The sequence below is a fragment of the Ixodes scapularis genome, unplaced genomic scaffold (assembly GCF_016920785.2).
Source record: "Ixodes scapularis isolate PalLabHiFi unplaced genomic scaffold, ASM1692078v2 PGA_scaffold4__175_contigs__length_147842914, whole genome shotgun sequence".
Taxonomy (NCBI): Eukaryota; Metazoa; Arthropoda; class Arachnida; order Ixodida; family Ixodidae; genus Ixodes; species Ixodes scapularis.
The window spans coordinates 145,437,855-145,559,750 of record NW_024609879.1 but is presented as its reverse complement, the minus strand read 5'-3'; the positions used below and the strand labels follow the sequence as shown (position 1 = coordinate 145,559,750).

Below are 121,896 nucleotides of genomic sequence, written 5' to 3'. Positions count from 1 at the left end.
AAATAATTTTGACCCCGAGAACTCATCCGACATAAATCAAAGCGCGCAGGAAGTTTGGAATATTCACAGAGTGCACAAGACTAATGAAAATGGTAGTTCAGATCAGATCACGATGCACGATATACGCAAGAACGCGAAGGAATATTTTTTTTATAGTTCAGCAGTCATGAAGCAGGCAACTACAAATAGTAATTCTGGTGCTGACAATTTACAATAAATCAATAAATCGTGTGCCAAGAGAACCGGCGTTTTCATGCAGTTTTTTAGGCATATGTGAATAATAAATTTTGTGTTCGAAGCAAATTCGGAGCAAATAGTGGTTTTGGCGGAATTTTTTTGATTCGAATATCGAATAGTCTCTTCGAGCTTTTCACTAGTGCGCCATGCCTAAATGAAAACCCACGACTCATAAAGGCTGTTCCCAAGCTTCCACTTGTCCATATCTAAGCTAATTTTAATGTATCTATATTTATGGACTGTGACCTCAGAAAGTTCATTGTTCAGATGGGAATGGCAAGTGAAGGATGCATTTGACGTACAATTAAAACCATAGAGAAGTCCAGCTTCACCTAATCTTCCCATGTGCAAATATTTTTTATCAAATATAAAATCTGAAGCAAATAAAAAAAAGGACAATCATGAATGATGAACGTAGGTTGTGAGGCCATCTCTGCCTAACACATACTCTTGCATGATAGTCGCAGTTGAATTTAGAAATTTTTACTGCTGTGTATATATCAACATTCACAAAGTTTCCGTTTCTTTTTACACACACCACGCGCCTGCCTGTGTCATCCCATTTTTAAAGTGGGCTTTTCTCCTAAGAACGTGACTGCAATATTTATATTTTTCGGGAAGTGTTGATCGTGGCGGGTTAGCCCCGTTGAACGCGCTTCGTACCGAGCACCGGCGAAAGCGAGCTCCCCGGGTGTTGTTTCTCCGCAGTGCACTGGAGCTCGGTTAGAAGCGCTCTCAAGGGGCTAACCTGCCCTGGTCAACACTTCGGAAAATACGAGTGTCAGAGTTAATCTCGAAGCGAATATCGAGTTATTCGAAACTACTATTCGAAAATTCGAATATTCGCGCAACACTACAGTTTTCTCTCATTCTTTCTTATACCTTCGCTCGCGCTTTTCGTGCATGTCGCGGCGCTGATTTGTTTTTACGAGCGCTTATTTTTGCGTTGGTATCAGCGCAAGCGAGCGTCACTGGAAAACCGCGGTCATTCGCGGGATGGCCGGAACACCTCCGCAGGACAAATCTGGCCCTCGTGCCGGAGTTTGGAGACCCCTGCTCTAAAGCGTAGTTTATTTAGTGGCTCTAGTTCGAGCAAATCGAAATCGCTCGGTACCAGGCCTTTGAGTATGGCGGATGCGGAATCTGTTGAAAACATAGTTGTTCGACGACAGCACATACGAAAGACTACCACTCTAGGGCACAAGCACACAACATAAAGGAGGGGGGGATATAACACGAACACATTTAAAACACATAAACATGCATCTATGCGTTTTGTGTTGTGCTGGAGTGCTTCTCGTCATGTTTAACTTCCAGCAGACACGATGAACCCTTACATTCCGTTCGTTGAAGCAACACTGAACTCCCCAAATAACATTTTTTTTGAAGTGTCCGAATAAGACACGCATATCAGAAAACAAAATATCCCCCCCCCCCCAAAAAAAAAAAAAAATTATTTTTTTGCAAAACTTGTTTTGAGTTAAATATGTTTTTTTTTTGTTATGTCGATCTTGAAGTTGACGCATATGTTTTGGAGTCAAGTCTCACCACGTAAATATTACGCTAAGAAACGTTTTTTCGGGCATACTCCGTTTTGTGACATATCCGTAAAGATGATTGGAGGAGTTTAATGTCCATTCAACCTCGCTTAGTTTCTAAAAATCCAAAACAGTATAGTAGCTGAAGTTTTTACCTCGTGTTCATCGTCGTGATGACCATGGTTGTAGGGGAGTGGAAAAATAAACATACGGAGAAATCTCCATCCAGTGGCTGTGCTTGGGGACACCTTTCTGGGGAAATAGCGAAGCTCGCGCACCTTAAGCACTAAAAAAACAACAACAACAAAAAACAAAAAAAAGAAACTTTTTTTTTTTGCATTGTCAAAAAAAGTTGTCCCCGTTTTTAAGAATAATATATTTTTTTTTCTTTCTCACTCGCAAAATTTTCAACTCGGCAATCGTCGCGCGCGCAGTGTTTGGCGTGAATGTTATACCCTGGTTGTACTATATCTATTCATTATCATTTTACGCCGTCCGTGGTACTTTTTTCGTGCTCTATAGACTCTAAGGCACAAGAAAACAACGAGCAAAAAAGCTATTAATCGAATAGAAGTTCACAAAACAAGTTCGTCGGATAGAATTCAGTGCGTGACCTTTAAAAACCCCGCGCAACCCACGCTCTGCCAAAGCGAGCGTGTACGGCACTCGCCTTGTCCCCACTCTTCCGTATTAAAGGGTCCCGACGCTTTGTTCGCAGCGCCATCTGGAACCACGCCTGGGAAACTGGCTGTCGGCTTCGCTGGCGGATGGATTGGGCAGCTTCGCTGGCTTCGCTGCCCAGTGCTTGCGTACTGCAGCGGGAAGGGCATAGCGTGGGAGGAGGAAGGGGGCTTTTCAACGGGGAAAGGAGGAAAGCGTCCGCTTCGCACCGGCGGCTTTTCCTTTCTGTATCCGCGCATCACGGAGACCGGCAGCTCGGCGAGGCTCTCTCCAGACAGGGCCGGCTCGCCGCTTTTCCATCGGGGCCCCCCTCCGTAACCGCCTCTCACCGCACCCGTCCCCCCAAAACACAGCTAAAACAGAAAAAAAGCAACAACCAGGTTCTACGCTCGAGCCAGAGGTATCGTCGGGGGTCCACCAAAAAGACATGGCCGAAGCCGCGGAATACTCCGAGGTGCCCCAACATGAAGAGAAGGAGAAGGCGGCGGCGGCTGACAACAGCGATGTGATCTGCCTCAAGCCCAAGATGACGCTGGTGAACGGCATCACAGTGATCGTGGGTAGCATCATCGGGTCCGGCATCTTCGTATCGCCGCGCGGCGTGCTGGCCAACACCGGCAGCGTCGGAGCCTCGCTCGTGGTCTGGGTCGCCTGCGGCATCTTTTCCATGATCGGCGCCTACTGCTACGCCGAGCTGGGCTGCATGATCACCAAGTGAGTCTGCCGGCTTGCCTTTCCCCTTTGCACCACTCGCACCCGCAATTCGTGTGTTGCTTTTGAAGTATCCACCAAAAACCGCAGGCAGCGTTTCTTTCTTTTATTTCTAAGGCGTCAATCTAGGCGAAATTTTAGGTGTGGAAAGATGAGGAATTATAAAATATGATTAGGCTGAGCTGTACGGCATGATCGCCAGATGAGTTTGCATTTATGCATTTTGCTTCTTTACACCATCGCAATTCCTCTAGTGTCCGCTTAATGGAAGTGTAAATTCTAAGTGTGCAAATCAGATTAGTTGTTATTAATGAGCGTGAGAGCGAAATAATTAGATGTGAGACACCGGAGATAACCGATTGAGTTTATTTTTAATTATTCGAGTATGTGGTCACATCTTTCCTATAGGTAATTCTAAACATGATTTTAAGCGTGAGTCAAAGTTTGAGTGTGGAGATGAGAGTAATTAAAACATATTTGAGCTCGGCTGAGATGTGCATTTGGGGTTCAGTAACCTTTTTGTTCACATTTATCTTTACATCCTTCCTAGACATAATTCTGATCGTTTTTTTAAAAAGCGACTTGAGGTTCAAAGGGCGATTTTAAGCGCGAGTTAAGATTTAATCACAAAAATCGGACTAATTCGTTCGTTTGCCCCTCTGTAATTTACGCGATAATAATAATAAAAAGCTACTCTAGGTTTGGTACGCTCTTCCTATTGATTTCTAACCGCATCAATGGGATTGTAATAGACAAAAGCAAGCATATAAAAGCCAATTTCGCGAGATTTCTATAATTTACACTCAAAAATATGTTTGTCCTTCGTGTGTAAACTTGGATGATACAAATATTTTTTGAAGATTGTCTACATATGCGCAAATTCATCTTAAGGGTCACAATATGCTGGTTTGTAATTGGAGCATGAAGCTGTAAAATTAAAACCTGACCTTTAAAAAAAATGTTGGTGTTTCGCGTATTAAGTTCTAAAAGCAGATAATTTCCGAAACAAATGTTTGCAAACGTTTGAGACGTGTAAGAATTACAGCGTTATGTTTTGTAAGTAAGGTTTGATCTTTTCAAATACGAGGAAAAAAGAGTTTGACAATATCTTTCGGTGTGGCGTGGTCGCCGGGTGGAAACCCTTGTTCTAAAATTATTGCGTAATCTTGTGTCTGCACTGCGCAGCGAAGCTTTCGCTATTTCCGCTCGTGTTTTACCCTCAATCAAAATTATCGTTTTTTCGCTAAAAAAAGGATCGAGTTCGTAAAGATAGTATGACAATAAGCTTCAAACATTTATTGTTTCATTATACACGTTGCATCGTTCAATGAAGATAAGAAAGTGGATGACGCAAGACAAAGGCTTCTTTGCAGACGAACCTTGATAAGGAATAAAATCGGCCATTGCATTTTTTCTTTATCTTCGAGACTGTCGAGCGCTCGATCTTTTCTTGTTAATTTTTAAAGTCTGCGCTATTTTTGTTTGCGTTTTAGGAAAACGGGCCGTGGCATATGAACTTAAGATTGTGAAAACTGCATATTGCATCATCCTGTGACAAAGCGAAGGCTGTTGACTGTGCTTACAAATGTGCGATGTACGGACTCTGCAAATAAAAATACTAAGATTGAAGAAATCCCTATCAGTCGTTACCAGCTTTTGAGTAGTGATATACGGATGCAACCTCCGTAAAAGTCTCTTTTATAAGTAACGCTTCTCAACCGTAGGTGCTGCAGCCTTAGATGCTGATCTACTGCGGTTCGGATTGAGGTCACGTAAACCCGTGTTCGATTATCGACGGTTTGGAGATAATCGAACTTGCGTTACAATGAACAGTATTATCAGAAAGTCCAGACCTTGATTGTTGGGGCGCTAATGTTACATTTCTAGATAGACCTAGATAGTCTTGGCAAACGTATGTCGCCATTTCTTTTTTGACCCTAACATGTTTGCAGGAATCGAATCGTCCGTTGTGGTTTCATTATGCTCAATAGTTAACGTTTCGTCCATATCCACAATATAGCATGGCAATAAAATACTTCCAAATGTGCTAGGTCCGATCAGGGTTGTCGGAATTGCGTGGGATAACATTCGGGAGAAAGGGGGATTTTGCTTCCCTTACTCCAGAATTTTTACTTAAAATGTCGGAAATGTTGAGGGGGGGGGGGGGGCAGGCAGAGGCAAATCCCCCCCCCCCCCCCTCCCCGCCCCGCTTTTTGACTCCGTGGCTCTAACCCGTCCTATAGAACATCTCTGCACACGATATATAATTAGAGAACCATCCGAATTCCGCCTTTATAAGCGCTTTCGCCGATTTAGCGCCTGAAAATGGTACGCGTTGGCTGCTAACGATTATTAATTGGTTACTAATTTGTAATTACTATTAACGATTGCGAGGGAAAAAAGTAGTTTAGAGGGCTAAACATTTTCGAAATATCCACGCTTTACTCTTTTCTGCACGCTATTTATTACCTTAAATTCGAAATAGCCATTCAGAAAACGGCTGATGAAGGTTACGGCCCAAACCAACCTTCAGATTTTCTTGCGCTCTCCAGTGGAGGGACGTCACGTGTTGTGTTCACGGCGAGAAGTTTGGGTGTCGCCGCCTGGTGGAATTTCTTCCCAAACCAGAGTGAGGATTCTTCCTCTGCTGGTGATCAAAAAAATTTTGATGTTTTTGATGTGACGATGTTTCCTACATGGGAGACGAAACGTTTGATTAAATTGTTAATCTTGTTGAGTAAAGTCGGAGCAGTTTTTTGATCATTATGATTCCCGGCTTTTGGAATATTTTTGCATTCCTCTGCTGGTGCAAGCACGTGCAATGCCGAGCTTCTATGGATATAGAAAAAGGAAAGCATAATCACGTGGGTAGCACGTGCAGTACACCCAAAGGGAGGAAAAGAAAAGCGCCCCTGGCGAGCTTCTCACCGCGCATAACATGCAAGTCGAGCAGGCAGTCTTAAGAACGCAATAATTTGCGCGTTTCTTGCCCCCCTCCAATCACAACATTTGACGACACGTCTTCAGCGTTGTCACTAGAGCCTCTAGCCTTTCTAAGTTAATAGTCCACATGTGTCTATTAATGTGCCGAACCAATCTTGAGGCAGGTCAGGGGCTCTACCAATGCTTCGCCTTTAATTGGGGGCGGTGAGTGCTGGCCGATTCTTTTATCTCACGAACAATGCTCGAGTCAAACATCGGACGCAAGTTACGGAACAAAAGATGCTCGCAAACGCCGTTTTCACCTGCGTCGCTGTTCGTCGATGCTTTCATCAGTCCAATGACGCAGGGAACAAAATGTATGCGCGTTTAAACGCTGTTTCGGCTGCTGCCATTGTTTACTTCTGTTTAGCGACGCTGGATGAATTTTCGGTTTCCGCAACTTTCTTTATTTGCACATTAATTGCCCCTCTGTTATTAGACTTATCGTAATTATAAATTAAACGAGCCATACTTCATCTCCTGCAGAGGAGCGGGGGGACATTTGCCTACCTGATGTTTTTGACTAGGCTCTTTTGGAATTCGCTCGCTACACCTTTGACCAGCCCACGTATTAAAGGTGAGGATCCTGGTAGTATGCTACACATATGTTACGGAATTCGCACTTAAGTTTTATGATACGTAATATGCAAGATAACAATAATATAAAGTAATCATAATTGTATGATTAAATATATAACAGTTCTCATGAATTAAAAAAAAAAAGAAAATCCGTCTCTGTTACACATGCCACGAAATATGTAGCGGAGTGTTATTTGTACTATCTAAAATTACAATCACGCTAGTTAATTAGTGAATTATATCTTTAGATAAATCACAATCTCAATAAGTTTAAGAAAAAACTACAATGTGATTTTGCTACAAACCAAAAAATGCTTATAACATAGTTGACAACGGCAAACGCTTCCCATGTTAAAAAAAAGATATTGGCGCGTCTGATACGCTGACATTAAAATCGATTAATTTGAGGATAATATATATATATATATATATATATATATATATATATATATATATATATATATATATATATATATATATATATATATATATGTTGTCCGAGTTTCGTTTGATTAGACCAGATTATAGCTGCGCATTAATTTTCAAAAATTTTTCAGTTGAGTTAAAAGAACAAAATTATCTTCTTAGTTTGGTTCTAGTCTCCGAAGGATTCTCTGTGAATCATTTTTCTTTCAGGGAAGCCTGTATGTCTAGCTACGACTGCGTGTGCGGCCGCTGGTCACGCAGTGCTTTAATTCTCATTCTCAAAGTGAAGAAGGGCGAAACGAGGAATTAGAATCTAACAGGGGGTCTTATCTGATGAACAACTATACGCTTCCGGAATATAATGTGGGCAAATCGCCGGGTCGCGACGGTGGCTGTGACTCGTTTATGCAAAGTAGCTTTAGCAATCTCCGGAATAAGTGATATCCCTACGCACGTTTTGGTCGCACATGGTTGTTTTATGGCCCCGTTGATTCTGGAGACGTGACTGAACTTAAGAAAAAAGAAAGTTCAGTTGAGCAATCAGTACGATTTCACCAAACCACTTAACTGCGCAAAGCGTCCGGCGGAAAGAATTCGTTGTAGTTTCCCGAAGACAGCTGCGACAGACAGAAAATGTACTGCACCGTCATATCGCGGATATTCATGTTTTGAGTTCGTCGGCACTTCTAGGGAAAATAAAATAGTGGTTTGTCTTTGGTAACTTAATTAGCCCAGAACTGATTGACGATAAACAATTTGATATGCAAGACGCCATGCACAGTGTACGTTGATGGATAGCTTGCTCTGTAATGAGACGGACCAACGCTTCATAATAAAGACGTATAGTGCTCAGCTATCGGCGTCACCCAAAAGAAACCCGACGTCGGGCAGAAATTGGACGGGATCGTTGCCTCAACGTTTCGGCTGGGACTCGGGCCTAATCAGCGAGAAGACGAGTCCCAGACCTCTGACGTAGCACCCCAAGCAGCACAGAGTTGGCCAGTCATCGGCCAATGGCTGGCAATGGTCCTTGGCCAAGTGGCCAGACAGTGGCCAGATACTGGCCGGTGACTGGCCTTTATCTGGCCATTGGCCAATGCCCACTGGCCAATGAATGGCCACTCTCTGGCCACTGGCCAAAAGACCATCGCCAAACATTGGCCATTGCTTGGCTAAAATCCGTGCTGCTGGGGACTCAGCGTCCAATCAGTGCCCCACGCTGGCCGCTTATAGATGACGTAGAAGCATTCGGCGGTACAGCCTTGTTGTCTATACTTGTCCCCTGAAAAGAGTGCCCCTACTATTCTGGCTGCCTTCCTTTCATTCTTTGTGGGAACACTTGAATCCACAAACTGCCGTGCCTGCGGATTTTTGTTCTGCAGTGAACAGGTCGAACGTAGAGGGTGCTGCAATCGAGTACGTGCTCGGAAGTTGTACGCAGGACCTCATTCCGTTTTCCCAGATCGATTCCTTCGTCATCAGAGCTATATAATGAACAGAAAAGCAAAACAAGTAAATATAACATTAAAAAGACAACCTGGGCAGTTGATCATTGTATGAAATAAAGAAATAAAAACTACTTGATAAAAAATCAGTTTTTTATGTAAAAGTCGGGCAACGCTGTTCATAAGTTATGAACAGCGTTTAAAAGTGTTATGAAGGAAATACCTGGTGGAACGAGAAGGAAATATAATTCAAAAAAGGAAACAAGAAATTCAGTTATTATAGATCTCAAGGCACACTGGAATTATCGTACCATGGAGCGAGGTCAGGAGTATATATGAAAAGGAGCTACGATGCCAGGACCGCCTTTTGGTAATGGGCATACTGTGCACGAAATCGGAGGTTCAATCGGGATTGGTAATTCGACAAGGGAACTTGGGTAGATTTCCACTGAGAACGCACGGGAACACACCAAATGAGGGAGTACAGGGAGACATGGGCCGTGTTCCAAAATTTACTCGATCTTACTCTAGGGTAAGCATTTTGTACCTTGGCGTTCTAAAACCTATCCGCATCCAGCGCTTTTCAATCTGTGTTGACACGACCGGCCGGAGTAACTCGGTTCCATTTGTGTAAGATTTGGAACACAGCCATGGGCGGGTCGTCCTTGGCATAAAGGGCAATACCATTTATTCATTCCATCCATCCATTCATGGAATTTCGCTTAACGATTGAAGTTTCGCTGAACAGCTTGAACCACAGATTTGTCAAAAGTTCCCGGCATTCCTAGAGTTGCAGGCCTGTCAGTGTAAGGCCCAGCCGCCATGACATCCTTGAAGATGCCGCGACGCCTCACTTGTCTTTATCGGCGGTGCAAATTTCTACAACCAACCACGCAGGATCGGGGCAACAACCTGCCTGAATTACATCTAGGCCCTGTAGCATTACTTCCAGAACCTCAATTGTGACGTATTATGAATGATGTAACGCTTCAGGCGTTGAGCACGCCACACGATAGAGGTTATGCACGTATGTGGAGCGCAATTCGTCTGCTTCTTTTGCACGGGTTGTGATGACGACAGAACGCCGAGCTGCGTTCTGACGTCACCACAACGCCTGCGAAAGGAGCAGACGAACTTGTGCTCCGCATTGGTTATGCCTGCTTGTGTTTGCAGCCTCCTTCGGTTCACGGAGGACAGTGTCTCAAGCCTAACGACGTGAGACGCTTGTACAGCGCTCGCGCGGCAGCTGCCATGTTCACTCGAGGGCTTCGAGGCGGAAAGTGGCAGTGGAGGCCAAGCGTGACCACCAATGGCGTCTCCCACGCGTTCGCCCCTGAGCGACGCCATTCGGGAAACGCCGTCGTGGGGGGGAGGGGAAGGGGCGGTTTCCGCTGACGTAGTTTCCGGTTAGGCATCTTGCGGAGGTCATTTTTTTCTTTAATTCTGACGGTGGCTGTGGGGTCTTTGTGTAAGCTGTTGGGAGCGCATATCATTGTGGGGCAGAGTTACGTCTTTCTGTGGTTGAGAGTCAAATCTTGCCCTGAACCGAGCAAATTCAGTGGCCGGATTTTGTCGAAAAACCCCCGGAGTGTTGCGCCGTTCGTCGAAACTGTTGGGTAGATTGATAAGTCAAGACACGTGTCAAACATGCGTAACATAAATTGCGTTTTGGCATAATTATTTTATACTTACTGTATTTTTTCACTTATATATTGCTGTATCGCTTCTGCACGTAAAAAAACAAAATAAGAACAAAATTAGAAAAATTGTGCGAGTAAATAAGGGAAATAAGGTTATGAAGTATATATCACAAATGATACTTCTCAGAGAAGGTCCGAATACCTTCTCCGAAAAGAGCCTTCAACGTTTGAAGATAATTTTGTTTCTGCGATACAATAATAACATAAAATAAAAAAAAAGTTATTATCTTTTTTTACCACCTCATCGCGGAATTAAGATGGCTAAAAGAAGGGCCAACTGGAACAAAAACAAACAAAAATGGTTATAAAACTTTTACGCACACGAGAAGTGATGGCATGAATATGGCGATAACTCACTGTGCTGGCTCTAAGCATCTCAGAAACACCTAAATTATGACGGCACGCAGCCGATTTCCCTATTAAAGAGGAAGTCAAAGATAGCAACACACCGATTTCATTTCCGGCGATGAGAAAAACACGTTTCGAAGCTAGGACCACTGTCAGTCGCGCCAGCGATCGGTGGAACCGCGGAGTGATATCGCGAATGCGCGCGGCTCCTTGCCCATACAGCCCGGACCAAGCCCGGACTGCGATTCAACCCAGCGAGCGCGCGCTCGAGTGCTCGAGAGCTGACGGCCTCACCCTAGCCTCCTCTATACAGACACAAAGCCTGGCAGATCGACGACGGAGCCATAGAGTGCCAGGTCTCAGATTTGGAGCGCCAGGATCTCGTAGCACACAGCATCAAAGAGACATTTCTCGGGGAACCTGGACGTCAGCGCACAGCTTTTGCAGCGGCGGGGACCCGAAACACACTTCTTGTGTGTTTGGGGTCCGCTGCGAGACGCCGCAGCGGGGCGCCAGTCACGTGGCTCTCCTCTCATCCGTTGTCTGCCGCTCCACCTTTTCTATTTCGGCGGCCGCTTCTCCTGGCGATCTGCCGGGCTTTCTCAGCATATGAGGCTTTGGCCTGACACATCACTTTCGCAAAATGCAAAACAACAAGAACAACACCACCACCATAGTTTTTTTTTTGTTTTTAAAAGGATTATTCCAATAATAACTTTCCTGTCCGCAAACATTTTTTTCAACTATTTTTACTTGTTTTTTTTAGCTATCTACAAAAGCATACACACTTTGTAATGACAGCGTTTGCAATCTCAACGAAATGCCCCGTTTCCATTGGTCACATGCCGTCCTGGCGGTCGGCACAATGCTCCTCCCATCGCCAGAGATAATTTTGATCTTTGATTGCACTTTTTTAGTCATTAAACCGGCCGCGCATCGTTGTGATTTATGGATTCCTAGGATGCTTAGAGACCGCAGAGGGAGTTATCGCCATATTTAGGCTATCTCAGAAACCTCCTCAGGGCAACTTTAAGACAAAACGGGGGATATTCTAATTTTTTTCACCGTAGAAAAATCAATCAACTAAGTAATTGTAAAGACTGTAAGCCGTCTTGACTGCTGAATAGACATAAAAAGAAGAACATTTTAACGAACGAGGTGTCTCGCGCTGCTCCGCTTCGACGCGTCGGCGATTGCTAGACATTTGACATAAAGTGATTGACAATCCAGCGAAAAAAAATAATAAGAGGAGGTGAAAACAGGTAGTGTTTCTCCCGAAAGCATGGCCTACACTGTAAGGGCCCGCGTCCACACGCTTGCGATTGCTTGCGACCATGTGCCTTAAAGGGACACTGACAGGGTATTTATTCTCTCCAAGGTTTTTATTTGTACATGACTCACGAGAACCCAACTACCCTCAGCACCATTCGCGGCTCGAAATTTGTTCTCTTTCCGCCCGAAAACCGCCGATCGAGAACTGGCCGGTTTGAGTAGCGCTCACCATCTTCTCTGTGGTCACGTGCCGTTTTCTATGGTTTAGACACAACCACCGTATATCATCAGAGTCGTGGGTCATCGAAGGCAAGCACTCAATACTAGAAATAGAAAAGGATTATGATACCCATTTCTCGTGGCTTTTAAAAAGCCGGAAATACGTTGATTGAAGGAAAAAAAAAATAGTTGCACAGCCACGTGATTTCCGCGGACTCTCTCCTCCTCTATATTTATTCTTCTCCTCCAGTCCAGTTCTGGTTTCGGTTTCGAGCATTTGCATTTTTTTTTTGCTTTATTAAAATATACTTGATGCTGTTGCAAAATAATGATCGGGTGGTCTTCTGCCACCATATTGAATTGCCTGGAATACAATAATAAAAAAAAAAATGGAATGTGTTGGTTTACCTTTAAAACCTCATTGCGCATGCGCTGCAGCGTGCAGTAGCAGACAACGCGCGACACCCACCGCCTCTGGTGCTCACTGCGTTTGCGCCAAGCTTATCCACGGTTGCCAGCAGTCGGCGCAGCACGCGGAGCGTCGGTCACGCGTTGCTGTGTGCACCGCTCTGTACATATTAGACCTCGCAAATATCGCAAAAACCTTCGCTCTAGTGAAATGCAGTTTCAGGGTCCTTCATAAGTGGCGCCAGCGTGCCAGTAATTTTGTTTCCGTCGTATAAGAGATCACACGGACTCGGTCGTAAGCAAACGCAAGTGTGGATATAAACGGGCCTTTGGGCCGTCCTCGTGTTACATAGTCCTTGGCATTTCACGCAAGCCACAAAGCATGGTTGTCTGAATTACTTGGAAAGTGTAATTAAATTTTTGTTACAACTACTTCGCCCCAAAACAAGATAAGAAGATAAATTTCAACTAGAATTACTAGTGCGCCAAAGTAGCTGATTGCAATCGTGCATTACTTCCAGAAAGTAACGGGATTAATTCGCAATTACTTTACCTCAAAGATATACTCGACCTCAATCATGGTGACGCGATAGCACTTTTCTGCGCTAAGATGTATTCGTCCTTTCGTCATCTCACCGTTTAAGATGCAGCGTAGTCTGGCATTTCACATTCATTACATTTTGCGCCATTGTTTCAGTGACATCATTCATGGTATTATGCAGGCGTTGAGTTCGGAATATGATACGGGCCAGGGTGTTTTGTTAGTTTGTCACCCCACCGAGAGTGCTAGCCATATTTGTTTCGTGGCTGTTCAAAATAAGGAATTATTATAGTGTTAATATCTGCATATAACATTAAATAGAAGCTTAAACTCTCAATTAATCTGAAAATAGCCGACGTGAGTCGTGATAAAATATTCTATCTACAAAAAAAGCAAAAAAAAAGTACAAATCTTTTTTTTTTTTTTAAGCCGCAAAAAATAAACTGTACATTGCCAAACACTCATTCTATTACCTAATGTAGCGGCGAGAGAGCTTCAAACCAGATGCCAAACATTCAGCACTAAGCGTCATAACATTAAAAGTTGTAAGTGATTTTCAGAAAATTTCGATGGGAAAACAGGGGCCATTTTCGGCCGTTTTCGCGAACTGGCGCCAGAAAGCTCCATGTGCTCAAGACCTCTGTCGGCTGCCATTTTCCTATAAACATATTTTCGGAAACTCCCTTATAACTTTTGAACAAGATAACGGCTGGTGCTGAAACTTTGGCATTTTGGTTGTGACCTTTGGGCGGAGAATGAGCCGTTCGCCGATGCATAGTTTATTTTTGCGGTTAAGAAAAACGCTGCAAATTTTTTTTTTTTTTTGTGGGTTGGGGGGGGGGGATTTTGTACACATCACAGTCGCATCATTTTAGTCATATTTTTCTGTCTTGTGAATGGAAGGGACTCTCTTTATGTGGGGCTTCTTCCGTGCCCCTCTGCGGGCTGTGCCGTCACGGTCAAAGTCCCGACTCAGTCTCGGCACTTTCGAAGCCCCACCATTTGGCAGAAAGATAGTAAGGCAGGGCCCCTGTCTATTTTCGCTTCTCAGTGACTTCATAAAAGCAAATTCAAGGTGGCAACTTCGGGGAAGTAAATAAAAAAGGTAGCTGTAAGGGCAATTCAAATTTGGCAATTATATACCAAGGCTTAAAAGTAATGAAATCATAACTACGATTTCTTTTGGTCAAATTTAGTGAATCACATCTACAGATTACGTGAATAAGTCAGAAATAAGTGTAACTGAATTCCAAAATATTCAAAGACGCTGTTAAAAAAAAAGTTAAAGAAACTGTGAGACTATACTTGTAAAACGACTCAATTTTCGCGAGGATCTAATTTTCGGATTTTTGCGAGCCGCTTACGATTTGCGAAAAATAGGTCCAGCGAATATGTTTTCCTGCGGTAGCAAATGCAGAGCATACCATTTAAATTTGGAAAATTTCGAGCCTCCGAATTCGGCGAATTCGTCGAATTCGCGAAACACTAAGCCCGCGAAACTATAGTTTACAGTATATGGCTACGTGTCCCAGTTCAAAACATACGCATTAAATCGATTTTCTTTGTAGCTTGAGTGTAGAGTTCTTTTTTCTTATCGAAATGTCGCTCTTTGCAATTAGCCACGTTTTATGGAACGGTGCAGACATTTCTACGGCATTGACGAGCTGAAAGGAATTGCCGTAGAAACGTACAAACAAACAAGAATGGTGGTAACTTGTGTGTGGCAATCACGCTCTATAGAAGCATGAATTGAAATGTGGTGTTAATGTCTGGCCCCGGCGACGTTTTTGCTTTTAGTGCCTGTCATTGCCGCCGACAAGTCTGGGATTCGCACCTGTGCATCATCAAAGGGATGCGGGAACGCTGGGCAGAAAAACGTGGCAGGATGGCGCGTCATGTACAAAAAACAAGAGTACACATCAGACATTGTATAGATTAATGATGGTCGGTTGTATTTCGACTTTCGCGTCGAGTTATAGAAGCTCTGCTGAAGCGAAAAGCAAGCTTAATTTATTCGCCGCATTTCGAGCGGCGTTCCCTTCGTTTTTGTTCCAGCCATCTGTTGGACATCAGCTACAAGTGCGAGAGACGGACTCTTTACAATAACGAGGAAAAAAAAAAGAAAGAAACTGTATTGGATTGGCTTAGTGTTTGGCTAGTAAAGTACAATCGCAGTTTTTACTCAAAGTTTTTAGTGACGTGGTTGCAGCCTGGCGGATCTCGAGCGACCTACTCTTGAGGCTGTAGCAACAGGCGTTTCATTGCAACGAATTTGCCATCTGCTTAGAATTAAGATGACACTCGAAAGAGGTGCTTGGGTTAGGGTGCCTTCATACATCCAGGCACCCTACCTGGCTGGTTAGATAGATGTATGGATGCGGCACAACCCCATGAGTATGGCGGTGCCCTGCGCCACCTAGCAGGGCCCGTTTGCTCGAAGCCGGTTAACTTTAACCACGGTTAAAAGTTAACCGCCCTTCCCTACTAGGTACCTAAAAGTACCTAGCCAAGTTTGACGAGGACTGGATGAGCGATAGCTCCGTGTTTTATTATTGGGGTGGTAGCTGGTGTCACCTTCTGGCTGTAGCGAATATAAGTGGCTTCCGTGGAAAGGTTCCCGAGATGGGGGGACCCAAAAATGCGCGCTACCGTGTTTTCGCGACGCAGCGCGGCATACATTTGAGCTCGAGAAACAATTTTTATTGCTCGTGGTACAGATAATCGGTAAGGTAAAACTAAATTAATCCATGTTTGGAAAATTTCGAAATATTTGGCTGTCTGAAGTGAAGACAAGCCTCGTTGAAATTTCCTTCCGAGTTCAAAAGAGGACGACGAAGTTCAGTCCTAGAAACGATGAGAAAGAAGTGAGCAGTGAAATGCGGGTGTTACACCGGCAGCATGGTTGGCCAGCATGTAAGAACTGTATACAACTGTCATAAATTGAGAGACCTGTAATTCGGCTCCAGTGAAAATTGACCTATTAGTAAATTACCCTAACATTGAGGAGAACACCGGAAGTGTAATTCAACGATCCGCGCGCACTGGCCTTCCACTTATAAAATATTCGAAGTAACTAATCATAATAAATCTTTGACGAACGCGCGTGCACGGCAAAATTTGTTTTAGGCTTTTTGCTTTCGAATGCTTACACTGCAGACGCCAGCACGCGCAGCGCGTGTAACTACACTCGTAGCATGCACCTCGGTGCTTGGGAAATTCAGCATAAGGTCTATGGGGACGCTGTCTGCTTTTGTGTACTATCAGTACCCGGCCGACTGAGTCAAGGCAATCCACTTTTCAAAGACGTTGCCATGCCGACAATTATCGCGTTCATTTAGGCTTACGAATTGCCAGAATCGAAAGACTATCTAAAAAATGCGGCGATGTCATTGCTCATGCTTTGCGTTTTAAGTGAGGTAGGGCAAATCGAAAGCCTCCTGCACCATTCATTGCTGACAAACGCGCCCGATATTGCAGCTACAACGACGTATTATTTCCAAAGCGAGCGGCGCTCACTCACAGGGGCACCGCCATGTTTCCCCGCCGTCCTTACTCTGCCGGTCACATGACCTAAAATTCCCCCTCGTAGGGAAATCCGGTTAACCGCGGTTAGTTAACCAGCTTCGAGCAAACGGGCCCAGGTGTTTTAAATTTCCACTGCCAATGTGTGCTACCCTGATACGACTTAGAGAACGGCAAGGGAAATCCTTCGATACTCTCCACGGCGAAAATGAGAGCGTTGTTTATGCTTCCCTCGACTTACTCCACTGATCGTATAATCTTCTTATTTAGTCCCTCCCCCCTCTCTCAATGCCAGTCCTTTCTTAATCTTGTCAGTGGCCATTAAATGCGCAAAAGTAAAATTGTTCGTTTGGCGTTTATGAACCATTGTCTCGATGTTGGATCCGTTCGTGACATGAACTTGACAGTGTTGAGAGAGTGCCGAGTTCGCTGGCCCTAGCTGTGAACTGCAAGTGCTCGGTCTTTCAAGCGCCTTGTCACCCTTGACAGCTTCCTACGCCGTCGTACAGAGTTGAAGGTCACGAGGGGACGCCGCGGAGCGTTAAGATGAGAGACGCCGCCGGCGGATAGCAGACGACTTTCGAGACGTAAAGCAGACAACGGCCGGAACTTCGCAGATGATACGGGTGCCTCATTGCGCTGCGCCGCTCGTAACTCTAGCCATGTGGAGTTGGCTCGTTATTCTCCTTTCATTGCAGCAGCGCGGGGAGGTTAATGAAACAAACTGCAAGGGGGCATCCACTATTGACGGAACGCCGGCGTGTCCGCGAAACGTTTCAGGAAGCCTTCTCATCCGTGATTGATAGCAGGGTTCCGAACCAGGCTAAACTAGCGTTTATCTATATTTTGGGGTTTGGCATGATCTTAATCTATAACAGTTTGTTCTCATCGAGGCCTAACTACTGTTATTTAGTCGGGGCATCCACAACTCGAGCAAATCTACATAAAAACCATCTCTTCCGAAAACGGTTCGTAAGAGTTGTTGAATATATTCCGTCTTACTTTTACAGACACGAGTTGTTCGTAAAATATCATGCATTGCCAATCCTAAAATGTACTTTCTAAAGCATTTAAGCGGTAGGTCAAAATTAAGTTATCGTGTTTAAAACAACTAGCTAACTTACAAAGTAATACTACCGCATACATAACGCGCCACTGCGAACCTTGGAAAGTTGGCACTCATAGAACAATCAACGGGCAAGATACATTGAAAAGCAAACTACCAAGATTACTAAGTATATTCGCTGGCGAAAAGTTCGAGCTTTTGTTATTTCAGCCCCCAGTCGACATTTTTTAATGTCAAAACTGCTGTGTAATATTATTAAACTTTGAGAGTTGTGGATGTACGCGATCTTGTTTTTTCATGTTAATGCCTTTCAGTGTATCCTTCGCTCGCGTAGTTGTGACGTAATTTGACTGCGTCCAGTGTTGCTTCTTTTTATTTTTGTTTTCCCCTTAATGCTGTAAACTGTATGGTATGCTGGTTTCATTTTTAGTGCTGCATGAATGTCAATGTCCCGTGGCTTTGTCAAGCTGGCCTTGTGACAGTTTTTTCCACAAGCCTCCAGTATCCTGTACGGTGTACTTGAAACAAATAAATAAATAACGACAACAACAACAGTTTATACAAATATATGTATATTTCTAGTATCATAGGAACTTTTTTTGCTTTTTCAAGGAGATGTTGCTGAAATCGGCTCGGGCATTAAAAATGCCCGAGCCGATTTCAGCAACATCCTTGAGCCCCCTCGGGCCATTTGATGAATCCGGGTAATCTGCTTAAATGTTGTGTTTACGATTTTTTTTTTATTCATGGTATAAAGGCATTACACCGAGGACCCTAATACAGCATGGGCGGCGGAAGATGATTCAGTAAAGAAACACATAAAACAGAGATTAGCGGCTGAACTACATGGTGCCATGAACGCGTCCCCCGACTGAGGCAGAGCCGTGGACTGAGGTTGTTTACCGCGCCCTTATTTGCGGTCCCTCGATTCCCGCCCGATGACGTCATGAAAGTTTCCTGCTGGCGCCGACCGCGTTCCTGGCGGTGGCACAGCAGCGGTGGTGGATGTGGCAGGCGTCTGTTCTGCCGCAGGTCTTTACCCCGCTTGACAGTCCCCGGAAGCTTCGACAGCCAGGGGTTGTGACGCCGCGACGACGGCGACACTCGTGTTGGCTCGCAGTTTTTGCCAGAAGTACCACGACCGACCGCCAGGATCGCGACATTCTACAGCATAACACGCCGGCACCTATGACGTCACCTGTGGCCATTTGGGGACCGCTCTCGACGCATGAATAGAGAGTGTGTTGCGAACATTTGTCGAACCTCAAGGTTCGACTGGTTCGCCGAACCTTCGACCTGTCGCTGAAGATCGAAGAAGTTCGACTTGTGGACAGGGTTGCCCGGTTTCTACACAAATGTTTCAAATTTTGGGAAATGAATAATTCAGAAAGCAGTTTATTTTATATTTTATAGAATGGTTACCAATGTTTACAGCATATATAAAAGCGAAAATATGCGCTTTTAATGCTTTCGTTATTTATTAATGGGAGCCAGTGCTGCCAATACAACCAACGAATATTGCATTTTTCCTACGCCAGTTGTAGTGAACGCTTTTTTTTTGTCTTCATTTTCGCTCACGCGCACAAGAATCGAACTTCAGTCGAACCTTTGTCGAACATCACATTGAAAGTTCGGAAAAGTGTAACTTGGTCAAACTCGAACATGTACAGGTTCGCGAAACCCCTAGTAGAGAAGAGTAAGAGAGAGAGAGAAAGATGGCGTGCGCGTGGACCTCGTTCCGCTCTCGTAATCTTGGGTGGACAGCTGCGCCGGCGAGACCGTTATTATTCTTGGTCCGTGTGCTTTGTACACACAGCGGCTTCCGGCTATTTTTCGCGATGTCGACTGATACGACGTGACTCTAAGCGTTGGGGGGAGACAGCAGACGGATTACGCGTCGACTCTCGAACATCCAATGTCACACTAGCGAGTCTTAGAATAGCGTATAAGCAAAAGCTTTGCGTACGCGTAGAAATTGCGTCGTCGCCGCGCGCCAATCCAGCACGCGGTTTGGGGCGACGGTGCTATTTCTTGGCGTACGCAAAGCCTTTGCGTATACGCTATTCTAAAAACTCGCTGTTACGGGGAGTGCGAATGAGCGTTGCCGGGTAGCCGCTTAGATTGCTCGTTCGTGGAAGTCGTATTAGGCTTTGTGCGGCGAACAACGAAGGAGCGACGACTTTAGCTCGGCTGAGCTGGTACGCCCGTATCATCGCTTGGCAAATGTTGCGGGCAAAACAAACGAAGAACCTAGCAGATTTTCTTGCTGTCTTAATACACGATTCACACAAGCTCGGAGCACGCGTGGCGCGAAAGCTCGCGCTGCAGAACCCAAAGATCCTAAGGTCCGCATACAGGGGCCTTAAGGGATCCTTAGTTGAATCGCCACAAATGCACATTTTACATCAGAATTAATTGGGGGGCTAGCTGGTTGAACATCCGGACGGTGGTTTTAAAAGCGCAAAGGACTGAGAAGGAGGGGATAGGACAGAGCGCTCTGTCCTATCCCCTCCTTCTCAGTTTTTCGCGCTTTTAAAACCACCGTCTAGATGTACATTTTGATCTGGATGAGCATCGTACTGGCGTGCGGTCGTGCATCACTACTGCGTGGTGCGCGTTAAAGACCCCAGGCTAGCGGTTGTACTGCACTGGCTAAATTGCTAATCTACAGCTGAGAAACCAGACGCACACTGAGGCAGTATGATTTCCGCTTGTATAAACATACACGCAACAATTTTGTCCCACTGAAGCGCCCAGAAGCTTATACGAGAGGGATATAGTACCTCAATCATACAATATGATCCAGTTAACGCTTTTATAGAACCAGGTTCCAGCCAAAACTAATAAACTAATAAAAAAAGACAAAATACCGTAGATTTCTTACAAAAGTTTTGCGGCGTTTCGATTCGCTGCTTTGTTGTACGGTATACAGTACAGGCACTGCATGCTTCCAGGCTTTATCACCCAGGCTAAAAATGAGTCACTGGGCTCTGGTACAGCGCGCCTAGCTTGCGCCAGCCCCATCGACAACGACTCTTGCGGCGTTTCACAAGGGGAAACAAATTGGCAAAAGGAGGAAATCGCACTTTTGGTTTTTAATTTCTAGGCTAGGTGGCGCAAGCTGCCGCCCGTTATAAAGGGTACAACCGTTAGCATGTATCGATCCATCCATAGAACGCGGCGACGTCGAGACTGACGCGTCTGCCGCTTTGCAGCGGCGACTCCCGTCGAACTCCAGGCCGTTTGCCGTGTGTTGTCAAGGCCTCAGGAACTCGGGACTCAAGCCAGCGTCCGTCGACATTCAGCCATTTAATCACCTCGAGCTCGAGGGGCTGACGCAAGAAGCCGGGCGTGGCCATTGCTCGCGTATGCCGCTCGGGGGGAAGGTCGGGGATCCAAATAACGGTTACGTAACTCGCAGACCCTGGCTTCTGGGTGCTATTTGCTGTGGACCCTTGTCGGACGTCTGGCATTCCGTCAGAAGAGGGCTACTGCGCAGGCTCAGAATGCGCTCCGCAGCCGGAGCGCAAGTTCGTCTGCTTCTTGCGCGGGAGTTGCGGTGACGTCAGAGCGACACCGAGCTCCGATTGGCTGCGATTGGAAGGATAGCGGGTAGACCTCAATGCTAGACGCCTTGAATTCTACCCACTATTTTAGAACTCAGCTCTTAGGCCCCCGTTTCCGGCTTGAGCGGCGTCGCCGTCGCCGTTGGCGTAACCGCGCGTTGCATTATGGGACGTTTGTGATAATGACGTCATACGTGAATTCACGTGTGACGTCACGTGACGCAACTCAACCCGGTAAAAGTTTCCCGCTAAATTTAGCAGAAACAGTTTACCCTCGTGACGTCACAGGGGGCGCCACGTTTGATTTCAGACGTGACGTCACGTGTGACGTCACGAGAGTAAAAGTTTGGCGCTAAATTTCTCCGCTAAGTTTAGCGGGAAAATTTTAACCCAGTGACGTCACACGTGACGCCACGTCTGACTTCACGTGACGTCAGACGTGACCCTCCCCCGTACCCTCTCTCCCTCCTCCTCGAGAGCTGCGCTTTAATTCGGCATCACAAAGAATTGTAAACGCCTTTGATTTTTTTTAAATCAGCCAATAAGAGTTCGGTGTTCTGACACCATCGCAAACCCTGTGCAAGAGGCAGACGAACTTTCGCTCCGCACAGACGAGGGAGAGAAGCGCGCGGAAGGCGATGAATGGGATGGTCGGTAGCCTACGGCCCGACTGCTGAAAGCGCGCCGACATCGAGGAAAGCTTCGAGGAGTAACATCGGCATGCGGATACATCCTGATAACGACCGTACATCGAATTGTATAAAATGACGACGCGTGTGTCTTTACAGCGGGCGCAGTTATCGCTCGCGTCTGTGTGCGTGTGTGTCGCGCGATAAGCCAGAGAGGTGTTTTGTGGGTGCCGCTGCGTTAATCAAGCTGTAAAGAGGTGCTCCCCAACAGTGATGGCAATTAGGGCAGTTCGGATTGCCGAGAAACAACCGGTACGGAAACCCCGTTTTTCGGTACCAGTTTTGCCCACGTTACTCGAAAAATAGTAATCAATTGCTGTTATAATTACTCTTGTTTGAAAAGTTTTACCAAAATCTGCTCTTTTTGGTGAAACATGCATCTTCCTCCTGATGACTTGGTAAGATGATTCCCTGGTAGAAAACTTGTACAAACAAAGGAGGCCATTAGAAAGCGGAAGGAAATATAGTAACGGTTAAAGTAATTTTGGTACTTTCAAGATGAAAGAAAATTACTCTTGCGATTACTTTCTGATAAACGTATTCAAATAATGACAAAATTACTTTAAAAAGTACGTCTGCTCGGCACCCTCTTTGCTTCCCAAGTATTACTCGAAATGGGGCACACCTGCGACCCACCATGGAAATAAACCCCACTTTGTGTTGCATTTTTAACCCTTTACCGCATCAGGCTTCAGACACAGGGTGTTTCAGCTAACTTGTGCCGAGGCTCAAAGAAAGAGAAGAGAAAAGCTAGTGCACGCCAAATTAACGCAGTATTCTTCAGAGTCCTATCAAGATATTTTTTTCTTGGCATGTGCGAAACTGGTTAATTAGCGCAGATTAGTTAGTTAACTTTGTACTTAATTTGTGTGGAAACACTCCCTTACAAAAGGTTCTGGAGCATGACGAGAAACATCCCATCTATCGTTTCAATCTTTACGAGCCACAAAGAGAGCGCGCGAGATTGTAACAAAAGAAAGAAGACAACCTTACATGACACCCGCTAGCGAACTGCAATGTTTGTGCCCCTTAGACGCGTGAGCCGTAGAAAATTTATACACAAAAACTACACCTTGAGAAAAAAAGACACGGTCAGGTGTTTTTGAACACGCGCTCAACACCTTTTGTATTAAAAAATTTGAGCACAAATTGATATTTAACGAAGTAGATTAAATAATCTGTGCCAATCATCAAGTTTGGCATGTGGGAAAATGTATCGACTTTCTCAATTGGATTGCGAACAGTACTACGTTGGTTTGACACGCAGAGCATGCCCCAGCTTTTTTTATAACCTTGGCACCAGTTAACTGAAACACCTTGCATATGGATGTCGCTAAAATTGGGCGAACCAAAAATCCAACTAGTTTGTCGAAGTTTCGAAGCTCTTGAAAAATTTGACAAAGTTAATCTTTTCACAAAAAACCATAATCAGAATTCTACAAAAAAACAAAAAGTCAATTGAGCAACTATATTTAAAAGAAAGGGACGCTATTTACAAAATGGCTTATCTAAACATATAGAGATCGCCTACAAGTGTTCACGCAATATAAAATGAAATATAAAGTTTTTTTTTTATAATTTAGTTTTTTTGTTAAAATGCTCCACCTCTTCTCCGCCGGTCGGGGATCGCTCGCTTTTAATTCAGGCGTCTGCGCGTTATGGTCGAACGTCTGATCGAACTTTCATCGACGTTCGAGTTGAAAGTTCGGAAAAGTCGAACCTGTTCGACCTTAAGCTTCAGCGGGTTCGCACATCCATAGTTCTACTTTTCTTATTCCTCACGCTCCGGGAGTCGATAAAAACAAATAAAAGATTGCGTAAAATGTAAAAAAGAACGAGTTTTTTTTGTTTTGTCTTTAGAGGTTACGGCCAGTTCAACGTTTTTCCGGACTCTGTGTTACGTTTCGCGTTTTATTATTTTTCTTGACATCAAAGTATTCAGAGCATTTCTATCGCATGAATAAATGGATGGATTAATACGGCTTAACCCTCTGAAATGGGCGGTGGTTGACGCCACCCAGCCTGTCTTTTTCGCAGTTTGGCGGCACCTGGTGGCCAGAATATGAAACGGTGAAAAGGGACACGTAAGCGCTTCGTTGCGTTTGGCAGTGCTCCTCAGCGTATCATTACTGAATTCAATAAAACCGTAGAGGAACGTCCCATGTTCCAGGAACCAAACTGTGTCAAATTTGCGACTTGGCAAACAAAAAGAGCCGTAAACGGTTGACAACCCCCCCCCCCCCCCCCCCCCTTTCCCTGTTTATCGATCCTGATATCGTCGCCCTATCTGGAGGCTTGTCGAGTGTTGTAAAACATACATCATAATATCATAAACTAAACTCTATTGTAAGGACAATAGAGTAACGAAGAATACTGCAATTTACTTTGTGCCGTATTGTCCTTCGCTATATTTCCATTATCTCGGTGTTTAACTGAGGGATGTTTTCTAACCAGCTCGCTGGCATGCTTTCTCTCCTTGAAAAAAAGCAATTCAGCTGTATTGCAGAATAACATGGATATAAAAAAAAAGCGTCTGCACACTCTGTTTTTTTTTTTTTTTCTCTTTGTGCAATCAAATGCCACACGCAACCTTTTGAATATCATCCCTCAGACACAAATGGACGACTGCGTCACAAATGCGCAAGTGCACATTGATGACGTCTCGGGGTTTCTCGTAAGAGCTTCAAAATATGCCCGGCAATGAACTTACCAAACTGAAATTTCATAGGGTATATGCTTCCGCAAAAAAAAAAAAAAAAGAAAAAAAAAAGAAAACTTAAATAGATTTTTGGGGAATGTTTAGAGAACACTAGATGGTTTACCTTGAAACATTTATTTTCTATGAATAACTGATTAGCATATTCAAGTCATTAGTTCGATGCGCGATTAAACCAACAAAGAAGCACATATTTGCGCAGTTAGAACGAAGAGATGGTTAATTATAGTACTCGTATGGTTGGTGATGTTTTCCCTCCTCTTTGTGTTGTTTTGCGTTATTTTTTTTAACGAGTTCTGCAACAGACGCCGTAACCTGGATGTCGACATTATTTATATGAACGCCCGTACGAATGCACTACCACCGAAATGAACTGGAAAATTCCGCCGAAACTAAATTAAGCCTTAAAATAACTGCTTTTAGAATACATTACTTCGTGGTACTAGGGACTCGAGTACTTATACATCATTTCATTAATTAACGTAACGTTCTTCATCTTTGGCAATGAAATTTCTCGGAACCAGTTTCGGCCATTATATAACGAATCGTCGTTTCGTCAGTAAATCACTAACTTGATAAAAAAAATAGCTATAGTTATTGGTAGAGTGAAAACCCAGCCTGCAGTACGCACTCCACGCCTTCCGTCGTGCTTTGGCTGCAAACGGGGTTGCCGAAGCATTGTTGAAGGTAGGAAGCTCGCGTTCGGTGCTGGACAACAGAACTACCTCATTGCCGTTCTCACTTTTTCAGTGACTTTAGTGTTATATATTTCATAAATTGCTGCTGTACCAAAAAAAAAAAAAAAAAAAAACGCGCGTGGCTAGCGTTTTTTTTAGTCAACGAGAAAAATTTTTTTTACTTCGAAAACGCAGACCAGCTTTACCAGTTTTTTTTTTTAATCGTGCTTTTTTCTGCAACACATGTGGCGACGCACATATGTGCGTCGCTGTGCAACGTTCCGGTGATTTATCATGTCGCTCTGACTGCGCGACCGCACATGTTGTTTTTGCCGTAATCTCTCCCGTAAAAAAAACTCGTTAAGAAAAAGGAAGGTACGGCAAATTTTTTAAAATTTTCCATTTTCTGTCTGGGGGCTTGCGCGCGCTGTTAGGAAAGCTCGCGGGTATATGGTCTCATATAGAGTAGAACGTTCGAGCATGGCGTCGAAGCAGAGAATTTTAGTTTTTTTTTTAAAGATTTTGTTACCCTTTCGTTGTTAGCGGGAGCTTGTGCCACTATACTTCCGAGCACGTGTTGAGCACGCGCCCGTATAGGGAAGGCAATCCGGAGCGTCGACCAAAGTTAATGTCACTGGATTCTGGGAAAGTAGCAACAATAAGCTCCCCCTATGGTCGCCATTTTCGTCCATGAAGTGATGAGTCTCTCCTCGAGCTCTCCATTCTTGGTGAGCCGATCTAAATTCGCTGGTGACGTTTCTTGAATACCGAACCAACTCTTGTTATCGACACCCCGGCGAAAGAAGGGCACATCTTCGCACCGAACAGTGCTTGGCGGCATCGAAAAATAATGTTTCTGTCTTGATATACGCAAGAACAACAATAACGTTGTAAGAGATCCGTGGCGATAGGCACGACTGATAAGTGGATTGCACGCACAGCGCCAAAGGGGATTATATTTGCGAGGAACGCTTTCGGTAGGATAATGCTCCTTGGCGATTTGTGCAAAAACGGTTCCCTAAGACTCTATGCTAGAGAGTTCTAGGGACTCCCTGACTCCATAGGGAGTCCCTAGAATTCCTAGAGAGTCTCTAGTCGACGGACCGAGCAATTTACGTGGCGTTTCAAAAACGCGGTGCCACTTTTCGAAGATTTCAGACTGCCAAACGCGGAGCACGGTAAGGGTTTGCTAAGAGTCCTCGTTGAAACCCTTCCCAATCCAAAGGTTTGAGATGCATCAAGTAAAACTGCGCATGGCGAACAGGAAAAACCACAACACTGAAGAAATATATATTTATAGTTACTTGCATTGTATCAAAATTACCATTTTGTAGTCACTTTAAAAAAAGAAAAAAAACAACAACAACAACAAAATAAGGACATAATTATTGGCGCGAGTGTCGATCGGCGATGGCTTATCTCACTCATAAACGTTTGAGTGGGTTACTGCAGAACGTACCTGAATTAAGATTCTATCGTTTGGACGGCAGCGGGACATGTGCAAAAACACAGCGTGGAAACTCAGTAATCGTGCACACGTTTGGTCTTAGATACGTAGCGACACGTTGCAATGTCCCGTTGTACAGTAAAAGTTGAGTGTGTTACTCAATCCGCTCAGAAGACGTGAGAACAGGTGAGCGGTAATCATGTTCACGTCCCGCTTCGTTTTTTTTTTTTTTTTTAGAGCGCAGCTTTTAGGGGCCCGTTCCCGGCTTCAGCGGCGTCTGCGTCGCCGTCGGCGTCGGCGTAACCAAGGTCATCCCAACGTCACCCCAAGGTCACGTGACCCCCCCCCCCCGAGGTCACGTGACCACCCCCAGGGTCACGTGACCCCCAGAGGTCACGTGACCTCCCCGATGACGTCATCGTCACTGATGACGTCACCGGCATCCGCATCGTCATCGTCATCGTCACTGATGACGATGCGGAGGCCGGTGACGTCATCAGTGATGATGACGATGACGATGATGATAATATGACGTCATCCGTGGTGATGACGATTACGATGCGGATGCCGGTGACGTCATCAGTGACGTCGCTGATGACGTCATCAGTGATGATGACGATGACGATGCGGATGCCGGTGAGGTCATCAGTGACGTCACTGATGACGTCATCAGGGATGATGACGATGACGATGCGGATGCCGGTGACGTCATCAGTGACGATGACGTCATGGGGGAGGTCACTGATGACGTCACCGGCATCCGCATCGTCATCGTCATCATCGCTGATGAAGTCATCAGAGTCCGCATCGTCATCGTCACTGATGACGTCATCAGTGACGTCCCTGATGACATCATCGGCATCGTCACGTGACCCCACAAGGTCACGTGACCCCCCCCCCCCCCCAGGTCACTCCACACCCCCCCCCCCCCCCAGTACCCTTCCCTCCTCGTGCTCAAGAGCTGCGCTCTAATTCGGTGTTACAGGGAGTTGTAAACGGTTTTCACTTTTTTTATTGCTACCCAGTTGTTGCGGTCTAGCCGTGCAGGTCTCGTCGTTAACCGCATTCACGTAAATTCAAACAGCTGCGGCATGCTTACAGCATCCAGTAACTCCAGCTTTGCAAGAGCGCTTGCGGGAGTTCAGAACGCCTGTGCGATTGCACAGCTGTACGCGAGAAGACAATTTAGACACTATAGAACTTTCATGTACGTCCGAATCACAACGACTTTCTAGAGCGAGCGAAACCACACAGAAAGACAGCATGCATCTTGAGGTGGTTCTCGTAGACGACGCCTCCATGCACTTGCGAGACGCAGTTCGCAGTCAAGATATACGAATACTAATTTTTATTTCGAGCCAGGAGGGGTAAGGTATACCAGAAAGGTCGGAGGCCCGTGCTGCAGTTGGCCTAGTACACCGATATAGAGTAAGAACGCAAGAAATCAATACATAATGAAGTGAGGCTCTTAACAACTTTGCTATAATGCTTTATTACTATGAACAAAGATGCAGTGCAGTACGGCGACATACAAAAATGAAGTGCGGCTTAGCAATTATGTACAAAGGTGCTGGGTGGCTTGGCGATAGATTGTCCATATGTCCTCAGGATGCCGAGGACAGCAGTCTCGTCTGGAGCATGTAAGGAAACGACTCAACTGAGCGGTGCGTGAAAGGAATGGTCGCCGGTGGCGCAGGGTGCTTGCTAAAATAAGAGAACAGTCTCTGTTTCGTGTTCCAACGGATCTGGGAGGCCAACGGATGGGAGGCAGCGGAAAAATGAAGCGTCGTCAAAAGGAGCCTAAGGGATGCCTTATCATGCTGCCAGGACAGGAGCTGCCAGAGAACTGCACGGGGTAGCTTTGGGGTTCGCATATCTCTGTAGGAACCAGTGGGGCAATGCACCCTGAAGACCACCGCGTAGGCTGCACATCTCTGGACACTCTGCAATCTTGCCAGACAAGTTTCCTAGCGAGGAAACCGGATTGGAGTTTAGTATAGACAATAAACCCATTGCTAAATTAGCCAAGCATCAAGGAGAATACAGGGATTGATGTTCTATCCGCCGCATGTGCTGGCCTCAGCAGTAGTAATTTCTCTAAAGCAAATACCTAAAACAAATCGCATTTTGCACGCGCGTTCGTCAACGCTTTATTTTGGTTATTTACTTCGAATCTTTCATACGTGGAAGACGTGCACGTGTGGCGCGTGGAACACCAATCCCTGCATTCACCTTGATGCTTGGGTAATTTAGCAATAGTACAGTACACTGTAGCAATAGTACAGTACACTGTAGCAATAGTACAGTACACTGTAGCAATAGGGAGTATTCACTGGCGGCCATAGCTGTGTGCGCGACTGCTGAGCGCGTGCTGTGGGCGAGCTTCCAGAGTTCTTTTGCAACGTGCATTCCGCACCATCAAGATTGCTGGTCTTAGCAGCCTATTAATGTGAGCTCGTTGTCAGCACAAGAAATCGTGATGTATTCCATTCCTTTAATAAATACGTTTTCTCACTCACTCATGCGCTCTAAACATTGCCCTCAACTACAGCGTCCAGTGAATACTTCCTATAGGTCTATTGGAAACGGGGCGACTGGGCGCCGCCATGTTTCTCTTCGTGCGGAAAAGCACGGGCAATAACAAGCTTGTCAAAGCTATGTTCACGTGCACGCTGCACGTGTTTGCACGCATGGGACACCAGTCGGAGCGCCATGCTTGCAGTTATCTGTACTCAAGCTCTGGTCGGACGAGCGCGGTGTATAACGTACGCAGAGCGCCTGTTCCGGCATCACGTGTGGCACGTGGTGAGAAAGCCAGCACACGACGTGCACGAGCTATATGACCGACTCTGTGTGCACATCAAACTTGATCAGGATTCACTGTAACTCTCAGGATGTTCGTTTGAGACGCCCGTTTTAGTGGCTGGTTGCATATTTCCAGGCGGTGCTGGTTGCTGTACTTCCGATGGCTGCTGGTGATCAGCATGATGGTGCACTTCGAGACGTTAGGAGGCAGCCGATTGTGGACCGGCCGTGTAGTAATTTTGTCAATGTCTTCTTGGAGTTGGTTATGGGAGCCTGTTGCTTGAACCGGATGCACAGAGGTCAGGTCGTCAGTATGAAAAAGGGGTTGAGACTTGAGATTAGTGGTGACACCATTATTGAACATGTTAAACAGCACTGGTCCTAAGACAGAGCCTCGGGGGATACCAGAGCTGACCAACCCGAGAGGGGACCGACAACCATGAAAGATAGCTTGTTGCTGGCGAGAAGCTATGGAGTCTGTGATCCATTGAAGCAGATTTCATTTGATACCATGGTGACAAAGCTTGTCGACCAGCGGCGCGTGGCTAACCTTGCCGGAGCCTTGACGAAAATGAGGTTGAACGCGTTCTTAGGGAGTTCTACCGTCAAGATGGTCGCTTAGGGTATGGACCGCGGGAGCAAGCGCTGTCGCAGCTACGCCCTAGCCTGAATCCACATTGATGAGGAGAAAGGAGGTTGTGGGACTTCAAGTGCTTAGAGAGCTACTTGGAAAGAGCACGGTTCATTGCGCGACAGACGAAAGCAGTAGTTGAGATCGGGCGGTAGCCGGACAAGTCTTCAGAGCGGGCCCCATTCCTTTCAAAGACAGGAGTGACATGTTTCCAAGAGCAGGAACTGCAGACGAGAGTAAGAAATCGGTTAAAAATTGCCGTAAGAACTGGGGTGGCTTGGAATGCTGATGCCTTGAGCACAGCAGGGTGAATGCCGTCAGGGCAAGCAGACTGGTAGGCATTGAGGCGCTCCGATAGGTGTTCTCAGTGCATCTGGGTATCACCGATAGCGCGGTAGCGGTGAATACAGGCGCGGCTGGGGCAGGTGACTGGGGCAGGTGACTGGGGCAGGTGAAGACTCAATTCTCCTCGTTTGAGAAAAGGGCAAACTGAACATGTCAGCAGTAGACTTCGGGTCCGTAACACTAGTTCCCTGCGAAACAAAATGTGGAGACGGTTTTGATTGTCTTTGTGAGGTCACACATGCTAACAACATTTTTTGGCACCCAGAAGCTTTACTGGCAATAAGCTGTACGTAAGAGGCGGTGGACGTGTGGATCAACCGTTTCAGGTGCTGCTGGAGACTTTTTGCCTTAGAGAGATCAAAAGCATACCCGCTGCGTTTGGCTTTTGAAAAAAAAAAATGCTGTTTTTTGCGTTCGTTCTTTTTTCGTCTCTCTTAGCTCCACCACAACCGGAGACATGGCACAAAAGCATCATTTCTTAACGGAGATTCACCTACCTAAAAGAAATAATCAGCCTTTGAACAGAAAAAAAGCTGCAATAACCTCCGAACGCGCTACTCGCCATTGCAACTGGCAGCACGACGGGACAAGTGAACGCAGCTTTAGGGCCATTTTCCGCCACGGCGAGGCGCCACTAGTATCGCTCCAGCGCGCCCCCTGGCCCAGCCGTACGGGTCTCTACTCTGGGTTCGCGATTGAACCTGATGACCCTTTGACGCTAGTGCATCGTAGGGTTGGACGAAGAAGAGCTCCTACGAACTCTCATGCTGCATTCACACCGGGTTCGAATGACAACCGCGAAGCGGATCTGTTCGTTTTCATCATCGAATGCGCGTAAAACTGCACTGAATCTTTTGGCAACCGCGTTCGCAATCGCTTCGTGACTGCGGTTCAACCGCCAGTGTGAATGAGGCATTATTCCGATACGAAAAAACATATCTCTGTGCCGTCACGTATCTATACATTTGCCACAACGGATGCTCTATCCACGGAACGTGACATATAAAAATTCAGGCTAAGGGTAGTTGTGCGAAAAACGAAGCAGAATGCACGAACATCCGGCTCTAAAAACGGACAGAGCACGACATGGACAAATTATAATTTATTTACGGCAGATTGGCGCGATGGACAATTTAAGATTTTTTTTTCGGGCACTAAAGTTAAAAGTTAAAAAAAAAAACCGGATGTTTGCTTATTAAAAACAAAAAGTGCACTAAACTACGACTTGTATTTTGCTGTTTGCACGAAGTGCAGTATGACTAAAGCGTAGGTTTTCCGGCGTTTATTTATAAAAGAAAGCGGCGGATATCTTTATGTGTTTACTTTTTTGTTTTCAAATATTGGTGTATATTTCTAATTAGTTTTGGACAAACGCTAAAAGGGTGATTATCGGTGAAAACATCTTATAAAAGTCAAATCTATAAAAGGGTTTCGATAAAAAAAAGGAAAAGAAAAACAGTTTGGAGTAAAATTTTAAAGAAATCGTGTTTTAGGGTTTTAGCTGATATTGTATCTTCACATCAGCAGATGTTTATTGGTGTTTGATTAGTTTTAAGTTTTAACTAATTTTGTACGTTTCATACCAGCAGGTGTATATATTTACTTTATTTTTATCTGAATTTACGTTATTGACCCCACCAACTGTGTATCGGTGTATTTCTGCTTGGATTTTTTGGTATTTTTTCAGACCAGCAGATGTCTGTCAATTTCAACTGACATCGTATCTTTCAGATAAGCAGACGTTTATCGGTGATTTTATGTTTTAACCAATTTTGTGTATTTCATACCGACGGATGTTTAATTTTCTTTTTCGGTAAACCCCGGGACGTCTAAGGCCTAAGTATAACCTCAGCGCTACACTTAACAATCGCAGAAATCTTAGGCCTTATCTATTGTTAGAAAGGAAGAAGTGAGGCGAAGCCAAAAAGGCCCCGCGCATCTCGAGCAGCAGCGGAAACGCTCGAGCTGCGCTCGGACGATTGCTCCAACGATTCTCCTGGCGACACCATCATAATCAAATCTCTTCATTGTATTAAACTCATCTATTCACCAAGAGCCTGACAGATTGGTGGAGGTCCGTGGCTCCTTACCTCTTGCGATCGCCTTCAAGACCTGGAGCTTCGTAGCGGACGCACGGCCCGTCCACTCGCCATGCTCGATGAAGAAGGAAACACGATCAGGCCCCGGGCTCCCACGGTAACCATCAAACACCGCCGGCGGGACCCTCCGATATTTACGGGATTTCCTTACTCGGACGTCGAGGATTGGCTAAAGAATTATGAACGGGTAAGCCAGCACAACGAGTGGGACGACTCATTTAAGCTCGCCAACGTTGTGTTTGCCCTCAAGGATACATCCCTTCGATGGTTCGACAACCACGAAGAAGCCATAAATTCATGGGACGGCTTCAAGACAGCTTTTGCGGAGGCTTTCGGTCAACCGGAACACCATAAACTAAAAGCACGAGATGAACTGCTCCGCCGTTACCAATCGACAACCGAGACATCAACAGCTTATATTGAAGATGTCCTCCGACTATGCCGCCGAGTCGACCCCCACATGAGTGAAGATGACCAGATCCGTCATCTCTTCAAAGGACTTCCCCAACAATTATTTTCCATCGTTGCTCCGAAATCTCCGCAAACCGTGGTCCAGCTCGTCTCAGAATGTCGGAAATATGAGCAACTGGACAACGCGCGAATATTTAAGAGGCCCTTCGATCGTCTCCCTGAGGTGTCTCATGGGTCATACCCTGACACCATCCTTTCAACCATGATACGCACCATCATCCGAGAAGAGCTGAGATTTTTGCTGGGACAGCAGCGTGGACCATCGCCCCCTTCGGAACCCTTTGGTCATCGCCTTGACATCCAGTCCACGGTTCGTGACGAGCTTCGTGCTGCTCTAGAGCCCCTGCCGAACGCCCCTTCTGTCTACACACCAGTCGCACCCCCTGCAACACCCCTGTGCGCATACCAGCCATGTCCACCTCCATCCGCCTCACCACCCTGGCAACCTCGTCAAACACGTCGGCGATCGGACATCTGGAGAACTGACGACAACCGACCGGTATGTTTCTATTGCAACACGCCCGGTCACGTTCTCCGGTACTGCCGACGCCGCATCGCCGACACTAGCCCACCAGCCCCTAACAACCAGTACACCAATAACTCCGGAGACCGCCGCTCTTCCTATGAACACCGCCGCAATGATAGCTCCTCATTCCGGCCCTTCCCCGCTTCTCGTGGATCCTATTCAGAAAACATTAACGCCGGACAAGATCTTCATGACCGCCGCTCGCCCAGTCCCGTCACGCCAGCACAGTCCCGCCGTGGTCGTTCATCGTCACCCTATCCTGCTCGCCGCCGCTCAGTTTCGCCCTTCAATGACCCTTCCACCTCGCACCAGTCAAACTAAACCCCGCAGCCTGCATCGACAGTGGAGGTCAGGCTGCATTTTCACAAATTATAGAAAATCCTCCGTTTCTTGGACCGACGAACATAACTGTAGAAATTGGACGACAAACCTTTCACGCTCTGGTGGACACTGGAGCAGCGAAATCCTGCATTCCTGAACATATTAGAAGGCGCTTGCGCAAGGTCCTCACTCCCCCCTCTGGGGGGCACCTGTTGCGCATGGGAAATGGCGAACTGGTACAGCCGCTCGGATATTGTACAGCATCATTGCAGGTGGGTCGCAACCGATATGTGGTCATGCTTACCGTGCTCTCGACCTGCATCGCAGATGTCATCCTTGGATGGGATTTTTTATCTTCAACCGCCGCTTTCATTGACTGCGCCAATCGTGAAATTCACCTTAATTCCACAGACGACCCCAGTCCCCATTCTGATGCGTCAATCGCTGCTCTTCACATCGACGAGGATTTACTCCTACCACCTCAGTCGGCCGTCGCCGCGACACTGGTCATGACCAATCCAGTTCAAGGATCTCTTGGCCTCATTGAACCTATAGATACCTGTTTTAATAAGAAAGGAATCGTCATTCCCTATAATCTCGCCACAATCACAGACGACAGATGTCACATCTGGATAACGAACACTTCGACGCAGCGCCAAATCCTTCCCCGAGGTAGCCGCGTTGCCACTCTTCGCGTGCATATTGAAGACGACTTTGCTGCACTTGCCCCCGCAATCTCCTGTACCAAACCATTAACTGAAAATAATTCCAGCGAGGCAGTAGAGAAAAGGATGGCTTCAACACTCGTCGAAGCCGAGCGTCACCAGGTGCGCTCCCTTCTAACTTCATACAGAGATGTTTTCGATTTCGGGGGCCAAGTGTTAACCCGTACCACGCTTGTCGAGCACCACATCGATACTGGAGACTCCCCTCCACTCCGAAGCAGACCATACAGAGTATCTGCCCCAGAACGTAGACTGATTCGAGCTCACATCACCGACATGCTAGAAAAAAAAAGTGGTTGAACCTTCATGTAGCCCCTGGTCCTCCCCCGTGGTGCTTGTAAAAAAGAAAGACGGTACCTGGCGCTTCTGTGTCGACTACCGCCGCCTTAACAAAGTGACACAAAAAGACGTCTACCCACTGCCCCGAATAGACGATACCCTCGACACGCTACAAGGGTCGTCCTACTTTTCATCCATGGACCTCCGAAGCGGGTATTGGCAAGTTCCTCTTGCGCCCGCTGACAGGCCCAAAACAGCATTCATAACACCTGATGGCCTTTACCACTTCAACGTCATGCCGTTCGGCCTCTGCAACGCGCCTGCGACATTTGAGCGCATGATGGACGCCCTCCTCCGTGGCCTTACCTGGAACATTTGCCTGTGTTACCTTGACGATATTGTTGTCTTTTCTTCTACCTTTGACGAACACTTATCTCGGCTTCGTAGAGTTCTTGACTGCATGCGTACTGCTGGCCTGCTATTAAATTCCAAGAAATGTACTTTTGGTACCCAGAAAATCAAAGTCCTCGGCCACTTGGTCACCGCGGACGGTATACGACCGGACCCAGACAAACTGCAGCGGTATCGCAGTTCCCTCCCCCACAAAACATCAAGCACTTACGGACATTCCTGGGTTTGTGCACCTACTTCAGAAAATTTATTTCTGGATTTTCCGATATCGCTGAGCCTCTCAATCACCTGCTACGGAATGGCATCGCTTTCACGTGGAGTGCCAACCAACAAACCTCCTTTGAACGCCTCAAGACGGCCTTAACCTCGGCTCCCGTTCTTGGCCACTTCGCCGAAGGTCAAGACACCGAAATCCGAACTGACGCCAGTGGCCATGGAATAGGCGCTGTTCTCGCCCAAACTCACAATGGACACCAGCGCGTCTTAGCATACGCTAGTCGAACTTTAACCAAAGCTGAACGCAACTTTTTTACCACCGAGAAAGAATGCTTAGCCGTCATATGGGCTGTATCCAAGTTTCGCCCTTACTTATATGGCTCCCCATTCCGTACTGTAACTGACCACCACGCCCTTTGTTGGTTGGCTAATTTGAAAGATCCATCCGGACGTCTCGGCCGCTGGTCATTAAAGCTCCAGGACTACATCTTCACTGTCGTATACAAATCAGGGAAGCGGCACCTCGACGCCGACAGCTTATCTCGATGTCCGCTTCCAAACGAAGCGCACCTTCCCCCTCATGCCCTTGGGACAGATGACACAGCAGCTCTAGACAACATCAATATGGCTACAGCGCAACTCTCAGACGATTCCCTGCAGCCATTGATTCATTATTTGCAAGGCCAACCAACATCGTGCCCTCAGCGCACCAAACGACGCGCACGTCTATTCACTCTTCGTAGTGACATTCTTTATAGACGAAACTACGAGCCCCAAGGACGACCATGGCTCCTTGTAATTCCAAGACACTTACAAAAGAAAATAATAGCGGCAAATCACGACGACCCCACAGCCGGACACCTTGGATTCGCTAAAACTTATTTCAGAATCCGTGAAAAATTTTTCTGGACCGGCATGCACCGCACTATTAATAAGTATGTGCGCGCATGCCATTTATGTCAAGCAAAGAAACGACCAACAACTGCACCTCCTGGACCACTCAGGCCGCTTTCTCCACCAAGCCACCCATTTCAGCGCATAGGACTCGACTTCCTCGGTCCGTTCCACCAGTCGCAAGAATAGAGTCGATGGATGATTGTCGCTATCGACCACCTAACCCGGTATGCTGAAACGCAAGCGCTCCCCGCCGCCACAGCTCTTCATGCAGCCCATTTTTTTCTTCATTCCGTCCTCCTCCGACATGGCGCCCCCCAATCTATTATCACGGACCGCGGCACGCCGTTTGTAGCAAGCCTTCTTCGAGAAGTCTGCCGCCTTGCAAACACAATTCATAACGTCACCGCTGCATATCATCCGCAAACAAATGGCTTGGTGGAACGGTTCAACCACACACTGACCGATATGGTCTCCATGTATATCACAGATGACCGAGACAACTGGGATTTAATTTTACCATACGTTACATACGCCTACAATACGAGCCGTCAAGCCACCACCGGTTACTCTCCGTATCACCTCTTGTATGCACGCGAGCCACTGTCTACAATCGACACGCTTCTGCCATACATAGACGACTCTTCTCTGGATGTTTACACCCAGACCATCCTTTACCGCGCGGAAGAAGCTCGGCAACTTTCCCGCATTCGAACATTAGAATCACAACAGCAACAAACTACGCGTCACGCCGAGCACCACACTCCCGTTACCTACAACATTGGTGACGAGGTTCTCATTTGGACGCCCTCTCGCAAACCAGAAAAATGCGAAAAGTTCCAAAAACAATTCCGAGGCCCCTTTCGCATCTCTCGCCAGCTGTCCACAACGAACTATGAAGTGACTCCAGTCATTCCCCCCCGCGACAACCGCTCCAAACCTACTGATGTCGTCCACGTCGCTCGACTGAAGCGCTACCACCGCCAAGTCCCCTAGCACCATGGCCGGCGGACCGGCCCTTTTTCAACGGGGAGACAGCTGTTAGAAAGGAAGAAGTGAGGCTAAGCCAAAAAGGCCCCGCGCATCTCGAGCAGCAGCGGAAACGCTCAAGCTGCGCTCGGACGATTGCAACAACGATTCTCCTGGCGACACCATCATAATCAAATCTCTCTTCATTGTATTAAACTCATCTATTCACCAAGAGCCTGACAATATGTATACCCTTCCTGACCTTCGCTTTTGGATCGATTATACTATGATAATAAATTAACGATACAAAACCAATGATACAGAAATCAATTTCCATCCCATTGTCAGTGTGTGCGCCTATCGCTCCCCAGGGGATATTCTTAAGATTTTGTTTACAAAAGACGTTCTTAAGAAGGAAAACAAAGTATAACTATGTATATCTACACGTACAATAGTAAGTATACGTAATTCCCCGCAAACTTACGCGTTTAAAAAAGCGTAGGCTCGTTTCTTTGTCTGGCCAACTTCCTTATAAAATAAGTTGTAATATTGTGCCGTACCTAATAAAAACGTGAATGGACGTATTTTGAAACTTCTGAAGCGTTCCCTTTTTCTGCAGGGTGAATGGAGCCAGAGAGTTTCGAAATTCATTTTTACGTTGCCACACGAATATGACGTTATTTGCTGATGCCATGAGGCGTAAGGTGCGAAGCAGTGCGATTCCTGATATGTACTCGACTTGAGCTCCGCACCTTCGGAGGTTCCTCAGTTCTTTTCACTGCACTCGAGACATTAGTCACTATTGCTCCTTTATTTAGCTTGACCAATAAAAACGGCGATCGGCATCGTGCGGGCAGTGTCTCAGTGACAAAACGATGTCCATCGCTTTTGCCGCTGAGACCGCTGCTGCACTGCAAAGTCTTCGGCTTCATTTTCCTACAGAACTCGGATACTGTCAATCACCGCGAATAACAGAAGGATCCCAACCAATGACGAAGCTTATATATATATATATATATATATAAAAGAAAAAACTACGTGCGCGGGACAATGAATGTCCCGCGCATTTAGGGGGGCAATGAATGTCCCCCTAAATGCCCCGTGTCACATGGCATGCTTTTTTTTTTTTTGTTTAATCGTATTTTCAGCTTCCTCATTCGCTGGGATTCTTTTCTTGTTTATGGTGATTGGCTGTCTCCGTGCCCTGCAGGAAAGTGAACTCACAGACATCTTTTCTTTTTAGAGCGTGGCACATGGCGCTGATAGTCCTTGGTTGAACTGATAAAAATATCAATGTGGAGGGTTGAACGTGTTGGTTTCTAATTTACGATAACGAAAGAGGAACATGGAAGAGAATTCTTAAAAACGTAAACGTTTTGTTGACGTTTTGTTGCAACGTTTTGTTAAAACGTTACAACGTTTTGTTCAAAGTTGAAAGCCTGTGTCGTCTGTTTTCTTCCATGTCCCTTTTCGTTATCGTAAAATACCAATGGTTTGGTGTTAATTCGAGTGCATTGCGGATAGCGACCATTCAGGAGCTGTTCGTGTAGGCCAGGGTCGATAATACGCTGCTGCTCCTACGGAACTTGACCTTTGGAAAATCGCGACTCCACCCAGAGAATGAGCCCGAGCGCTACAGTCGATACTGCTGTATAGCACTGACCGACCAGTGTCATCATCGAAGCTCTTACTTAATCACTATGGCACAATGCTCGCCCATTAAAGCATTTTATGTCGGGGATTTGTTCTTAGGACGAAATGGCTTCCTGCGTAAAAGACCGCGACGATACAAGAAAGCTTGATGGAAGCGGTTGCGCGTGACATTATAGAAGGAACATGATTTTCTCTTTCATGTAAATTAATCGTCATCGATCCGTCATTTTTGGTATGTTTTTAGTACAGGGTGACATCTCTGTGTGCGTATGCAAAACGGTTAGTATACAGGCTTTTGCAGGCACCTGAATGTTTTCTGTTGCGGCGTACTTTGATTGTTTCATTGATGCAGCTAGCTAAATATCGCTCTGTCTTTGAGTGCAATTCGAGAGTATTGGTAATCAGCTTAACTTAGGAAGGTACACAGTGGCGTTATGACATTTATGCGATGTCTTCAGGACACTTAACGTTTGCACTTGTATCCACCCGCCTTCGGGTCATCTTAGACGAAGTGGATTATGGTACCTCAAAAGTAATAAATAAATAATATAAATAAATAAATTTGGTGTGCTCGTACTAAAGGTACATTTAGTCAGATTAGGGCGACTAGCTGTACACTGTTACGTTATTGTTGCATGATCTGGCTTGCGGCCTTTGTTGTGAGCCAGTACGACGCAAACTGGTGTAGTCTAATGACGCATATAAAACTTCAATAATTGTGCGACGCCATCTTGAAAAACGGTGATCCTGCCTCCAACACTTTCAATGTAGGGGTTACATGCTTCGTTTTGAAGAAAGTGGAAGCAAATAAATAGTAACGAAATAATATGATTTTAGAAGTGAATTTCACAGCAGCATTTTGCTGAAGGACTTGGCTTCTTTGAAGAAGCCAAGTCCTCCGAGCTTTGAGGCCTTTAGGAGATTAATTTTTCAAGTTTCTCATTTCAGCCTCGATGAGTTTTATAAGCATGCAGTGTTTCCTGAGGATACCGTGACTCGAGGCATGACATCTAGAATACGTACACAACAGAAACTACTCAAGCGTATAGTGATATCAATGGACTGCTCAGTTTTCAAGACTGGATCGAGTGTCTTACAGTCCTCCTCTGGAGGAGGTGAATACCAGTAAACGGTAATGGTATAGCGATCTTGATAAAGGAGCCTCCTTGAAGCCCCAGAGCGTTTTTTGGACACATCTCTGAGGCTTTTAAAAGATCCACGCTTCAAGTTCCTCATACTAACCTCGACCACCATCGTCTTTAGGGAGGATACAGCGATGCTGGGCACGACAGAACACGTGTACAATAACAACTGGATAAGCGCATGGCTGCATTGCAACAAAATACTTTGTTTTTAAGAGTAGAGTGCGTGACTCACTCTTCTCCACGGGAAAAGGTAAACGCCAGTAAATGGTTATGGTGCAGCCACAGTGAAAAAGGACTCTCCAGGAAACCTGAGAGCGCCTACTGACGTTCCACTAAAAGACGTAGCGAGGAAGAAGTTCCTTTTTAGCAAAACTTCAACGTACGCTCTTGGGCTTCTAGATCATTAACTTTTGAAGATCCTAGCACATGCCAGCCTCGACCGCCATTGTGTTTTGTGAGAAGAGTGATGGCGTGACAGAACGCGTACGTAAAGCAACACCCATACACGCACAAAAAAAAGTTTCTGAAAGGTGTTTGACGCCCCAAGAACTTTTTCAGCTCGTAAATAACGGTTTCGCCTCAAGCACCATCGCCCCCTGGCGCACTAGAAAGGCAACTGGGCGATGAAGAGCTCTTTCGCATTTTCGCGGAGGACCCTTTTAGGGGGTGCTTAAAATAACATCTTACGGTGTAAAATATGGACAAGCCGAAGAACCCCTAAGAATTATTTTAGGACCAGATCTTTTTTTAGTGTATGGTAATGGTGATGCGAGCTGAAACTCCCGATCCGGTCGTTTTTGGCGTCTGTGGTTTCCACAAGTTCTATTATCTCTTAGTTTGTCCAGCAGTCCGAAGAATGAGACCTCAACTTCGCATTCCATTAGCTGTTCAAACCACAGCTCTCTAAAAGAAAAAACTGGCACGTAGACCAAGGAAGTCCAAAGGACTGTTTCAGTCCATATTGTCCGCGGTAGTATACGTCTGTCCCAGTGGACAATTTCCAAGGGTCCAGTGTCTCACCCTTCCGCCTTGCTTGTTGACTGTCCAGGACCGGCGCCGACTATGCGTACATCATGGAGGCGTTTGGGCCCTTCGTGGCCTTCCTCCGTCTCTGGGTGGAGTGCATGATCGTGCGGCCCTGCTCGCAGGCCATCGTGGCGCTCACCTTCTCCTTCTACGTGCTCCGACCCATCTTCCCGGACTGCGACCCACCGGACCCTGCGGTCAGGGCCCTCGCCTTCGTCTGCATCGGTGAGTTGACGCACTCCGAACGCGGATTATTCGCGGCCGGCAACGGTCCGCCACCAAAGACCGCGAATATGGCTGGGTTGGTCCGACGGATATATACGTGCGCTTTGTCTGTTTGTTTTCTATGCACTGATTCGAAGACTGCACGTCTTTCGGATTTAAACCTAAGTCATTGACTCTATTGAGTGTATGTAGACTAGACTTCATATAGGTTTTATACAATCGGCTATGTGGTCTGTATATGGAATTATTACATAATTAGTGTCTATACGTGTATGCTGCAAATCCATGGCTTGCATTGAAGTCGCATCAGCGGCCATTCTAGTAGCCCTGCCGAGGAGCGGAGCGGCGTACATTTTGCACTACCGAATTTGTTTTCCTTGGCAAGAACACGCATAGGAATGATCACCAGCATGGTAGGGTCAGTTCACATTCACATGCAAGTCATGTAAACTGTATTTAGGAGGTGTATAGGCTGCATGTAGGCTTGTGCCTCGTAGTACTAGCCTGATTGTAGAAAGCATATCTGCATGCTTTATATGAGCAATATCTATGCTGTTTGTGACAATGCTTAGGCTGTATGTACTGTAGACCACGTAGCCGGCATCTAGTTTATTGTATTACACGCTGTGTGTAGACTATATAGGATATGTGCTGGTTGCTAGGTTCTAAGTAGGTTGTAAGTAGGCTGTAAATAGGCTGTCTGTAGGCTATATGTGGGTGGCGTCTAGGCAGTATGTAGGCTGAATTCAGGCTCTATGTAATCACACCGAGACTGTATTTAATTTCATGTACGCTCGTAATTCCGCGCGTCTCTAACGCGGCAGTGTGCGTCTTTTTCGATGTGCGCTCAAGTGGTATCATTCGCGGCAACTAATCTGGCCACGTGGGGCAACATGGAGTGGTCCGGTCGAGGGGTTCTCTCCGGCGGACCACTCCGCTTTGTTTTTTTACAACTCATAAGTTGTTTAAAAAGTTGTTAGAATGGACTGTCACATCATCTATCGTTGCCATTTGGCAGTCGGTTTCGTAACTTTGTGTATGCTGGATGCACCTTAGGCGACATCTTAACCCTTTCGGCGAGCACTCACTGGGCTAGCTCATATTGCCGCTGAGTGTATACATGCATATATCCTCGTGTCTACTCTATGTGTGGGTGTATCTAGCATTGGTGCGGGTGTTATGTTCCATCCGTTTAGGATTTTAAGCTACGACGTTTAATCAATACCTGACGCTGCTAATAAAAATTAAAAAAAATATAATTTCTAAAAAAGAATGCGCTATATAAAAACATTACATGTATATGACTCGAATAAAGTTTGGGCAACATGCGCGTTTGCAATGCATTTGATTTGACCCAATTTCTGGTCTGACTTTGACTTGCTCGTTAACACAATCAGCTAAACCAACTGCTAACCCCTCGCCACATTCCGAAGGAACTTGTAACGTTGTGTACACGATGCGTAACAACTTTCGCCAACCTATACGCCATTACCAAGGGGATACACTACACACAGCGATTGAGCAGGGAGCCTTTCAATGTACTAGTATACGCACCTGATTTTAAAGCTACTATTTTATTGCGCTTTACTTTCCTGTACCTCTACGTTTAACAGGTTTTGTGGTGTTGTCAAAATCATTTCGGCAAAAAAAAAAAAAAGTTAGGGTTTTATTTTTTGTTTGTTTTTCCAGAGTATATGTGTATCGTAGCACATCTTCGTTTCCTTCCGTTGAACTTTGAGGGAAACTGCATTTTCGCTTTCGAAATGTCATGTATTCCGTCAACCTCGATGCAACTCGAGCGTTGTTGACCTCCTTGGTTTCCAAGAATTTTTTTTGTTGTAGGATACGACGTTTGCGCAACATTATTGTTCAATCGAAATACCGAAAAAGAAGAAAAAAGCCTTCCCTTGCCGTGCTTTCTAAATCAGCTGCGGCGACAGCTGAGGCTTTACACACGTAAAGCCTCAGCTTTCCCCGCTAGACTCGGAGGGGAAACGCTTCCCGCTAACTTTAGCGGATACAGTTCCCCACCCAATGTAGCGCGAAAAACGTGACGCCATGTGACGTCCCAGTGTTCAGTGACGCTACAATTTTCCCGCTAAATGTAGCGGAGAAAGCGTGACGTCCCACGGCCTGACGTCACCTTACACCGTGACGTCACGCGAAGCGTTTCCCCGCTAAATTTAGCGCGTAAAATTTCTCGCCAACTTCAGCGGAGGAGGAACGGTGGCGTCACGTGGCGCGACGTCACTTCATCGGCCCGACATCACAGTGCCACGTGACGCCGTGGTCACCACTAACGAGGCTATGACGCGTCGGTGGATGGGGTCCATATCACAAGAGCGAATGACATTTTAGCGAACGGCGACATTTGAGCGAATGGTCGTTTTAGCGAATAACGGGGGCGCGCGTTAACCTATCCGTCGCGCTGCGCTTTACGCCGCTTCGCGGCGACAGTCTGCGGCAACTCATTACAAAAATATGAACTCACTTGGCCCACCCGAAAACGCCGCTTCGCGGCGTCCGGCTATTCGCTAAAGTGTCGTTCGATGAAACGTGGGCGTTCGCTAAAACGGCATTCGATCAAGTGAGTGCCTCCCGCTCCTACGTATCATACAAAAGGACGATCTGCAAACGCTGGAGAGTTTTAGCGAACTGTTTTTGCTCGTCCGGTATGCGATTCGATGGGGCCCTCCGGTACGAACTGCGTTTGTGCGAGTCTTCTGCGCTAGCGCATGCGCAGTTTGTAGCGGAGCGCCCATCGTACTGTATCGGAGGGGAGAAAGCAGTTCCCTAAAACTCTCTAGCGTCTGCAAACTGTATTTTGTGTTCAATGTTCGAGCAGTGCGAACGCGACCTTAGAGTGACTAGGTACACGCGCGTACACGGAGCTGGCCGGCCGGATCTCTCTGGCGAGGTCAAACGACTTCGTCGTTGTGAACCGGCGTCCGATCGGGCAAGTCTAATTGCACCGTTTATAAATGCGGCGCCGCACCTTCGCAGCCCCCATGTGCCGAGTTTCTGCTGCATTCGATACTATACGGCTAGATTGGATAACGAGCCGACCCGCTGACATAGATAGACGACCATGCCGTTTGTTATACCCATGGGATACGGCGTGGAGGCAGCGGCGGCTCGACGGGGTCTGGCATTCGGTGTTTGCTCGTGTTCAGCGTTGCTTTTTGTTTCTTATTAGGCTTAATTTCAGTAGCTGAGTACGATATGTGTTTGTGTGGATTGTAATGGTATAGGGCAACACCGCGACGGTATATATGGCGTTGCATAAAGTGCCTTTTGTATAGGTAGCGACCGTTTGTGCTGCGTGCGTTCTGCTAGTTCTAATAGATGCATACGTAACCGTTCCTATAACGTGTGCAAATTGATGAGACTGCTTAGAAAACGACTGTAGCATTACAGCATGTTCGCGCGAATTTAAATGCATGCCACTTCTGAGTTAGTGTATAATACGCTCTAAAATTGGACATTAATTACTGCCATTAAGAAAATCGAATCAAATCAGTATATTAAAAGTTGTATGCGCGGTTCTTTTTCGCATTTTTTTTCTTAATATTTTTTGATTTTATAAGCTTTCTTTTTCTCGTTTTGAATGCTTATTGAGAGATTAAAAAAAAGATTAACTCGGTTTTGGATTTTCGGTTGCCTCGCCCGTTTTACATGGTGCGATTCGGCTTGCGATTTTCGATCAAAACGTCGCTCATGTGAAAAAGAAAAGAGAGGTGGGTGGCAGATGAAATGCATGCTCTGTCCTTGTATTCTTTTCTTTTTTTTTTGTACTAGATTGCAAGTTGCAGAGCAAAATACCCCCGTATGAAACGAGGACTTTAAGTAGAATCCCTCGATAGACACTCGCAGTTCCGACACCCGTTTCATCCCATTGTTTTGCGCCGCTTCGATGGTCGCTCGACCTCTGCCGTCGCCTGGCGTCTGTTTACGGCAGAACAACTCGTTATTGCCGCCATGCTGTGGCGTGCATTCTTGCGGGCGCCAACGAACGTGCTTTAAAAAGGCAACTGGAGTTTAGATTAGAAGTTACCGGCGATTCCGTATTGTTCCGTCGCAGGATAAAAAAAGAAAAAGAGGAAGTCCAAAAAAGCGGTGGCAGCTGGCAACACTGACTCTATTTCTCTTTATGAATTTATTGATTTATGCTACACTTCCCATGGAAAATTTTGTGAGGGTGGAGCCAGCAAAATGTGGAACAATGTTGCCTATCGTCTTTGAAGACAAAAAAAAAAAAAAAAAGAAACAGCTGCAAGGAGGCTCAACCTGCAGACAAACGAAACAATAGAAACACGCACACGCACACGCACGCACACATACAGACGCACAACAATGGTCCCCTCAATGGCCAATGCGCCAAGTCTCTGTTTTTGCGGGAAAAAAAATCCGCTGACGAACGCTCCCGCACTGCTTGACATCATGCACATGGTGCCTTCGCGTGAGTTGCTTAGCCATTAAAAAAGTTTCGCTTTAGGGTAATGACAGGTCAGCCATTGTGGTGCTTAAAGGCCATTGTTGTCCGTTATCTGAAGTTTCAACTAAAATCGCAGGAGCCGCTTTTCCGCCCTCCAAAAAATGTTAAAACAGTCCGTGAAAGGGCAATACGATATCGACTGAGCTTCCCGACACCACATTTAAAGTTAGGAGAGTCGCGCCGCCATTTTAGTGCACTAAACACAAAAATGGCGGCGTCGAAAAAACAAAACAAAAATACTTTTAGCCTTTTTATTTTGGTGAAGAAAGACCAGTGAAGCTATACAATGGTGGGAATGAAGTAATGGACGGCCACAAGTCGGCAAGCCAGAGTGGGAAGCCTCGAAAGGTTGCCGCCATCTATGAGCGACGGCGGCAACCAGACAACCGGCAAGCTGGTTTTCTGGTTGCCACCATCGCTCATAGATGGCGGTAGCAATCCAGAGTTTTGTGTCGAGATTTGTTTGCCCACGGACTGGATACTGGGAAAACTAGCCCTTAACAGCTCCGCTGTAAAAAAGGAAAAGAAAAAAGAAACGGAGATTGGAGTACCCTTACTCTAGCAATCCAGTGGCTAAACGCCATTTTCTTTTTTTCTGAGAGTTTGTGGGTGTGATATCTTTCGTGCATAATATTGATTTGAACTGTTCTGCTTAGGTTCTACATTCAACAACACCAACACCACGACCCCCCCCCCCCCCCCCCCCAACATCAACAACAACAACAGGATTCGCACATGCAAACGCAACCCAGGTCTTATATCAGAGTTCTTATGTTGCTACAGTCAATCGTATAAGCAGCGTTGACTGACCCGGTCCCGCATTGCTCGCAGCGGAGTGTTGACGCTTTTCCTTGTGATCTGATCGAATCTACGAACCCTTACTTTCGTACGCGTTTACTTTCTTCCTTCGTTCCCGAGTCTCATCCAATGGGCGTTTGTTGTGCGAAATCACCGGAGCGCGGCATTTTAATACGGAGGTGGCGGGCCCCCGGTTCCACCTGCATGCGTCCGCGGCGGACGGGGGGTATTCTTCGCGCGGCTGCTCTGAGCAGACGAGAATGGAACGGGAAGTCATCGAGGTCGTTCTCATCAATAGACTCTTCCCCGCTTCTCCCTTTGATCTTCTTTCTTTTTTGTTCGTCTGCTGGCCCCTCGTTTCGCCTCTTGTTCGTGCCCCAGTCGTTTGTCCTACCGTCTTCTAGCACGGTTTAAGTCGCGGCCCGAGCCGTAGACTGAGCCATAGCCCGAGCCATAGCCCGAGCCATAGCCCGAGCCATAGCCCGAACTATTGCCTGAGCCACAACCCGAGCATGCTTATAGCCCGAGCCAGAGTCATAGCCATTGTCCGAGCCATAGCCAGAGTCGTTGCCAGATGAGCCGCCGCTTTCGGCCTGCTGGTTAGTGGACTTCGGCTCGGAGGGTATGCCGTTGTTGGCCGGTCATTCAATAATGGAGTCTGGAATTCGGCTTTCCATCTCGAGTGGGTGCGAAATTTGTGGCGTGGTTAAAGGATGGGCCGCTTCCTCTTTTCCTGTTTTAACGCAGCATTGTCTGAGTGTTTTTTTGTTTTGTCGGTTTTGTTTCTTTTAAATCATTTTATTGGACATATTTTTAAATATCTGTACTTTATTTGACACTTTGGGGCACCAGATAAGTTGTGTGATGCTTCTGAGAGCCATACTGACCATAGCGTCGGTGGTTTTCCTAAATTGCGTTTTAATAAATTTTGCCAGAAAAAAAAAAAAAAAAACAAAAAAAAACGTAAACTTAAACGAAAGAATTTTACTGGTTTAATTTTTATTTAAAAAAAAATGTATTGGGAGGTGGTAGAAAGGGATTGGAAAGTAACTTCCTCGGAGCCTCGGAGGTTTGAGCCGACGTTTCGCAAAGCGAAATTATTAGTGAAGAAGCCGTAGGTTTCTTTACGAAACATCGGCTGCCAGACGGAGGCTTCGAGTGGCAGATATTTTCGAACAAATTTATCGGTTTTGGGCCGAGGCTTTATAATACGGAACGTTCTAGTAGTCCACCACATTGCTAGACTGTCCGCCTTGCGACGTAACGTACCGAACCCTACACAAATTAACGACCATCGTTTTGCGTGCAGTACTCTACTTTAATTGTTGCCACCTCCACAACACAGATTTTCTCGGTCCAATATATACGAGTACCTTTATTCAGTCATCGCAAGTCTACGTCAACAGAAAGAATGAAAAGGAAAAGAACTAGTTCGCTTTATTCTTTTCTTTGCCAGTCACTGTTACCAACACGCTCTTGAGTTAAAGTCGACGACGTTCGTTTTTATTGTCCAATATATGTGTTGACACACCGCCACCCATTCCACTCTGTTAGGTGGGGCTGATTGTTAATTAGCGCGCGATCCATGCTGCCCGAGTTTTGACTTACCTTTGGGTGAGGAGTTGCGGCCGCGCGATCGATTTCCTCGATGGCGGGTGTTGTATCGACCGACACCACGTAGTCCTATACTCACGGTCAACCGTAAAAGCATTGCATGTCGAAAATTTTTGATCTGGCGTTTTCAGAAATGGGCGCTCGTCTGGTTCGTGTCTTCTGGCTCGACAAATGTACAGCAATACACAAAAAAAAAAGAAGAAAAAAAAAAAAAAGAAACGAACGGGAGCTAGGAAGCAAAAATTGAGAGCAGAGAAAATAACATCACGCCATCTAGTCTTTAATCTCGGTTGTTTACGGCTGACAGGGGCCGGATTAGTGGAGGGTGAGGTGGTATTTTGTACGACTTTAGATAGAGGAGGCTCGCTTAATATACGCAACGAAGACTGCTAATTAATTCTTGCTCACGCGTTTGTTTCTACTCGAGGCCATCTCCAAACACGTTTGATGGTACGGAATGTTTTTCTAATGCTCTGCGCGTTTTTCAGCTTCAATTTTGTAAAAAAAGTATTAATGAAAAAAAAAAAGAAATTGCTCTAAATATAGGGTTAGAGCCATTTTGCGCTCGTTAATTATACCTAGTCGGCATTAAGGCTGATTAAATACTGAAGTGATTACACCTAAAGTATCGGGCATCTTTTAGTAGCCTTTCGACGGTGCCAAATAAACTTTGGTTTGTTGGCGCGTTCAACACGTTTTTGCAATGGTCAAAGTTACAGGATAGCTATAGCCTCGAAAAGTAAACAATATTTTGGTTTTAGTAGACTTCGTTGTCGCGCAGGCGTTTGTAACGTGTCGCTGCGTTTTGTCATCTTTTCGTATAAATGCAAAAAAAGTGCCGAGTCACTAGCTCCACAATAAAGAAGTCGGTGAAGAGTTATCAAAATCCACATGCCAAAAAGGATAGCAGACTATATTTCTCAAGTTCTGTTCTGTGCTGTAGATAACAAATTTAGTTCGCTTTACTTTATCTATACTTTTGTTCTATGGAGCACCGAGTCTCTTTTAACTTTAAAAATACTCCTCATGGGTAGGCCTATAGTATCCATGAAAATGGCTTTAACCCATGTGCATGTTTTCAGTTGGTTAGTCAGTACTCGTGGTAGGCTGGCAACTCAAACGACAACAAGGCCAATGTATGCTAATGTTAAAACCATATTGCCGTGCGATCTTAATTGCGGTCGATCCGCTTTAATAGGCGATGCGATATCGTATTACATACGATCATATGTGATGTAATTTCCGTTTCCGCTAGCAGCGGACCTTTGAGGCAATGGCACTTTCCTTTTACCACACTTCCGCTGAGACTCAAACGCGAAAAAGCTCCGTTTTGTGCCGTATTTTGTTCGTCAAAAACACATTTTAGTGATAACGCAAACTTTGAATATTTTACCGGAGGGACTGATCGAATGGTATGGTGATCAAAAACTCTGTCCTCGAATCATTACTGCGTGATGCGCGTTAAAGATCCAGGCCGCGTTTTGGGATTTTCTCGCGCAGAAAACCCATGGGGGAAATCCCGGTCCCTGATTGGCCTTATGTCGAGTACGTCACAAACGCGCCCTCCCCCAACTAAAGTCAACAAAAAATGAAATAAAAATAAGCATTGAAAACACGGAACCCTCCGTGTGACGTTTGGGACATCGGTTCAATTTGCCCTACGATCGTTCTTGCGCTGAAGAAATGTTTTGAAGGAGAAGGCAGAATTTGAAATGAGTGAAATCCAGAAAAGAATTAATGAGAGTTTTATTTTTGTAACGTAGCAATCTTTGGTGTGCAGAAATCAAAGCAGTGGTAAATAATAATAATAATAATAATAAAATATTAACGCGAAAATTGAGAGCTTGCGAAATGTAAAAGAGATAAAGAGATCTGTCTGGGCTGATTTGAGTCCTCCCATTTCAGTTTGATTGACACACTCAAGGGAGCGGTTTTCGCCGTCGTCTTTTAACATGTATGAAGGTCATTGTGTTAAAACACCTGAGACTGGTTGTGAAACATCATTGAAATGACCAAAAGTAGAAGAGACTGGGAAAGATGTCAGTCAGACGACGTCTCAAACACAGCTAAGTTTAAAAAATTTGTGTATGTTTACACACCTTGATGTTGGTACGCCTCAACGGGTGACCGGTCGCTTAGACCGGTGTCCGGTCGTTGAGAAATTTAGCCTGTGCAGTACAATTACTAATCTGGGGTTTTTAGCCTGCATCACGCAGCAGCGATTACACGAACGCGTGCCGGTACGAAACTCATTCAGATCGGAATGGGCGGGGGTGGTGGGGATCGAACCCAGGAGGCTCGATCCCCAGCGCAAGCTTTCGCTCTACCCTCCGAGCTGAGACGCGTTAGCCCACTCGGCCACCGATTCCCTAGCTTATAAGTTTATTCAGTAAACCTCCGATATACCAGCCAACACAAAAAACAAAAACAAAAATCCTTTTCTCTTTTCTACCAACTTTGCAGTCACCTATGGGCACACTTACGACACACTATGAGCTTGCGCGGTACCCTGTTGGCCAACCTTAGCCCATTTCAAAGAGAAAGGAAATCCCATTGCCAGATATCCCATAGAGTCAAAGTCAAAGTCAAATTGGACGTTTGAGTGATTTATACAGCGCAAGGCTGGTCTGCCATTAGGGGCGACACTGGTTTACACTGTAGATGAGCAATTTTGCCAGTGCAGTACGACTGCTAACCTGGGGTCTTTAACGTGCTCACGCAGTAGTGATACACAACCGCACGCCGGTACGATGCTCATCCAGATCGAAACGGGCAGGGTGGGGCTCGAACCCAGGATTTCTGGGTTCTGCAGCGCGACAAATCGGTACCTCGTGAGAAGGTAGTCGTGTATGAGATCCCTTTAGCGTGTGGGTTTGAATGATAGACTACCTAAGCATTAAAAAAACATAAAAATCGAAGAGGCCGATTCTGAAATAGCAACACATATACAGGAACGCAACGACCGCACATCACAGTGGTCGTAGACGGGAGTGGTAAGCAAAAAGGTCAATGATATCAAACAAGTTGCAAGAGAAACCATTAGAATTTAGTCAATACGCAACTGCATAAGCCAAGCATCTATCTACCTTGCTGAAAATGCCAAGGCGTTCCAAGGCGTTCCTGCTTTTATAATTTTTTGGCTCTTGCAAATCGTGTGTGTGTGTGCGTACTTTTTTTTGTTGTTGTCTAGTGTAGCAGTGCAAGAAGTTTGGGGGAAGTTAGGTGTCAGTGTGAAGATTACAAATAGCGTGAAGGGTAACGCGTTTTTTGTCCTCTTTGAGGTTTTCTTACCAGTTGGGTGGGCTTGGCCAGCAAGGTCGTTCCAGGCTGGGTGGGGGGTGTTCTAAGAAGTGTGAGCTTTGTTCGAACGCAGAATGACCGCACAACGTCATGGTGTGTCATAAGTGTGTACACAGGTGGCTGCAACGTTTGTAGACAAGATAGGAAAGGGAAAGGATTTTTGTTTGTCGTGTAGGTTGGTGACGACCTTGATTTCAAAGTTGTATATGAGAGGTTTACTGAATGAACGTATTAGCTCTAGTTTCGTACCGGCACGCGTTCGTATAACCACTACTGCATGGTGAACGTTAAAGACTCCAGGTTAGCGGTTGAACTGCTTTGGCTAAATTTCTCATCTACAGCTAAGAGATCGCTCCTGGTCAAGAGATTTAACGAGTCAAAAGGTCCAATAATGGATCTCTTGACTCGCGAAACACGAGTCAAGAGATTCAATGCGGGCCAAGAGGTCCAACGCGTCAAGCGATCCAACGTGTAAAAGATCCACGGCGAGTCAAAAGGTCCAATGCGTCAAGAGGTCCAACGAGTAAGAACGTTAAATAATGGATCTCTCGACGCTTTGATTCTCTTGACTCGGCAGACGCGAGTCAAGAGATCCAATGCGGGCCAAGAGGTCCAATTACTTAAGAACTGCCGCGTCATATTTCGAGGGTGTCACGGAAATCCCCTCATAACTCCTCCCCTAGTCGTGGGCAGGCATTGAACAACAAAGATCCGAAAACGATTTTTAGCTAGGTGCCTTAGTTTTTGTATTAAAAAATACAACAGACTTAAGTTTGACGCGCCTCTCAAATCTGCACCGTTTTTCGGTTTGCGGCCTTAGTTCCGTGAGTCGGGCCCGAGGGAAACACACGGAGACTCCCGGTTGCGTGCCTAAGATCACGCTCGGCAGTTGCTGGCATTGGGACGTGGGGAGGGAGCGCTTTCTTTGGCTTCAGGTAGATGGCGCCACAAATACTGTGCGTAATAAAAGTCAATAATATGAGGCCTTTGACACGTCTGTTCACGTTTTCACGAAAGTTATCCAGTCGTGAATCGCAAGTTATCCAGTATAATAAATATAAAATCGGTGAGCTTATGTCCGTAAAGATGGAATCCGGCGAGCTTTTTTCCGGTCAGTTCTTATCCGATAAGTTTTTGGTCGGGAATAAAATGTACGTGTTCCAGCAGACAATCAATACGCGGAAAACTGAAAAGCATGCGTTAGAAAAGTGTCCCACCAAGTATAAAAATGCAAACGTGTACCCACACAAATAAAACACGAGGGTAAAAACACCACACTATCGTGACCGACAAGAGTGGGAGTTAATGACCTGTTTGTTTACTTTTCTCTCCGAAATCAGCAGCGCTAAGCTGACGAAAACCAACGAAACATTGAGAAGCGTAATTCACCTGACACACGTGAAAGTGTGAATCAAACTCTATCGTCTAAAGTTTTAGGTGAAGCACGATAATGTTACCATTGTGCATGATAGCGCCAACGAATTCAGCTAAGTTTCGCTTCATTTGTGCCTTCAAAAACACCGCAGAGAAGCTGAAACCTTGCAAAAGGTGCTGTGTGAGGTCCAAGGTAAAGCAAATCTGGGGAGATGTCGCGTAGTCTGAGTTGGAGAACCCATCCACGAAATGCCGAGAGTGCGCTCATCAAACGAACTTTGTAAAGACTCGGCGTAAGAGGTCCGTTTAATCTTACACGATATTACCGATGAACGCGACTTAATAGATAGGTTAAAAATGCAGGCTTCATGAACTTGCTTGAACATGAATTAGCTTAGTATTTACCGTGCATGTCACAGTGCAGCGTATACGATAAGGTAGATTTTTGTTTGAAAACTAGTTCGTACGAAAAGACTGACACAGAGTGCGTGTTTTTTTTTCTAAGAAAAATCGTTTGATCGATTTGTCTGTTCGTTAGAAGAAAAGGCCCCGCCACGGACGATGACGCCCTTCGCACGTCTTTGAAGCGCGATTGTGACGCGTTTGCGATCTGTACAAATATGTGCTGAAGGTCACCTTGTAGCTGATGTATGACTTACGCGAAGTACGTTTCTTTTGTGCGAAAAGCTGACTGGTGAATGCCGCAAAACAATGCCAGTCCCGCTTGTTTGGAGGCACTAATCCATTCTCTCGGACACTTTATTTGACAGACACGTTCGTCGCCATTGGGGCTTCGTTGTTCTACGAGATCCCCCGCTTGGAATTTTTCCATTATACAAGAAAGATGAGAGGGAGAGAGAGAGAGAGAGAGAGCATGACCCGTACGCAGTCAACTCAAATCTGAGTGGAGTTTCCAAGGGTCGAAGTATCTCTAACTCGCAAATTAGCAAGTTGGCCGGGGCGTACGGCTGCTGTCAGGCACGTAGCCAGGGGGGCGGCCCATGGGGCCCGCCCCCCCCCCCCCCCTCCCCCGAAATCTTCCATTTTGCTGGGGACTCCTCTCCCCCCTCCCCTTCATACAATATTTTGTCGTGGGCGACCCCCCCCCCCCCCCCCCCCCCCCCCCCCGAAAGAAAATCCTGGCTACGTGCCTGGCTGCTGTACTCGCTTTCAACTTTGAGGCCGACGTACACTTCGCGCTTTCCACTGTTGCCCGCCTCCTCCTTTCCTGTATTCTCTCCAATTTTTACCTTGCCCCAAGTCCCCAACTTGGCTCCCTTCGCAGCTTAGGAGAAGGGAGCGGTAAGAGGATAAATCTTCCCTGCAGAAAACCGTGGTTGTACGTCGGCTTTTAAAGGCTGGTTCACACTGTTGCGACCGACTACGACCAAGTCTGACAGAACCGGCTTTTAAGGCTCTTATGACCGCGCTGCGCAGCAGCAATGGCGGTCGTAAGCAGCTTAAACCCCGTTGCCATAGCAACCCGTAAAAAGATTAACGTCGCATACCGTTGCAGACGCACACGGTCGGACTCATGCGAGTGTCTGAACCAGCCAGTGCAACACGTGACCTGCCGGTTCGGCCCAGTGACGCGCGGAGCGAGATGTCCCGTGACGCTCTCGGCTCCTATAGCATCGGCTGCGGTCCATCTTTCATCGAACGGAGTATAGACTGGAGTCTTTACGTGCACCACGCAGTAGTGATTACACGAACTCACGCCGATGCTGGTTCTCCGTACAGCGTGGTGCCAGTTAGCAGTCGTGCTGCACGTACTGGCCATATCGTCAATATACTGCGGAAAGTCACGTTGACCCTCTGGATGACTGACAAACATTATGCTGTCCAAATCATCCACACAGCCCAAAATGTCCTGCCAGTTGAGCTCGTGCTGCGTAGACGCACCCCGTAATCAAGTCACCGATTGACGGTTCGTTGATTTCTAAATTCGAGAAACAACCTGCGTCCCCGCGACCGCACAGCGCGCACAGCTCTCGCGACATTTGTCAAGCCTACCGCTTGAAGAGGCGGCGTTGGTCAAGCAGCCGATGTGAATGGAAAATGCACAACGCCGTGACACCGCCAGCTATTCAGGATCCCAAAACCTGTCGTCCCCGAGGCCACTGTATCCTCTTCTCACATCTCATTTTTTTTTCTCGTTGCTTTGTTATCATTTGCGTGATCCCACCCCGTTGCACTCCAGTCCAGTGACCGTCACGCTCCTCCTTGCCACCCGAAAACCGTCATTCATCGTTATTTTGCTTTTCTTCCTTTTCCTCCCCTTCTTGTTCCAACTTTCTTCGAAGCTTTCCCGTGATCGGTGATCGGACAGAAAGTCATTAGGCTCATCGAGTCCCAAGGTCCAATAATGGATCTCTTGACGCCTTGGACCTCCTGACTCGTCAAACACGAGTCAAGAGATCCAATGTGGATCAAGACGTCCAACGCGTCAAGAGATCCAACGTATCAAAAGAACCACGGCGAGTCAAGAGGTCCAACGCTTCAAAATGTCCAGCGAGTCAGGAGGTCTAATAATAGATGTTTTGACGCGTTAGATCTTTTGACTTGTCGGACCTCTTGACTCGGAATCCTAAGAGACCGGTCTACCGTGGAGGCGTACCGACGTCAAAGCTGCCTAAAAAAAAAAAAAAAAAAAAAAAATTTGTGTAGGACGAAAATAATTTAATAGCAATTTTTTAACTTAGCTGACTTTGAGACGTCGTTTGACTGACTTCTTTCCCTGTCTCTTCTACTTTCGGTTGTTTCAAGGTTTTTTTTCACACCGTCTCAGGTGTTTTTACATCATGGTAAACTTACACCATCTTGTCTGCGCCCTCATTGTGTTTATGTATGAAGAGGTTTTACAACGTCTGCTGCATAGACATCGAAGAACTAGCCGTGCTTGGCAGTGTACACCCTATTGGTACCCAGTCATAAAAGACGAGTAAGTTGACTGGGTGGGGCTATCTTGCTCAAAAGGAATGAGACCAACAGTCGGGCTTTTTTTCGAGACATACAATGGGTCTCATTTCAAGCCCGTTGAATGGAGCATGCCAGCCAAGGTTACCCCTAAAGGGGGTCCTCAATTTTCTCTCTATGTTGTTTAATGCCTGACAACTCTATAAGATCAAACCAATATACACATTATACACCGGTAAACTAGTTATATATGATTTTCAAGATTTTGCCGTCTTAGGGAACGTCACGAGTTCCCCAGAGGGAAAACGAAAATAAAACTAAAATCACTCTAAACCTAAAAAAAGAAAAAAAAAATTAGGCACGTCTTGTCGGCACTTTACCTTCCTTTTGAAACTATAGATGCTAGCAATTTTGTTGTTGGCACTCATTTTTTTTTTTAGCGGTTCACCATATACCTTTTCGCGCGTGCTTTGAATTCTAGTGACTTTTTAAAATCTGGAATCGGATATGCGAGAGCTCGCCCACAATACGTTCTCGTCATGTGAATAAAGACAACGCGGCCGTAACTCTTACATTTCGAAAGAATTCCCTAGCATGCCGTATTACCGAAGATTCGTTTCGTTTTATTGTTGCGATTGCGTCGTCCGAACATTTTCGCTTCCTTTTCTGTGTCTGCTTTAAACGCGTGGGTGTGCGACGCCGCGTACGACGACTGTCGAGACGAGAGCTTCTTGACTCAGCAAGGACGTTTGCCGCTGTCGGGTGCAGCCTCCGCAAGATGAACTTTCCAAGATGAAAAACCGTAGCAGAGATCGTAAAGCAATCTTGGCCAAGAAAGGGAGCCAAGAGATTGCGAGGGACAGCCAGACGTGGTCGGCGGGCTTCTTTCCAGTTTTCAAGGTCACGGTCTAGCCTTCCGTCTCTCTCCCTCTGTGTCCCTCGGACACGACGGCTGCTGCATGGCTAATGACGCCTTATCACCCCAACTTTTGTCTTCGCCTAGTCTTCCGAGAGATTTCCAAGTTCTCAGAATTTTTTTTTTTTTCGCTGTCACAAAGGTTAAAAAAAAAAAAAAAGAAGAGTTATTCCGTTATTTCGTATGCTTGAGAGAGAATGTTTGCCAGTAGGAGACAGTTCTTCATGCCGGTTCCATGCTGAAATTTTGCAATGGCCAGGCGCATCTTGTCGTTATGACTAGACTACGGGACTATCATTCGGTGCATTGAATTCGTCTACAACAACTCAATCTGATCTGCGCGATGTACTGGTCTCAGTAAAAGAAGTTCACGTGCGCATGTAGGACAATACTACTAATAAAAAATAATAAAAATATATAAAACATAATAATAACAATACTACTACTACTAATAATAATAAAAAAAGAGCGTAACAGGAGGACCATTTTTGAAAATCGCGGGTTTGGAAGGTTCTGGTATAAAAATGCGTGAGCGCGTGCTTCAGCGAACGTGGGCACTCCCTCGACACGGTGTACCTGTAGATCCTCCTGGCTCCATTGAGCTGCCGTGACGTAGATTAGGCTCCTCTAAAGTTTATATTGCGACTCTTCCGACTTAATATTTTTCACCCGAAGTTTGTTACGCTTCTTCCCTCCCTTTTCTGAACGCGCGCAATGTTTCTTCCTGGGAATCCTCGAACCCTGTTTTTCACCAGGTGGCGCCAGTTATTTACGAAATGGGCGATTAATGAAACCAGCGCTCTTAGCCTCAGGGCTTGAAGTTTGTAGGCGGCGTTTCCTTCGGATGAAAGACTTTTACGATAAGGCCTCGAGCCAGTGCAGTTAGGTAGCTTAAGTTGGGGTCAGCTTTGCGCAGGGCAAGATCGATTCAGATGTCGTTTATATTTACGAATAGATTGACGACTATTCTGCGGGAGGTAAGCATGCGGCAGTGTTTGTACTTTGGACTCTTATCGCGAAACCGTTAGAAAGCAGGCGACGTAATCGTAACAGCAATGAAAAGAAAGGAAGGAGCGAGTTAGGGACAGATCTATTTGTCCGGAGATTACAGCTCAAGCTGCTTCTATATTTACTGCGAAGATTGCAATTGATGCCTGTTCCTGGTGTATACAAAGTATATGTGTATGGCTAAAGTGTATCGGTTAATTTAATCACCGCGTGCTTATTTTTTGACCAGATTGATGGCTAAGCAGCGATTCTACACGGCGTAATTTCTTGCAGATTCCTCGCATAGAGTTATCTGAAAGTTTACATTTTTCGCAGGGTTCTTCGTTCCGACTTTAAAGCGTCACAAATTTCCGTCATAGTTCGGCTAGGCTCTTTGTCCCCTGGAGCTAGGTTTCCCCTGGAAGCAAGATTTGAAATTTCCTACAATTCGGCAGCACAGGCCAGAGAAAGTCTACTTGCGACCAGGCACGTAAAAATGACAAAATGCTCTATGAGGGGGATGGGGGAGAGGAGGTCCCAGCAAAATGGACAATTTCGGGGGGGGGGGGGGGGGGGGGGGAGCCCGGGCCCATGCCCCCCCCCCCCGGCTACGTGCATGCTTGCGACGTAGTATATCGCTGTCAAAGAAGTCGTTTGTGGCGGGGAAACAGCAATCAAGTTTCACTTCCCCCACAAACTGCGCCGTATTTTCTGACAATTGAAAAAAAAAAAAAAGAATCAACGATTTTCGCCGAAGCTTGTATTCTCGGTCGCTGTGAGCCGCTGCGCCCCAATACATTCCGCGAAGTAATCATATCAGGGGACTTGTCGCCGGCCGCGCGTGCAGCCTGCCATGGCTCCTTCAAAACCTCCTCAAACAGATCCGGTGCGTGTGTGGGGCAATTGCCGAAGATACGGTGGCCGATTGGGGAGTCTGGACCTGGGCCAGGACTGTATGCGTGATACTTCAAGCCTGCGCACGTTCGCGAGCAACCGAGCTTCAAAACTCTGCTCAACTTTGGGTGGGCGAAAAACTCTGCGAGGGCACCAGTCCGGCAACCACGGGTACTCGTGTCTACCGCCGACAAGCTTTGACCAGAGGGAAATTGTCGACTCCTCGTCGGAGAAAGGAGGCGAGGGGTGCCTGCTTTTAATCGTTTGTTTGCCCGATCTCTCAAAGGTGTTCTTTCCGATCACCTCCACGGTCCTGCTGTTAGTTACAGAAATGCATTGGTTTAGGAGGGAAAGGAACAAAAGGACAATCACGCTTTTTTTTACTTTCTAGACTAGGTGGCGCAAGCTACCGCCCGTTATAAAGGGTACAACAGTTAATATCCATTCATTCATCCATCTAAAATGGATAGATCGTTCGTTTTTGAGACTTCTTGGGCTGTTCCCGTGCTTACGGGTCAAACTATGTGGTAAAGTTTTGACTTCCCGATCGCAACTCAGCACGGGGAAAACGTTCCAACGGCTCTAGTGAGCAATTTAGCTTTGTGGAGCCGGCAGTAGATCATTACTTAGGCAACCGAGCGGCAGCATTAGCTTTGGGCAGCATTTTACCGAGGAGGTTATATGAAAACCTGCCGGAGGGGAGGTTACTTGTATCTTACAATGGCTAGGGGTGACGTCTTACTGTACCTTCATTTGCTCATTCAAGTGCAAAACAGGAGCCAAGTGTGGTTGTTGTATTCGTGTTGCATGCCGTTACCAAAGGCGTCGCTGTGATCGGCATTCCACGATTGGCCAACCGATCACTATGACGTCATGAATATGATGAAATCTACTTTCGTTTATGTAAATAAGAACAACGTCATATTGTCAACCTTGACGGTGCCGGTTGAAGGACGACTTCAAGCTTCCACTGTGCTTTTTACACACACCATGGAAATTGTCGCCTGCAAGAGATAATCTTCGTCGTGACGTCACAGATATGAACCACCGAAATATCTCGTCGCCAGTAGGGCACAAACCGGCAGTGGCGTGCCTTCTTCCCCTGCCAAGATGGTGGAGTGCTCTGTTCATTTGTATGGCGTGCCGCCATCTTGATAGGGCGAGCGGACTCAATACTCCGGTAATTCTTTGTATAACCTCGCAATAATTAGTGGGTAAAGGCAAAGCTAGCTGACTCAATGCTCGAATGCGAACGCCGAACACCTGAAGCCGGCGTTCAAAGGCGTTCGGACACTGAGTAGAGAAAAGGGTGGCTATCTTTAGCGCTTTCAACACCTCCTCTCCCTCAGTTCCTACCTGTAGAGGGCATCTCGTACGTCCCAGCGTAGAACTGGGAAATAATACGGATTGCCTGGGAATGTCCAGCGCGCAGCCAATATTATCCGTTGTACGATGCCTACACAGCAACAAGGTACCATGGCAACGGCGGCCGCTTTGGCTGGCAGTCTACAAATTCGATATTACAGTCTGTGTGTCGTAAGTTGAAATGTAAATGGACGTGTTCGTTATGATTCTTGCAGTTCAGATTAGCTTTGACTCTCTTAACTGGTTTACTTTTAAAACGTTCTACATCGTCGACGACCACGGCGTCCTTTCAAGTGCGTCAAGAGAAATTCGTCACTCCACTCTTCCTCAATTACAGAGGCCGTAAGGTTGACAGAATGTGTGTGGTAACCATTATATAGCGGCGGAGATGCACGCGCTACTTTGCCCTACTTAAACCGAACGTTAACAAATTGATGGCAGCTAGTTTGCTCGCTCGCTGTCCGTATGGCACTCACGGAAGCTGAGCGGAGGTCTTGAAATTAAACCGCGTAAATCGTGGCGTCAACAAAATAGCTGTAAATGTTCTCAAAAACTAAGTTTAATATAATTAGAATTACCGGAGGATAAATGCCCTTAAGTTATAAATGCAAACGTTGACACAGTGTTATCAGAGTTTACACTCCACTCATGACAGAGTTAAAGATATATTCACGATATATGTAGCGTTGACGTCAAGAATAAATCAATCTGGTATAATCAATCTGGAATAATCAATCTGGAATATCGGCGAAATGAGTCGATGTAAATGTAACTGAATTAGATTACGAGTGTCTCCAAAAGAAAAAAGGATTAACTAAGGTTCACTCGCTGAACTTCATTGTAACTTTAGGAAAACGTCATTTAGGCATTGAAATTATACTAACCGCTGTAATTGAGATACTTTTAATTGGTTACATTATGGTTCTGGTTTGGAAGCAGATTTAACGCAGTTCTTGCGGTGCACTAAAGATCGCATTTTATAAGCACGCGCTCGTACTTTGGTGAAGCTACATGTATTTCTTGTTGTATTGAAAGTGACAGTTGAACGTTCGAGCTTGTTTTGCCCTCGACTGTATAGAGAAACGGCACACACATCCAGGAGTGTTAAGACAGATATTGAGTAGCGTTAGCTGTTGAAAATGTTAAAGATCGGAGTTTGCCGTGGGATAGACGAAGCGGCCAGGTTTAGTCGATGGTGGAATCGATAATTCGATTCAGGCTTGCTTGTCATGGCTGCCAGGTGTTATGCAAGAACGCAGAAGAAAAGAAAAAGAAACACCTGAGGTCGATGTTTATAATAAATTTATTTATTCCAGAGATGTTTGTTCAAAAGTAACTTGCTCACAAAAACAGAGGAAAAAAGAGGAGTTTTTTTGTCTTTGACTGGTACGTGGGCGCTTCTGGGGAAACCCCGAACTTCGAGGAAATTTTGTGTCAGCCGTGTAGTGCTGGGGAACGTGGCGAATATATTTGGTTGAGTCGGGAAGGTTGTGTGAATACGTTTTGCTTTGTTGTGCCTTCTTGTAAACTCCTATCGTGAGAAGAGCGGAAACAAATTTAGGAGGTAAAGGTATAGAGTGCTTCTACTACTACTACTATTTCACTAACCATTAAAGTTCCAGTAAAACACCCGAGCACGAATCGACATAATAATTTGTTCGGATTTATAGGGAATTACACTATGTACAATGGTACACCGTCGTAGCCATTACTGATGTTTTCTTAACCTTTATTTTTGATTCGTCTTGTCAAAACGAGCAAAATGTGAAACGTCTTCACAGTACACACCTTGTAGTTGTTTATCACAGCAAAGGTTCTTCTCAATTCTGTTCCAGTTACGAATAGTTACGTTTTTTGCTTTCATTGTTTGGGCACAATAAGCTGCTTTGTAGGACGAAACAACACACACACACACACATATATATATATATATATATATATATATATATATTAATTTTTTTAGTCTTAAAGCAATGTAGGGGAGTTAGTTGTGTATCTTAAGACATGGTATGTTGGCCATGAATGCATAGAACTGAAAGGAAATGAATAGCACCTAGAACATATAGCCTCATTTGTAATATGAACCTTTTCACTGAAATCTAGAAATTTCAGGGTGTCACAATACAAATCTCTGTGTTCACGTCCGAACTCAGCCGTGTACGAAAATCAGGTTTTACTTTGTTTTTCTCTCTGACAAGGGGGGAGATCCACGCAAGCTTCTTACGGAGTCCCGCTTGGTTTATGTTGCCCTACGCGCTTCTTCGCCATAATTAAAGGCATGCCGTCGACTTCATTTTTACATTCTCGTGCGTTTGTGATAAGAAACAAAAAAGCTAGACGTTGTGCTACCAACTGCATAATTGGTCGACCGAGAAAGAAGAGATATCAAGCATTTCTGATTTCGACTCAAATATATGATGGAGTGAAAAATAATTGCGGAGAGATACGTATCTATCTTTCAAACGGGCAAAACATCCAGCATGATTGCCTCCCTCATCTGTGATTGGCCAGACAACGCAGCAAGAGTTTCAAATAGAGAAAGGGTAGGAGAGAGGCAGTGAGAGAAAAAGCAATATGTGTTTAGAGAGAGAGAGAGGAGCGACAGGGTGGGTACGATGGACGGAGAGATTAAGCGTGACCGTAGACGAAACTACGAGACATCCAAGCCAGTCCAATGCCTCGGGAGTGTCATGTGACCTTCTGGAGGGGCACAATGACGTCACGGGGACTAGGAATCACGTGACACGTTCGCAGCGCTGGATTGGCTGGGATAGCTCGTAGTATGTGCTGAGTATAGTGGGGGCGTGGGGGACTGAAGAGAACGCACGAGACAGTCGATATGTGGGAGGGTGGGGCGAGGGGGAGCGGGAGGCCCTCCTGTGGAGGACAGGGAGCGGCCAATCTTGCGGGCTTCTTTTGGGGGCCGACGAACTCTGGCGAGTTTTATCGATCGTAGCGACCCCCCTCGCCCGCTTTCCCTTCCCCTCTTATTTCGTTGTGGCCCACACGTTAAAAGGGGCGGGGGGGGGGGGGGCACCCCAGTTAACGACCTACACGAATCGACGTTTCTGTTTCCTGTTGTCCCGAGCGGTGTAATAGTCACGCTGTTAGATGTCAACAAAAGGCAATTGTAGCGCCCTTCAGTAAATATACTATTCTTTAATATGAGCGGAAACAGTTAAGTTGTTTATACTTCTTTGCTGTACAATGCCAGTTTTCGAGGAGCTGTGGTCCGAACTGTAGGAATAGAATACGAGTCGAGGTCTCACACTTGGGATTCTTTCAGAAACTGAGAATCACTGTACTTAAGAAAAACAAACTTTTTCAAAGACGTTAAGAAAAATTTGAGTAACAATAGAGACTTTAATACGCATACGTTTCGGAAAATGTCTGATTCTCAGTGTGTACGCTGAGAAAGGAAAAACTTTCCGAAACGCCTGTGTATTAAAGTCTCTGTTGTTACTCAAATTTCTTTTAATTGCGAGATAATAGAGCTTGCGGGGACCGCAAACGCAGAAAAAAATCCGGATCGACTGTTTAAGGTCATATTGAGAGTGATAGTGCCTCTCGTATATTTATCGGGTCCTCTCAACTCCCGGCCTGGTCTTCTCATATGGTATTGATTGAATGCGGAAGGGATGGGTTGTTCCACATACGGAAAGTGTGCCGTAGTCGACGATTCCGCGTTTATTCCTTTCCTTGGCAGACGTGCGCAATACACATTCTCAACGACGTTTTGCATCGCCCTGCTCAGGAACTCGATCTCAAAACACGTCAAGGCCGGTTCCCAACCCCTACGCCGCCCTCTCTCGTCGTTCTGTGTCGACAGCCGGGTACGTCACACCTTGAGCCATCGAGGCGCCGCTCTTTCCCGATGCGTACTGTCGCAATAGAGAGCGAGGAACAAACAAATGATCTACGTCGCACTTGAAGAGGAACCCCCCCCCCCCCCCCCCCCCCCCCCCCCTTCCTAACTGACATCTTTGCTTTCGAAAGCGGCAGCAGGAACGACCGCGGAACCATTAAGCGTACGACAGGCTGCTCGGCGCATTCCCTATCTTACTGGCACGCCGCCAGGGTGACATCCCCAGGAATCGTTTTGCAGAAAGTCGTGACGTCAGAATGACGTAGAAGGGGATGCGCGGAACGTCGTGACGTCAGGATGGCGCGCCTGCTCTCCTTTTGGGACCCCATCTTCTTGATCGATGCCGCGCGTGGTGGGTGAGGGGTGTAAAAAAGAAATGGCTGACAAAAAATGGCTGACTCCGATGCGTAGTTTAACGGTGTTCTATGATTCTCCCTCGGGAGTAAACCTATAAGGGGGGGAGGAAAATTGAGGCGAAAAGGTCATTGAAGGTGACCAAGGGCGGGCCATTGCAGTCTACTGGTCGATAACCTCCCTGCTCACGAGATTTCTTTTGTCTGTTGTTGCCTTTGACAGAGCGTGTTCAAAATGAGCCCTTTCTGTTGACTCGAGGTCAGCTTTATTTTCGGCATGGACGCGCGCGTTTCGCACGAAAAAAGACGAGTAAGTGAAAGATCGTTCTCGTTCACGGGGGCAAAAAGAACGTGCCTGAGAGCTTCCTGCAATCGTGTTTCAGCGGATCTTGATCTCTTTGAGAAGGGAAAGTGGTTTTAGTTTTTGTATATCAATGTTGTCACGACATTTATTTAGGGTCGATGATGTACGAAAGAAGGTATGGCTCAGAGATGTCGATTTTGTCGTGCTCATAGCTCATGGGTAACTCCTGTGCTAAGCGTCCCTGCGCAGGCGGCGTTCCGAACTTAAACTATCTAAAGTCCCTAGATGAGAGTTTCCTATAAGTAGCGACATTCTTTGAAGCGCCGACCGCGTCACGGCACAGGTTTTGAGCAGCGAATGGCGGCGCGCGGCAGAGGTTGGAACTTAATGCCGCCATTTTGTTCAAGCAGATTGTGCTGTGTCATCTGTATTGGTTGTAATTACTTGGGTTACTTGTAGAAGAAGTACCAAGGGGGACTTTAGAACTGAGTAATTCGCTCTTGCAATTTGTTATAAGCGCTCCGTACATTGCGGTGACTTGGCCACCGCGTGCCTTGTGGAAAAGTAAACCCGAAGTTTTTTTGTTTTTTTTCTAGAATGGGCGCTTGCTGTACAATTTGAACAAAAGTGACATGCGTCTGCTTTCCCGCCAATCACTCGGAGAGTCAATCACTCCGATATATAAAAAGCACTCGACGAATCACGACAAAAAAAAAAAAAGTAAACCCTGTTTTTAGGAGCGTGGGAATACCGCTTCGAATGGAATAGCGCTGTGGTGCTATATGCGATGTTAACTCCTGCATCAACATTGTAGAGAGACCGGTCTGTCATGGCCTTCTCTTACACTCTGAAGGCTATGAAGTACGCGATATTCAATTCAGAGAACTATCCGCAAACACCTAAAACTTGTGACAAAAGAAATAAAAAAGATAAGGTCCGAGATGTGCCTTTTAGCACTCCTCGAGCAGATCAAAGTCAGTGCCACAAACGATAACCTTATTCTTGGATGGAAACGTCTCTTTTCCCCGACCTCCCAGCGCTTTTCGAAAGAGTAGACGCCCCAAATTATTTTTAGATTGTGTTTATGCTACCAAAATGTATTTATTTTCCTTGACTAAACTCGGCAACGTTGGGACTCACACAGAATGCTTCTAGTTCGGTGGATCAGTAGGCGAATGTTAGTATCGTGGCCCTTTCCATTGGGCGGCGACTCGCGACACCTGGCTGGCCTGTTTGCGACTGATTCTACATGTAAAACAAGTCCCCAGAAAAAAAAAAAAAAAACTGTAAACTTATTCCCGTGGAAAAAAAAAACAACAGAAAATAGGGAAAAAACAGTGAGTGCGCAGGCGAGCTGGTGGATGTTGATCATGATGTCGTTGATTTGCATTCAGGATTTCCGTCACGTCATTGTTGTGAACTCGCGTTGTCGAGCTAAACTTGGTAATAAACGAATATAAAAGCTTGACTTTGTGCTTTGCTAAGCTGACGAATGCCAATTCAAGGGCGCGGAAACGATGCAAAATAAAGCCCTCTTGTGGGATGCTGAGCGCCGATATTTTTGGTATCACCGAGAGAATGCCTGTTTGCAATGTGACACGCTGGGTGGTGTCGCTGTTGCTTCATATAGATTTGCTTCCACTGTATTGATATTATTAGTTTGGGTATAAAAAAACAAATCTAAAAACTAAGTCTTCATTATTAAAAAAGAATGGCCAGGTGGCGCGAGCCGCCGCCCGATTCAAAGGGTTCACTCGTATGCATTAATTCGCCCATTAATCGATATACGTTTCGTGTCCGCACCATAGGGTTATTGTAATGTACGCTAGGGCTTTAACTGGCGCCAGTGTGCTGTTGGAAATTGAAGCAGACAGCAACCAGTCGAAAATTGACTTCCAGCAATGCATTACTATGGGAAAAAGCAAGTTTTTCTCCGTGCGCTCGATTATGAAAGCGAATATCGCGAATATTTTGTGCGTATTATGTAGCTTGGAACATATCTCAGTCACGCAGACGAAATAATTGAAGAGTTATGGCGTTTTTCTTTCAAATTCATGGCATTAAAAACTGTGCTAAAACTGCTTCGGACGTGCATTTATGCGCACTGTTGGACACTGTTAGCGCGAACACGGCGTCGGCGCTTTTCAGCATGGAGGTATACGTGTCGAACGAACGAAGGACATGCGGAAAACCAAGTGAGAGGGCGAGAACTACACAATAACACTGGATTAGTAACTCTCCGTGCAAGTAGACGACAGAAATACTTTGAAAGTCACGTAATACAGTCCGAATTTGCAATAAATAAAGATACTGCTTTATTCTTTCTGCTCATGAATATGTGCGAAGATGCTTATTCTGCATTCAAAACATCACCCGCACGCTCGAAATCCTTGAAAATAGAGAAAAGCCATAGAACAACGAATCAAAGCTGACCGTCATAGAAAACAAGGGGAAAATAAAATTGATAACCCACATACATAATCATTTATGTTTTGAATGTTTTGACCGCTCGTGAAGATGCACAACGGGATCATTTTTACAGAGTGTCAGGATGGGCATATAAGCAATATTTAGGCACCACCGGAGTGCTGGCGAATCTTGAACACACTCTACATTCCTTTAGATTGTTTTTTTGCTTAGAATGGTGTCGTTCGTTTTTACGCACACGCAAGGAAACAGAGGTTTGGGCCTTAGATATAGCGACGTTAAACATCGCTCACTGGTGAATAAAAATGCTGTAACTAAAGCAATTACTTTTACAATGTTTACAAAGTCGCCTAGTATTCACTAGAACCGCAAAGGAGATTCCTGTTATTCTCCGGCGAAGAGACAAAATGCCGGGAGCGTTTTCCCGCAGGAATGTTCAGGATCACCGCGAAAGTAGACGGGTTGCCGTCTACTTCAGTTTGCATCCCAGAAGTCACATAAACACTACTGCATGTTGAACCTCCAGGGTACATTATAATAACTTTATGGTCCGCACTAAGCGCATAAAAAAAACTGGCGATGTTTGTAACACCGCTATCTTAGAAGCAGGCCATTAAAACACTTTATATTCTTTTAAAGCGAGAATAGTCTACGTTAGCGCGGCGTAGTATGCGCGAGATGTTTCCGACACTGATGTGTGTCGTCTTGTGATAGCTCGTGTGCACGTAGGCGCGAACAATGGTCCGTGGTAATGAACTGTCCCGCTGGTGGCGCCGCGACTTCTTCGGAGCAGTCTGTCAGGGCGTTCAATCCGTGTGTCGCCTACTTCTCCAAGACGGCGTTTTTGCTTGTGTTTCTGCCTTCCTCTTTCCGGCCATCTGTCTTGCCAGATTCGAGCATCGGTGTTTGATTTCTTTTTTTATATTACAACTTCAGGAAGAGGATGCGGTCTCTTTTCGACGCTTGGTGCGAGCACTGCTTTCTCGTGGATACCTCCGTTTATAAAAAACATCAACGACAACGACAACAGCAACGACAACAACAACAACAAAAACAACAAAAACAACAAAAACAACAAAAACAACAACAACATATCAAAGTTCTTGTGCTTTGCGCTGCCCTTGTTCGATATACGGCGTACCAAAGTTACTCCAACAGTTTTTTTCTTTTGATGTTTAAGTAACCAGGCAGCCGGCACTGGACGTATAATGCCCTCGTGTAACATGATGGCGCATTGAAGAGAAGGTAAGATAGTTTATTCTTCCCATTGGATTCGTACAGTTAACGAAAATACAATTAGTGTGCTGACGAACTGGTGGAAGTTAACCATGTAATATCAACCCGAGACTGGGACATATTTTTACAATCATTGTAAGCTATTTCCTTCTGCCTCAGTCTCGGGTTAATATTGTCACGGGTGGTGACCAAAAATAACAAATAAACAGGAAGAAATAAACGTTTAATGTGGCGAACTTGTGCCAAAAATAAAAGAGTACAAAAGATAATAATAGAGCGTCGCGGGCGTCGAAGTCGGCGTGGCAGCAGAGTCGAACGCTGAAGCGAAAAAACTGACTCGACAAGGTAGCGGGCGGCCTCTTATCTAGAGTGTGTCACTATCTCGAAGATTCGGCGAAAGCGGCTCGAGCGTCGCGTGATCGGGGCGAGAATGAACACGCACTTTCTAGAAAACAAAAGCAGGAATAAATGATAGAAGTTACGTGCGGTACATGAATAGACGAGAACTTTCTGGGGGTCCGTGACCGAGCGTTGCTTTCTCAGCCCTGCGCGCGGCATTATCCCCCCCTTTAAAAGTGCATCGTCCCGATGCAGCACAAAAACGGAAAACAAAAAAAAACAAAAAAAAAAAAAAACAAAAGGACACCAGAATTGCTAGCCGGAGTTCACAGTCCACAGTTCACTCGTCGACGAGAGTGGAGAGTCCTATCGTTCGTAATACGGCTTCAGCCGGACGACATGCACCACCTCAGGTCGCGGCTGACGTCTTGCAGATGGGCGCGTTCCGTCGGGTAGAACTTCGTAGTTCAGATCGCCGAGGCGTCGGATGATCTTGTAGGGCCCAAAGTAGCGCTTCAGCAATTTCTCACTGAGGCCGCGGCGACGGATGGGCGTCCATACCCACACCCTATCTCCGGGCTGGAAGTGGACGTCCCTGCGACGAAGGTTGTAGCGGCCGGCGTCGACGCGTTGCTGGTCTTGAATCAGGAGTCGGGCGAGCTGGCGAACTTCTTCGGCGCGTTGAGCAACCGCCTGGGCGTCGTCGCTCTCGTTGTCAGATGGCTCATGGGGCAGCATGGCGTCCAGCATCGTCGTTACCTTCCGACCATGTACCAGCTGGAAAGGAGTGAATCCAGTGGTCTCTTGAACCGCCGTATTGTAGGCGAACGTGACGTAGGGCAGCACCTCGTCCCACGTCTTGTGCTCTACGTCGACGTACATAGAGATCATATCGGCGATTGTCTTGTTGAGTCGCTCCGTCAGCCCGTTGGTCTGCGGGTGGTACGCAGTTGTACGACGATGGCTGGTATGACTGAGTCGGAGGATTTCTTGGGTCAGTTGTGCCATGAACGATGATCCGCGATCTGTAATCAGAACTTCTGGAGCGCCGTGCCGGAGGACGATGGACTCAATGAAAAACTTGGCAATTTCCACAGCAGTCCCCGAAGGAAGAGCTTTCGTTTCGGCGTACCGTGTGAGATAATCTGTGGCGACGATGATCCAGCGGTTCCCCGACGTCGAAGGCGGAAAAGGACCAAGTAGATCCATTCCGATCTGCTGGAAGGGTGCAGTTGGAGGAGAAATAGGCTGCAGGAGTCCGGCCGGCCTCGTCGGAGGTTTCTTGCGTCGCTGGCACTCGTGGCATGATCGTGTGTACAGGTGGACGGTCTTGGGGAGCTTGGGCCAGTAATACTTTTCACGAATACGGGCCAGTGTCCGGCTGTATCCAAGGTGTCCGGATGTCGGGTCGTCGTGACATGCTTGAAAGATGTCCCCTCGAAGGTCGGTCGGGATTACCAGCAGCCACGGTGAGTTGTTGTCCCCGAAGTTCTCTTTGTAGAGTACACCTTGTCGAATGGCGAAGGTCGACACGGCTCGTGAGAAAACACGGGGTACGGTACCGCCGCGCCCTTCTAGGTGCTCGATTAAGGCTCGCAGCTCCGGATCGTCTCGTTGACGTCGTGCCATGTCATCGGTGTTCACTGCCCCTAGAAAGCACTCGTCATCATCGTCGTCGCTGCTGCCGGAAGGTGTTTCGACAGGGGCCCTGGACAGGCAGTCAGCGTCGCTGTGCTTGCGTCCTGACTTGTAAACCACAGTCATGTTGAACTCTTGTAGCCGGAGGCTCCATCGAGCGAGGCGTCCTGACGGGTCCTTGAGGTTCGCAAGCCAGCAGAGCGAGTGGTGGTCCGTGACTACGCGGAACGGGCTTCCGTACAAGTACGGACGAAACTTCGTGATTGCCCAGACGACCGCAAGGCATTCTTTCTCAGTCGTGGAGTAATTTCTCTCTGCCTTGGACAGTGTCCGACTTGCGTAGGCGATGACTCGTTCGGTGCCTTCTTGTACTTGAACTAGTACCGCGCCAAGTCCTGCGTTACTTGCGTCAGTGTGAATCTCGGTGTCTGCATCCTGATCGAAATGTCCAAGAACCGGAGGCGTCTGGAGTCGTCGCTTCAGCTCGTCGAATGCCTGCTGCTGTTCCTCGGCCCATTCGAACCTCTCGGCGTCCTTCGTGAGGTTTGTGAGCGGTGCGGAAATCCGTGCGAAATCCCGAACGAAGCGACGATAGTAGGCGCAAAGTCCAAGGAATCTTCGCACGGCCTTTTTGTCTGTCGGCGCTGGAAATGACGCGACGGCGCGAGTCTTCTCAGGGTCTGGGCGCACGCCTTCGTTGCTAACCACGTGACCTAGAAACTTCAGTTCGTCATAGGCGAACCGACACTTTGACGGTTTGAGGGTGAGTCCAGCGGTCCGTATGGCTTGAAGAACAGCTCGGAGTCGTCGTAAGTGCTCGTCGAAGTCGTTGGAAAACACCACGACGTCATCGAGGTAGACCAGACAGCTCTGCCACTTCAGTCCTGCCAGTACGGTGTCCATAACACGCTGGAAAGTTGCTGGAGCCGTGCACAGTCCGAAGGGCATCACCTTGAATTCGTACAGCCCATCTGGCGTGACGAAAGCTGTCTTCTCTCGGTCCCGTTCGTCGACTTCGATCTGCCAGTAGCCGCTCTTCAGGTCCATCGATGAGAAGTATCGAGAGTGGCGCAGCCGGTCTAACGTGTCGTCGATTCGGGGGAGTGGGTAGACGTCTTTCTTCGTCACCGCGTTCAGCTGCCGGTAGTCCACGCAGAACCGAAGCGTTCCGTCCTTCTTCTTAACCAGTACGACTGGAGAGGCCCACGGACTGCTTGATGGCTGGATTATGTCGTCGTTCAGCATCTCTTGAACTTGCTCCTGGATCACCTCCCTTTCTTTAACGGAGACTCTGTACGGTGATCTATGCACAGGGCGCGCGTCGTCCTCGGTAATGATGCGGTGCTTCGCAACGGCTGTTTGGCGTACCTTCGACGACGTCGCAAAGCAGTCACGGTATTCGGCGAGGAGGTTAATTAGCTGCCGTCGTTTTGGGTCCGGAAGCTTAGGGTCGATGTCGAGTTGCGCTGGCGACGTACCGTCTTGCTGAGGTGGCGAGGATTCATCAGTAATGGCGGCGATTTCGGCGGAGTTTCGGAGATCCTCGACGTGGCCAATGGCTGTACCTTTTGTGAGGTGTTGCGTTTCATTCCGGAAGTTCGTCACGAGGACCACAGTGCGGCCATCCTGAAGTTCGGCTACTCCTCGTGCGACGCCTATTCCTCTTCCCAGGAGCAACTGGAGGTTGCCTTCCAGAAGAACTTCGCTACGGGTAGCTGCATCGGTCACGACGGGTACGACAACACTTGATCGCGGCGGCAGATTCACGTGGTCGGCAGCGACTCGGACGGCGGCTGACGCAGTTTGGAGTTTCTCTGAAGGCGGAACAGGTGTCCGCAGCGTCAATCTGTTTTCTCCAAGGTCGATGACGGCGCCGTATTCACACAAAAAGTCCATGCCGAGAATGACGTCTCTGGAACAGTCTTGTAGAATGACGAATTTCACAGGACACGTCTCGCCGTGAATTTCGACGCGAGCGGTGCACCTTCCAACAGGCGTGATGAGGTGTCCTCCGGCGGTTCGTATCTGCGGTCCATCCCACGGCGTCGTGACTTTTCGAAGGTGGCGGGAGAGCCTCCCACTCAAGACTGAGTAGTCTGCTCCGGTGTCCACCAGTGCCGATGCGTCGTGGCCGTCGATGATGACGTTTAGGTTGTTGGACACCGTTTCAGGAGCGTCGTTTCGGTCTCCGGTAGCGTTCGAGTGGGGGCCCTCCGACGTTCGTGGAGGATCTTGGCGTCGGTCGTCTTCGGCAACTCCACCTCCAGGGGTTGCCGCGCCTAGTTTCCCCGCCGTGGAGCGAGGGGCGACAGGCTTTCACGTCGGGGTCGGTGCATCGGCGAAGCTGGACGTCGTGGTGAAGGCGATCGGAACTCTCTGCGGGACGCATGCTCGGGGGACTGGGGTCGTCGCAGATACTCGTCGATCTCCCGAGGGCGTTCACCATACCGGGGGCGCGGGTCGTTTGGGTGGAATCCGCGCAGCCCGAGTCGTCGGTATGGGCATCGGCGGTACACATGGTCAGCTTCCCCGCAGTGGTAACACAGCGGGCGTCGGTCGGCCGTCCTCCAGACGTCTGTCTTCCTCGGCGCAGGTTGCTCTGGGTGAACGTGCCCTTGATCTTCCTGTCGTCGGGGGTAATGCGGCGTTGGGGCGTCTCTTCGGGGTGGCGACGTGGCTTGGCGGGGGGCTTGCGGCGGTCGTCGGGCCATCGCGGCGTAGCTCAACATGGGTTCCTCCGGTGCCACCGTGGTGACGGGAACCTCTGGTTGGAGCGCCCGATGCACTTCTTCTCGGACAGCCTCGGCGATGGAAAGGGCTGGCGGACGGTTGGTAGTTGGCAGCAACTTTCGCAGTTCCTCCCGGACAACCTCTCGGATCATTTCCCGGATGTCCGGTGTATCCGGAGTGTTTTCGCCGTTAAGCGGTGCGGGTGCACCGACGCCTGGATGTCGCTGGAAGTGGGAAGCACGTGCCTGAAGCGCGCGCTCGATGTTGGTTGCTTCGGCGATGAAAGCTTCGACGGTGGTAGGCGGGCTCCGCACAAGGCCGCCGAAGATGTTCTCCTTGACGCCGCGCATCAAGACTCGCAGCTTTTTCTCTTCAGGAGCGATTGGGTCGGCGCGATTCATGAGGTGGAGAACGTCTTCGACGAAGCTTGTGACGCTCTCGGTCGGCCCTTGGGTTCTCGCTCGCAGGAGTTCTTCGGCACGCTGCCGTCGGTGCTGGTTGGCAAATGTCCGTCGCAGCTCGGCCTGGAATTCTTCCCACGACGCAATGGACGCTTCGTGGTTCTCGAACCAGGTGCGTGCCGTGCCTTCCAGAGCAAAGTAGACGTTCTGAAGGCACTGCTCCGGTGTCCATCGGTTATGGCGGGCCACTCTTTCGTAACGTTGTAGCCAATCTTCAACGTCCTCGTGGATCTCCCCGGTGAAAGGCGTCGGAGTCCGGGGTGCGACGGGCAAGTATACGACGGCAGAAGCGGCCGGGATCTCCGACTGGTTGGCCATCGCCGTCGTCTTGGGCCTCGGCTTGTCCGGCAGCAGACCGTACTCAGGATCCTCTCCCTTTATGCGGCGGCTGGTCCGAGGTTCAGGTTCCGCGGTGAATGGTCTTCTCACCAAGCCGGGAATCGGACTTGTGCTGCGGGCCCTTGGAGGGGAACGCTGCACGGGCATGCGGTACCCCGCACCTCCACCAAAATGTCACGGGTGGTGACCAAAAATAACAAATAAACAGGAAGAAATAAACGTTTAATGTGGCGAACTTGTGCCAAAAATAAAAGAGTACAAAAGATAATAATAGAGCGTCGCGGGCGTCGAAGTCGGCGTGGCAGCAGAGTCGAACGCTGAAGCGAAAAAACTGACTCGACAAGGTAGCGGGCGGCCTCTTATCTAGAGTGTGTCACTATCTCGAAGATTCGGCGAAAGCGGCTCGAGCGTCGCGTGATCGGGGCGAGAATGAACACGCACTTTCTAGAAAACAAAAGCAGGAATAAATTATAGAAGTTACGTGCGGTACATGAATAGACGAGAACTTTCTGGGGGTCCGTGACCGAGCGTTGCTTTCTCAGCCCTGCGCGCGGCAATATCACTAGGTACACAGACTGGTTTTAAAAGCACCCGATTCCAAGGGAGCAGCCGAACTAGCATCAGCAGCACCATCTTCACTATCAACATTAGCATCATTATCATCATTATTACCACTATCATCATTATCATAATAATCATCATTATCGTCATATTCATAATTGTCCTCATCATCTCGTCACAGACTTCAGCTGACAACGGCTATCAGGTTTTTAACGTATCGCGCTACGATTTACTCTAGAGGTGCAAATAGATGGACGTTTAAGTTTGATTGAATGACAAAACAAACCCACTTGAGCAAAAAAAAAAAAAAAAAGTCTGAGAACGTTTAGTTACACCTTGTTTTAGCCAAGCCATCAAGTCTGCTGTATCTACGAAATAATAAATAAATAAAGGAATTGTGGCCCTTTGAATTGGGCTGCGACCCGCGACACCTGGTTGGCGTTTATTATACGACAGAAAAACGGGTGGACCGAAAAGTGAACAAAATCGGCCGCACTTCATTTGCTTCCATCTTTCCCAAAACAAACGCCACAGTGGCCCTAATCATGCCATTCGATGGTTTCACGCGGGCTTGGCTTAGTCCATAGAAACAACACGTTTTTTTTTTTCTCTCGCAGTTTTTCACTAAGGGAAGCCATTCCGTTCCCGTTTTCACTAAACGCAAGCACCATGGAGCTAGACTTCCGGTCTAAATCGCGTCGCGATCTGTCAAAGAGCCGATTTGTGTGGCCTATTCAAAAGGCCAAACGCGCCGTCGGACCCGCCATCCATATATCCGCAACTTTCAGCGATGGTGGTAGCGCGGTGTGACAGTGGCGCTTCCTAGCTCCCGGATGATGGGCTTCAGAATAAATGTGCTTGCTTTCACTTTCCTGACGTGAAAGTGTGATGCGAGGTTCTTATATCGCTCGTATTTCCGAAAAATGAGACTTACCCTCGCGTCGTAGTCCCAATTTCGTGCTGCTGTTCGGCGACGATTACACAGATGACAGCCATTTTGATAGGAGCTAGTGCGCCTCCTATAGGCCTCGAAAGTTGCGAATATAGTACCGAATTCGATTGAGGAAACAAAACCAAACTTTCCGGCTCGCATGTTAAAAAAAAAAAAATAAAAAATAAAACAGTTTATTTAGGAAGCGGTGGAGATAAAATGCGAACGTCTGAGAACATGACGTTACCTGGATCAAAAGGTACGAGTGAAATACGGAATTTTAGTATGAGCCGACAGTTAAGACTAATATCGATCAAATCAAAAAGTGACATCGTGGGCGCTTGTAGGATACATTTCGGTAAAAAGAAAAGTAAATTGTCACAAAGAAAGACAATTTTATTTTTCTTCTTGCTGGAAAGCATTTTAATATTTTTTTTCGCGGGTATAAATGCTAGAGGCACGTACAATTTACTTTTTGGTTTGGCGAATATTAGACACGTAGTAGCCTCATAAAAAAAAAAAAAAATCAGTTTTTCTCTCGTATATTTTGACCCCGGTAACGTCATGGTCTCAAACTTTGGCATACTCTCACCACCGCCAGCTTCACATTCTCACGGTGTTTCAGCTTTCCGCGATGCGTAGAGTTGACTTGTGCGGGCCGAAAACAACCACTCTTCATTGGAGGGTTTCAGTACTGCGCATGCGGAACAAACGCAAGTGCTGTACGTTTGCGTTACGCGCTCTCCGCTGCGCATGCGCATCAACGCCACGCGTCAAATGCAAGGCACAGTTTAGGGCTCCGCGCAGTGTGCAACACGCAACGCTAACGCAAACGCACAGGGCTTGCGTTTTGCTCCGATCTCGACCGATCCGGGTACGTGACGCGGCTCGTTTTGCCCCTCTCGGGTACGGGCTCATACACGTGGGTCCGGGTCGCTGAATTAGCGCGTGGGCGGCACATTACGGCCAGATGCGCCGACGTCCGCAGGTGAAGTTCGCAGAAAACGCTCGCGCACGCTTTCTGGCTGCGCAAGGGGAAAAAATACACACGAACAAAGGAAACAAAATGCGAGGCAGTCGAGTGTAGGAGGCCGCCATGACACACGAGGGTGGAGCTTGGGTCGTTGAACTGCGACCACGCTGATCCAGACGCTTTTCCTTTTTTTGCCGTTCGGCTCTTTGTAACTGAACGCTTTAAGTCACCGCTGTCAACCACTCTCCAATTTGTTTTGTTAGTTTTATATATATTGTTTGGTTTTGCATTTGGAGACAGGATTTTTGGTATCTGTGTGTCTGTAGGGTGGGGGTCCCAAAAATAATCGTGACCGCGCGTTTTCTCGCTCTTTCCTTTTTATTTTTTTTGTTTGTTTTCCGACTCGCTCTCCTTGCGTCTTTCTCTCTTCCCCCTCTGTTTCTTTTTCTTTCCCCGTCTTCTTCGCGCTGCTTCTGTCTGTCGTTTTCTGGTTTTCTATTCCTATGTTTTTCCGACTCTTTCTGTCCATGTCTCGTTTTTCATTTGTCCCATCTCTGCCCCTCTCCATTTTTGTCTATATCTATCTTTTCCGAGATGTTTCTATTTTCCCCTTTCTTTCTCCCCCTTTCTTTCTATCTCATTGTTTTTCTCTAGGTCTTTCTCACTGCTTCTGTCTGTCTTAGATTTTTCTCCTCTTTCTCCTTCCGTCCCTATGTCTCACTGCCGACCTTTCCTATCTCTTTCTGTACCTCCCTCCATTTTTGTTTCACTGTCTTTCTTTACCACAGTCTCTCTCTTCCTCTCCCTCTCACCTTCTATCTCCCTCTTTTCTTTCTCTTTTCTCACCCACCCTTTACTGTGCTTCTGGAAGGGGCTCCCTGGTCTTGCTGATGTCTCCTGCCGATAAGCTTTCCCGGAGTTTGTCGGCGGCCTTTCCGGACTCGAAAACCGCGAACTGGCGTCGGTTCCCATCTCGCGACCCGGATACTGTTTCGGCGTATCCTCTGACAGTGTCAGCCCTTCTTTTGCAAGCGGGAAAGGGGGGGGGGGGGGGGGGGGGGCGCTTCATCAACGTTCAAGTCACTCGATGCCTTTTAAGCGTTCACACACCCGCACACGCGAAATATTTCCAAGAACTTTCATATTTTTACCGCATTCACGAAATAGTTCAAAAAAAAAAAAAAAAAAGAAAAAGAAAGGGGGGGGGGGAAAGTATGTTGCGGTAAAAACGCCCGTTGCGACATCTCGCTGGAGCAGTTCGCTCAAGACCAGCCAGGTGGACATACTATGTGTTGCCGAAACGTGGAATACTGCAGCCAATAGGTGGCGCAGACCGCCGCCCAATCCAAAGGGTTGAGCCATCGAGTTTAGAAGGGGGCAGTGGAGTTGCTGGGATAGCGACGGAAAAATAGACTTTGTGGAGACGGAGATAACGAAGCAGAGTAAGGATCTTTGCCTGCTGGCATACGTCGACAGAAGGCTAACTGTTGTCTCATCTCCGCGTCGATCCGTAGGATCTGTAGGATGTGACTTCAGTGCATGCGCTTGTGCATCTCTCTCTCTCTCTCTCTCTATATATATATATATATATTCACATCTTGCCATGTGCTCCGGGCTTTCGGTTTTTTAGTGAATGGTTTCTTTTTTTTAGCAAAGATGCACCATTCTCAGAAACAAAGTTTGGTGAAGGTTTGCGTGCGGCGGCTTCATTTAAAAAAGCATCGCTCGCTAAGACGGGCGCTACGACGATAACCGTGTCTATTTAACGAAAGTCTTTCGTAACTTTTTCGTTTTTTTTTCTGCCGTAGTCTGGACGCCGCCGTCGCGATACGTGATCTGATCGATGATCGCGGAGGACTAAATTTATGTCGGCGAGACTAGACGCCGCCGTGCAGCGGAAGGTTCCATCCTCGGGAAACGGCTGACGACACATGCCTAGGGCTCTTGCATCATCCGCTGCGCGGAGTTGTCACTTGAAATACACTGAAAATATATCGCGGTTAGTCTTTTTCAGGGAGCGTTATAAAAACAAAGATAAGAAAAAAGGGCATTGTACGAAGGAACGGACAAGACAACAGATTTTCGCAGCTTGTACGTCGACGAGATAACCTTAAAAGACTCTAGTTTTTTTAAGTCTAAAATTGCGTTATCCTTGCAGCGCCGTAAATTAGTTTGTTCAGCTGAAGTTTGATTACCGAGGGGTTTCTCTTAGCACCATTCTTCTCAGCCGGGCGTGTCATTTGTACGCCGAAGACAGCACTAATCATGCCAAGGTTTCTCAATTCGAAAGAGTCGTGCACCGTCGTCACAAACACGCTGGTGCTAATAACTTTGTATCCGACACGTCTGTTTATGGAGGCGCCTGAAGAGATCGGATTTCACCCTCGCGACGTTACGGTCCAAATTGGCGACAACTGTTAACATCCGCTTGCTCTATCAATGGCTAGCTCGTCTTTAGCTCAGAGTGCTACGCTAGTTTCCAAACCAGGCATGGCCTGGTTTGGGATCGAATCCCAAACCAGGCGGATTTCTTCAACAACCACCAGCAGCCTGGAGGGCGGGAAATGCGATCCATTTTAGGTGGAAGTCAATTAATTTTTACACTAATCTTTTCCACTTTGGAGACTTCCCTTAAGGCGTAATATGTAAGAAAGTTCTTCCGTAAAACAAAAATACCGCGAGATGTTTGCTGGTGCACTGAACTTGTCGCATTCCACAACGTGAACCAAACTACCAATTGTTCTGCACAGCTGATCGCTTACTTTACGAACCTATCGACACCTCGACCCCCGTGTCAAATCACGCCACTTGCAGTCCGGCATCTCCACGCTTCAGCCGGTTCTGTCCGTTCGTGGACACAGCACTTTTGCCTTCCCCTCTCTTCTTGGAAGACCAAACTCGAGCGGTCGTCAAACTCGCCTCCAACGTTTAAAAGCTCGGCAAAGAACGACTACCGCACGCGCAAAGTCGGTTCCCCGCATAACCCTATTGTGCTCAGCGTTCTTTTATCGTATAGAAGCGGAGCTTCGTCGTATTTCGTATCTAACCGTATACTGAGGCAGCTCCATTTTCTCAATTTGCTTATGTCCCAAGTATCGCTCGCTCCTTCGCTCGCCCTCGCCATTGACCCGTTGGCATGGGAAGATTAGGCACAGGCAGCCTCGCCTGCTGGTCAGTGTTCTTATCTGTTTACTGTTATCGTACGGTTCACCCTCGAAGACGGCGATGTACTCCCAGTCGAAAGGAAAGTTGTATTTGCATCTGGGTGATAGCCCCCACTCAGACCTCCACCACTTGGGAGAGATACGGTTTGTCCACTATGGAAAGCGCGGTGATCGTTAGGGCAGACAGAAGTGTTTACCGATGAAGATAGATCGTTTACCCCTCATTCTATCAGTTTCGTACCTGGAGTACAACTTCAGAGTGGCAGGTGATCCGTTGGGTTTGGAAAGTGCGATGCTGTATGGCGATTCGCTTGTGAACACGCAAAGTTGACTTCCACACCGGGGCGGGAACTGTGTGTGTTTGCGGCGGAGGGGGGGGGGGGGGGGGGAGGGAGGGGAGGGAGGGAGGGAGCAGTTTGGGAGTTTATGTACTCTCTCGCTGATTGGGGACAAGTGGGGCTTCTTAGACTCTATGCGCAGTTGTTTCGGAGGTTGCTGTTTTCAGCAGATGATTTCGTAGCGCAGGCCCATTTGATGCTCTTTGTTTAAAAACAAAGGCTGCCATACGGACGGGAAGTTTACGTGTGTAATGACTCGAGTGCTCGAAGGTCGATCTGCTTGACACGTTAGAAAAGTTACCTTGTCCAAAGGTCAAATCGATAGATTTTTGACTCCTGAGAATTTTTACTGAGATAGGTAGCTTGCTTTTGGTTAAGTTAGCTTACGTTTGAAATTTTGCTTGTCACACGCTGCAGTAATATGAATCGGTGATGTTGGGGTTATAGAAATGTGAGTAGAGTACTTTCCCCACCGTCAGGGAGTTTTAACCCAACGTTACCGTAATGATGCTGCCTCTACCGCCATAAATCAAAACGTTTCAGCAGGCCGTCGTGTTATAGTGTGATTCTTCTAATAAAAGCGCGGTGTAAGTTGACTCGTTAAGACGTTTTTATTTTCGTGGCGCGTCTGTCACCAGGTTCTGGAAAGGCGGGGTAGCGACTACGACACTGCGGTTACGCAATGCTAGCCCGTACTTATTTAAGCGTTAAAAAATCTTCTGAGTACCAGTTCATACAATACTGCAAGATTGAGTTTTCGCAACTATATTATGTAAACAAATTAGACAAAAAAGAATATCGCAAAAAAGAAAAAAAAAGATAGGACACTACTTCTAGATACGTCGGCAGTCCGAGTTCAGCCCTAAATCATCTTTCTACGAAAGACCGACTTTATCAGGCAGTCTAACATATTTCACGGGCGCAACGCTTAGGCGGCCTTCGGCAGCTGCATGGGCACAGCCGAATGTTCCCCATTGGCCAGTCGAAGGGGATGCGGGTGTTACATTCAAGTCACGCAATCTGTCGAATTTTATTCAAACACCCTCCCCTGCGTCAGCTGCCCTTTGACATAACGCAAAGAACGCGTTGATTGATGGGCGCTTTAACGTGACCGGGGGGGCGGCGGTGTTGGGCAGACCTGTTTGCTTTCCTTCGGAACTTGCAGGAACAGAGAAGAAGTCTGGAGACGAAAGTTAAACACGAATAGAACAATAAACCTGTTTGACGTTGCACGTATACGAACCGACCTCTTCGCACTTGGTACTCGAGGTGATCCGCCAGGGGTACATTGTATTACGAAAATGTGGCGCCGTTGTCTGCTATACGCTGTCTGCAATGCATATCGCAGATCGCAAGCACTTGCAGTTAGGCTAATCCCGTTCCTTCTCTTGAAGGGCACGCATCACCACCACCAAGACAATGACAGCTTCGTCTATTTTAGCATGAGCGGAAATGTACACGCGTTCGACGCGCTGTAAACGTGTAGGCGTACAACATCACGGAGGCAGGGAGAAAGCGCTTGTATGAACTTTTTTCTTTTTGATAGAGGAATGCCAAACAACTTGCAAAGGACTAGGACTGGGTGTCGATTTAAAGTTTCAACCCAATTCCTCGCCACCCTTTAATCGCTTAATTAATTAATTAAAAGAATTAATTAAAGGGTCTCGTAAATTTCCATGCTTAATATTTTTAAAAACTCAAAATTAATTTTTGTTTCCTGTTTTTGCATTTTCTGAATGTAAGGTAAAGGGCGGAATATGCAATTTTTAGTATGAATCAACCTTGATGTTTAGTTAAGAACAGTTCGCAGGCACTCACACTCGCATATTATTACCTCAGCTGCATGAGGTAAAGAGCTTCGTTGATATTATCCGGCAAGAGCCACCTCCTTGGATTGTTCACACTATGCGGCGCTAAACGTACACTCGAACGGCTTCGAAGTACACGTGTTTCCTTCCGCAATTCTCATCAGTTACAAATCTTGCCCCTCCAGTTTACTCTAGGCTACATTTTGACTTAAAGTTTTCCCTTCATACAGGTGTTCTCGTCCACGGCTACGTCGTGAAACCGTTTCCTTTTTACTTTATTTTGGTTCGCGGTAGGTTAATCGATCAATTGCCCAGCCCTACAAAACAGGACAGGAAAACAAAGCTCCTTAAAGCCTCAGAGTGGCATTCGACGTTTAGCTAAAAGTATTAGTGTCTCCGAGGTCACAAAGAAGCTCGGTCATCCTTCGGGCCTTGACGATGCTAGGTGTCTTCTTTAGGTCCTATACGATCCGAGTCTCTCCTTCAGGCCCTAAAGAAGCCCCTGTATTGAATATGCAGCAGTTGTGTGGGATCCCCACCACAATAAGCTAATAGAAAAACTGAAAAAAAATTCAAAATCAGTGTTCTAGATTTGTTTTAAATGATTACCAACGCGGGGCAAGTGTCACCACCATGAAGAATAATTTAAAGTGGGAATCACTAGCTGAACGCAGCAACATGTTTAGGTTGAAATTTTTAGATTATATCCATAACGGTCACTATTTAATCAGTCGAGAAATGTTTTTATACGAACCTTTTTATATATCGGGAAGGGCGGACCACAAGAACAAAATCCGACCCTACTTTTGCCGTACTGATGTTTTTCCCGTTTCATTTTTTTTTCCAAAAACTATAGAAGAATGGAATAGGTTGGTTATTGAAGGATGTGTTTAACGTATATCCAAGTTTGTTTGTGTTTCCATGTTTTTGTTACAATTTAATGTATTTCATGTACTCACCCCTGCTATAATGCCGAAAGGCGATGCAGGTCTCTATGTAAATAAAAGTCTCTTTTAACTAAACGTCGGCTGCAATTCAAAGACGTCCATGAGATTCATTTTCAAAGATTGCTGCTATAATTCATCAGATATTTATGACTAGATTGCGGAGACCATGAGCAAAGCGTACTGCAGGATCGAGTTACTATGTAAATCAAGAGTAACAAATGAAACCATAACATAGAGCTGGACTTTTTGAAATCTGGTAATATGAGCCACAATTTATATCGTCATGTGCTTCAACGGGCCCGTTTCTCCTCGTCGTGACCATTGCATTGGGACATCTTTCAGAATCGATATCCCTCGTGATAGCAAATGGTTGTTTGGTGGAAAAGTGGATGTTCGTGACTTCGGTCAGCGTGCGCGGGCTGTCAAAGATACGAGCGCTCTCGCAGCAGAAAAATGAAGATACACAAGGGAAGCGCTTCCCTCGCTTCTAATCCTTGTATATCCCGTCCACGTTCAATCTCTTCAATCGTCAAGGGGAAGCGGCACACCGAGGCTCAACACTGATTGGCAGCGACGAAAATGAAGCGCCGATTGTTGGTGCTTTGTTACCGAGAAGGCCACATTTCTGAGCGACTTGCCATTCACCCTTCCTGTTCGTTTAGCTTAGCCATCAGACGACTGGGAGTCCGCCATTCCCGCACAGTCTCTACTCGAGTAGAAAAAAAAAAATCGCCAGACACACACCGACCGGTTCCTCCTCAATTACCATAAAGGCAAGATACATCTCTAGGGAAGCCACGTTACTGTTTGCGTGTGTTTGCCTCGGAAGGATTGAAACCCGGTGAGTGTCTTGACGTGCACCCTTTTTTTTAAAGATACTTTTGTGGGCACTCCCGAGACCAACTGTCTCCCCTCTTCGCGTGCCTTCAGACGCTGTCAGCTGTCCGACGAGCCGAAACGCCCAAGAGCGGCGGCGTGCCAAGCGCTATTTACGAACCCGTCTAGGCGGCTGTCTGCCCTTGTCGAACTCAGAACCTAGACTGTGCAGAAAAGACGCGGTCAATGGGCGGGGCCTGTCCGAACCAGTCAGATTTTGGGATGTGTTGTACATTGCCTTCACGTTCTGGAGGGTGCCACGTTCCGCTTGGCCTTAGCGTTTCCGACGTGTTGCGCCGGGGGAGACGACACAACAATGGCGGATGCATGATATCGATCGTGCTGGGCTAGCCGTACGAGTGCAAAAAAAAAAAAAAAAGTTGCCAGATTGGTCGGCTTAATCAAAAGGTTTGCCCTGCTCTTTCTCAACATAGGAACTCCGCGAAGAAAAAAGGCCACTGGGGAGACTTTCATATTATTTTTGGTGTATCTTCGGTTTTCAAGCTCCCAAGAAGTTGTCGGTGTTTTCTTTTTGGTCATTGAGGTTTCGTGTGTCTTTCCCTTCTCCGTTTCTTTGTTCGGCCTGTCGTTGGTTCGGCCAGTTGGGGACTTGCATTTGTAGACCATATTTTTATTTTTTGGGTGGGACGGCGCTAGATCTTGGATATCAGTTTCGATACCTGATCTGTTTGGTAAGGTGTGCCCTTGCTGTCACCGTCTTCCCTAATCAGCCTATCTGTCTTGTCTTGGTGGGAGATTCAATAATGCACTAAAGTAAAGGAGGATGTTAGAACTTTGACAGTAACTTTAGGCGTCTATTATGGACATGTTTCATACAAGGTGACAGAACGTTTCGCGTGGTTTTTTTACGCAGCAATTTGTTTCTCGGAGTTACATCGTAGAAATCAAAGGGAAACTTGTATCCGCTACTCACTCAGCTTTCTTTTTACTGAACAAGCGTGGCCTTTATGATCATCAGAGCGCGAAGCCATGTTTTCTATATTTGCTTGCCGGAAAACTTGAAGCTAGAAAAGGAGCCACCACAGTGACGTTGTAACAAAATTAAACTATACATTGGAATGGACCTTTTATTTCCTCACACGTTTAGCTTCCCCGCTTTTTGTGGGAATCTAGGTTGGGTCACGACGATCCCTATTTTAGTGAATTCTACCTGTGCAGATCAGTGAAGCGTCGAGAACAATGGAAGCAATCGAAAGAACAAGACCATGTTTTTAGATGCTCACTTTTTTGCACAGAACGTCTTCACTGATTGTGTATAGTTATGAGAGTGAATTTAATGAAGAAGAAGATCGGTGTACAAAGCGGAAAATAGACTAAACAAAAAAATGAAAGCCGTTTACAAATCCGTGTAACGCCGAATTGAGAGGAGTAGGGAAGGGTACTGAGGGGGGGTCACGTCATCTGCGGGTGGTCACATGACCCCGGGGGGGTCGTGATCTCGGGGGAGAGGGGGTCACGTGACCTCAGGGGGGTCACGTGACCTCGGGGGATCACGTGACCTCGGGGGGGGGGGGGCACGTGATCTGGGGGGGGGAAGGGTCACGTGACCTCCCCCCCCCCCCGGTTACGCCGACGCCGACGCCGCTCAGGCTGGAAACGGGCCCCTAAGAGCTGCGCTCTAAAAAGAGTAGAGGAGCCACGTCGCTCCAAAGGTCGTAACCCAAAGCTTCAACCCGACTGGGACGGCCCCTTCGAAATCGTCAAGCGACTGAACGACGTCGTTTACCAGATTCGGCATGTGCGGAGTCGTAAACTTCCAAGTGATGCATTTTGATCGTCTAGCGCTCTAGCCCCATATCACTCTCTGAATATTTCTGCAGAACCCCGGGCCGAGATCCATGTGTCGCGAGGGGGTAATGTTATGATAGTGACCTTAAAAAGGAAGATCCGTGTACAAAGCGGAAAATGAAATAAAAAAAAAAAGAGCAGAGGTCGAAAGAGACGCGATTAACAAGGATTTCAGAACGCGAGATGTTTTAGGAGTGCCTTGAACTTAACAATATGTTCTGTAGTCACACCGATGCAAAATAGAAGCCAACAAATTCCGAATATAGTGTAACTGAAGTTAGCTACATTTTTTCAATACTGAACTTAGAAGAAAATAAACAGCAGAAACCGGTTACGTTTAGTTTATGTAGAACCTGTTGTAATCGAATCTGCACTAACGAATATCTTAAGTTCCCGATGAGATACCATCATTACATATTCTCATCGTCGACTGCAAGCTCATAGTGTACTTGAGTGTTTTTTTTAAGCGAGTCATCGTGCAACGAGATGTGCTGGAAGCAATTTCGGGAAGAGAAGATTAAATAAAGTCTGAGGTCGGGCGCCATGTTTTATTTCTTGTATACCCTTCATGCTGCCATTCAAAGCTTAAAGACACGGAAGTGGCGAAGGCTTGAGTCTACTACCTCCGTGAACGCTGCTTACTTCTAATTCCGTGGGCTTCAACGTCTTGCCATCATCGCATTCGAAAACGCTTCTCGCTGGGGCCTCGCTTTCCTGCTTCTTTAGACATGGTCCCCCGCTGATGACGTCGTCAGACACCGTGAGCAAACCGGATTATTGGCCGTGGTTAGCGCCGTTCAAAACACGCGCGAAGGTTTGAGGTCATGGATATACTTGCTCCAAAAGCAAACAAAAAAGATAGGGAAATTTGGGGGCTGTTGTGTAGGTGACGGTTAGAGTTTTTGTTATTAGATTGCTGAGTTTAAAAAAGTCTCAGCTTGGTCGCAGTCATCAAGGTTCTGGTTGAAAACCACCCTTTCTTGTTATTGCACAAATGAGGAGGTCAGGTTTTGCGCTGAAAATGTAAGCAACATAGAACAAATCGAACGAGTGTTTTCATAATAAAGAGTGTAAAGGACACGAAATAGTCGATAATTAGGTTAAGGGGGACAATCACGTCTCGCAATGAGCCTTGCTTACAGCACTGAAGTCTAGGCATATTGCGAACACGTAGCTGAAGCTCGCATAGTCACCGCGAACCTAAGAAATGCAGGGCGTAGCGTTACATTTTCGGGTCCTTGAAAAAAAAAAAAAAATCTGTCTTGTGACAAAATGTTCTTTGCGCCTCTCAGCTGTCCAGGAGATCCCTATTCGAACCTGTTTGGGAGACCACTTTGTTTCGTTAATACATATGCACCGCCTTTCATGGTGTGTCTTGAGGCGGCGTATGTTTATCTCTGGTAACCTAGTTGGCGTTCATTTTTCGGTTCTAGCTTCCTTTCATAGTGATAAAAACACGTAGAGGGACGACATTTGCTTTGGTTCCGATAAGGCGAACGCGAATGACGGAAGTCCCCATGATCCTGACCGCGTCCGTTTGGTCTCTTCGCAGCGCTGCTGACCTTCGTGAACTGCTGGGACGTCAAGTGGTCCACGCGTGTTCAGGACTTCTTCACTTACGGGAAGCTGATCGCACTGGCAACTATCATCATCACCGGTGTCGTGCAACTCTGCTACGGTAAGAGGCACCTCCTGGTTGTCGCCGAGTCGGCCTTGCAATTCGGACGCCACGGAAGCTCCGGGGGACAAAGTTCCGACTAGAGTCACGGAGAGGATGAAAACGACAATGCATAACTATAGGAGGCGGTGCCGTTCGCATAATGTCCGTGACTACGTTAATTGTAAGCCATTACTGTGGTTACAAGAGTGGAGATACCAACTTATCGCCTGCCGAGAACAGAAGCGGTGACGGTTTTCAATGCGTACGATAACTGCTCGCTTTCTCTGCGTTTTCGAAACCTTTACACGGGACTATGGCGATCGCTCAGTGAATGCTCCTAAAAATATCTTTAGGTTGAAACTAGTCCTTAGCCTCCGCTTTGGAGCATCGGGCCCCCTTTATTGGCTTAACACGTAAAGCACACATTCTTTCTATTTTTGTTTTAACGAAAGGTGAAATTTATCTGAACTCAAAGCGCCGTCGTTCAGTCCCTTTTGCTTGGTCAAAACTCAGATGCTAAACTTTGTTAGTCAAACACCTCGGCAGCAGGGTAGGCTAGGTGCTTTGACGAACATCGGAAGGGTTGTTAGGGTTGTCTGTCTAGACGCCTCCGTGTAGGTGTCTTTAATATATTTTTGGGGGACCGTTAGGTGGGTGTTTAATTACCTGGTGGCGTCCGGCTTTGCGTCGGTTGCTGCTTGCTTCTCCTGTCATCGTTTCGCACCGTCGTTATTTAGATAGTCTGCGAAAAACAAAAACAAAAACAAAAAAACCCCGCCAAGGTCACGCTCCTTCTATCAGAAGGGAGTGCCTTGTTTACTCGCCGGCACTAGGTGCCTGAAAATTACCTGGGATTTCCTGGCAGTTAATTAGACTGTTTTTGGTCCGCCTGGTGGCACGCCTTATTTCTACAGCAAAGTCGCAGGTGGCTCCTATATTACGAAAGAGGCTAGCTTCCTCGTTGTATGTTTGTACAGTCAGTTGTTTTTAGCTTGAGACATACGCTTACAACGGGTCAGCGAGTAGGTGAGAGGTTAGCAGATATAGATTGCCAGCGCACCCACCCCCTTTTGCTCGTGCTCAAGCAATCCGTAACCTAATCCAAGGTTACACTTGACTTAATCGCAATAATCGCCTCGTTGAGTAAGAAATACAATGCAGGCTTATGGATCTTCAGATGACGGGTGGATCCTCAGATGCGCCAGGGGTAATCTTTTTTTTTATTTGCGATAACTGAATGAAATTTTCACAGTTTATAGTGCTTGATCTCTTGTACGTAAATCTGGTCTTAGTTTTGATACAGTTTGTTTTTTATGCTCTCGATGCAATGCATATGCAAACGACAAAAAACAAAGCAACAACATTTTCTTGCGTGCACATGGGTCATGGGAACACATTTAAAAAGTCTAATAAAATAGGCAAATTGACTTCTTTTAAAGCACTGAGTGCAATCGTCAACAAAGATAATGCTTGTGAGTACTCTTTTAGTTAAAATACATGAAAATCGCAAAAACGCCTTTTTCACAGGGACTGAAAAAGTTCCTTTTTAAAATTTTTCAGGAATATATAAAAATATACCTTCTGATTAAACCTAGTTAATTGCATTCTACATATCCTCAAGCTTCGCGCATGCAAACTTTTTTGTTGTTTTTGTCATGGGGCAATGTTCAAAATAGAAATGATTGTGCACAATCTGTGAAGAGATTTGAAAATTTCAAGAAAAAAAAAAAGACGATCGTATATTACCGTAGATGTGTAAGCGGCACACCTTCGTGGCGGAAAAGGCTTTAAATTTTTTTTTTATTTGAGGAATTGAAGGTACAAAGGATTGCAGTGAAGTGGAGATGGCTAGGCCTACTTCTCAAAATAATTGTGGTGGCAGGCGACTTCACAGTTTGAAAGAACTGTGCACCCTAACATGGCTCATATTTATGCCTTTTTGAGTTGCCGGGAGATCCTGGAATTCGTATTTGTCTAATTTAGCGACCATGTTCGCTCCTTATTTGTTTATACGTAAAATATGCAGACCCAAGGACCAGAAGTTACACTAAAACCCCAAATCACTTTTTCTTTGGTGCAAACTATTGCTTTTTTTTTACCTGCAGGTCCCCTTACACCGAGTTTTAAAATTAGGTTAGAATCAAGAGGCTAATTTGTTAGTAGTATATATAAATGTTCAATCAGATCTTCTTCATCGAAATAAGATCTCAAACGCTCTTCGCTTAGTTTTGGAACGCAAATTCCGGAAATCTCAAATTAAAACCGAAAATTCACACTGGCGACGAAAAAATAAATAAATATATATATATATATCGGTTTCAGTCATTGCGAGGCCTGGTGTCTATACGCCGCTGTTAGCCGTGGAATTCCAACCCTTTTTGAAGATTCTTTTGGGCGACGCGTTGTGTGCGTGAGTGTTTGTTTTCTAGAGGTCGTGGATTCGGATAATTAGTTATTCCGTGGCCAAGGCCCTATACAGTGACTTAAAAATCTCTTTCTTTTAGTTCGGTACGTCTTCGAGAGATGCGCGTCTTATTTTGCGACATTCCATATTTTCCTCCCAGGCCACACGGAACACTTCAACTTCGAAAACACCGAGACGGACGTCACCAAGATAGCGCTGTCGTTCTACTCCGGATTATTTGCTTACAACGGATGGTGAGTTCTCTCAGACGCCGCCAGGGTTCGCTTATCTGAGTGTGGCTGCCACTCTCCGCTGTAATCGTCTGGAAGGGTTGCGGGAGCCTGCTCGGACTATCGGTCAAGTTTGGAAGGTCAGCCGATAACAAATGTGTCTTAATAACGACAGAAAAAACAAAACAAAAAAGTTGGGAGATATAAGATGCCCAGCCTGTTTCGAGCTTTGGTTATATTTTGAATATACCCTTTTCGTAAGTGACGTGTCATCTAGTAGCTCCTGCAACAACTATCCGAGCCGCCGTTGTTTCACCACGTACTCTGAGCATGTATTGGACACGAGGGCTGCGTCAGCATTCGGCGACGAGTCGGAACCAATCACACGTCGTGCCCGCAATTCGTGCCCAAGAAATGGCGACCGCAAATGTTGCTGAATGGGGGTTTTGGAAAGGGTCTATTGGTATAGAAATATACACCCGTTCAATGAATCTCCGCTTAATTTAGGAAGAAACTTGGATTAGTGCGTAAGCAAATGGGGGTTCAATTTGCCCGCGAAATGTAGCGGGGAAGTTGCACGCCACGTTTTTGCGTTACACACTTTCGTTGCTCACTTCCGTTACCCACTTCCCCTGCCAACTTCCGATACGATTTTCTGGGACATATTTTGTTTGAATGTAACTCTAGCCCTATACAAATTCAGGTGTAAAACACCGGGAAGACGGTGAGCGCGCTCCGTACTAAACCCGAGATAAAACAAATTAAAAAAAAAGTAAAAAAGAAAAGTAAAATCACACCCAAGATTTTAATTGCTGTGTATCGCTGTCCCTTTTTTAAAAAAATATTTTCCCTGGTCTCGGGTTTATTGTTGAGATACCTCGATTAAATTTGTAGGAATGAAATTACTTTTCCAGAAATGCTTAAAGGAAGGGGAAGTTATACCGGAGCAACGCACGAACCATGTAATCAAGGACCGTGGTGTATTTTTTAAAGCTTAAACTTAAATGAGTTTAAGCTCTAAAAATATACTTTTGTTTTCCGGTTAATTTTTTTGTTTTTTCGGTTTGTGGAAGAATGGAACGAGGCGAGCCTTTTTAGTTGTAACTGCCGCTTCCACTTGTGAAATGAATTCGCATGAAAGCGCTTGAAATCACCGCAACAAGGAAATTATGGAGCTTGCCAGTTCTTTCTTCTTGGTTTTTGAAATGTCGGAATCAGTAGACGAGCTTTTCCTCTTGCAATGTAGACGCATTCTTTTTGTTTGTTTGAAATACATTCGGCCAGTTTAATTTACAATATATTCGATTTAAGGACCCTTTGAAAGTTATTCGGACGCATCTATTTATTGTAGTGTTGAATTAGGGTGAATCGAAATGACTGAAACGCGCGTTATTTCAGTTTTCGACACGAAGTTAGTAAGCTTCATTAGTTTAAGTGCGGGGTTAGCAGCAAATATGCTTGTTTCCCTTTTGTTTGCGTCATAGCATGAAACAAGGCCGGAAATTTGGGGCAGCCTTTTAAGGGGCGTAGATTGGGGGTTTGAAATGTTTTGACGTGAAATAAGTTCATCTAATATACGAAGTCTGTATGAATAACTTTGAAATATTCGCGGATACTTAAGTGTGAATTATGGTACTTAGAGTTGAAATATAATGATTAAGAATGAAAATCGATCTTCTGAAACCTACGAATGCAAAATGTAGTTGCTGAGATTTTCCCGCCATATTTTGGTTTCGAGTATAATGATAAGTAAAAATTGGGCCATTGTATTTCAGTTTTCAACATTATGTTGCGCTTAAATGGCGTTTTTGCGACAAAATATAGACATGTCACGAGTCTCGTTTTCTTTTAGGAACTACTTGAACTTCGTCATCGAAGAATTGAAAGACCCTCACAGGTAACTCTAATATTTTCCGTACATTTTTTTGCGTTAAATTGTTCCCAGATGGAGGAATAAATGTCAATCTCTGGGACGCAACTCACCTCGAATGTTCAAACTCTTTATCTTTTTACCCAGCAATACAACCACAGTGACAAGAGATGTGCGGTAGCTTCCATATATCACTACAAATTGGATAATGATTTTATCCCAATTAAAAAAAAATAGTTAAAAAAATTTTCTTACAAGTAATTAAATAAGCAAAAACCTGAGAACGTTTGAAAAAACAAACAAATAAAAAACTTGAGAGCGGGAACGAAGTGGTGAAGGGTTGATAATAATTAAGGCGACCCCGAGACACGAGCGACACAAGCACAGACTTGGAAGGGAATCCTCTGGATCCGTCAAATTGTCTTCTCAGCATTCACTAATAGACAGCTTTTCCTAGTGAAACTTCCTCTTCGATACTTTTAAGAGGTTCCTTTTGGGGTCCTTTCTGCTAGCGCAGACTAAGGATTTGTGATGTGTTCAATACACTCAAAAGAACGTCCGAAATTTCTTTTTAGCTTGCTTTGTGCGTGCGTGCGTGCGTGTGTGCACATTTGCCGTTGTTGGGTTCACTGTCTCCGGGGTTTTGTTGGTTACAGTGTGATTTTTGCCATGCTCAAAGTTTGGATAGGGTTCTTTTTTGTCTTCTTTAAGAAAGGGGGAGGGGGGGGGGGGGGGTGTCGTGAGAAAGTAATAGTCTGAAGGGCGTTGCAAACTGATTTTCCAGAAACCTCCCTCTCGCCATCTTCATCTCCTGCATTCTGGTTATGGTGGTCTACACCCTGAGCATAGTCGCCTTCCACACTACACTCTCGGTGCAAGAAGTCCTTGGCGCCGAAGCCGTCGCTGTGGTATGACCCTTCGATTAAATTATCATATATATATATATTAGTTCTGCGTGAGTTTTACTTTTTAGACTACTTCAACGTGGCTCTCGCTAATTTTTTGTATCTTGTAATTTTCTAATCCCCTGAACATTTGTTCTACCGGTCTTTACATCATGCGAATTGCGCTTAAAAGGGGCAGTTCATCGACACGAGCATATAAATTATTATTCTGATGCGGAACATATACAGCATGTAAATTTGCTACAGGCCATGTTCCCGATTGTACTTGAGCATCTTCGATATTTATGAGGTGTCGTCTTGACAAGTTTCTCACAGACTCTGTCATTATATATATATATATATATATATATATATATATATATATATATATATATATATATATATATATATATATATATATAGGGCAAATGGTTTAAGATTGTGGTCCGATGTAGTAATATTTATAATTAGTTGGTAATTTTTAGTAGGCCTACAACATGACCTTTACAGAAGCGGAGTGTGAAATAAGTGTTGTCGAACACGTTGCCTGTACTCGGTTTCATTGATTAGAAAAAAAAAAAATCTCAAAATTCCTGCGCTCTTACGGTTATGGAATGGACACGTTTTATAGACCTTTGCATCGCTTTTCTTCCTGGTCAAAAATGCTGAGTCACTGAGCTGTGGACGCATGCGCAGCATCTGGTACACCGCACGGCAGAGCAACGACGCACGCTCAAAAGGCGTTTCACAGCCCAGCAGACAAAAGATGGCAGTGCTCAGAAGGCGATCTTTTCAAAGGTCTATCCGTGCTTCACTTTTAAGTCCGATCGAAGCCGACCTCACTAACTGTTAAAACCAAATGACCAAAACTACTCGTCGCGACGCTCGTTGTCTTTCTGTGTTTTCGATCACTCCCTAAAACCAATCACGCATAAAAAAAAAAAAAAAAAAAGCGCAGGTTGCGGTGCAATTAGTGTACGTGATTCGTTCAGGCCGTTGATTGGAAACGCACAAGGCCGATGAGCGCCGTGACGGTGCACTTTTGACTCTGTTTGATTGGCTCCATTGGGGTGTAGTATTTACACCCATTGGCTCGTACACCGTCAGAAATAGAGGGTGTAGTACTGGCTTCCTATATAACACCAAAAAGCAAACAAAAGTACCTGCTTGATTGGCTCCATTGGATGGTACACTCTCAGAAAAAAAAAGGGGGGGGGGTAGAACTTACACCGCTCACCTCGTATGTAACAGCCTAAAAAAAAACAAAAAAAAAAACAACAATAACAAACAAACCTACAATTTGACGTTTTGTTTATTGACGTCGAACTAATCGAGTTTTATCGCGAGCGGCTCGATAGTCAGTGATTCCGCCTGAAACTTTTAAGTATAACTTTTTTTAATGACAATACTTGTATCTAGATTCTAGATCAATGTATCTTCTAGAGTCTACTCACGTGTCTCACAGAGAACAAATAATTCAACGAAGATTTCTCCATATAAATGATTTTAAATATTCTCTTTTCTCCCGGTTTATTCAAGTGTGGAATAAATTACCTAATGATGTTAAAAATATTACGATGCCGGAGCTGTTTTTTTTTGGGACAAAATTTAGTTTTTTCTTGAAATTTCTTATATTTCTAGTGTTTCTGAGTTTAGAATTGTCGTGTTTTCTGTTTTTATATTGTCATGTTATTATTTTTTATGAATACTGTCTTTTATATAGCCTTTTTAGGCGATGTAATTATGCAAATAAACAAATAAATCGATAAATATTAAAATCGCTTATGTACGCATTAAAGACTGCTGGAAAATACACAAGGTTTTGTTGGCCCTGCTGCAAAAACCTAGCTTTTTGTAGTTTTAATTAAGTACATAATCTATTTAGGAAGTCATATCACACAGCTATCAAGCCGCTGGTAAAAGTTGGCGTCGTCCGTTCGACCTCAGTGGACTGAACGTCGAAATGTCGTTTTGGGGTGTTATACAGGGGACAAGGGGTGTAAGAAATACACACCCTAATCGTGAGATTGTAGCGTCCACTGCAGTTGGACTTAAAGTGAAACGGAGTATACGGTATCATCCGGGCCATAGTCCGCGCCTCGTATCCGCTGGACCAAATACTGGCTGAAAAATAGGTCTTTCCTCTGATAGTCCCCACCTGGTACTTAGACAGCACGTAAACACTTTTCTCATGGAGCACACACCTTGACGAAAGCCTATACTTTATCAGCTCTCAAGGAAGCCTGCAGTGCACAGAAAACATCTCTAACATACGCTGCCATTCATGAAGTTTGTCAGGTCTCGTACTAGTAAACAATCTTGAAAAAAAAAAAAAAAATCATTGTATGGTTTTCACCTTTAGATTGTCGCACCGCGTAGAATCTAAACTTTTAGACAGATGTAATCCGTGGTCTATGGTCCGGAAAGATACTGCAGTTCTAACATCGTTTGGAGGGGGGGGGGGGAGGGGAGGGGAGGGGAGGAGGAAGACGATCGTGCACGTTGTTACGGTACCGATTTGATTCGATTCTACGATTTTCAGACGTTTGCCGAGAAACTGTACGGGTCTATGGCCTGGATCGTGCCCGTGTTCGTCGCCCTTTCCACTTTCGGAGGTGTCAACGGCATCCTGTTCACTTCGTCCAGGTCTGTACTAGCGTTTTTCCACAATAGATCAGCGCTGTACGCCATTATGTCGATAAGACCGTCGAAAAACCTTTCACAATTCGAGAAGCATGGGCATCATCAGACGTATCATGCGTTTCTAAAGCTGGTAACTATAGTTATAACTAATCTTCCGATAATTTCAGTGGAAATATGAGGCTCATTTTCGCCCGTTTCTCGGTCACTTTCGCCATAGAGCTTCATGGATTAGAGGGCTCTGTCGGCCGCCATTTTCCCATTTGCAACGGTCAGAAATTCGCTCATCACTTTTGAATGAAATGACTGTGAAGCGTTGGCATCTGGTTGTGACCGATAGCGCTACCTTTAGGCGTAGAATGAGCGTTCTGCGATGCGTGATTTCCTTTTGTGGCAAAAAAACAAACAAGTTTTTTGGCACATCCTGTATATTGACATAATGCGTATGCTACTGGAACAACACTCATAATACATTATGCGTACAATGATTATATATAATATACGCGCCTATTCCACTTTGCCTTTCACTGCATTGATTTGTAGCTTGCTCTGGTAAACCTATAAAAAAAGAAGCGAAAACAAAACAAAGACAACGTATTGTACCGCATTACGTGCACTGGATGCAAGCTTGACTTTCCGTTAGTGGTGCAAAACTATCGATAGTACTATAGATAGTCGACTATCGGAAAATTATCGTTAATCGGCTATGAAAAAACTATCGATAGTCGACTACCGTAAACCTGTCGATAGCACTACTGTCCATAGGTTCGCGAAACTAGTAGTTTGCGTCGATCCCTTTTTTCTTTTCCTCGCTTTAGTTTTTTCAAATAGGACACCAACTAGCCCAAGCACTTACCATAGTGGTGCAAAACTATCAATATTAGTATCGATAATATCGATAGTCGCCAGATATTTGACTATCGATAGTAAGAAAAATTATCGATAGTACTATCGATAGTCGACTATCGAAAAACTATCAATAGTACTATCGATAGTCTACTGTCGAAAAACTATCGATAGAACTATCGATGGTCGACTATCGATACTTATGCGGAACTATAGATAGTTTTGGAAAAACTTTCGATAGTGTCGATAATCAATTTATCGATAGTTTTGCATCACTATACTTTCCGTACATATTCCATCCCCTAGGAAAGGGACCAAGAATGTGCTTGATATATCTCCTAAAATCCTAGATAAAGCTGTTTGACATAAAAGGGCTTTTTTTTTAATGGAAATAAGTAATGTTTTAGATTTATCTGCTCATTGGAGAAGCGAAGCCCTGTTCGAATTTAGCGACTGAGATTATCAGCGTGACAGGGCACGCGTCTGACGTGTGACGCGCAGAGAATAGCCGAAAGGATGCGATTATCTCGTATGAAATTAAATAATAATAAAAACATTTGGGCGTAATTATTGTACGGCGTAAATAGCGACACGTACTTAAGCACTATCAGCCCGTCGTAACCCTGCGGTTTCAACTCGCAAACTACGCACGGAAACAAACGGGAACACAAACAAATTCCGTTCATTTCCAGTTTTCTTAGCGGTAACAAATTCGCCGAGTTCCTTTCGTACGTCAGGCTTCTTGTTTTTTGTTTTTGCAAAGTGGCCGACACAGGGGTTATTATATACTCCGTTTTTGTGCGTTTTCTATCACCGGCTAAAGCAATCTTACATAGTCAAAAATTCTAGAATTGCATCGCATTCACTGCGCGTGATTGGTTCAACCGATGATAGCAGACGCACAAAAACAGCAGCAACGAGCGCCATGACACTGTGCACTTTTGGAGCCACCTTATTGGCTGCATCAGATCGTGTTGCGCAGAAACCCGATACCCGTGAAGCGTGTGCGCATGCCGGCAGCAGCGCCACCGCAGCGCCGTGACGTCAGAGTGTTGAGTTGGTGTATGCGGAGCGCAAGTTGGTCTGCTTCTTGCACAGGGGTTGTGATGATGTCGAGACTCCGAGCTCTTATTGGCTGACTGAGAAACAAAACAAACAAAAAGTCGGTAGACCTCGAAGCATCTACTAGCGGGTCTACCCACTATCCTCTCAATCGCAGCCAATCAGAGCACGGTGTCGTTCTGACGTCACTGCAACTCCTGCGCAAGAAGCAGACAAACTTGCACTCCGCGTAGGAACCAAGTTCTTATATAGTACACAGTTACCCCGTTTATCACTCATTGGGAAAAAATTTAAAACTGCCGCGTCACGGCTCTGTATGTGTGCGCGCCGTGCGGCATTTCCCGCAAGAGATGTTCTGCGGGCATGCTCAAAACGCCTTCCACGGCCGTGTAGACGAGATGGCGGCGCGGAGAAGACAAATCATACGATCATCTATAAAAAAACAAACGCGAACTGTGTTTAGAAGAGTAACGACATTCTTTGTGCAGTGCATACTGGCGTGACTGCGCAGTTTGTTTTTTTAGGCAGAAAACAACGGCGCGAATACCTAGTAGAAAATTATTAGAAAGACGCGGTGTTTCTTCCAGCAAAATGTGGTTTCGTCATACGTACTTTTTTTTTTTTGTCTGAGTTGCGCAAGAGCGTGCGCAGTATCGCGGGACGTTATTCTGGGAATCCCTGGAGCGACGCCATGTGGGGCTCTCACAAACTTTGCACGAGCTTGAAACTAAACCTGGCGGAATACTCATTTCCCGGGCACTTGTCGCGCGACGTATTGGTCTACGCACTTTTCGACTTCAAGCTGCTCTGCAAATGACTTCGAAGCATTCATTTATTATTATCTCGAAGGCCCTACCATATGGTATTACAGAAAGAATAAGCTTATAAAAATTTCGATAGTAAAAATAAAAAAAAGAAATAGGAAGAATTAAATTTAAGATCGACAAAAAGTTATAGACTAGGAAGCGATATTAAAAGTGTTTAATTAAAAAAAAGAAAAAAACATATAGGGGAAGTGTTAGACGAGCCCTGTCTTCACAATGTGTATATCGCCACGGTAAGTTGACTAATTCACTAAAATCTTGACTTCTTATTTATTGGTTTTAAGGGTTCATGTTGGAATGGCAGTATTGACGGCAATTACTTTTAGTTGCCAGACCTATTTAAAGAATTTGCGAAAGTGTTTGTTTCAGTCATGTCGGTCACTATCTCGGCAGTGTGCCCTTGGTGGGTGCGCCGACAATTTACGATGCGACCTAAACGACTACGTCACTCTTTCAAGCATCACTGTGGGCGAGGCTCGATGCACTCTTTTTGTGCGCAATTTTTAATCGAGCGAAAAAAAAGGAAAAAAACACGAAATTGGTAGAATAATATTTTAAAATGCATTATCATTACCTTTTTCACAAATTCTATACATTACTTCTATACAACTTACACCAGCTCGCCTGCACTCTGACTATTTTTTCTATGCATTGGTCTGGTCTCTAATAGTAAGTGCCGTAAATAATACATTATTGAACATGACCCCTAAAATCAATATTTATAACCCTAATTAACACATTTTGTTATTTAGTCAACTTAGCACGATGATTTATTCTAATGTCCGCCGAGCCTGATGAACACATGGTGAAGTGAGTACTCGTCTGTCTCCCCCTTAAAACAATCTTCAAGTGAAATTTAAACTCTGTATGTAGGAACAAACAAAATTTATACATACAAATAATGAACTAGTAACACATTATCACTCTAATAGTACAAGAATCGCACATATTTTAGATCTACGCTGAGCAGCTCTCTAGAAGTATAAGAATTGTTGCCAATCACTTTGTGGTCGGTTAGTGAGTTTCATTTGGTTATCGTGGGTTCGAAGAGTTCACATAAGCGGTGGTGGACGCGAAGAGGGGCTGCTTCTTGCAGGTGTTGTATAATCATAAAAAAAAAGAGAAAGAAATGTGGGATGGTAACAATGTGTTTCTCGGCGCTGGATTATAATGGTAAACTTTGTAAAACAGTGTTAAACGAAATATTTTTTCCCTTAAGGTTAGTTTCGGAAGATTCCCTCCCTGATGTAGTGTAAAAAAAGTAGTCGGAATAAAAAAAGAAGAGAAAAAAAAGCGACCCCTTATTTTTGAAGTTGTAAAATGAATGAAATGCATTATAGGGAATCGGTGAAAGAATAGTTGCGTCAATTGGCGCATATTTTCCCGCTACATTTACGGGGAAACTGAATAGTTTTATAGGTCACATGACGTGAGGGCACGTGGTGTTGATTTCCCCCGCAAAATTTATCGGAGAAACTGGATTGGTGACTGGGTTACGAGACGTAAAGTTTCCCGCTAAATTTAACGGGTGACTGAATCGGTGTATAGGTCACGTGACGTAAATTTTTGCGCAAAATTTCGTGGGTAAATTGGTGAGTATGGTCCCGTGACGTCGGGCCACGTGACTTGTATTTCCCCGCTAAATTTAGCGGAGAAACTAAATTTGTGTGTAGGTCTCGTGATATCAATTTCCCAGCTAAATTTAGCAGGAAATCCACGGACGGACGGACGGACGGACAAAATGTTTTTTAATGGGGGGGGGGGGGGGGGGGGGAAGGGGGTTGGAAATAAATTTTTGCGTAAATAACTCGTAAAGCACTTCTTTTGGATGGGTTCTCATTCTTCGAACAAACAAACGGTGACAGGAAGGAATGAAAGGTAACTCCGAGAAAAATAGGGTGCAAGGAGATGCAACGTGAACACGCTTTCTGCGCTGTCGCGTACGTCCACTCACGCATACGAGTAAATAAATAAAAATTAACGTGTGTGATTTTTTTACATTCAGATTCAGAAAGTCACGTTAGCACATTCACACGTTAAAAACAAAAAATGTCGAGATCTAAATTTGAGGAGGAGTAACAAGTAGGGGTATGCGAATAGGAGCTCAAATCTTATAACACAACGCCCCATTTGTTAGCCTTCATAGTGCGAGGGTCAGCGTGATGTACAGGTTTCTTTACAGTGCTAAAGTTAGAGAGAGCGCTGTGATTAAAAAAAATAGGAAAAAGAAAGTCCGAACGCAGCTGACGCAAAGTCTAGGGACACCACAAAAAAGCAGCGCCAAAATTGCATCGTCACGGCGCTTGTTGTCTTTATGCGTTTTCTTTCCCGGCTACACCGATCACGCATAGTGAGTGCCCCATTATCATGCACTTCCCCCCCCCCCCCCCCCCCTTTAATGGACTGATATTATAGCCAGTGATGTCGAACGCTCAGATCACATACCGTCTCTACTAGGCAGTTTTAGGGAACTGTTTTGTGCACGTCCGATACGGATACGGTGAGTCCTCCTCCGGTAAGAACTGCGCTTGTGCGAGTGTTCTGTGGTAGCGCATGCGCAGTGCGTACCGCGGAGGGCCCATCGTAACGAATGGGATGTGCAAAAAGGGTTCCCTAAAATACCCTAACGGGAAGCGAAATATAGGCGTAGTAACAGCGGCGACGAACGAGGTGATGTCTGAAAGTGCGATTGCTCATTTATTTTATTCGCATATATTTTTAAGACGCGGTAGCTTCCATAGTGAATTCTCAATTGCTAAAGAAACAAACAACAACTGCAAACGCATGTTTAGGCTGTGATGATGAGTGGTCAGAAATATATAAGCGAGTATTTGGTTTGTGTTCCCGTACATGCACCTTAAGCGGAATAACGTGCATCGAATGGCGGTGATACCTCCATGTTGCGGCAGTGTTCAATAATATATTGGTTCCGAATTGCTCTCTGTTTTAAAAGGGAACGGAATTTGGAACAGTAAATTTTTATTCTCCTAAATCAGTGCACTTATTTTGGGGCTTAGATGGGCAGCGATTTATTGATTGACATTTAATTGCGATGTTCTTTGAAACAAACGATTGTACTATTACGAAGCGCCATGTTCTGAAAGCCCAAGCTGCGTTCAGTCGCGTACTTTTTACGTAAGTTTTGACAGGTTTACCTTTCAAAGCTGCTGCCCCGTGAAATGCGTGGGATCTTAGATCTTATACTGCTTTTTGTTTCAGATTATTTTATGCCGGTGCTGAACAAGGCCAGATGCCAAGGCTCCTCTGCATGATCCAGATCAACCGACTTACACCGTCGCCCGCTGTGCTCGCTATGGTTGGTATATTTTGATTGGGTCTTTAACTTTTTTTTTTGTTACCAGGGATCAATAATTACCTGAGTGTTTTTACTCACTTCATTAGAGTGTGGCGGGTAGGCGTCCTGGTAGACTTCCCCTTATAGCATGTACTTAAACTTACTAGTGTGAGATACACTGCAGTCAAAGAAAGAATGAGAATGGTTGATATGATGTCTCTTTTGGATGCCCCGCCGTTCTTACCCTTTCAATCACCATATTGTGTTTAGTGACAGCCTTTCAACTGTAATAAGACAATGGAAATGAGGTTAATCTTACCAATAAAGTCGGGAGCGGGCAGCGGAAGGACGTGCCTATTTATTTCCTGTAAGTAACCAACTAATAAATGATTGAATAAAGGTAAGGAATGAGCGGAACGTAAGCCAGCTAAAGTTAGCTGCTCTGTAACGGTTTTTTGCGGCGTTCTTTGGTTACATTATGATGTTCATCTTATGTAAGCCGACCCTGAAACGCTCGGTGTTACAACGTAAAAGCAAAATCCAAACTCGTCTTTGTGCTGTTGCGCTTTGTAGAAAGTGCGACGCACTTGACACGAACAAGCGATTGTGTACCGTTTGTATTTTTCTTAAACAGCTAAGGGGCTGTGATAAAGAAGCTTCCGCTGTAGTATATTCTGCTTTATTTATTCGTTTATTTCGCGTGGGAGTGTGGAAGGAGAGGCACGGATAGAAGCTTCAATATTTGGTTGTCAACGCGGATCTTATAAAATGCGAAGATACACAATGTAGCATTCGCGTTATGCTATTCATGATTTTAGTGAAGCTCGATAACTAAAGAATACCGTCCCGCTTTTATCCCATTTGACCTTATAAAAAAAACAAAAAACAAAACGAGGAGTAGATGGTTACAGATAGTCCGGTCGAACGATCCGATACTGGTCAAGGGATCCACCATAGGTCAAGAGGAGGTCCAGCGAGTCTAGAGGTCCACTATTGAACCTTCTGACTCGTTGGATTTCTTGACTCGCTGAACCCCTTGCCTAGTAGTCGGACATGATTGAGCTGAAACGAATATTACGAGTGATTTTTTCAATTGTTTTTCCTTGCAGTGCCTGCTGTCGCTCGTGTACTTGTGCAGCAGCGACATCTTCGCCCTGATCACGTACGTCGGGTTTGCCACGTGGCTCGCCATTGGCTTGGCTGTGGCCACTCTGCCCTACTTCCGGTGGAAGCAGCCTAATCTCAAGCGCCCCATCAAGGTGAACTTTCGCCCAATTTTGATCGATTTAAGCCGGGATCACACTGCTTATACATAATACAAAAAGAAAAAAAAAGTCTGCAAACAGATTTGAACGCGAGTCACTGCGAGATCCGTACTTCGAACGCCGCATGACAATGAGTTCAAGGAGAAAAGTGGCACGCGGCATTCGAACCACGGATATTGCTGTGACTTTTGTTTTCAGACGGTCTTTTGTAGGATGTAGGAGCAGTGTGAGCCCGGCTTCAGGTGTCCAAGGCCCCCTAATACAGTACATATAGTCGGGCTAAGAATTCAGTAGACGCTTCGCTCCAGCGCACGCTCGCTGCCTTCTGAAGGGCCGTGGTCTGGCGTGGAGCGAAATGTTATCAGTCAAAAATCCCGCGCTAGATTCGCAGCCTCTACCCCGTTGATTACGGGAAGGAAAGACGTTTACAACTCCCTGTAATGCCGAATTAGAGCGCAGCTCTTGAGGAGGAGGGGAGGGTACGGCAAGGAGAATATGTCCCTCCTCCTCTTCCCCCTTCGTACCCTCTCCTCCTCTTCTTCTCACCTCCTCCTCTCTCTCCTCTCCTCTATCCTCCTCCTCCTCCTCACATTCTCCTTGCCTCCTCCTCCTCCCTTCCTTCTCCCCCTCTCCTCCTCCTCCTCTTCTTCTCACCTCCTCCTCCCTCTCCTCTCCTCTATCATCCTCCTCCTCCTCCTCACGTTCTCCTCGCCTCCTCCTCCCTTCCTTCTCCCCCTCTCTCCCTCCTCCCTCTTGTACGTCACTGGCGACCTTCATGACGTCACTCGGGAAGGTTGTGACTTTCGTCGTGACCTTCACGAGTCACCTTCATGATGTCACTCGTGACCCTCGTGACGTTACACGTGACGTCACGTGTGACATCACTATGGGAAACGTCCCATAATGCAACGCGCGGTTACGCCGACGGTGATGGCGACGCCGCTCAGGCCAGAAACGGGCGCCTAAGAGCTGCGCTTTAAAAGAGGAGGTGGAGGGGGAAAAGGAGGGGAAGGAGGAGAAGGGGAGGGTACGGAGGAGGGGGAGGAGGGGCATATCCTCCCCTCCGTACTTCCTCCTACTCCTCCTCCTCGAGGGCTGCTGTCTAATTTCGCATTACAGAGAATTGTAAACGCCTTTCATTTTTTGATCCGAGAAATCGGAGATGGCGATTCGAAGGCGGCTTCTCGTGCGACGAAAGCAGTGGTCAGAGCCAAGCGCTCGTGCCTAGACCGTGCTAGGCTAGGTTCAATTTCTTTGTTAAGCTGTGTTAGTAAACACCGGGCTGTGCGGACAGCAAGCTCGATAAGGCGCATCCTATAGTTCGACCTCCTGCCCAGTGGGGGTAACAATAATTGCGGAGAAACACGGGCGGAAACGATTTAATGCCAATATTTAAGAGGTTCGAGCGGTAGCTTAGCCGACCTGCTTCTCAAGAACGCCTGTTGTACACGGGCGAAAGAGACACTTCCTGCTGCGCCACGTACCTGAAACTGCCAAATTTTGTCGTAGAGTTTTTAATGCGAAAGCATTAACTATCCCATATAGCGGAGCCGGCGGCTTCTGCAACCGCAAATAACGCGAAAGAAATGCCCACAATGCCCATCTTTCCATTGGAAGAGCAAAACGGCTCATGGAGAGCCATTGGCGGCCGCTTCACGAGATCGTGTTCGCGCTCGGCCCCTGCTGTCGTGTCAAGAGTTGCTGGGGGGGGGGGGGGGGGGGAGGGGGGGGAGGAGGAGGACTGGGGCAGCTTCACGAGAGCGCGCGCTCGGCCCCCGCTCTCGTGGCCGGCGTTGCGGGAGGAGGAGGAGGGAGGGGGGCTGCGGCCGCTTCACGAGAGCGCGCGCTCGGCAGCAGAGGTTGGAATTTAGGTCGCCCTCACTAACCCTCCCCCACACAGCCACACTCACCTTAGCCCCTCACTCACCCTCAGCCCCTCCTTCACCTTCACAGTCACACTCACCTTCAGCCCTTCACTCACCCTCTTCTGAACCTCACGGCCCTCACGCCTCACATGCGCTCATGGTCCTCACAGCGCTCACGGCTCTCACGCCCTCACACCCCTCACGATCTCATGATCCTTACTCACCCTAAAACTCAAGCATTTTCGGGGTTCAGAAACTCACTCACCCTCATCTCACCTGTGAAGATGAGAGTGAGTGAGGGTGAGTTAGGGCCCTCATGAGTGAGGTTTGTCGAGGTATGCCGGTTACCCAAGAATCAAACAGCGCCATCATCAGCGCGGCGAAATTCTTCCGAGGCGAGCGTCGACCCCACTTCCCGGCAGATGCCGCGAGAGGTCACAATACCCGCGCAACCCTTCACAAATTCTTTTCGCCTTCAAGTGAAATTAGGCATCGCAAAAAACTCATCGTCTCGCACAAGCCCCACACGCAAACGCAAGTGCTTAAAGGACACATGCAAAGGAAAAAAAAAATTTTTTTAAACGGCTTAGATGGAAAAAGGACGCCATAAAACGATTTTACAACGAAGAAAAAAAAAATTTACAGCTATATTTACGGCGCAAAACGAATTTGTAGTTGGCGCCCGCGGGCACCGCGGAAAAGTGGTCTGTATTTATCACGTGACTGGTCTTTATTTATCACGTGGTGCTTGCGCTCTTTCGGAAGTTTCCTATGGCCTCTAAAAGTAACTTATTCATCTTTGTTTGAAGTATAACAAAAAACCAAGACGAATAAGTAACTTTTAGAGCCCAAAGGAAACTCCTGAAAAAGCGCAAGCAGACGTGATAGACCTGTGCGCCGGTCAGACGACGGCGGCGGCGCCCCGAAGCAGACGAACTTGTGCGGCGGCGGCGACGGCGGCTTGGAGAAACGCGTTGAAGCGGCGTTCGCACAACGCTCAGCGTGCGGCGGCGACGCAGCGCGGCGGCGCGCGGGCCTACCACGTGACCAGCAGCGGCTCCCGCGAGCGCCAACTACAAATTCGTATAGCGCCGTAAATATAGCTCTAAAAATTTTGTTTCTTCGTTGTAAAATCGTTTTATGACATCCTTTTTCCATCTAAGCTGTCTAAAAAAAATGTTTTTTTTCCTTTGCATGTGTCCTTTAATTTGAGTTCAGATCCCTCACGAACTGGTGCCCCTCATTCCCCTCACCGCCCTCACGGCCCTTACACCCCTCACGCACTCATGGTCCTCACGCCCCACACGAACTCATAACCCTCGTGATCTCACCGCCCTGACGCCCCTCACGGTCCTCATGCCCCCCACCCACTCATGCCCTTCACACGTTCACACCCCTCATGGTCCTCACGCCCCTCAGGCACTCATATCGCGCACGCACTTACGGTCCTCACACCCCTCAGCCCTCACGTACTCATGTGCCTCACGCACTCACCGTCCTCATGCCCCTCACACACTCATACCCCTCACGCATTCACGGTCCTCACACCCCTCACGACCTCACGATCCTCACACTCATGATTTTTCGCGATTCAGAAACTCACTTACTCTCACGTCACCTGGGAAGATGTGGGTGAGTGATGGTGAGTGAGTGCCCTCATGAGTGAGGTTTGCCGAGGTATGCTCGGCCCTAGCGAAACGTGGCCGTCTCCGCCAGTACACCGCAGACGAACTAAGGGAGCGGAAGAACGACTCACGCTTTCGCATTCACAACTCATAACAATTGCTTAGGTGTCCTCGGAATTTTTATGATGTACGATACAGAGGCTCAGCTGGCGCTAGTGTGCTGTCACAAATTGAAGCAGACAGCACCCAGTCGAAAATTGGCTTCTGGTAATGCATTTCTACGTGAAGAAGCAGATACATTTGTTTCTCTGCGCTTGACGACAAGAGGAAATTTTACGAATAATTATAAACCAGTAAATATCTTGGATCATTTATCAATTACGTAAACAAAAATTTTGGTCAGTTACAGTTTTTTTCTCAAATTCATGTAATTAAAGAGTGCTAAAACTGCTTCAGACATGCATTTATGCGCACTGTCGTACACTCGTAGCGTGAACACGGCGTCGGCGCTTTCGTGCAAGGTGATTTACGTGCCAAACGATCGAAGGACATCTGGAAAACCAATGGAGACGACAAGAACTACGGAGTAACACTGGATCAATCACTTCCGGTGTATGTAGGTGGTCAACATAAAGTAGGCCAAGTTAATATATCTTGATTTGCAATAAAAAAAGTATTGCTTTATCCGCTATGCTCGTGCCTATGTGCGAAGGTGCTTGTTCTGAGCTCGAAACATCACTCGCACGTTCGAAATTTTTGAAAATAGCTTGATTGCAGAGCACAGATGTTCGATAAAAGCTGTCCGGCATAGAAAATTATAGGTAGAAACACCTTTAATATCCCACGTACTTCATTCTTTATGTTTTGAATGTTTTCAACCGCTGGATCATAAAGGTGCACGAGGGTCATATGGTGACAGGACTGGCATATTAGCAATATAGAAGCGTCACAGGAATGCTGGCGAACCTTGAACACGCTCTAGATTCCTCTTGATTGTTATTTTCGTTAGAATCGTCGCTCCTTTTTACACACCCGCTATGGAGCTGAAATTTGGGTCTTAAATATAGCGAAGTTTAACATCGTTCACTGATCAAGAATACTGTAATTAAAACTATTTCACTTTTATAGTATTAATAAAGTTACCTACTATAGACCATTCCATTTAGCGCTCTCTGGGCGGCGCCATTTTGTTCGACACCAACGCTTTCTCCATACATCGGGGAAATTCAGCGGGTTCGGCCGGGTAAAACGAGAGAGAGGGCACGCGCCCGGACTCCGCTAGCAGACGACAAACCGGGAGGTTGCCATTCTCCATCTTTGGGCTGTACCGGCGGGCTGTACCGAACATCGAACCCTCGCTCGTGGCTGCCGTTGTGAAGTGGTTCTCGTTCTTAGAATAGTTATGGATACTCCAAAATCAGCCTAGAGCTCTCTGTTGTTCTACTTCGGTAAATGATCAACTAGCGTATCTTTGTTACGTTACTTAAATAGCAGTGGAGTCAGCTGGCAGTACTACCCTCAACTACTTCGTGTATTGCGGCAGAAGAGCACGTTTTTATTTATTATTTCAGACTTTCACTCATGGTCGCTAAAGGCCTATACCAGTACGAGCTTTGTATAGTAAAAAAAAGGTACAGCAACCGGATTTACTTTTTGCCGGAAAGACCGGTCAATCTGACACAGTTTTCCCTTTTTGTTTTCGTTGTTTGCACGCAGGTAACAGCGCAATTGGACCCTGTTAGTCCTTTTATCTAGCATAGTATTACACGATAACTTGCATGCCAAAATCCGCGCGTCCGCGCTTGAAATTTCCAAAATGACGCGATTTTAAACCGAGTTTCCACGCCAGCCGGTTGTTAAAGGCCGACGTACAACCTCGGTCTTCTGCAGGGAAGATAATCCTCTTAGCGCTCCCCTCCCCTAAGCTGTGAGGGAAGCCAAGTTAGGGCAAGCTTAAAAGTGGAGAGATTATAGGAAAGGAGCAGGAGGGCGAAAGTGGAAAGCGCGAAGTGTACGTCGGCCTTTAAGTACAGCCCACTCGGCGGAGCAGACGACATACGGGGTGAGAGGGGGAGGGCATTTTTTTCTCTCTCCCCTCTTCCTAGCGGAACGGTCTATACTTGCTACGACCCAAGTAATAAAAGTTATTCCTGTTATTCTTGTCCCTCGAAAAGACAAAATGCAGGCGCGTTTTCCCACACAGGAGCAGCGCAAAAGAAGACGGGTTCCTGCCTGCTTCAGTTTGCATCACGAAACTCGCGTAGACACTAGCGCCACTTGAACCTCATAGCGTACATTATGCTAACTCTACGGATTTTGCCTGTGCACTTGTGTCGGTTATTGTACAGGAATGTTGCGTCAGTGTTTGAAGCCATCACCTTTTCGGGTCCAATAACACGCTTGGCGCTGGAAGCTATTTCGAAAACATGACCGCCGCCAGTGTTGCTTGAGTGTCTACTGCAAAGCGTTTCAATTTTGACTAAGGGTGCGTGCTATTGCTAAATTTAACGCGTTAAGCATTTTTATTTGCGTAATGTTTTAGAACTTAGCTGGAGTCAAGTTCCTTGATATTTGAATATTGAACAGTGTGAAACGCAAATTGTTTTGTTCGTAAACTATTGCTTTCGTGTAACTTTTTCTCAGAGATGGTACATCTGGTCAATATCATAATTTATGAGGCAACGTTTAAAAAAAGATATAAAGCAAACATGATAAGCAATTAATGTTGATCGGGGTTCGTGATGTTCTTTTTTATGCCTTATAATCCCGATCGGACTTTCAGTATCTTTCATAAATGTCCGTTTAATTTTCTACAAAATAGCACACATGCTATATCGAGAGAAAACCCTGTAAGTTTAGAGTCACCTATGTGCTAGTAGCTGAAATAAAACTTTGTCATCTTATATCATTCTCTAGGCCATTGAAATGACGGCAGATACCTTCCGTGTTAGGTAGTCGTGGGAAATATCCCATACTGGGGAAAGACATATCTCCAAGGGATCGATGGAAACTTGATTTGAACGCGAGTAAAACATTGGGAATATTTCTGAAACATCTTCCATGTTTTACATGCGTTGAAATGGAATTTATTTTTCTCCCTCGAAGCTGCGTGTTTTCCCCACAGCTTCGGGAAATTCGCGGCGTTTATCGCCCATGCGAAAAAATGCAGGGCCACTGAGAAGTTGGCGCATGCGCGCGCTTTCCCCCAGCTCGGTGGACAAAGATGGCAGTGCGCAGTAGGCAACCATTGGAACGCGTCTGCGCATCGTATGTAGAACGGTCATATATCTTTTTTTTCTTCTTCTTCCAGGTCAACCTTATCTGGCCCATCATATATCTTATTGCCACGGTATTCATCACTATTGTGCCCATGATTGCGGAGCCTGTTCAGACAGGTGAGCTTGCTTTTTTTGGGGGGAATGTTTTTTTGTATACACACTGGGCTACCGGAGGGCAGTGATCCTGGAAGTGTCTACATGGGGGACGTCCTAATTCTGGGATTATGGCCGTATTGTGGGTAAAGATAACGGAATGTGTTCGTGTTTGGGCTGATAGCGGGACTTTTATAGGGACATGTCACAGTCGTCGCTTGTGTGTCGGACATCACTTAGAAATGACAGAGAGAGGCGGGAGCGAATCAATAACAACAAAAACAAGAGCAACATAACGATAATGAGCATAACGTTACGCACACTTTTATATGTACTTTAAAATTTCGTTTTTGTTTCTATTACTCTTCTCCAATTTTCGAAATCTTAATACATATTTAGCAGGCTTCTGTTTAGATGCAGGTATCTTAAGAATCGTTGACGTTTTTTCTCGAAATCTCAGTACGAATGTAATAGGAATGTGCTATCTAGCTCGTATGTGCTATGAATGATTCACAGATATGTTGGAAAGTTTTAACGGATAAAATATGCGGATCAAAATGCTTCGCTATTAACGTCGTGGGAGTCTCAACTGCAGCCGCGTAGGCAAAAATATTAATCTTTACACAATTTGAATACGTGGTTACTCTGGTTTTTAAATACGTAGTTCAATACTCAATGTAGCTTGTGTATCTATTTTGCATCTTACTTACATCACCACAATATTTTAAGTACATTTGTTCCCATTCGCGTTTCTCGTGTTTTGCGTTAATTGTGTCCACCACTTCTGATAACGTTGTTTGTTTGTCAACCTTCACGAAAAATTTAATTTCGTCTAACTCCAGTTCGTTTAATTCAAGATGAGCATTGTTACATATTGTTGGCTGCTGGGAAAAAAAAGAAACGGAATCTTTTTTTCCCTCTTAAACTACACTACGCTTTGCCGAATGCTCAGCCGCGATCTATATAGTATAGCGCCAGCGGTTGGAACCAGATACTAAAGTTTGGGAACTTTCCGTTATCTCAATCAAACATTTTAAGCGATTTTTATTATTTTAATTGAGAAAATGGCGGCCAACAAAGCCCGCGAGTAGACTGGGATGAATTGCGTGTACCATCGGGAAGTGGCTCTATATTCGCTGTTGAAAGGTCCCTCAAATCACTTAGCACTTTTGAATCAAATAACGGTAAGTTGTGAAACTTTGGGGTAAGCAAAACTCGGTGTTTTTTTGTTTTCCTTCAGACACTCGGTACATTAGACTCCAGCGCGTATAAAGCGTCGCAAATATAAGCAAAACAACCACCACCGCAATAACTTAAGTTGGAACAATTGGTTTAAAATAAAACAACGTTCGAGGGTAGATATTTACCCACCCTGTCCAAGGTGTTATATTTACGGTTTGAAATACAAGATACATTTGGGGGACAAGGGAGGATCGATCGGGTCATTCTAAGCTTCGTTATCGCGTCAACACGTTAAGCGATGCAGAACCGAAAATTTCCCCGTCTAATAAGTGTCTCACTGTCTTTCCATGGGTGAGCAGCCGCCGGTGTGCGCGAGCACACGCAACGAAATTGACGTCATCATATCCCCCATTCAAGCTTATTAAGCGTGAATGGGGGATAGGATGACGTCAATTTTGTTGCGTGTGCTCGCGCACACCGGCGGCTGCGACTCATGGAAAGATAGTGCTAAGCCACTTATTATAGACACTAAAATGTTCGGGTTCAGCATCCATTTAAACAGAACTAGGCTTGCTCAGTTAGGCTTCTGCAAAATGTATTTTTAGTGAAATTTTGCACTATTTTTTTTTTCTACAGGATTTGGTGCTCTCATCATTGCAACCGGAGCTCCCGTGTACTTCATCTTCGTCTACTGGAAAAACAAGCCAAAGTGGATCCTCGACATGTTCGGTAGGTGAACCTAAAGTGCACGTAGGTTCTTTGGGAGTTGTGTAGTCGACCAACATAAATGTATAGAGAAGTAAAGTGTGTTTAGTGCCACCTACAATGAAGCTTAAAACGTTGGAATTTGATTTTCACAAGGCTTAAAAGAAAATCTTAATCGCTGTCTATAGCCTTCTGTTTCTATGTTCTGATGTTTTGTTAGCGTGACCTAAAAATTGATGAGTTCCAACTTAGAGGTTTAAACTGGGCACTTACTGTTTCGCGCGAACTTGGTTTCTTGTGCGAAGTTTTGTGATCTTCAAAGCTGCACGCCACGCTGACGCCAATTTGGACACATCGCACTTTATTATGTCCATTCTTTGTGACAGTCTTAGAGCAGGTAATGTTTCTGACATTTTATATAATTTTTCTTTTTCGATTAAAATCCAAGTGTATTAAAGATAGTTCACTAGTGCCTAGAAGATAAAGTTTTCGATTCATTTACATGTGAGATTGTATTCAGTTTTAGAGCAAACGTATGGTGTTAACGAACGCCGCTCCGATGGGTGTGTTTAGTCATATTCGTGCATGGAAGACTTGTTATCTGAAATGGTAATACAAACATGTCAGTCGCGATCCTGGCGGCTGGTTATCAAAGCGCCGGGGAAGAAGACGAGCGGACGCCGGCGTCGCTGTCGTCGCGACGTCGGAACCCGTGGATGCCGTAGTTTTCGTTGACTAGCCCAATGTAGAGTAAGCTGTATCGGAGCAGTCGTCTCTGTGCTACTTCCGTTTCTGTGCCAGCACCAGAATCGCGGCGAAGCACAGCTGTGACGTCACGAAGCGAAAGTCGAGGGAGGGAAATGAACACGATGTCAAGTTTCAAGACACCACCTGGAGAAATGTTGCAGGCGCCATAGTACACGGGTTGGTAGTCTGAGGCGGGAACATATAAGTATTGACTTAAGTCAGCGCGTGTCTACGCTGAACAGGTCAGAAGCTATTATGCATTGGTCTCGCCCAGCTGAAGTTGTTGTTTTATCTTGAGTTGGCTCCAAGTGGTTACCTTTGGTTCACTTGAAATATACGTCATTCGTTGCAAATAATGTATGAACATTTAGTTTAAAAAAAAAGAAAGTGGGATGAGTGAGTCGGGAACAAAAAAGAACGAAATGTCGGTTGAGTTCCCGCTCTTACAACGCCAAGAAAAAAGCAAAACAAAAAAGCAAAAAAAAAAAAAAAATTGGAGAGATTTAAATATATTTTTTCGTTTTGTTCTTCAATTGCAGAGGGTTCGACTGTGTTTTTACAAAAGATGCTGTTCGTAGTGGCGTCTGAAAAGCCAAAGGACGTCTAGACCGTCTGCTTTGTCAAGATTCCTCCACACCTTTCCGAAGAAACGCCTTCAACGGAGCATCGTCACCTTGTAACGTCGTCTGCCATTTTTGTTTGAACCGCAGTTCAGCAAAATATCTGAGAAAAAAGAAGTAATAAAAAAACAACTTAAGCGAGGTAATATTTCTAGGACGACTGCGTGTACATATACATGTCTACATATATATGCACGTATATTTTTCTAATTTACGACTAAGTTTCTAGAGGTACTTTGAGGGGAAAAAAGGGATATTTCGGAAGTCTTTCAGTGCTAATGCTTCCAAGTGTCGATTTGACACAAAATGGACTCGTAGGTTCTACTGTCGTAACAGCGTCTACATATCTACCGTCTGTCCTAGGGTATGTGTGCAGATTCTGTGTTTCAACTGTGTCTTCGCTGGGTTCAACTTCGAGTGCCGTTAACGTGTTTGCGATAGATCGTGCGACGATGCTAGACAGCGACGTAAATTATTATAATTATATGGTTGGTGATAATGGGGTCCCTCTACGCCCACCATGCGAATTTCCGTGTAGTAAATATGGGAAGCTTTTATTGAAGAGATGCTATCAAATGTGCTCATTTTTGAAATGTGTGCCGTGAACAAACCGATCGCAGGTTGTACAAACCCCCTTCGCGTGCTTCAAAAGCTGTTCCCCCATTATAACATCGAGAGTGGATTGTCATTAGGGTGCCTTGAATTTTGACCATAAGGCTTAAAACCAAGTGTTTTGGCATCTCTGAAGCGATGAAACACTGTACGCGTGCATTTTGTCACGAGATCAGTCATTCACGATTTTTGTTTCTTCTTTTGTATGTGTGTATTGTTTCCAGTAGCTCCAAGAGCAACAGCTATGACGAGAAAAAAAAATATTGTCTTTTGTTTTGTAATTGTTTTAAGAGCGACAGCTATGACGAAAATAAACGTTTTGTTTTTGTTGTAGTTTGTAGCGTTTTTTGTTTAGTTTTTTCCAAACTAAATTGTTACAAACTCGAAGACACGGTAAAACGTGGTTTCTATGGTTTGCTCTTTTTTGGACATAGTTCGTTAAAGGTGATGAAGGGTCAGACAGGCTCTCAATATAGTGCAGTATATGACAAACCCCTACCTTGCACCGTTTATGACAATTGAACCATTTTCTTAAAATTGGGGTGGGAATGATTTAAGAATAGCACCGGAAGGTTATTTTTTTACAATGTTATAGAAGTGTTTCCTAGATGTCTTTCATTGCTTTCCACGTGCGAAAGCAATGATCACTTTGGGCAGCTTACACTCCCATGCTCTCATTTACTTTAGAGCAATAGCTTTTCAAGACGATAAATGTGACATTTAAAATGAATTCGAAATTAACCTGTGAATGAAAATAAATTGCTTTAAACGAACCGTTGATCGAGTGGGAAGCATTTAAGCTGGATTTTCAGATGTTCTATGCATCTTGTATCAGAAAGAAACAAACAAATGCTTATATACTTATCTGCTTGTGAACTCTCGAGTACGCTTCCACTTGGAGTGAAAAGCGCGCTGGACAATTTGCGTAACTCTTCAAAACTTAAGGAACATTACGTAGATTGCATTGTTATCTTGCAAAAGGTATAACACGTTACTAAGTGACGAGTAGGAAAGCAACTCGATTGGTACAGCGAGCAGACAATAGAGTGTGTCGTCTACTCGCCGCGCCTATCGGGAGATGGCGCCACTTGTAACATTCATCACTAACTCGCTCGTCTGCGAACGTGTCCTCCGTTGACTTTGACAGGTTCGTTGGTTTCATAATATAGAGAAAAATAATTACGGCTTGAAATCTAACGAGGTAAAATCTACCGTCTAAATGCGCATTTGGTGGAAAAGGGAGCATTCTATGTACAGGCGCCGATTTTTCCTGCTTGTTTTTGCCGCGTAGGAAGCTCTGACGCGACCTATACATTAGATCTCCCTTGATACTGCGCACTCTCTTCTAAAAATAGCAACACACAACAAGCATGACGAAGCACCCTTTTTTTTTTGAAACAACAAGGCCTTTCGCAGTTTGCTTTGCTGCCTTTCTAGAAACCTGCGCCGCAAAGAGTGTCGCCACACTTCTGAGATGCACGAAGTGTTTCTTTTATCTAGGAACTTTAGAATACACAAGTCTTTCACACACGTTCTTCCATCAAATGCGATGTTGCAAAGCCGCACTATTTTCTAGCATATTTTTTCATTAAAGTGCGCGGCTGCGATCGCATGGTAGTGCCCAAGCCAAGGTTTCGTATGTACCTATATTAGCTAACTTAATGTCTTTGATGGTAAATCCGCAGCGGAGGCGATTTCTTGACGCTTCACGCAGCGTTGGATATAAAGAGAGTCGGTCATTTACTGGAGTAGCCGGTACGTAAACAAGAAAACACCACTCGTCGAATGCAGGTCGGATGGGTTCGCAGAAACACCTTCTGAAGCACCAGAAGTCCCGAGTCGCCACCTTGTGGTTGTATTGAGCCAAACATGTAAACCCTATACAGTTGAAGGTTATAACGCTTCGTGACAAAATAGGCAGTTTGCGATTTATATTATGATTTAAATCACACCGATTTTCCAAAGATGATATAAATCAAACCCCGACACAAATGCGCCGAAAAATTATATTCTTATTTACTTTTTACCTATCATCTATGTGCATTTATTTTATATTTAAATGAAATAATTATGAGACAAGAGATATTTAAAGCAGGATGAAAATACGTTATAAGCGATGCTCTTCTGGGCCAATCGGAATTCGTCGGTCACGTAGGGTCCTATAGCCGGAATATTAGAGAAGGAAAAGAACAAATTGGAAGGAAAATAATCTCCTATTGCAAGCAAATCAGAACACAAAAACAAAACAAATAAATCTTTTTCACACAAAAAAATCAAGCCGCATTTGTTTGGGTATACCGGGGTTTACTCAATAACAAGTTGTTAATTAGACTAAATTTACAGTAGTACTTCCTCCCGCATTGTTTTCAGTGGTCGGACAAATTGATCAATTAATGTCACGTTTAATAGCACTTCTAGTGATAATGAATAACTTTTCTTTTTAGCTACAGTGACTTAAATGAAAACAATCCGATTCAAACCAAATAATTTCGATTTATTAATTAGTTTTCGATAAATTTATGACATTTTCATCCTCACTGAGAGGTTGCTGACCTGCTCGCCGAGTCACTTTACAAAATCTTGTCTTAAAGTGCGATTTTTAGTTTTCAAACAATGCACGTCCTTATTTTTATTACAGACGCGAATAACCTGCTTTTCGGGCTACATTTAGTTCGCACTATAACCGCAAGGGGGAATATCTGGGTTTCATGGCGGCGCCACCATCGCTGTAGCCATGCTCTTATTCATCTTACTGGCCAAGCTTTCTCTGTGCACGGCTCTGGTATCACAAACACAACTTGGTGCATTCGGGGTGCGCTCTTTGCTTCATTTCGGTCTGTGCGCGTGCGCCGTGCTGCAGTTACCACGTAATCTCGTGCCCGAAGGTAATTTGAACGAAGTTTTCTCGATCCTTTGAAAAATATCATGATACCAATGGCACTGTTAAACTCACCATGTTTTTACTTAACGTTTCCAGTTTCTTGTAATAAAAGGGGACATATTTTTCCTTAAATTTTGAAAACAAAAACAAGATTATGATAAACGCACCATAAAGGATACATGTTTCTATTGTTTTCTCGGCCTTGGCAGTATTTTTATTTTGAATTGTGTTTGTATTGTGCCACCAATGTTTGGATTCAAATATATCCGTGACATACTTTCCATCTAAAATGTGTAATTTCGTTCTTCATTTCTACGAGTAATATGACTTTATCTGGTGCTCTTTCAAACAATTCGTGAGCTTCAACCGAAGCGTGTTCATGTTAATGCGTAAAGCGTAAGTTTGAAATGATTTGATATGAAGGGAAAAGTCCTAATGGTGAGTAATATAACTTTTTATATGCTTTTGGAAATATGTTTTTCTTTAATCTTAGCGGAAACGTGAATTTTTTTAGACTTTCAGATGAAAGATTACCATCCCCTTTTTAATTTCAGTAAAAAAATGTTTTTGTTTTAATATAAAAAATTTATTGTTTCAAAGATTGAGTTGTGCCTTATTATGATATTTTTGTCTCGAACCTATCTGCCTTCAAAGAAAAAGACACACTTGACAGTCTAGTTGTAGGTTGAAGGTTCTATCGTATTGTGCTTTCACATATTTGCTGTCGATTTTGATCTTAATGTTGTCATGTGTTCATCTTGAATGTACAGATGGTTGTGCACTAGACTGCAGTAAGACAGTAATCCACTTAAATTGCTTTTGCTGTCCGAATTCTTCTGCAAGGCATGATTACATTTCTGACCCACGTGGTAGTTTACGAAAGAAGAAAATTCACTTTTGAGAGGACAGTGATTGGTGTTTGATGTAATCCGGGAATTACCTAGTTTTTTTTTTTCATGTCTGATTGTAGATCCTTGTCCTCCAAAGTTTCATCTTGTACATAACTTCGAAAGTTTTTGGGGAGGGTTTTAGATTTTCTAGTTTTGTTTTAATGGGGTGCAAGTTACATTGAAACTCTTGATTCACCATGGTTCATGTATAATCGACTGTGTAGAATTGTACTTAACAACTGTGTTGTATATGATCTACGTGAAACTGTTGCGCGGTTCAGTTGCTTCCTAATCGCATGTGAAGCGATAGGCTTAGCGGAAGCAAGGACTGGGCATGTGTAGGTAGCTCGTGAGAGTTCATAACAAAACAATCTGAAAACAAGAACAACGGTGGTTTAAGAAAATAATTATATTTCGTTATGACGACAAGAAACACAAAGACTAGCATCAAGCCAACTGTTGCATCTTTCACTATCCTGAGAAAAAGAAAGCACCGCTCGTTAAATCAGGGCTCCTGAAAGTCGACCAGACCGGTTACGCCACAGATTGGATTTGATGGTGTAATTTTGGTCGTTTACACGCAATCCCACCCTTACAAATAGTGACCGAAGCAGTTGTGACCACATTTATTCTCACTAAACTAGTTCAAGGTATATAAATATTATTTGGCGTTATGTTTCCTTCGCCCGAAGCTGCACACTGTCCGAGAAATTTCTGGGTAAAACATCAGCCAGCACCAACAAACGACACTAGCCGAGAGTTCACTCAATCTTGTGGCTTGTACTACTTTCAGTTCTTTTGTGTCCGTTTCTGAGATCGTACTCTAACCAAAGACCTCTCTTTTGGCTGGAGAGGGAAGTTGGATCACTTGTGTTACCCTGCTTGTGACAAACAACGTGTCGGCAATACACAGCGTGAGACGTGCGGTGTTTGTGAAGCCGGTGCGTTTTCCAGAGTTTTCTTTATTGCGTGTCTCCTCCACATGCAACCTTCACTCATCTCGAAGGGGAAATCGCAAGACCACACGTTCATCGAATGATCATTGTATATGCACGATTGTCAGCCTCTGTTAAAAAAAGAAAGAAAGAATTCTGTTATCAGAATAAACGTGAAAGTATGTGGCATTCGTTTGCTTTAATCTGGGTGTGCTTTGCACTTGACCCTTAAGTAACTTAAAAAAATCTAAAGAGCAGAAATACCTTGCAAGGTGCTCTTGAAAAAATTCCGAGGACACCTAAGCACTTCTTATGAGTTGTGAATGCGAAAGCATGAACGTCGTTCTTCCGCTCCCTTATAGTTCGTCTGCGGTGTACTGGCGGGGACGGCCACGTTTCGCTACTGCCGAGGTAGCGGCCGACGGCCGAGCGCGAGCTCTCGTGAAGTGGCCGCGCCGCGCTGAGGCAATACTGGCTGAGCTCGGCCGTGCAGCCACTCCGGAGTCTGCTGGTGCGAGCTCTGCTGGCTCGGCGGCCAGCCGCCCCCTCTTACCGGCGGCCGGGCCGCTGTGCCGCCATGGAGAGGGCTTCTCGGGTAGCGTTCGGAACTACGCCGCGCGAGAGCCATTGGGAGCATCGTTCCTCGAAAATGTGATGCGCGACATCCAATGGGAACCTATCCGACAGATTTCTGCTACAGACGACAGGCTTCGCTCCGTTAGGACAGGGGAGTTTAGGTGCCGTTTGGTGCGGCCTCAAAAGCTGATTACGTCGGTTCACTGCATGGGCAGTTAAGGCTTTCGCATTAATAAACCTCCTGTAAGTCTTATTGTGTCAGTCGTATATTCGACAAGCGACTCTATGCCCTCTTCAGGAAGATTTCACCAACGCATAAATTAATTTGTTGCCTCAATTCGTGCCCGAACTTGGATAACAGAGTAAGAACGGCAGGAAGGTCTTTCAGTTATCCCGCCTCCAGGGCGAGCTTTAAACTTGCGTTAACGCTTCGGGGTTTCGTGAGCAACGAGCGTGCACGCGCAGCCGAAGCACGACGGAAGGCGAACAGCGCGTGTGGGAGGCCGGGCATCTGAAAGAGACACCTTAAGGTTCTCATTTTGTGAGTGGCCATAGGGCTAGTCCTGACGGAACAATGTTTTTTAGCGAAGCGCCGCTGCCGCTCTGAGGCGACCACCAACAAGTTCCTTCTCAAGTTGAGGCACCATGACGTGCACTGTGTCGAACTGCGTGCTTCTCTGAAAGCTGTGCCCGTCGCCATTGCACCCTGGTGTTGGCTTTACAGGGTAAAGAAAACATTGTGTTTCATCTGCAAAAATGACGTTTGAGTAACAAAAAGAAAACAAAAATTACGTTAACCGCTTATCAATTCAAGAAGAAAATAAAATCTTGCGCGTAGTCGATATATCAATCTACACTGCCGACGTTTCTATAACAATAATAAAACGCCTAATAAAAATTATTTTTGGATACGAAACGTGTAGTTTCTTATAAAAACACAGACAAATATTTCATTATAGGCTGTCAGAAATCTCAATTCTGGCTCTAACATCGGTCGGAAAAAGGCGGTCTAACCTTTCACGGGAAGAGAGGTGTACGTTTGCCACGTGCAAGCGTCAATTTTTCCGGCCAATTATGGAGAGAACGTCAGGATGTGTGACACTCCGCGGAATAAGCAGATACGAGTATATCAATTTACCACTCAAAGTGGAAAATTTTAAGGAAGCTCCGTCACCCGTGCAATTCTTACTGCGGGTCTTGAGGTAAAAGCCATAGAGTAAATAAAACGAGTGTGGATAACATCCGTGGGTGGTGCGATTTCTCTCAAAATAACGATTTTAGCAATTTTAGTGCGCCGAGGCCCTCGGCTTGGGAGCGCAGCACAGGATAGTGGCGCCACCTTCCCTGTCTGCTTGCAAACCGGCATTCGCTCGACGATGCCATGGCTGCAGTTCGCGACTCCAACTAACTATAAATGGCGCCACTCATTTTTTTATGCGTGCCGGGGGGCGTATTTCCAAAACATGGCCATTCCAGATCTGCCGCGAGCGGCGTGCTCTGATTGGCCAGATTACCGCCGCGCAAAATTTTGACAGCGACGCACATGCGGCGCCGGTCGCCGGCAGGAGCGTCTGCTACACTCCCGCGGATACTTCGTGCCGTGGTGACTTGGTGGACACGCTGGCGCGTAGATTACGCTACCGGGGGGGGGGGGGGGGGGCGGGGGGGGGGGGGGTTGGAGGTTGTAGGGAGAGGTATTATGATGATGTCTATGCTATATGGGGGGGGGGGGGGGGGGGGATGGACGGTCCCCGGATGTCCTGATAAAACGTTACAGTGAATCCAGGATTTGTTTTTTTGTGTTGCGCCTCTCCTTTCGTGGGGGTGCAGTCTTCTAAATTCTTCGGCTTCGCCTCGCTCCTTAGTGAGGCCCACGCGTTTTGTCTGAATTTCTCCGGACACTTGCAAACCCATAGCGTGTGTGCTGTTGTCGGCAACCTTCCTGCGATGCATTTCTTGCACGCAGGGTCGATGTCTTTATTTCCTTCTTTCTTTTTTGTAAATGGTGCTTTCCTTGCCGGTGTAAAGGCTGTACTGGTCCTGATTGTTCGTAATCGCACTTTCTCCCAACTCATGGACCCTTGCGGGATTGGGTCTTTTACTGTCAGTAGAATGACTCTCAGGTAGAGGTTTCGTCCTTCTTTAGACCATTCGACTTTTTCTTCTGGATCAATCAATAGGCGTTTCCTCGGTTGCTTCTTCCCGAGAGGTTAGGCCAGTTGCAGAGCTGGTGCCGCTAGTTGCCTCCGCGGCGGCCTGGTGTACCCTCTCGTTGCCCGGGATGCCAGCGCGCCCGGGTAGTCATTCAATTATCAGTGTAAAGCCTTCTTTCGTTCAGCTCCTTTGCGATTATTTTGATGTTTCTAACTGTCCTGTTTCTTGTTCTGCTGTTTCTGCACACTTTAAGCGCCGGCTGTGAGTCTGAATATTCAGGCCGTGTAGACCAGTTGGAGAGCTCCTTTAATGTCTTCAGCAGCTGCTAGTATAGCTTTCAGCTCAGCCTCTTTGACAGATGTTTTTCTGACGGTTTTGCCGTTCCACTTTTGTTCCCAGTTTTATCTGTCCATGCTATAGAAATGGCCCCGGTGTTCTTCGTGGCAGTCGTGTATCTTATTTCCCCCTTTCTTTTTTTGTACGTTGCTCCAGTTACTTGTTGTTCTCTTCTTAGCTGCGAAGGCTCTTCAGCCCATCCCTTTCTTGAGTGTCGGTTTGTGGTCCGTTATTTCAATGTCTTTCGCAGGTCGCAGGGCGTCCTCCAGTGGGTACCTTCTTTCCACTGCATAGCCCAAAATCTCAAGAAGGCATCGGCCGTGTTTGGTTAACCACACACGGCCGACGCCTTCTTTTCTGTTGAAAGGCTGTTGAAAAAAATCATCGGAGGATATAAAATGTCAATAGCTTTTCATCTGACTTTCTCTAGCTTTTCTGTTGACTTTCTTTTGAATATTGGGCCACTTTGTAATAAGAAAGTCAATAGACTTTCTGTAGCCTCCAAGATTTTTTTCTGTAGCTTTTCAATTAAAATTCTCAGCTTTTCAACTGAAAAGCTACAGAAGATTAAAAAGAAATGCTTTACAGCTTAGCTATTCATTCAACAAAGTTTCGGAAGCTTACTGTGGCTTTCCACTTTCCTCCAAATTGCCTGCCGCAAAATGACGTAAAAAAAATGCGATCTTTTTTTTTATTTTTTGTTAGAATGTTACTAAATCAGTAAATGTTGGTAAGTTCTGTGGTATTTGAAGGTACTACTACATATATCCCACAACTACACATTAGAAACGAACACAAATACAAACACAAACACCATGAAGCACTGAACACCTTAATCCCACTCCCATTGACTGCTCCAGAGCCTTATATAGCCTACATATTGAATGTAATCATTTGGCCGGTGACCACCTTATCACTTATTAAGGTTCCAAGTCTTTGATCTCCTCCTCGGGAGTCTGTCAAAAGCTCGTGGACGATATCTCTCACGAAAACGCATTGGTACAACTCATAATAACTAGGCGCAGTCGCTAAAACAACATCCACAAAAAAAGAAATATTATCGCTTCTCTGCATAGCACAACTCAGGACGAATCGAGTCAAGGCAGTTTCTCCACTTTCAAATAGTTATTTTAATTTTCTTTACTAGT

General features: G+C 45.8%; 1 protein-coding gene across 1 annotated transcript; it reads left to right on the top strand.

Moving 5' to 3' along the window:
• The first annotated feature begins 2,552 nt into the window (after positions 1-2,552).
• On the top strand, positions 2,553-113,309 carry LOC8040499 (large neutral amino acids transporter small subunit 2). The gene is made up of 12 exons (XM_029979593.4): positions 2,553-3,170; positions 41,309-41,511; positions 86,822-86,947; positions 89,494-89,587; positions 91,416-91,460; positions 92,218-92,341; positions 94,860-94,963; positions 100,909-101,005; positions 102,094-102,243; positions 109,050-109,134; positions 110,929-111,021; positions 112,284-113,309. Exons 1-12 carry the CDS (start codon positions 2,884-2,886, stop codon positions 112,349-112,351), a joined length of 1,476 nt encoding a protein of 491 aa, XP_029835453.2. The 5' UTR covers positions 2,553-2,883; the 3' UTR covers positions 112,352-113,309.
• Positions 113,310-121,896: the final 8,587 nt, after the last annotated feature.

What these genes read in the sequence shown, in the direction of transcription:
- LOC8040499 (XM_029979593.4), top strand. Translation starts at nt 2,884, where the DNA reads ATGGCCGAAGCCGCGGAATACTCCGAGGTGCCCCAACATGAAGAGAAG. An exon ending in ATCTCAAGCGCCCCATCAAG is followed by an intron (nt 102,244 to 109,049) that starts GTGAACTTTCGC and finishes TTCTTCTTCCAG; the next exon opens with GTCAACCTTATCTGGCCCAT. An exon ending in GTGGATCCTCGACATGTTCG is followed by an intron (nt 111,022 to 112,283) that starts GTAGGTGAACCT and finishes CTTCAATTGCAG; the next exon opens with AGGGTTCGACTGTGTTTTTA.